Source organism: Diabrotica virgifera, chromosome 9 (assembly GCF_917563875.1).
Source record: "Diabrotica virgifera virgifera chromosome 9, PGI_DIABVI_V3a".
Lineage (NCBI taxonomy): Eukaryota > Metazoa > Arthropoda > Insecta > Coleoptera > Chrysomelidae > Diabrotica > Diabrotica virgifera.
In genome coordinates, this window is record NC_065451.1 from 154,020,217 (window position 1) to 154,164,395 (window position 144,179).

Genomic DNA, 144,179 nt, shown 5'->3' on the forward strand with positions numbered 1-144,179 from the left:
TCGCATCCGCATTCACGAATGTCGTTAGCAGATATTCACAATCGTATTCATGAATGTTAAAAAAATGGCATTTGTTACATCACTAATACAAACCAAGACACGTTGAATGTTACGAGGAGCACTCCCAAATCATAATTTACAATGTGAATACATTTAAATCCCAAATAATGATTTACAAAATTTATACATTGTAAACCATGATCCGGGAGTGCTCCTCGTAACATTCAACGTGTCTTGGTTTGTTTATTTCTAGTGAATCTTTATTGTGATTTTAGTGTAGATTTGCTTCTGGTTGAAAATGTTCTATATCAATATCAACAGCACCCTTATTTGTCAGTATTTCAATGTTTCCTCTATTAACTAATGCAATATTATGCAAAACTCAACAAGCTCATATTATTCTTTGAAAAAATGGTAACTTGCTTCTTATTACACACGTTAAAATGGGAAATCTCTTCAAAATACCAAATGTTCTTTCAATCACAATTCTTGGTGAATCTTCTAATGGTGTCATTTTAGGTAGTTGAGGACTGGTCCACTATTCCCTAATAATACATTGTCCATAAATTCCCCATTTTATACCCATAATATGCAAAAGTATTTTAACAACTCCTAAAATAAGTAGTATTTCTAATAATTGCATTTTCATAATTATAAGATGATTATTATGGATTATGGTATTTTTTAAATGACAAAATTATTTTATCTGGGTCTAAGATCTTATTACATGTAAAAATTTGATAGGTTATTCGTAAATCTTTATTAGGCAATCCAAACCACGTGACCTCTGGTTGGCACACAAACTAACCAAGAGGTTATGTTTGTATCTATTTTTCAATGATTTTTCATTGTTTATCGTCGTATTTTGTCTATTTTCATTTGATTTGGATTTCGTTTCCTGTTTTTGTGAACTTTATAAACTTTACCACAATGCAAACTGATTATTTAAGGAAATTATTATTGGAAACTCCAGATGTTGCGAGAAAGGTAGGCGAAACAATGTTTATTTACTGTTCATTTTGCCCCGATATTTATCAATAATGATGAATTTTGCAAGCAATAACATTATTTCTTTTATTGTTTTAGATATTTATTGAAGCTGAAAATAATTGGGGATTTAGATCCATACGGAATTCAGTCAGAATTGGATTTTACAGTAAAGTGCAGTCCATCAAGTTACTATTATAGATATTTATACAGATCTGGCGGAGTCTCACAGTTGCTACTCTAAGCAGCAGATGAAAGCATACAAAAGCCTTCAGGCACATACATATTTTACATCTGGATTTGTTTTGAATGGAGTAAAAATTGTTAATGATTTCCTGATTTCCATATTATTGTTGGAAAGGTATGCCTTTATTTTATTTATTCACCATTAAGAAATATATGGATAACAGTATTAGTGTCTTTTGGATAAATTGGTTCTAAATATTAGATTTATTTATGTTTATATATCTGTATGAAACCAGACATATCGTCGTCCTAATCTGTAAACTGCGAACTCCATAATTCTCTGAAAATGATTTATTACTGCCATCTATTTGAATTACTGTCATGATTGTTCTAAAATTATATTATATGAATGTCTGATTTTAAATAAATATTCTCAATCATTGCAAAGAACGCAAATACTCTAATAAAAATAAATTTTAGTAGTTGAAGAATTTCCAAAAAAAATAAAATATTTTTTTTAGGTGAAGCATTTCCAAAAAGCTAATGCTAAACGACTTAATGGTTGGGTGGGGTGATAGCCAGTTCTGATGACATAGCAAATGCACATTGTATGCGTATGGCCGGTAATAGTGAAGTCTGCAGCAATCCTATTTTTAGCTGAGTATGCCCAGAGCAAGACAGACGAACAAGAACCCAATGCATGTACATATGTTACAGCTACATGGTTTGGAGATAGCAACATATGCATTCTCTGATGAAAAACTAATGAGTTTTGAAACTGTTCGGTCAGAGTGCTTGTTGCGCTCACTAAAAGAACTGAAATATAAGATGGCTTTGGCATTGTGTTGCAGCGATATGAAAATGGTTATTCATTTTTAATTATAATGTACTTCTTCATCATGAGTAATTATGTATTGGTCTTTTAGATGTGTATTTATTTTTGTAATTAGTATCAACTTGTAATGATAATATACATTTATCGTTTAAGGTACGACTATGTTTTGACTCTAAAATAAATGTTTTAAAAATCGAATCCTGCCTCTTTCTGTTAGTAACTACCCATGGATATCACAAATTGTGCTTACTGATAGGTTTGTTCGTAGAACGATCAGCAACTCTTGCCAACCATCAGACACATGTGCATTCGTAGTCTATGAATGCTAATTATTAACTGCACAACGCTAACTGTTAGCTGCTCATGCATCTGATGGTTGGCAGCAGTTGCTAATCGTTTGTGTCGTACTACGAACAAACCTATTAGGTCTGGATCCTGTGTACCAAAAAAATTGATTAATAGCAAGCTGAAAATTTGTTAATAGCTTAACGGTGTCCAGTTGGACAAACTTTGATGTATTGTGACACTGGAACAGGGGTAGTTTTAATTGTGAAACAGTTTGGAAACTCAGATTTGGAACATCAGATTACGAAAACATCCCATGTATTTTGTCAGACAGAACATCCAATTGATCTGTTACCCTGTCATTAAATTGTCATGCAAAAATCAGACTGCTATTACTAACCAACATGATTCCTGTAGTTTGACATGGTCTTCGTGTTCTACTCATTAAAATGCCCAGTTGATGATTTTTTCACCAGTCTGGTTTTTGCATGAGAGTTTAATGAATTGGTAGCAAATCAATTGGAAGTTTTATCTGACAAATTACATAAACATTTTCGTAGTTTGATGTTCCAAATTTTTAACCTGTTCCACAGTTAAAACTTCTAGTGTTCCCATACATCAAAGTTTGTCGGACTAGACACTGTTAAGCTATTAATAAATTTTCAGCTTGCTATTAATCAACTTTTTTTTGGTATGTGGGATCCAGGTCTATATGGAATAAATAAATAACAACAAATTCCCTGTCAAAACTGCATTTATTTTGAATAGAATGAAAAACAAAATAATATTGTTTTAACAAAATAGGGGATAAATGTTAAAATTTAGTATTAATAAAGTTTGTCACATTGGCCTAAAATTAATGTCACTAGTTACGTTAGTGTCACATATAAATAATTGTAATAATATTAATAAAAACCATAATTCCTAGCATGAGTGCGTCCTGTTTTTTGATAATTTAGTTAGGCGAGGAAACATAAATGAGTTTCTAATAGGGCTTTTCATCGATTGTCATTTGTTTCGAGCTTGCGTTAGATGATGTATAATTCGTGTATAATATTACTATACGCGGATTATAGGACATATGACAGAAGCTCAAAACAAATGACTGTGAATGAAAAGCCCTATAGAGGGAAGACGAAAAAAATTAACATTATCCGATCAGCTCGACTTTCACAGTTCATTACTATACAAGTTACAGGCATGTTTTCAGCACTTAAAATCACCAAAAACGAAAAGTTTATAAAATAATCAATCTAATGAATGTCTTTAAATACTATATTAAGCTCAAAATCACGATAAAAAACAAATTAAAATTAACATTATTCTGATCAGTTGGACTTCCACAGTTCACTACTATACAAGTCACAGGCATGTTGTCAGCACTCAAAATCACCAAAAACGTAAAGTTTATAAAATAATTAATCCAATGAATGTCTTTAAATACTATGTATATTAAGCTCAAAATCACGACAAAAAACAAATTAAAATAACATTATTCTGATCAATTGGACTTCCACAGTTCACTACTATACAAGTCACAGGCATGTTGTCAGCACTCAAAATCACCAAAAACGTAAAGTTTATAAAATAATTAATCCAATGAATGTCTTTAAATACTATATTAAGCTCAAAATCACGACAAAAAACAAATTAAAACTAACATTATCCCGATCAGTTGGACTTCCGCAGTTCACTACTATACAAGTCACAGGCATGTTGTCAGCACTCAAAATCACCAAAAACGTAAAGTTTATAAACTAATTAATATAATTAATGTCTTTTAATACTAAATTAGCTAAAAAATCACGACGAAAAACAAATACGAAAAATCAAAAATTACATTGAGTTTAGGTTAAGAACGGTTTTGTGTGCCAACCAAAGATCACGTGATTTAACTTTGACAGGTCGATGGATTCCCTAATTTACAAAAATATTTAATGTCATTTGTCAAAAAAATGCTTTGACACGTCAAGAGTTTTGAATTTCTGCGCATGCGCAGTAAATTTTAAAATATTTTTTACGTTTTACGACAGAGCGCATAATTTTGGATAAAATCGCATAATTTTTGACATGGAGGTGCATCTTTCCATGCTCAGCCATTGGTAACACTGATTCTGAATCTAGACCTAGACACGATAGATACAAGTTGTTTCATTATAACCTATCCTCCAAAGTTAACCTAGGAACCCTACCAGGTGTTACATTATAACATTACAATAAACACATATTATCCTTGAAAAATTAATGCAAGTAAACCATTTCTTTGTGAACATAAAATTTGGTCTTCTATTAACAAAATGGAAAGAAAAGAGAAAATCGAAGATACAGTAACAAATATCAAGGATGAGAATACTATTTTTGTCAAGCCTGAATTCATAAAAGTAGAGCCTGCTCCAGGTTATCTAGATCCCTATATTGAAGACCAATGGCAAGGAGATTCTGATATTAGTTTGAACCAAATTAAAACAGAATTACTAATGGAAGATATGACATTTGAACAGCACCAAGGCGATTTAGCACAATTCCAGTATTGTAATAGTGATGTTGATAATATAAAACTAGAGCATACTGCTAAAGGAAGTCAAAGCAGTGAATATGGTATGTATGTTTACAATACAAAAGGTTTATGTATATTATATTCATTTTATAGCATTCTACGCCTTTTCGTTCCTAATCGCCACTCCTTTCTATAGGGCTTTTCATCAATTGTCATATGTTGTATAATCTGTGTAAAATTTAATATACACAGATTATATGAATGGCGCTATGCATAACTCGACCAAGCACCAAAACATAGTTTTGAGATAAATGGCTTCAAAGTTTTTTGTTTCTTGGTTGCTTAATGGTCGCTTAATGGTAAGTATTAATGTCGCTTGGTTTAATTTTGTTTTTCTTAGTAACCGTTAACGTGACAATAACAGGGATTTTTTCCAAGATAGTTTTAGCTATGTGTCACCAGAATCCGCTGTTATCTCGATATTAAAGAAATGGCGCTTGGTCGAGTTATGCATAACACTGTCCATATGACAGATGACAGTAGCTCGAAACAAATGACTGTGAATGAAAAGCCCTATAGTGGCAGTCTTCCTCTCTTAAATTTCTTTCCTACATCGCCTTGGAGATGCCCTTTATCCATGTAGTTGCAGGTCTTCCTCGTTTTCGTTTTTTTGTGGGAACCCATTCCTACACTTTTTTGGGGATTCTCCTTTCCTCCATTCATATTATGTGTCTGTACTATACTAGCTGTTGTCTTTCGATGTCATCTATGATTGTTCTTTCTATTTCCATTTGTTGTCTAATGTAGTAAATGTAGCCGTTTCTTATCTGCTCTAGTCTAAATCTCCTTGCTGATCTTCTCCAAAAATCACTCTCAGTCGCTAGTAATTTGTCTTTGTACTTGTTGGTTAATTGCTGGACTTCAGCTCCATAGGTTAACACTGGTTTTAATATTGTGTTGTAAATTCGTTTTTTATTTTCGGTTCTTATCTTCTTATCTATATATAAACAACATTAAAGTATATATTTTCTTGTGATTGTTTTTATCAAAATTTAGTGGTAAAACCTTCAATTTAATTGTTGAAAGTCATACCTACATGGTGAGAAAGGTCTGCAGTTTCTGCCTAAAGTTTTGTTTTTGAAGTTGAAGTGTTCTGATCTAAGAAATCTGTGAAAATTAGTGCAGTTTTGCAGTTCTCTTTTTCGTTTTTTTTGCTCAAAAGCAATTACTATTAAAAATCAATTAAGGATAAGCTCTGTCTGTTTTGGAATAATTACCAGTGGCGTGCCTACTACTTTCCTAATTTTTTAATTTGACGATTATTATGGAGTGTGTTGTTTGTAAAATTATAAATAGCAGACCATATATAACATGTGACAGCTGCCAGAGGGCTACACACAGGGATTGTTCGAATCTTACTGCTAGTGAATTAAAAGTTATTGATCTTAAGGGAACCAGATTATTGAAGTATTACTGTGAAGAATGTGAAGCCGGAGTTAAATTAATTCCTACATTACTACAAAAAATTGGTGATTTACAAAACGAGTTGCAAGAAGTAAAAAAATGTGTTGAAGGTTACAAGAGAAGTGGGGAAATGTCATTGAGTGTTAAGGAAGATTTAATCAGTGAAATTATGGATAGAGAGAGGAGAGCTTCTAATATTGTAGTTTTTAATGTAAATGAGTCCAAAATGAAGACCCAACAGGACAGAAATGATGAAGACTTGACTACGGTAAACAAGATATTGGAAAATTTTGATATAGACAGAAAGAGCATTAAAGTTTTTAGACTTGGTAAGTTTACACCAATGAAAACTAGACCAATTAAAGTTATACTACCATCTAAAGAAAAGGTTATGTCTGTGCAGAAAAATAAACAACTGATTAAGGAAGCAGGTATCAAGATCTTTGCAGATCAAACCAACCAGCAACTTGAGTATTATAAAAAAGTACAAAATGAACTACAGAATCTGATCGATTCGGGTGACCATAGCAAAACTATTAAATACATTAATAATAGACCCACGATTGTCAACAAAAATAATATAAATAATCAAAAAAACTAAAAATTGCACCTGATATACAACTTAATACAGATGTTATATATATAAATGCTCAAAGTGTTTTGTAAAATTTAGATCTAATTAGGGAAAGTCTGTTTTAATGTTTTAATCCGAAGGTTATTTTATTAAGCGAGACTAGGACCACCAAGGACATAGAAGATAATGAAATAAGAATTAAAAACTATATGTGTGTTCGTTGTGATTCATCAAGTAGGTATACTGGTGGAGTGTTAGTATATGTTAAAAGTGACTATAGATGTTCTGTTGTAAGAAAGTATGTCCTTGACAAAAATTATTGGTGTGTAATTTTCAAAGTTAATTTTTTAACATCAACTTGGTACATAGGTTGCATATATCATTCGCCTTCATCATTAGATGCTAGGTTTATGGAAGAACTGGATAATATTTTTGATTTTATTGTTTCAACGAACCACTCTTTCATTTTGGTGGGCGATTTCAATTTAGATCAATTGTCAAGAACTTTTTATGTCAAAAAAATAAATGATCAAATGTTGAGCTACGGTATTTGCCAATTGGTTACAGAACCTACTAGAGTGACAAATGTATCTAAAACACTGGTAGATTATGTCCTGTCAAATACTAATAATATCATAGTAAATGTTCATGAAACTCCAAAATTAACTGACCACTCCATTATTTCTGTTAATCTAAGAAATACTAAAAGTACAGAGCATTATAATGTTAAGAAATTTAGAAATTTAAGTCAGAGTAATATTTTGACAATTCAAACTAATTTAATGTATTATAACTGGAATTTGAATTCTGTTGATGTTGACTCAATTTTTAATGAGTTATATTTAAATTGTGAGATTTAAATCAATAAAACAGCACCTATTCAAATCTGCCGGTTTAACTTAAAGCTACCTTGGTTTGATAACGAAGTTTACTCTCTTATAAAATTACGTGACAATGCTTATAGAACTTTTAAAACAGCACTTGAACCGTTTAAGCAGGAGTTGTGGAGTAATTTTAAAAGATATCGTAATGAAGTTGTTAATTTGTTAAAAACTAAAAAAAATCTTTATTATTTTAATAAAATAGATAGATTTAGACACAACTCCAAAGAAATGTGGAGAACATTAAAAAATTTAGTGAACATTAAATCCAAAGGTTACCTCAATATGTTCAATTTGAAACAGGTATGTATTCAACATGTCAAGATAGCAAAGAAATCGCTAACCAGTTCAACAGTTACTTTGTTGCAAGTATCAACAATATTGTTGGAGCTTTGGATTTGAGGGAAACCTGGTGTAATAAAAATAGTAACTTATACCTATCAATAAATAAATTTAAATTAGTATCTTTAAACGAATTATGTATGTATGTTAATAAATTAGACAGTAGATGCTCAGTTCATGATATATTAAACGCTAAAATTCTCAAAGACATTTTTGAAACAATTGGGCATATTATATTAAATTTAATCAATACTTGTCTGTCTACTGGTAAAATTCCAAATCAACTTAAAGTTAGTACAATTGTACCAATTCAAAAAATCAATAATACAGTGAAAGCTGAAGAATTCAGATCCATCAATACACTACCACCAATTGAAAAATTGATTGAACTTGTTGTATATGATCAAATTATTGAACATGTTAAAACAAATGCTATTTTGATAAGTAATCAATCTGGTTTCAGAAAGCAACACTCTTGTGATTCGGCACTTCAATTGACAATTAGTAAATTTAAAACTGAATTGGATCAAAACAAATATGTAGTATCTGTATTCTTAGACCTTAAGAGGGCCTTTGAGACCATAGACCGAAATATTTTACTGGCAAAATTGTGGCAGTATGGCATTAGGGGTGGAGTTTTTGACTGGCTGAATAATTATCTATCAAATCGCAAGCAGAAGGTTAAATTCAATAATTGCATGTCAGATGAACTTAACATTGATCTAGGTGTACCTCAGGGCACTGTCCTAGGGCCATTACTTTTATTCTCTACTTGAATGATATAGATCTGTTTGTTGATTGTGAGTTTGTCAATCTTTTTGCTGACGATACGTTAATAGCTTGTAGTGATGTATGTCTGGAAAATGCAGTGGCAAAAATGAATTCAATTCTGGAGGCTGTTTATAATTATTTAACATTAAACAAGTTAAAATTAAATGTATCAAAGACAAAAGCTCTAATTGTAACCAGTAGATATAAGTATAACAAAATCAATATAAATAACATTAATTTATCCATAAATGGTGAAAAGATTGAAACAACAACAACTATTAAATACTTAGGATTTCAACTTGATAACACTCTTTCATTGGAAGATCATTTTGTTTATATACACAAAAAAATCAGCAAGAAATTATACTTTTTTACAAGAATAGCAAAAAATTTATCTTTAGAAACTAGACTTACTGTATATAATTCAATAATCCAACCTCATTTTGATTATTGTGCATCAGTCTTATATTTGTTCAACCTAAATAAAATGGGGCAACATCAAAAATTACAAAATCGTGGTATGCGTATAATATTAAGAATGGGTCGATTGACACCAATAAATTTAATGCTGAATACATTGAACTGGTTTTCGGTATATCAAAGGTTTCAATATTTTGCATTGATTTTGGTTTATAAAATTAAAAACAATATAGCTTCCGATTATTTTCAGCAATTTATTAATTTTCCTAATACACACATACACGATACTCGAAATAAAAATAACATATACTTTTCTAAAATGAATTATAGCAGCTCAATGAATTCATTAATATTTAGAGGTTTCAGAGAATTTAATGAATTGCCTAATGAATTAAAAGACTAGGACAGTTAAAAGTTTTAAAGATAAATTAAAGGTTTTCCTTAAAAATTTAAAGTAGTATGTATTTGAATTGGCGGAGAACATGCACAATATTTTTATTTATTTTTATTGACTTTTATTGGTTGCTGAACTTGTTAATTTGATTATAATTCGTTATTAATTTTGATTATAATTGTTATTAATTTATTATTATTTTTTAATTTATTATTACATTTATTTTTTTTATTGAATTTTTTTATTGTGAATCATTGTATTGACTGATTTTCTTTCGTTTTATATGTAAAAAAATGTATTTAAGTTAAATTTGTATATTAGGTTACCTATTTTGAAATAAAGATATCTATCTATATCTATCTATCTTATATTTTTTTGCCACAGTACAGAATTCAGAGCTCCTATCGTCTGTTTTCTCTTTACTATCCTTTCTTTAATATTTTCTTCATTTCTTCCTCTACTATTAGTTAGTTTTATTCCCAGATAGATATATTCATTGCAGCTTGTAATTGTCTCCTGTTCCAGATTCAGGTTCTCCGTTTCTTTCCTTGCTATGCATAGATATTGGGTTTTTTTGGTATTCACCTCCAGACCCCATTTTCTATATTCCTCTATTAGTTTCCTTGCCACATATTCAAGATCTTCTTTGTCCTGTGCAATTACAATTTGGTCATCTGCATAGTTCAGCGTGTAGAGTATCATATCTCCTATCGCAATCTTATTCTATTGCACTTCTTTTTCCATTGTCTAAGGGCTTCATCAATATATTGAATAATACTGGCGATATACAGCATCCTTGCCTTAGCCGTTTAGTGGTCTGGAAACCTTTTGATATATTATTTCCGCTTTTAATTTTGGCTAGAGTCTCTATACAGTTCGAATGTCGAGTTTCTATACAGTTCTTTGAGAGCTTACATGATAGATACATTTATGCTGGTCTTTTCTAGTACTTCCCATAGTCTATTAATGGGGACTGTATCATATGCCTTGGTTAGATCTACCATGAGTAAATGCAACTCTTGGGCTCTTGACAGCCTTTTTTCTATTACTTGCGCTATACAGAAAATGTCTATTGTGGATCTACCTGCCATAAAGCTGCTTTGTTCTTCTCATTCGTATGGATGGTACTCTTCACATATTAGATCTTTTAGAATTCTTTAGTACAGTCGCCTTAGTGTGCTAGTTAAGGTAATACCTCTGTAGGTATTTTGATCTTGTTTACCATCTTTCTTGTGTATAAATGTTATCGATCATTCTTTCCATGTCTGTGGTACCGGTTCTCCATTTAAAAATCTGTTCATTAATGTTGTTATTATTTTAGCTAATTTGCCAGTACCATTTTTAAGTAGTTCTGCAGGTATTCCTTCCGGCCTGGGGTGCGGCCATTTGTTAATAAGGGTATTGCTTTTTTTCGTCTGCAAAAGGTTTTCAATTCATGTTTAAATTTTCTTTAAAATAAGAATTTCTCTCTTCTTTATTCACTTAAACCTTAAACACTGACATGCGATATGCCATATCCTGCCAAAAATATATTTTGATGTAAAACTAGTTTTATAAAAGATTCCTAGGAAACCATCAGTATACCTTCAAGTGGTGTGTAGTTGTACCTGCTCTCAACTTCTGCAGTTTTAGTTAGTATGGTTTAGTCTCTGAGCTATGTTGAAAGTTTGCTTGCGGTATCACATACCGCATGTCAATGTTTACATATCTATAGTTAAAAGCAGTCTATTCAGTATTTTTACGCTGTTAGTATGGCAGCAAGTTCATCCAGCTGTTTTTCTCTCAAGTCCTTTCAACATTATTTTACTATTTTTCAGTTACCAATGCTAGTTTTTGTGTAATTCATTTCTAAAGGACTTTGTAAGAACCTCCGCCATTTTTTTAATACTAAGCATCCATTCATAATTTTCTTGAAAAAATAAAGTTTATTCTATTTGAAGCAGCATTTTACTCTACATCAGTGAAATCATTCTGTATTTGATTTAAAAAACAAATACAGTAATATAATACACAGTACCGGCGCTAGGGTATAAGATGCCGCCTGCAACGCTAGCATAGGCGCTCTTCGGTTTTTTAATTAGTATTTTGTATAGTACCAACAAAAAAAAAAAAGCTCAGTTTGGCGCCTCCCAAACAGGGCCCGCCTGCAGTGCATCCCTTGCAGGCTCGTTGTCGTCGGCCCTGATAATACAAATGCATATTGAAAACAAATGAGAATAGGCAATGGTTTGACATACCTCATGTCAGTGTCTACATTCTGAAACATCACATCAGTAGTTAAGGGTTAAGTAGGCTATATTGTTGCATAAAAATAGTTGAAGGACTAAAGAACTGATAAACTTAAGCTTATTTCATTTTGAAATTTCAGAAATTGAAAGTGGTTATTCATGTTTTAAGCTTATTTATTTATTAATGCATTTATCCCCAAAAATATAGAAAAATTAAATTAAAATTTTTAATCAAAAATGAATAACCATTTTCAATTTTGTTGCAAAACGAAAATACAGCCGCATCATATTCTAGTCCAATCAGAGAGTCCAGCAAGCACCTCTAGCGCTTGTGAAACTTATTAGTCTCTCATCAGGAGGCACATATGCTGCTCTCTCTGATCCATCCAAAACAAACCCAGGCGTGCAGTCACGGATTTGTTTTGGTTTGATCAGAGAAAGCAGCATATGTGCCTCCTGATGAGAGACTAATAAGTTTCGAAACCGGTAGAGGTGCTTTCTGCATTCTCTAATTGGACTAGAATATGATGCGGCTGTATTTTCGTTTTGCAACGAAATTGAAAATGGTTATTCATTTGTGATTTACATGTTTACTATGATTGGAGTACGAAGGAAACCATTCTCGTTGGAACTTTACCGCGCTGAGCAGATGGGACGTGAATTATAAATTGTAAAATTCCCTCATCTTCCTTAGTCTCAGCATCCGTATGGCTTGCAAATTGTAGAAGCCTCGGAGGTGTAACCAAAGAAGGTTCCCATTGTTTTCAGTCTGGTGGGATCTAGAGTAACATTATGTTATATTATATGCCATTAGAGTGAAAGATTAGTCTTTTAAAATTATTAAATTCAATGTAGATTAGGTTAAAATTCTTCTATGCTTATTTTTCTTCTATAAAAAAGCTAACTATGGAGGAGAAATATACAGTGATGAATTAACGCGCTAATAACCAGCAAAATAGCACAAAAGATGAAAAACGTATTAAGTTGTGAGATAAAAAAAATGAAACTAGTCAAGCTGGAAAATTTAGAGGTATTAACCAATAAATTTACATTATATTGATTGTTTCTTACCTTTAGACGTATCGGGCGAGTTTGGAAACTACTGCTGTCAGAGTGACAGTTTTAGTTGACATACTCCTCTGATACGTGTAAAGGTAGGGAACAATCAATATAATGTAAATTTATAGGTTAATGTCGCTAAATGTCACAGCTCTACTAGTTCCATTTCTTTTTATCTCACAACTTAATATGTTTTCCATCTTTTGCGCTATTTTGCCGGTTATTAGCACGCTCATCACTGTATTCTAATACTGTGGATTATGCATTTTTAGATAGCTTCACAAATGAAATTAAAGAGGATTTCAATAGAGAAAGTATATGTGATGCATTTGATGATTCAGGCTTAAATGAATACTCGTTAAAAATTGAAATAGAAGATGAAAAAAAACTTATGCCATATGGAGAAAAACAAACACACAAAGAAGGTAAGTGGATAACAATAAATTCATATACAATTATTCTTCTTAGACCCTTTTTTCTAAATTATTATTATTTATAGAAAATTATCAGTAGTAATTGCACAAGAGCTCTAAAATTATCGATTTGTTTTTCGAGTGCCACGTTGACAGTTTTAATTTCACGACCCGAAGAGGAGTGAAATTATGTCAAAGTGTCACGAGGACAACAAGTTGATAATAATTTTAGAGATCGAGTGTAATTCGCTGAGATTATTTCATGAATAAAACTGTCTTTTTAGATCATTTTAACTAATATTTTATTGATGCCTTCACCTGAATATTTGCTAAACATGTTTCTTGGTGTTCTCTGTGACAAGTTTTAAAACATTAATTATCATTAATGTCACTGAATGTTCATTTTTTCGTAGTAGCGAAGGGCATCTGACGTCATGCTTGACGACGGGATATTAGCAAAAATCATCGCCGTAATTTTTATTTCTGTGGCTTTCTATTCGTCAGAATCCCCTACGAATGAAATAATCTAATAAATTGTTATGTAACGAGAGACAGGTTTAGATTTAATTTGCTTCATTAGTAGGGCTTACAATACCGGGATTCCGGGATCCCGAATACCGTAATCCCGGACGATTTTTGTCCGGCATTCGATACCGGTATTTATAATAAAAATACCGGTATTTCGGTATTAGCTTAATTTATAAAAAGTGAATTGATGCACAATAAACTTTCTTCTAAAATATTTTTTGCTATTACAAGAAATTATTTTTGAAGATAAACAACCAATATCATTGTAAAAAAATATTAATTTATTAAACACATTTATTACACATACAAGTCAAGTATTGGGACCGTGCAAGTTCGGAAAAGCAACACCTGGTTTCTACACTCTGCACTTTTATTCGCACTTTTAATTATATTGGCCAATCATATCGCACCTTGAAAACCATAGTGCAGTAACTGCAAAAATCATAATATTGATATGACCATTTTAAGTTTTTGTAAAGTTAATTTTATTTACTGTAATTCCAAAAATTAAGCTGCAAAACTGGTATTTGGCACAATTGTCTTTAATTTTACATATTTTTATATGAATTAAAAAGTACGTAAAATTTCCCCCAGGAAATAGGTATTTTAGCACATACGGCCATATGGTTTCAAAAAATATATCAATTTTCGCACATGATACAGTAAAAATTCATATAAAATAAGAGTTTTTTTTATTGATTGTACTTATTTATTACAAATTTTTAGTGTTAACGCTTATCAAAGTCTTGCATATTATAATCTGTCGCTTATATAATGTCTGTCGGTTATAATTCGCTTTTCTTTTGGGATAAACCCATCTGCAGTACGACGTTGTATATCAATTTGTTATAGTCTTGTCGCTTATTTCCAGTGTTGCAATCAAATCTCTATGCAGCACTCTATGTTTTGTTGCATTCAAAGAATGTTTCCTTAGTAGATCTTGCTTTCATTTTACGAGCGTGGGTCACATTTTGCACATATGTATTGCCATATAGATCTGGGGTTTTGTTCCAATTTTAGAACCGTAGAGCATCAACTACTGCAGATAATGCCTGATGGTATAAAAAGAAGAATCGATTTTTGACAAAAGCCATAGAGATTTATCTTTCTGGTGCCGAACTTAAAATTTTTTGCAGACGCTGCTATATAGCATTAAAAAATAGATTTTTTTTCCTATTAGACTGCATTCAAAGGTCATTTCATGAAAAAATTGCAGATATTGCCATATGGTTTTCAAGGTGCGATATGGTCCTGGTTACTGGATAATTGTAAAGGCCATAGTCCAAAAAAATAAAAGAAGAAAAAAAAGATTTTGGTTATGTTATCAAAACGTAAATAATTGTATGTAGTAAATAAAATTAGTTATTAAAATGCAGTACTGCAAGCAAAATACAATTAATTAAATTTACCTTTATATAATAATTGCATATCATATCAATATTGTGGAGAAATATATCATTTTTCTTCTTAAATGACAATAGGTATGAAATGTACGTCAATTTGACAATTTCAATTAACAATATGAATTATTTAAGAAAGTTGCAATTTGTCTCCGCTATTCGCGCACGATCGTTTCGCGTATCCCTTCCAAGTACTTGCACATCGCGAATAGCGCTTTCTAAAAGCGGGAATGTCGTTAATTTCAGGCGAAGGGTTATATCAGTTTCTACAACTAAATGATTAAATCTCGTCTATACAAATACATAAAATGAGTTATATAAAAACTTTAAAACTTTTAAAATTAGACTACTTTATTTTATAAATAAGCCGTAAGATAATCAGAATTGTTTTTACATTTTTAGATATTATTTATTTACTCGCGTCTAGAAATTATAAAATATTTATGCTCCTTGGCTTTCCCAAGGTCATTCGATTGAAATGTCAAATAAAAATGCAAACAATAATATTATAAGGTTATGTTTTATTTGAATTTGAAATTATTATATTATGTATTAATAAATATTATTGGTGCTGATGAAATTACGAATTAATGTTACAAGACAGACATAATATCATAAATTGCTTTCAGAGTAGATACGTTAGGAAATGTTATTAAAGTATTAATGCCTACAATATTTTCAATATGAATTAGAATAGGTGAGAAAATCAAACAAATTAATAATGTATACAAATAAAGATTTTATTCTAATTAAAGAGCACATTATTTACTTGTAGCATTAATTGATTTGCTATCAAATTTGTTTCTTCAGCATCAGGTTTTGATAACAGCTTTTTTTTGACTTTGTAGTTTTTTTCTTGGTGGAAAATAAACGTTTTTGAGCAACTACTTTTTTATTGTGTGGAATGTTTTGTGTGCCATGAGATAGTGCCACAATATTAAGTTCATTTCCAGAATGTTCTGCTAATGTCCTTAATGTAGGCACCAAGGGTGCTGTAATACTTTTAAATGCCTCAAGTTGTTCAAAAGTTGTTATATTTTGAATTATTTGGGTTTGTATTTCTATCAATTTCTGTTTTTCAACTTCCAGTTGTTTGGACGTTTTTTCTTGATTGATATTACAAGACTTACTCACAAATTCCACAAATTTAGCTTGCTCTGTAGCTTGTTTAATTTTTACCTCATCTGTATTTATTATATGTTCTTCATCTGCATTAGTATCTTGAATTTGATGGCCTTTCATAAATTGACACACAAGATGTATGTGTTTGCACATATTCCATCTTATATTGTTATCCAAGCATGTACAGGAATATGAATGTAGACAGGATTGGCACAAATCACAGACTAATTGGCAGTCACAACTGGGTTTGTTTTTCTGAACTAAATAGATATCATTGGTTGAACTTGATGGTATCTCCCAGCCCATTTCAGACATGACAATGGTGTCCATATCTAAATTAAGACTTGTTTTGTGCCTTTTCCGTAACTCTCGTAATTTGCTGGATATTTTACCTTTATTCAACGTAATAAGCCGTTCAAACAATTTGTCTTTAATTAATTTAATCAAGATATTGATAGTTTTATCCAGCCTTCGTACTTGTCTTCCATTTAAATACAAATATTTAATCGTTTGATGCATTCCTTCTATGCTCATATTTGTATTTATTCCTGCATGCAAGCGATAACAGTACGCCCAGGATTCCATATTGTGCAGATAACATTTTTGAAAATATTGACCAAATTCTTGGGTATTACCAGAAGATAGAAGAGAAATTTGAAAATTTTGTATCATATCCCTAAATGAAGTAACATCGGTCTCTTGTAATAAGGTAGGTACGTAGCTGTTTGTATACGATAACCTAAAAGATGAATGATATGATGAGTGGGCAAAAAAATTAAATATTTAAGTTACCTTTTGCTCTTGACCATCAATTTTATTTAGATTTTTCCGCCACGCTTTATCTACGTGCCAGGAACAAAATAGCCTAAAATTTAATATCCATAATATAGATTTAATAAAAAAATTTTTTAAGAAACGCTTTTCTTTAATAACGAGTGACTGAAATTAAAAATATTATAAAAAATCAACATAAAAAAAAAATTGAAAAAATCTAACACATTCGTCAAAAAAAAGCGTGGCGCGTCTTCATCGAATAAATGGTTTTCGCCCCACGCTTTTATTTAACGAATGTGTTAGATTTTTTTATTTTTATTTTTTGCTTTTTCGTTGATTTTTTTATATATTTAATTTTAGTCACTCGTAACTAAAGAAAAGCGTTTCTTAAAAAATTTTTTTTCATATTTTTTTATTTTGAACTTTTTAGTCTTACACTTTTCAAACATTAAAATATATCGTCATGTTTATTAAAATATGTATAAAACATATGATGTATCTACTAACATGAAAAGTAGTTGGAATGGGCAAAAAATTTGAAACTTTGTTGTTTATTTATGAAGCATAACGTAAACAATTAACGCAAAAAGTGAAATTATGTATGGTTCATATCATTAGCTACAATCCGTAAAAGTTTGAAGTTTTTACATCGTAAAAAACAAGAGAATTTAAGTACATATTTTCCATTAAAATCATTTTTTTTTATTTAAACAATTAATAAACAAAAAAATTTTTTATTGACTACTCGTGTAATGTTCCCGCAAATGCATATGTCTGCAAATTTTCATTCATTTGCATTGGAGAAAAGGCACTCAAATTAACGTCTAAAGATTTGACGAAACCTATTGAACTAAATAAAAGCGTTTAAAAATAAGAATATATTGCATAGTTTTCTACCTGAATTTAGCTGGAGTCATAATTTGGAGCCATGCATTATAGTAATATTGGGCCATGTCTGACATGAAAACCATGGGTTTGATTACTCTTCCTAAATTTTCTTTTATCTTCATGAAAAAAATAGTCATTATTTCCTCATCAGACCGATTTCCAATCATAAAACAACAAGGAAATCCCTCCCTCATATCATCCAATATTAACAATGTAGTAAGTTCAAAATCATGAGCATTAAGTCCATGTGTTCCGTCGATACAAATTACATCTTCTGAGTATTTGTCTAACACTTCCAGTTGACCAGGATGCATAACAATTAAAAGAAAATCTTCATTTTTTAAACAAGGAAAATCATTACATAGAGCCCCTTGTGGCTTGTAATATAAAATTATTCCACTATTCTTGGCTTCTTCAATCCAGGATTCAATACTTATAACTTCATTTTTATGGCGAATTCCATCAGAATTTAAATTAAAAGTTTGTGATTTATTATGAAGATCTTTTCTTGTTAAGATATGCATCCTTTCCAACTTATTATTAGTTGCAGAATCTCTAATCTCATCTAATATGGAAACAAGAGGAATTTTCGAAGCAATTTTACTAGCTATTTCTATTTTTCCATTTTTAGTAATATTCAAATGATCCAAGTCATTGTCATGACCAATGTGAGTTTGTATAAAATTAATTTTAACATTGCCATTTTCTGGTAAAATACAAACTTTCAATCGAGAAGGACATATTTCCATTAATTTTTCTGCTTCCTTTGGTTTTTAAATATCGCATATCCTTACCCTTTTTCACATAAAAACCTGAACGATGGCAAATATAACTCTGTTTCTTAATGCCCTCTGCAGTCGTATATGGATGACTGTATGTGACATATGAAGAAAATTCTTTCTTTTCCATGTCAGTTTTCCATTTTTGAAATTCTAGTTCACTAGAAAAGTGAAGATCTTGTTGCTCTATTTTAATGGCATGATATTCTTCGAAATGAAGAATTAAATTGGATTTTATAGAATTTTCGTAGTTACACAAACTGCACTTGAAGTTTTGTTGCTTTTTTCCAATATCACTGTCTTTTGCATGAATTTTTTTATGTTTTCTAAGATTTTGTAAATGTGAAAACTTTTTCTGGCATTCACTGCATTGATATGGGCAAATCTTAGATGAAGTCAGCTCGTTGATATTTTCTGAAATAAAATAAAATATGTTCGCTATTGATTCCTGTATACAATAATAGCCAAAAAGCACTAAATAGAAGTTTTGTCCTCACCTGGATGAAACTTAGTGACATGCCTTTTTAAATTGGAATATTTAGAGAACCTTTTGGGACATTTGTTACAAAGTACAATAGATTTAAATGTTTTGTTGGGTGCAATTATGTCTAGTTTATCTAAAATTACAAGAATTAGGAATCATCAAATTGTAGATATAACAACGAGAAGTCATCAAGTTTGTAGATTGCATAGATATCCAGTGGATTGTTATTAATCAAAAACAACTTACCAGGATGAAACGTTTTCAGGTGACTTCTTAAATTAGAATGTTTTGAGAATGTGAGCGTACACTCCGTGCATATATGTTCCATTATATATTCCTATTTTAGCCGAAATAGTTTTAAAATAATATGTAGATTTATAGTAAATAATAATCTCAAAATATTGTAGGCCTTATATAGTTTAAGAACATCTACTAGATTACTCTGACAGCAATTTATATTATGAATGTCTTGTAACATTAATTCAGCATAAATATTATTTACTAATAAGACATACAAATTTAATCAGCACAAATATTACATCAATATTTCAAATAATGTCAACAGTTGAAACATAACCTTATTAAACATATTTGAATTTCGCGGCATTTTATTTTACATTCTCATAGAACTGTCACAACTTTGACCTTGTGGAAGCCAAGGAGCCAAAATATTTTATAATTTCTAGACGCGAGTTTATTTATTTGTGATATTTAATATTAGATATTATTTATTTAGATATTTAATTGTGGCTTATTTCCCATATAAATAATTAATCATAAAAATGCCACAAGGAAATAGCTTCAGAACAACATTTTTAGATATATTTTTAATTTTTTGTATATTGTGGTGTATAAATTAGGCTCACTTATTTTCTGAATTATTTATAATAATTGAAAATATATAGCAGTCTAAATACATAGTAATCTATATTAAATATATGTCACAGTAAGTTAATCTTTGTATCAATATATTTTAAAGTTAAATTAATTTACAAATAGCAAATTTCATAAGTAAAAGCAAAATTTATCCTAGAATCAAATATAGTTTTTCTATTTGCACATTTTTTGTATCTATCTATTCCTACTCTGTATGTAATATTATAAACAAGATCTACTCATGTGAAAACAATTTTTTTTTATTTAGCTAAAGCCTCGACAACTAATGGCCATTGGCATGGTAGGTATGGTAAATTTTTTACAGTTAGGTACCTAGTGGGGTGTATTCTGTAACACTTCCGTTAAATTTTAGAGGCCTCTAAAATTTTAGCGCCCGCTAAAAATATTTTGGTATTCTGTAAATCATATATCCGTTAAAATCATAACCTAAACCGTTAAAACTCCCTCTAAATAAAAATATTTTAGAGGATGTCAAAACGTACCCGCTAAATTTTTAGCACTCCGTTAAATGTGGTTTGATTATTTTTGTTGGGTTATGTTTGTATGAATAGTAGTTTGTTATTCTTGTATTATACTGGAGATAAATATTTAAACATGGAAAATGGCTTTTTATAATGTATTTGGTGAAGAAGTACTTAATAAATAATAATGAAAGGTAAGTCTCATTTTTACTTTACAATTGACACACTAACCTATAAGTAACAAAATTCAAATGTTTGTTTCTTTTTGTAGAGCTGATTTCAGATTACAGCATAAACACAAAGTAAATAATTGACCTGAAAGTAAATAACTACAATTACCATTTCAAAGGAAGTAGGTACCTTACCTAAGACTAAGTACCTAGAGATGTTATTGAAAAAGTGTTGGAAGTCAAAGATGTTTGTCAAAGCAATTAAATCCTATTAATGCAGGTAAAATTATTTAAAGTTATTGTGGAACATTACAAAACGTACCAAATGATTACAAAGGTAAAGTTTCAGAAGGTTTATAACCAGATGCAGATTAATAAGATGACCTTAATGTTATTGAAAATAGACCATTTGACCAAAATTAGTGTCGAAGGGGAGAAGAAATAAGATATGCAATTTTTCAGCAATATTTTAATGTATAACTTTATAAATAAAAATGTTTAATTGGTAAATATGAGTTTTACTAAAAAATAATTAAATATAATAAATATTATTTTCTAGGAAACTGTCAATTTCTTCTTCTTCATAAGGTTTTTGGCCTCTAACCTTCCTCTAACAGTCAGTTTTCGGTCAATTTCTAGGTTAAAAGTAGTTCAAAACGATCAACGTGCGACGTTGCCGTATTTGTTCCAAAACCTTTTAGAGGATTCCTCTAAAATAATAATATTTTAGCGGTCCTTTTAATATGTGTTTACAGAATGACAATCTAACCGAAAAGTTTTAGAGGACCGTTAAAAGTTAAATTTTAGAGGCCTCTTAAATTTAACGGAAATGTTACAGAATACACCCCAGTGTCATGTGTAGTGTGTGTGTGTTGAATAAGTGTCTTGTTACTTTGCAAAGTCGACGTCATTGTCTTTGCAAAGAGACGCTAATTGTATCCGAACGTCTGCGGTCCCTCCGGTGAGTACCGATCCCACAAGGACAGAAACTATTTTCATTTATTAATTCATAATAAACGAAAAATTTCTGACCCTGGTGAGATTCGAACTCACGACCTTTCGGATTTTTCGATCCAAAGGTAGGCGCTCCTACCACGGAGCCACGGAGGGGGTGAAAACAAAATTTAATAGGTTTCATAATATATTATTTAATGACAAGTCGGTATAACAACTGAGGATAGTATAAATATAACGTGTATATATTTTTTTATTCATAATACCGGTTTTAATACCGGGATGCCGGTATTTGAAATTTTAAATACCAAATACCGGTATTAAGATTTTGGCTCGGTATTGTAAGCCCTATTCAGGAGCCACCACCATCAGTTGACGTATCGCACCTCCGCTCAAAGGTTGTCATAAGTCAAAAAAGTAAAGTATCGAGAAAACGGCGTTTGAAATTTGTGCTAGAACTTTTCCGGGTAATTTAAAAACTATTAAAATTAGAACAATAACTATTTTTAGAGAGTTACAAAGATTTTTGAAGCTCTACAAGATAGCGTATTAATTCCGCTAAAAATATTTAAAAAAAATATTTTTTTGTTGAGTTGTGACACTATACAGTTAAAATAACGAAAAAATTACAAGGTAATATTTATTAAGAATGGCTCTTGCCATACAGAATATAATATCGTTATTATTGACTGGTTAACAGATAACAGTTAACAGCATATTCGCAGATTGTTTTGAATAAAGTAATCACATATACTGTCTTTCAAGAAACGACGCTTTATACAGATCTTAGATGGATAAATACCTTGCACAAGTCCATATGTGACACTGTATATACACTTGAGAGCAAAATAATCCACTCACTTGCTGAATTGTACACGTTAGAAGTCTAGAATTTCCTAAACCTGTTGTCCGATCTGAGTGATTTTTTTTAGTATTTTATAGCATTGTAGGCTTTTATCTTCTGTTGTCTAGGGCTGATTATTTGGCCACAGGTCGATTTTAGGATACAGCAAACACTTTATTGTAGAACTCGTAATTACAAGGATAATGTAACAACTAATGTAAACGGTAATTAACACTGAACATCTAAAACGGTTTTATAGCAAGAATACGCAATCTTACTTCGTCGTTCTTCGTTATAGAGATGAAAAAGGCCGTCTGCCCCCTATCATCAGCGTCTTAATGTCAACTCGACTTTTCTCTGACTGACTGACTACTGTCACTTGGCCATGATATGCTGAACCTATAGATCTATCGCGTTTTTTTATTATTAGGCAAATGCCACTTAACTGGCTTTCGGCTCGCGTTTATGATAAATAAAACAACTTAAGAGTTCGTAACGGAAAATATAAAGATAAAGTATTTGCTAACGAATGCAATCCTACACTCGGCCATCCTATTCAGAATCCGACTCGGATTCGTCGCTTTCATTGTCGACCCACGGTATCTTGAGTTTAAGTCCTGGGTCGAACTGGGTTCTTTTTATTGCAACTAAATCTTTCTCCTTATAAATTCTTGCTCGTTTTCTTCTTGAATTATACCCCTTTTTGTTTTCAGCTTGCACCTTACATATTTGTTCTTTACATCTTTCTCGAAGTTCTTTTCTATCTTCATCATATATTTTTATCATCTCTTCCTCTATGAGTTCTCTGATTCGAATGTCTTCTTTATTTTTCATTTTTACGCCAACCAATACTTCGAAAGGTGTAGTACCTATACTTCGTTGATAAGTAGAGTTCAATGTACTTTGTACCCTGTCAACATTCTTATACCATTTCGTAGGTTCTTCTAAACTCAATTTCGTAAGAACAGGGATAATTGTTCTATTCACTCGTTCAACCTGACCGTTTCCTCGTGGCACTCCAGTTGTGACTAGAACATGTTGAATGTTTTCTTCTTGGCAATATCTTTCAAATTCCTTTCATTCGAGAAGGGTTTCCAAATATTCTACGTTGCTTTTCAAGACAAGTTATAACTTCTTTCGTCGTTGTCGACTTCGTCGGGTAAAGCCAAACAAATTTGGTGAAATCGTCTATAATTACAAGTATATGCTGATAAATTCTTACTTGCAGACTGCAATGGACCCAAATGATCCGCATGGTATGTATGCAGTGGACCATCTAGTTTTGGTATGAGATTAAGTATTCCTTCTTTTTTTCCCTCCTTTTTGCTTCCATGCTATACATGCTATACAGTTAGAAATAACATTTTTAACTTTCTCTTTTATCTTTGGTATATAAAAGTCTTTAACTATTACTTCCTCAGTTTTTCTCTCAGAAAAATGTCCTATCTCGTGACTTCTTATTATCTCAGTCTGCATATTTCTCGGTACAACTAACAGTTTTAATCCATTGACATACTTGCATAATATTTCGTGCTCTAAGTAAAAATCTTCATATGCTTCTGTCAGAAGTATTTGTTTTATCGCCTTGATGTGCTCGTCTTTATCCTGAGCCACTTTAATTCTTTGTATTATACCATCTTCTTCTGTAACCGTTAAAACTTTTGGATATCGGCTAAGAGTATCCACGTGAGACATCCGAGTACCTTTTCTATTATCGCAGCAAATTCTTCTTCGACCGTCCTTCTTATTTACCAATACTATTGCGCTGGCAAAATCCGAACAACTAGGTTTAATTATGCCTTCGTCTAACTATTCATTTATCTGCCTATCTACCTCTTCTTTTTTAGGAACAGATAATCGTCTGGGTCTTTCATAAATTGGTTCCTCGCTTTTTAAGACGATATTCATTTCAATTTCTGTCGTCTTTGTTTTCTTTGGTTCATAACTTTCCATTAACTGCCTAACAGTTTCTCTGTTTTTCGTCTTCAATATGTGCTACTTTTACTTCATCTTCTTCATCTTTTTCGTCAAGCATAATGTGCATAATAAAGTTTTCGTCCGTCCTCTTGTACATTACTATCCCATCATCTCTTATACTAACAGATGCTTGTTGTAAAATATTATTTCCAATTATTGCTTGAAAAGATGTCGCAGTTTCTGGGATAATGTGAAATTTTAGATCAAACTTCTCATCGTTAACGTCAGCTTGTGTCGAGAATGATCCTAATGTATTAACTTTCGCATTTTCTCCTAAGCCTTTCAACATGATGTCGGGTGTTAAACAAATATCATTAAAGAATTGGTTATACGCATCTACTCTTATCGTACATATATCACTTCCGGTGTCAAATAAAGCTGTTAGTGTGATCTGATTAATTGTAAGTTTAAGCGCTGTTTTTGGCTGAACCTCAATTACATTCAAAGCTGTGTTTTCTGTAGTAGCCTTCGTCGATTTTTTATTGGGACATTTACTTGAAACGTGGCCATATTTGTTGCAGCTAAAACACTTCGTTCCCTTGGACTTATCTGGACAGTCCTTAGATCTGTGACCTCTATTTCCACAATTAAAACAAGTAATGTTGTTCTCTCTATTCCTGTCATTCTTCTATCTTTTCTCCTTTTTAACGATGTCCTCGTTTTTCTTAGATCCTTCTTTATTTGCTCTAAAGCCTTGAGCTTGTCCAGTAGTCTCCTTACCGTGTATCCTCTCATACAGTTTAATTTTCTCCTTAAAGTCTGCAAAATCTTTTATAACACTAGTTTATTGGATGATTCGTCTTGTATTCCATCAATTATGTATTCTCTAACAACTTCTTGTTCTAAGTAAGCTCTATTAGCTATTTCTCTCATTTTAATCATGTATTCTTGTACAGTCTCATCAGATTTTTTTCGTCTCGTCATCAACATCTTATGTATCTGTGCACTATTTACATGTACTCCGAATTCTTCGATTAAACATCTCTTCAAATCAGGCCAACTTCTGATGCATTTTTCTGACTGCACAAACAGTTTGGCAAGTCCTTTTAAACATTTTTTTGCATAGATTAATTTTTGTAAGTCGTTCCATCCTGTTATATCAGCTACTTCTTCAAACTCGATAATCCACGTGCGAATAGGATATTCATCTTTTCCATTAAATAATCTTATGCTGTCTTCCACGTCTCTAAAACTTAATGCAAATGATTCCTCTCGTCTTGTACCAGTCGCTCCATTATTCGAGGATCTTATTTCAGCGTTATTGCTTGCGCTATAGCTTCTTTCTCCAATTTCTTCATGTACGTGAATATCTTTGTCATATCGTCTTTCTTCGTATCTTCGTCTTTCTTCGTCATTACTTCGTTCATATCTACATCTTTCATCACATATTTGTCGTCCTTCGTCATAATTTCGCTCTTCGCGTCTTTGTCTAAGCTCGTCGTTTCTTCTCTCACGTCTTTTTCTTTCTTCTTCTTTAAGTCTTTCATCGTCTTTTGTGCGTTTTTCATCGTCTTTTCGTCTTTCTTCTTCCAATCGTCGTTTCTCTTTTTCTCGTCTTTCATCATTTTCCCGTCTTTCGTCTTCCAATCGTCGTTTTTCTTTTTCTCGTCTTTCATCATTTTCCCGTCTTTCGTCTTCCAATCGTCGTTTTTCTTCTTGCATTCGTCTTTTTTAGTTTTTCAGTTGTCTTATTTCTTCCTTTCGTCTTTCGTCGTCTTCGTCTATATCTGATACGTCATCCTCCTCTTCGTCATCTTCGGTTTCGTCGTCGTTAATGAAGGTATTCAAAAAGGAACAAATGCGAACAACCACGTCATGCTTCTCGTTTTTATAATTTAAATCAAGAATTTGGCATATCGCAATTAAATCAGGAAGATCAAATTTTTCACTTGCATCGTTACATTTACTCAAAAATTGTTCGGAAGTGTCGTCGAAGCCGAAAACCAGAAAAAGCACGCAAAGCTTTTCTAGTTTCTCGAGGTTCAACTTCAGTGGAAAAACAAATGTAATGCAAAATTTTAACAACTCTCAACTTAGCTTGAGTAATATTATAGTCAATATTACGAATAGAACCTAAAGTTGCCATAATAAAATATTTTCAAAAAATATTCAATAATTGTTATAAAATCAACGGTTCCAGAGTTACGGAGGGTGAAATGTGGAGGTTTTCGATACTTTTTATATTGTTTGGGCAATTGATGATGATTTTGGGTGGTGAGGTTGACGTTTCTTCAAGGGCTTATCACTAACATACCATCGGCCACCGAAATAGCAAAACCTGTTAAGAGGAAACAGTAGCGATCAACAGGTAGCCAAAACGCGTTCCAAGATTGCGGCTATAATTTTGAATATTTTTTCGAGATATTTGGCACACGTATTCGTAATATAATAAAGAATGGCGGTACAGAGCCCAATTTGAAAAATATATTAATATGTGGAAATTACTCTGTAATTAAATACAATATTAAAAAAACGAGCCTGTACCGCCATTAAGAAGAACAAAAAAATACACTTTCTTCAAATAAACTTTTTTATCCGATGCCTAAATTTTGTGTCATTTTGGAACTACTAAAAATTTTTTTATTTCATTAGTAGTTCCAAAATGACACAAAATCTAGGCATCGGATAAAAAAGTTTATTTGAAGAAAGTGTATTTTTTTGTTCTTAATGGCGGTACAGGCTCGTTTTTTTAATATTATATTTAATTACAGAGTAATTTCCACATATTAATATATTTTTCAAATTGGGCTCTGTACCGCCATTCTTTATTATATTATGAATACGTGTGCCAAATATCTCGAAAAAATATTCAAAATTATAGCCGCAATCTTGGAACGCGTTTTTGCTACCTGTTGATCGCTACTGTATCACCTTAAAGAAAATTTCTGTCAATCAGTAAAAATATTATAAATTGCCCAAGAAATGTAAAAAGTATCGAAAACCTCCACTTTTCACCCTCCGTAACTCTGGAATCGTTGATTTTATAACAATTATGTATAGGACCTTTTTTGTTTTAAATTTGATGTAGAACATTTTTGTATAGAGCATTGTTTACGCGAAAGCATATTTTTAGAAATATTGACGAAAAACATAAAAAAAACTACTAATTTACCGATTTCTCTCCCATCTCCCCCCCAAACCGGACGCTCAAAACGGTTTAACTTTTTACTGAACAATATCTGGACCATATAGAACAATTTGATGTTGGTTTTAATGTCTTTGTTAGGCCTTTTTTGGACCAGTTATACTATACTACCTCCGTAACTTTGGAACCGTTCATTTTAGAAGGAATATGCATAGGACCTTTTTTGTTTCAAATTTAATGTAGAACATTTTTGTATAGGAGGTTGTTTATGCTAAACCGCATAGTTTTAGAAATATTGACGAAAAACTTAAAAAACTACGAATTTACCAATTTCTCCCCCCTCGCCCCCAAAACCCGACGCTCAAAATGTTGTGACTTTTTTCTGAACATTATGTGGACCATATAGAACAATTTGGTGTTGGAGGATAACTTTCACTTTGGCTGTCTGGGTTTGGATCTAATACCACACTATATATGAAAGTGTGCCAAAAAACAGTGCGAAAAAGTAAATCCCATTTAAAATACATTTCACGCACACTTTAAACCCTTCACGCACTGCTATCTATAATGACAGTTTTCACAAACTAAAAACTTATACGTAATATGACATAGAGTAGATAAAGTTTCTTTTAAATGAGATATGTATTTAAAATTAAAAATCACACTGCATTTTCTTGTAGTTTTACACCCCTGTAACTTATTAAAATAAACATTATAGAAGTTTTCAGGGACTTTCGGCCCTCGGTAAGAACGTAATCTTTCATTCTGCGTTTAAATTTTTCAAGTTTGTACCCATCCCCTTAAGACAAAAGAACAACATAAAAAAATAATAATAGGTTAATGAGCAGATCCATGCCCTTTAGCGTTAGGTTGGTTCGGTGTGATGTTTTTCATCAAGTTTCTATTTCTTTTTGAAGTTATATTTCTTTAGGCGCGATTGAGAGTAAAATTTCATAATTCTGCGAGCATGAGCACACAGACAGTATGGCGTTTAGTTGATAAAATCTTTCTAGTTATGTATAAATATATCAGTGCAAGAAAAGTTGTGAACAGAATATACTAGTGTTTTTAGTAAATATATTTATTATAATTTTTGTGTCTTTGGATTTGTCTTCCTCAGGAGTAAGATGAGTATTATTAAAACATTTTATTGTATATTTATTCACCTTGTCTGTTTGTTACCGTGATTTGTCATTAGGTACGTCCGCTCCCATACAGACACAGTCCTCGTAGCGTATTTGGTATAGCATTCGGCCAGAGATCGAGAGGTCTTGAGTACGAATCCAGTGCAATCCTATACTTTTTTTTTTTATTTTTTTGAAAGCAGTAAGCACAAAATTAGTTTGGTGTTTAAAAACAATTAAAATAAACTGTTAAAGTATATTTATTTTTAAGAAATCATATAATAGAAGTATAACTTCTTACGTGCGTACAAAGTACACACACATTCTTTTTTTTTTCCTTTTGCTGCCTCGGTTTAATATGAAATAATCCTTCACGATATTTTGTTCTGCTTATAGCAGTTGATTAACCTTAAGGGCAGCCAAAGTCCGAAAATTGAACTTTTTAAATTGTTTTGGGTTATGATTGAAAATCTTATCTTTTCAGCGATATATAACACATTGTAGTACAAAATATCTAGCGTAACTAGGATGACCCTAAAGGGGGTTACAACTACTGGAGGGTATGAATTGAATTTCTGAACTACGATTTTGATTTTTTTTTTATTTTTTGCTTTTTAGTTGATTTTATTATAATATTTTTAATTTTAGTCACTCGCAACTAAAAAAAGGTCTCGCAACTTAAAAATTTTTTTTCATATTTCTTAATTTCTTAAACTTTTTTACACTTTTCAAACATTAAAATATATCGTCATGTTTATTAAAATATATGTATAAAACAGATGATGTACAAACATGAAAAGTAGTCGGAATCAGCAAAAAAATTGAAATTTTATTGTTTATTTATGAAGCATAACGTAAACAATTAACGTAAAAAGTAAAATTATGTATAGTTCATATAATTAGCTACAATCTGTAAAAGTTTCTTCATTGTAAAAAATAAAAATTTTTGCATTTTCCATTAAAATCGTTTTTTTATTGAAACAATAAACATAAAAATAATTATTGACTATTCGTGTATTGTTACCGCAAATGTATATGTCTGCAAATTTTCATTCATTTGCGTTGAAGAAAAATGAACATCTAAAGATTTTGACCCAAACGATTGAACTAAAGAAAAGCGTTTAAAAAAGAAGATGAATCTGGTTATTTTTGTATTGACATTGGGTGCGTTCACCAGACCAGTGCGCTATGTCAGCGCTTTGAAACTGTTTAAGATTTTTCGGGTGAACGTCACTGTCAATTTAGGCTAAACTTCAACGTGTTGACGAAGCGGTCGCCATTTTATTCAACGTAGGATTTGTATCGCTTTAATATTGAACGTGTTTAAGAAATATATTATAATGGCGCGCTTATTTGAAAATATTTACTTTTACAATGGGTTTAATTATAAAGTAAACATAATTGTATATGTTCACGAAATTGTAAATCTGTGTATTGAGGAACAATATTTTCAACATAATTCATATTTCTCGTGACATTATTATTTCTTTAATATCATCATCATCCAATGGTTCTGCCAAGTCCAGCACAGCAGCACTAAAAGTTATTTCTTGTTCATTTCATTATCAACAATAAAGGTAGTATACTAGGTATCCATTTTTGAATTAAAGGGCCTAGCCGGGTAAGATGATGAAAACTGTCCCCAACTCGATTCGAATTCCATATAGGTCACCATTTAGCATATATAGTGAAACTCACTTTCTGAAATTTTTAGCCCCCTAAGTGGTCATGTGACCCACCTAGAGCCTAATTAGGGTTTTTATGTTTTTATTTTTTATCTCAGACACATCGAGAACTAGCGAAAAACTTTAAATAAAAAAAGTTGTAAGCTTTAAAAAGTTTTGTTCAAAATTTTTTTTTTATTTTTGGCGGGAAATTTAAATATTAGAACGATTTTAAAATTTTAAATGACCTCTGTGTTTCTCTTATCTTGTTCTATTAATGTTTTTCTTTTGCTTATGAGGTTTTTTGTTTCCTGGGATATATAGTTTTCCTTTTTTATTCTTGTTTGTGCTACCTCTTTTCCCGCCTTTGCTAATGTATCGGTTAATAGCTGATTTATTTCATCGATATTTTTGTTTTCCAAATCTCTAGTGGCCGGTATACTTTCCCTTATTTTTTGTTTATGTTCCTCTTTTGCTTTCTTAAGTTTTCCCATATCTAGTTTCGATCTATTTTCCATTTTCTTTTTTGTTTCGAATTGGCTATTAATGCTGAGTTTGGCTCTGACAAGTCTATGATCAATACCGGTTGAGAAACGATTCAGCACTGTAACATCTTTGATGATGGCTTTTTCTGTTGTAAGGATGTAACTATTTCGTTTTTAGTATTGCCGTTGGGACTTATCCATGTCCATTTTCTTTGCGGTTTTTTGTTACAAAACGAGTTCATAGCAAAAAGTTGTCTTTCCTCCAAGTAGTTCATTAATGTATGTCCTCTATTATTTCTTTCGCCGTATCCATATTGTCCTATTCTGTGTTCGTCTTCGTCTATTCTTACCCCTAATTTGGCATTGAAGTCTCCAATTATTAGCGTCAATTTAGTTTTCTTTTCTTCCACAGCGAGTGTTATTTCTTCGTAGAAGTTTTCAATATCTTCATCTTTATATGTGCTTGTTGGTGCGTATACCTGTATAATTTTCAACGACGTTCTTTTTAATTTAAGCATAATGTAGGCTACTCTGTCTGATATGCCCTTGGTGGATTGTATGTATCTAACGATTCTCTTGTTTATTATAAAACCAACTCCGTTGTTGGTGTTATCTTCATTACCTTTGTAGTACAGCATGTTTCCCGAGTTTAATAGTATTTTTTGTTCTCCTTTTCTTCTTATCTCTGACAGACCGATGACATCCCATTGTATATGAGTTAGTTCTTCTTCTAATTCGTGGAGTTTAGTGTCTTCATTCATGGATCTGATGGTATATGTACCTACGTTTAGTTTAGTCGAATGTTTGCCTCCCCAGAATCCTTGAGGCGGACCGGTTTGTCGGTGTGGGACTGTGAGTTGTTATCTCTACCCACCTGGGGTAATATTCCGTTTGTTTTGTGATTCGACATGTTTTTCTTTGAAGAGGGTTTTTTGACATTAAAACGCCACGCTTGTCAGGCGGGTTGGCGAGTTTTCATTCAGCCGCCCATTCTGGGTCAGACGCTGTTGTCAGCCGCTCATTCTGAGTCAGACGCTGCGCTGTTTTGATTCCATACAAACCCTAAAATCAATGGGTTGCCACGTCCGCCATCCATACCGTACCGAAGGTGTTCTTCTCCGCCATGGCTGCCGTTGTGGACTTCATCCGTAACCCTGGACAAGGGACCCTAAACAGGTACTAGTTTCCCGGGTCAGGAAACCCGTGGAATCTACGGAGGGCAGGGATTGATTCATTTTCCCTGGTAGGACTATCCAAAGGAGTTCCTATCCGCTACCCGTGTGGCTACCTATAATTTTGTATTTTTAATCTATCTATAGGATGTGTTTAATTCCATTTTTAAATATATTTATATTTCTTATCATGTTTTTCCTACAATTCGTAAATCTATATAACAACTATTAAACAAATTTTCTTATATGTAATTATGGGTTTTTAAATTTCCTAAATTCGTTTATGCAAATCTAAAATGAAGACACTAAGTTATTACAGAAGATAGGGTCGATTAGAGATTAGATTATAGTCATATAAATAGAAACATATTGCGAAAGAGTCAAAATTTTGGACATCTTGGTTATTAGTGCACCCTATGTAACGCACAGCTGAATCTTATGTTTGTGCGTCACAGTGTTGCCATGCCATTTCTTTCATAATTTCAATCAATGTTAAATGTACCTACAAGAATAATAGAATAAGAACGTTTACTTCTACGTCAATATACTAGGTAGAATGACAAATGAGGTGTCAAATGAAAGCTTATAATCCAAGGATAGTACTAAAGGTGAGAAATTAGACCTAGATTGTCTGTCCCTCAAAAAATAAGCGTTATATTGGGGATTTCTAATGTCGACCTTAAAAGTTGCACTATTTTTTTTTTCTACAAAACATTTTGATCTAAAACTTACCAGAAAACTTCTTTGTACTCTCTACTTTCAAATAAACGTGATTAAGAAGCTAAATTTTAAACTTCGTCAGACAACTTTTGTGATTAAACTTTGCAATGCACAAATCCGCACCTTTTTCTTTGAAAAATTCATAACCTTTATCATGATAAGAATAAAAACTTGAAGCAGGTACCTTTGTCTTCAGAAATGTTAGAGCTATATACTGTAAAAATTTCAGAAAAAAATATTAAAATGGAACAGAGTTGTAGCGACGTAAACGCAAAAAACGTGATTTCATTTTTTTTATTTTTAGGTGAAAATTGCGATTTTGACAATGTTCCCCCACATAAAATTCAAAATAAACCTCATTTTCGTTTTCAGCACCCTCGAAAATATAAAGTATGAATAAAATTAGCCATTCACCCCTCCGTGGTCAGTATCTCGAAAACTAAGCGCTTTTTTGAGGGTGTATAATATCACAAAAAAATTGTAACGTGATAGTATGAAAAAATAGGTCGTGATGGTCGGATCCGTCGGATCCAATGCCAAAATCTACACAGACATATTAGGGTGCGCTAATAGCCAAGATGTCCAAAATTTTAACAGGTTTAAATGACAACTATACCCGCCATAAATTAGAAATCTGTTATAGCCGTATCGACCTGAAATTCTTTTGAACCCATCACATTAAACAGATGTGAGATGTTGGAATCAAAACAGACGTCGCCGATTCGTTTCTCTATGGTACCTATTCCGAGAGATCAGTTTAAGTTTCATTTCAAATCTCTTGCCCGGTCGTTCCCGAAAGTGTATTCAACTACGGCCGACGCTGGAATCGAAACCGATGCCGTCAAAGTTCTCTCACTTGTAATACGTGGAATAGTCGATTGAAACATATTCCGACGTACCCGCTCCAGTTCCATCATGCCATCCCTAATCGAAACGAACGTAACCGATGCGTTCCCTGTGGCTTACTACGGTGGCTCTTTCAATGTCTAAATGGCTGTGCTAAAACCTATCCCGAGCGAGAATCCAGTTCGAGTTTATTGTAAATTGCGGTCGATGCGGCGCCGTTGGAATCGAAACCGATGCCGTCGACTTTTTGTCACTGGTGCGTGGAATAGACGTTTGGAACCTATTCCGTGGTACCTGCTCCAGTTCCATCATGCCATCTCTATAGTTGAAACTTAAACCGATTAATTCTGGCAGCCATTATTGGGTATAAATCTGTCTTTTGAGTTTACTCCTATTTAAAAAACGAACCATACTATATTTATATTATTGTTGGTTTTTTATTTTAGGCTATCTGCAAGATGGAAACAAAGTGCCAGTTATGGAGAAACTTATCGAAGATTCATCTTATAAAGGAAATGATACCAGTGGAGAGACTGAATCAAAAACATCAAGAAAAAATATGATAGCTATGACTGGAAAAAGACCTTACAAATGTGAAATTTGTTTTAAGAAGTGTACTACAGCAAGTAATTTGAAAGTACATTTGAGAGTGCACACCGGGGAAACACCTCACCAGTGTGAATTTTGTTTCAAGCAGTGTTCTACAGCAAGTAATTTGAAAGAACATATGAGAGTTCACACTGGAGAAAAGCCTTACAAGTGTAAAATTTGTTTAAAGCAGTTTAGCCAAGCAAGTCCTTTCAAAACACATTTGAGAGTGCACACTGGAGAAAAACCATACAAGTGTGAAATTTGTTTTACACAATTTAGTGTAGAAGGAAGTTTGAAAAGACATTTGAGAACGCACACTGGTGAAAAACCTTACAAGTGTGAAATTTGTTTAAAGCAATTTAGTCAAGCAGGTACTTTGAAAACACATTTGAGAGTGCACAATGAATAAAAACCTTACAAGTGTGAAATTTGTTTCAAGCAGTTTATTACTACAAGTCATTTGAACAGTGGCGCACCGAGAATTTTCCTCTGGGAGGGGTTGGCTTGAACACCGAATTTTTTGTGTATTGTTTGTGAAAAACAAGTTACATTTTCCTGTAGGCGAGGATATAAAGCATTACGTTATGAAACCTTTTGCGTTTGATTCGAGAGAGCATTAGGAAAATTATTGAATGCTCGGCATGAGGTACAAATAAAAATTGCATTGTTGTAAACAGAATAGTTATTTATGAAACGAAGTATGCTTTTTGCGAAAGCGCGCGATGTTTAGAGCACGAGCGACAGCGGGGCGAGTGCTATACATGGCGTAAGTTCGCAAAAAGTACTTCACACACAGTTTGATACAATATTTTATCTACGATAAACAAATAAAAAAACTGTAACTCTTCGTCACTGGAATTCATTTCTATTCTACAATTTTTAGAACTTTGACATTTAAAAATTCTAACTTCTTTCAAACCACAAAACTGTCAAAACTTTTATTTTAATTTATTGCTCATTATGTCATCACCATGACAACGCGAAAGTTAAGAATATTTGATTATATGAAAGTGTGCCAAAAAACAGTGCGAAAAAGTAAATCCCATTTAAAATACATTGTTACTTCACGCACACCTTAAACTCTTCACGCACTGCTATCTATAATGACAGTTTTCACAAACTAAAAACTTATACGTAATATGACATAGAGTATATAAAGTTTCTTTTAAATGACATATGTATTTAAAATTAAAAATCACACTACATTTTCTTTTAGTTTTACACCCCTGTAACTTATTAAAATAAACATTATAGAAGTTTTCAGGGACTTTCGGCCCTCGGTAAGAACGTAATCTTTCATTCTGCGTTTAAATTTTTCAAGTTCGTATCCATCCCCTTAAGACAAAAGAACAACATAAAAAATAATATTAGGTTAATGAGCAGATCCATGCCCTTTAGCGTTAGGTTGGTTCGATGTGATGTTTTTCATCAAGTTTTTATTTCTTTTTTTCTCCTTTTGATGCCTAGGTTTAATATGAAATAATCCTTCACGATATTTTGTTCTGCTGACAGCAGTTGATTTAACCATAAGGGCAGCCAAAGTCCGAAAATTGAACTTTTTAAATTGTTTTGGGTTATGATTGAAAATCTTCTCTTTTCAACTATATATAACACATTATAGTAGAAAATATCCATAGTTATAAAATTATTTGTTTTTTGAATGTCTGCACTCAACTTACCGTGTACCGGTCAACAGCGTAACTAGGACGATCCTAAGGGGGGTTACAACTACTTGAGGGTATGAATTGAATTTTTGAACTACGAGTTTGATTTTTTTTTATTTTTTGCTTTTTAGTTGATTTTATTATAATATTTTTAATTTTAGTCACTCGTAACTAAAAAAAAATCGTTTCTTAAAATTTTTTTTCATATATCTTTATTTCTTACTTTTTAGTCTTACACTTTTCAAACATTAAAATATATCGTCATGTTTATTAAAATATACAGTAGGAAAAATGAAAAAATACCCATGAACGAACATATAAAACACGCTGTATTTTCCGGTCACCGTGTCATACAAAAAATTGGCCAGCGCAAGTACATGTAATAATTATTATTATACATGTACTTGCGCTGGGCAATGTTCTTTTTGACACGGTGACAGGAAAATACAGCGTGTTTTATATGTTCGTTCATGGGTATTCTTTCATTTTTTCGACTGTATGTATAAAACATATGATGTACAAACATGAAAAGTAGTCGGAATCAGCAAAAAATTTGAAATTTTATTGTTTATTTATGAAGCATAACGTAAACAATTAACGTAAAAAGTAAAATTATGTATAATTCATATAATTAGCTACAATCTGTAAGAGTTTCTTCATTGTAAAAAACAAGAAAATTAAGCATTTTCCATTAAAATCGTTTTTTTTTATTGAAACAATAAACATAAAAATAATTATTGACTATTCGTGTATTGTTCCCGCAAATGTATATGTCTGCAAATTTTCATTCATTTGCGTTGAAGAAAAATTAACGTCTAAAGATTTGACCCAAACGATTGAACTAAAGAAAAGCGTTTAAAAAAGAAGATGAATCTGGTTATTTTGTATTGACATTATTGGGTATAAATCTGTCTTTTGAGTTTACTCCTATTTAAAAAACGAACCGTACTATATTTATATTATTCTTGGTTTTTTATTTTAGGATATCTGCAAGATGGAAACAAAGTGCCAGTTATGGAGAAACTCATCGAAGATTCATCTTACAAAGGAAATGATATGAGTGGACAAACTGAATCAAAAACATTAAGAAAAAATATGAAAGCTACGGCTGGAAAAAGACCTTACAAATGTGAAATTTGTTTTAAGAAGTGTACTACAGCAAGTAATTTGAAAGTACATTTGAGAGTGCACACCGGGGAAAAACCGTATAGGTGTGAAACTTGTTTTAAGCAGTTTATTACTACAAGTTGTTTGAAAGTACATTTGAGAGTACACGCCGGGGAAAAACCTTACAAGTGTGAAATTTGTTTGAAGCAGTTTATTCAAGCAGGTGATTTGAAAACACATTTGATAGTGCACACTGGAGAAAAACGTTACAAGTGCGAGATGTGTTTCAAGCAATTTAGTCTAGCAGGTACTTTGAAAACACATTTGAGAGTGCACACTGGAGAGAAACCTTACAAGTGTGAAATTTGTTTTAAGCAATTTAATCAAGGCAGTAATTTGAAAATACACTTAAGAGTGCACACTGGAGAAAAACCTTATAAGTGTGAAATTTGTTTTAAGCAATTTAGTAACGTAAGTCATTTGAAAACACATTTGATAGTGCACACTGGAGAAACACCTCACCAGTGTGAAATTTGTTTCAAGCGGTGTTCTACAGCAAGTAATTTGAAAGAACATATGAGAGTTCACACTGGAGAAAAGCCTTACAAGTGTAAAATTTGTTTAAAGCAGTTTAGCCACGCAAGTCTTTTCAAAACACATTTGAGAGTGCACACTGGAGAAAAACCATACAAGTGTGAAATTTGTTTTAAACAATTTAGTGTAGAAGGAAGTTTGAAAAGACATTTGAGAACGCACACTCTAGAAAAACCTCACCAGTGTGAAATTTGTTTTAAACAATTTAGTGTAGAAGGAAGTTTGAAAAGACATTTGAGAACGCACACTCTAGAAAAACCTTACAAGTGTGAAATTTGTTTGAAGCAATTTAGACAAAAAGGTACTTTGAAAACACATTTGAGACTGCACACTGGAGAAAAACCTTATAAGTGTGAAATTTGTTTTAAGCAATTTAGTAACGTAAGTCATTTGAAAACACATTTGAGAGTGCACACTGGAGAAACACCTCACCAGTGTGAAATTTGTTTCAAGCGGTGTTCTACAGCAAGTAATTTGAAAGAACATATGAGAGTTCACACTGGAGAAAAGCCTTACAAGTGTGAAATTTGTTTAAAGCAGTTTAGCCACGCAAGTCCTTTCAAAACACATTTGAGAGTGCACACTGGATAAAAACCTTACAAGTGTGATATTTGTTTCAAGCAGTTTATTACTACAAGTCATTTGAATATACATTTGAAGGGTACAGGGGAAGAACGGCAATGTCCATTTGGATTTTTCTCGAACACACTGAACGTTAAGGTTTATTAACTTTTTATAAAATCAAATTTAAAGAAAAATAATCAGTCAAATTTAAAAAATAATTGTTATTCTTTAAATTTGACTGATTATTTTTCTTCAAATTTGATTTTATAAAAAGTTAATAAACCTTAAAGTTCAGTGTGCTCGAGAAAAATCCAAATGGACTATTGCCGTTGTTCCCATGTACCCTTCATTTGAGAACGCACACTGGAGAAAAACCTCACCGGTGTGAAATTTGTTTCAAGCAGTGTTCTGCAGCAAGTAGTAATTTAAAACAACATATGAGAGTTCACACTGGAGAAAAGCCTTACAAGTGTGAAATTTGTTTAAAGCAGTTTAGCCACGCAAGTCATTTAAAAACACATTGAGAGTGCACACTGGAGAAAAACCATATAAGTGTGAAATTTGTTTTAAACAATTTAGTGTAGAAGGAAGTTAAGAACGCACACTCTAGAAAAACCTCACAAGCGTGAAATTTGTTTGAAGCAATTTAGACCAGAAGGTATTTTGAAAACACATTTGAGAGTGCACACTGGATAAAAACCTTACAAGTATGATATTTGTTTCAAGCAGTTTATTACTACAATTCATTTGAATATACATTTGAGAACGCACACTGGAGAAAAACCTCACCAGTGTGAAATTTTTTTCAAACAGTGTTCTGCAGCAAGTAATTTGAAAGAACATATGAGAGTTCGCACTGGAGAAAATCCTTACAAGTGTGAAATCTGTTTAAAGCAGTTTAGCCACGCAAGTCCTTTCAAAACACATTGAGAGTGCACACTGGAGAAAAACCATACAAGTGTCAAATTTGTTTTAAACAATTTAGTTTAGAAGGAAGTTTGAAAAGACATTTGAGAACGCACACTTTAGAAAAACCTCACCAGTGTGAAATTTGTTTTAAACAATTTAGTGTAGAAGGAAGTTTGAAAAGACATTTGAGAACGCACACTCTAGAAAAACCTTTCAAGTGTGAAATTTGTTTGAAGCAATTTAGACAAAAAGGTACTTTGAAAACACATTTGAGAGTGCACAATGGAGAAAACCTTATAAGTGTGAAATTTGTTTTAAACAATTTAGTAACGTAAGTCATTTGAGAGTGCACACTTTAGAAACACCTCACCAATGTGAAATTTGTTTCAAGCGGTGTTCTACAGCAAGTAATTTGAAAGAACATATGAGAGTTCACACTGGAGAAAAGCCTTACAAGTGTGAAATTTGTTTAAAGCAGTTTAGCCACGCAAGTCCTTTCAAAACACATTTGAGAGTGCACACTGGATAAAAACCTTACAAGTGTGATATTTGTTTCAAGCAGTTTATTACTACAAGTCATTTGAATATACATTTGAAGGGTACAGGGGAAGAACGGCAATGTCCATTTGGATTTTTCTCGAACACACTGAACGTTAAGGTTTATTAACTTTTTATAAAATCAAATTTAAAGAAAAATAATCAGTCAAATTTAAAAAATAATTGTTATTCTTTAAATTTGACTGATTATTTTTCTTCAAATTTGATTTTATAAAAAGTTACAATGCGACAAGCGAGTACTGGCGGCTGACCTTCTCGTATTCTGCATTTGTCGCCGTGTATTTTCGCTCAAGGTCACGCGCCACCTCTGGCTTGTCGGATAGTAATAAACCTTAATGTTCAGTGTGCTCGAGAAAAATCCAAATGGACTATTGCCGTTGTTCCCCTTTACCCTTCATTTGAGAACGCACACTGGAGAAAAACCTCACCTGTGTGAAATTTGTTTCAAGCAGTGTTCTGCAGCAAGTAATTTGAAAGAACATATGAGAGTTCACACTGGAGAAAAGCCTTACAAGTGTGAAATTTGTTTAAAGCAGTTTAGCCACGCAAGTCCTTTCAAAACACATTGAGAGTGCACATTGGAGAAAAACCATACAAGTGTGAAATTTGTTTTAAACAATTTAGTGTAGAAGGAAGTTGAGAACGCACACTCTAGAAAAACCTCACAAGCGTGAAATTTGTTTGAAGCAATTTAGACCAGAAGGTACTTTGAAAACACATTTGAGAGTGCACACTGGATAAAAACCTTACAAGTATGATATTTGTTTCAAGCAGTTTATTACTATAATTCATTTGAATATACATTTGAGAACGCACACTGGAGAAAAACCTCACCAGTGTGAAATTTTTTTCAAACAGTGTTCTGCAGCAAGTAATTTGAAAGAACATATGAGAGTTCGCACTGGAGAAAATCCTTACAAGTGTGAAATCTGTTTAAAGCAGTTTAGCCACGCAAGTCCTTTCAAAACACATTGAGAGTGCACACTGGAGAAAAACCATACAAGTGTCAAATTTGTTTTAAACAATTTAGTTTAGAAGGAAGTTTGAAAAGACATTTGAGAACGCACACTTTAGAAAAACCTCACCAGTGTGAAATTTGTTTTAAACAATTTAGTGTAGAAGGAAGTTTGAAAAGACATTTGAGAACGCACACTCTAGAAAAACCTTTCAAGTGTGAAATTTGTTTGAAGCAATTTAGACAAAAAGGTACTCTGAAAACACATTTGAGAGTGCACACTGGAGAAAACCTTATAAGTGTGAAATTTGTTTTAAACAATTTAGTAACGTAAGTCATTTGAGAGTGCACACTTTAGAAACACCTCACCAATGTGAAATTTGTTTCAAGCGGTGTTCTACAGCAAGTAATTTGAAAGAACATATGAGAGTTCACACTGGAGAAAAGCCTTACAAGTGTGAAATTTGTTTAAAGCAGTTTAGCCACGCAAGTCCTTTCAAAACACATTTGAGAGTGCACACTGGATAAAAACCTTACAAGTGTGATATTTGTTTCAAGCAGTTTATTACTACAAGTCATTTGAATATACATTTGAAGGGTACAGGGGAAGAACGGCAATGTCCATTTGGATTTTTCTCGAACACACTGAACGTTAAGGTTTATTAACTTTTTATAAAATCAAATTTAAAGAAAAATAATCAGTCAAATTTAAAAAATAATTGTTATTCTTTAAATTTGACTGATTATTTTTCTTCAAATTTGATTTTATAAAAAGTTACAATGCGACAAGCGAGTACTGGCGGCTGACCTTCTCGTATTCTGCATTTGTCGCCGTGTATTTTCGCTCAAGGTCACGCGCCACCTCTGGCTTGTCGGATAGTAATAAACCTTAATGTTCAGTGTGCTCGAGAAAAATCCAAATGGACTATTGCCGTTGTTCCCCTTTACCCTTCATTTGAGAACGCACACTGGAGAAAAACCTCACCTGTGTGAAATTTGTTTCAAGCAGTGTTCTGCAGCAAGTAATTTGAAAGAACATATGAGAGTTCACACTGGAGAAAAGCCTTACAAGTGTGAAATTTGTTTAAAGCAGTTTAGCCACGCAAGTCCTTTCAAAACACATTGAGAGTGCACATTGGAGAAAAACCATACAAGTGTGAAATTTGTTTTAAACAATTTAGTGTAGAAGGAAGTTGAGAACGCACACTCTAGAAAAACCTCACAAGCGTGAAATTTGTTTGAAGCAATTTAGACCAGAAGGTACTTTGAAAACACATTTGAGAGTGCACACTGGATAAAAACCGTACAAGTATGATATTTGTTTCAAGCAGTTTATTACTACAATTCATTTGAATATACATTTGAGAACGCACACTGGAGAAAAACCTTACAAGTGTGAAATTTGTTTGAAGCAATTTAGACCAGAAGGTACTTTGAAAACACATTTGAGAGTGCACACTGGATAAAAACCTTACAAGTATGATATTTGTTTCAAGCAGTTTATTACTATAATTCATTTGAATATACATTTGAGAACGCACACTGGAGAAAAACCTCACTAGTGTGAAACTTTTTTCAAACAGTGTTCTGCAGCAAGTAGTAATTTGAAACAACATATGAAAGTTTACACTGGAGAAAAGCCTTACAAGTGTGAAATTTTTTTAAAGCAGTTTGCAAAATGGCCGCCGCCGATAAAGTTCGCGGTTTAGATATCCTAAAGAAACTTTGTAAAGGTTGTAGCAAAAATGTAAAATCTGGTGTGTGTTGTGCTAAATGTAATTCAGTTTATCACTCCAGTTGCGCAGAGAGAGCAAAAACGTGCTGCAGTGAAAATGTTACTGAAAATGTTCATGCTGAAAAAGGTGATGTCAACCTAACCTCAACTTCAGTAGAAGGGTATTCTTTAAAAGAAGAAAATAAATTATTAAGAGCAACAATACAAGATAAAAACACTATAATAGGAGACAAGGAAGTCTTAATAAAACTTTTGAATGAGAAAATAGTATCTCTAGAAGAAAAAATGTATCAGTTAAAAAAGATAAACAGATGGACAAAAAACAGCCCAATGGTAATAAAAACAATAGTCTTGTTGTACCACAGCAATCTTCCTTGATTTTAACAAAACAACAAGAGGCTTCAGCAGACAAAAATGGACTTCAAGGAAACTCGACGAAAATTAATGAGTGTCATACAAGGTCAGTCAAAAATAAATGAACAAGTTGTTAGTTTAAAAATTATGAAGACACAAACTCAGCTAATAATGAATGATGTGTTAAACATTAATAACGACGAGACAATAAAATCTGATGATTCAAGACTAACTGTTAAGTCTTCACATGAAAATCTTGTAAAACAGACTCAAATTAATAATGCAACCGATCAAAATGCTCCATCATCGTCAAGTAAAAATCAACATAAGGATGGTTGGGAAACTCAAAGAAAAAGGGGTTTCTTAAAAAATATACGACCAGCACCCATTCAAGGCAAAAGAAATGGAACTTCCAACCTTAAAATTGCCCCCAGTGTGTCTAGTTATAGTTGGATTTTCTTGTCGGGTCTCACTGACGATTCAACAGCAAAGGATGTGCAATCATACATGCAAAAAATGGGATTCAAAACAGTGTCATAGAAAAGTTGCGTTTTTTCAAAACTTCTGATTTTTGGACAGTCGGTCTTTATGTTAGTGAATTTTTAAACCTGAAGAATCTAGCACCTCAATAGATAGGTTAAATAATCAACTTGAAGACAATGCTTCTGACCAGGTGTGTATAGTGCACCAAAACCTTCAATCGATAGGAACAAGTCATGATGCTCTTCAAGAATTTGTAAACGATGAAAAAAATGTTCTTGCTATGTGTGTGAGCGAACATTGGAAAACCATCGATCAATTGTCCTCATACAATTTGGTGGGATATTCACTGGCATCAGCATTTTGCAGGCAAAATGGATATGGAGGCACAGCAATTTATTTAAGGAATGGTATAGAGTACGTACATAGAAGTGACATAACCATATTTGGCGATGAAGAATGTTTTGATTGTTCTGCCGTAGAACTCTCATTTTATAAAAAAAAGGTCATAATCATATGTATACACAGAACAAGCACAAAACCTGTTCATGACTTTTTAGTAAAATTTGAGTCAGTTCTAAATATACTACTGAATGAGCACTGCACATGTTTTATTGCTGGAGATTTTAATTTAGATATAATGAATGTTAAGAACAGTAATGCTAAAGATTTCAGTGAATTGTTGCAGTCTTTTAATTTTGCTCCTTCTATTTTAGAATATACACGGGTAAGTAGGACTTCTCAAAGTTGTATTGACAATATTTACACTAGTATAAACGTTTTTGATGCAGAGGTGGTGGGCACTCATATGTCTGACCATACTGCCCATAAAGTGTCCTTTACTTTGCAAATAAGTGGAAAACTCAAAAAAGTTAAAACAAGAATTTTTTCAATTACAAATAAAAATAACTTCAATTCTGTGCTTTTTAGTCAAAAATGGGACTCGGTGTTTTTTACCCCTGAATCACTGGTAAATGAGCAATGGGATGCTTTTGTCAGCATTGTTGGGTCTACCTGATGTTTTGCAGAATTGCGTGGATGTTAATTAAACACCGAAGTACTTCTAGTCAGTTTTATTTTAAAAGAAAACTCAATAATTCTACAAATAACTTAAACATCAAAATCAACATTTATTTTTCTTTTTGACACATGTTTTACTTCTAGTTGACATCTGACACTTATATATCATTGTTTCCAACTACATCATACAATAACAAAAATCCCCTAGATTTGCCGTTGCTTATTTTTACTGGGTATTCAACACCCCCCCTCAACGGTAAATCTCCTAGATCTAAATTAATTTTTTTATTCTAAACCTAGCAACTCTCTAAATTTTTTAAACAGAGTTAAACCTAATGGTTTTGTACATATGTCAGCCTGTTGGTCACTTGTATTAAGATATTTTAATACAACAATATTTTCCTTAATTTTATCTCGTACAAAATGAAATCTAATATCAACATGTTTTAGTCTTTTATGAAATTCCGGATTTCTACTAACCCTTATAGCGCTTTGATTGTCTGCATGAATTAGAACCGCTACATAATCAGGTTTTATTTTTAAATCATACATTAAGTATCTTAGCCAACATGCTTCACTCACACATACACTTAATGCAACATATTCAGCTTCAGTAGAGGACAAACTGACTGTAGACTGTTTCCGTGATGCCCATGACACCGTGCAATTAAAAACTTTGAATACATATCCTGATGTAGATTTTCTATCAGTACGGTCACCTGCCCAATCTGAATCTGAGTACCCTACTATAAAATTTTCCTGTTTATATTTATGTTTATAGTATATCAAACTCATAGTAACTGTGCTTTGAATATATCTCAATACTCTTTTTATTGCTACCCACAAATCGTTACTTGCACATGTTTGATACCTGCTTAATATACCTATAGCTATACACAAATCTGGTCTTGAGCATAACATTGCATACATCAAACATCCTATAGCAACTCTACATTTCTTTTCTATCTCTATGCTCTCAGATTTTTCTCGTTTGAGAAAATCGTGGTGAAAATTATTATCCATTGGTGTTGTTGATGGTTTGCAGCTTGACATGTCAAATTTCTTCAAAACATTTTTTAAGTAAACAGTTTGATTAATTTTTATTTTGCCTTCAGACAAATTTTGAGTTATGCACATACCCAAAAAATGTTTTATTTGACCTAAGTCGTTCATTTTGAAGTTTTTGTTTAAAATGTATTTTATTTTCTCAACTTCTTGATCATTTGTACCTGCCAACAGCAAATCATCAACATACAGCAAAATGTATATCCTACCTTTTTCATTTACTTTAATATAAAGACAATATTCATATTCAGATCTTGAAAAACTCAAATTTTGCATCAAATTATGAAATTTGTCATTCCAATTTTTAGGTGAACTTTTCAAACCATATAAGGATTTTCTTAATTTGCAAATAGTGCCCTCTTTTTCTTTAAATCCCTTTGGGAGTGAAATAAAAACATTTTCTTTAATATCCCCATTTAGAAATGCACTACAAACATCTACTTGATGAATTTTCATATCAAAAGTATTACACATGGCTAAGAAAATCCTTATTGATGGTAATTTTGCTACTGGACTATAAATATCATTAAAACACATACCAATTTGTTGAAAACCTCTAGCTACCAAACGAGCTTTATATTTCACTACTTTACCATTTTCATTTTTCTTTTTCTTGAACACCCACTTGCACTCAATGACTTTTTGACCATCACTACTTTGCACAAACTCCCATGTTTCATTTTCTAGCAACGCATTTATTTCTGATTGCATAGCTTTCTTCCAATTTTTACACTCACTACTGGCCACTGCATCATCATACGTCTGGGGTTCTTCATCATCACTAAAAGTCAACAAACTCATTTCGTCATCATCCAGAACATAATCATCATATCTTGAGGGTCTTTTTATATGTCTTCTCAGGTCATATCCATGCTCCTGCTCTATTTCATTCACATCTTCAATACTGCTATCAGTTTCGAGGTCACTCTCACTGCTTTCTTCTCTATTATTTTGAGGTTCTTCTGCTTCACTGTCATCTTCTTCTGACTTTATCTCCTCACATATCATCTGTATGTTTTTATTCATGTCTGTCTCCCCATTTTTTATTTCTATGGTTTTCTCGGGCAAAAATATGACATCTCGATGAATTTCAACTTTATTTTTGTCTGGGACAAATATTTTGTAACCTTTTACATCCTCACTGTAGCCAATAAAGAAACCAAACATATTTTTTGCATCCCATTTTAATCTCTTCTCTTTTGGGACATGCACTGATACTCTAGAACCAAAACTCTTGAGTGTAGAAATATTATTGACTTTCTTTTTGTACCATAATTCATAAGGTGTCACATTTTTTATGCTACTAGGGCCTGTTCGGTTTAAAACATACACTGCTGTATGTATGGCCTCTGCCCACAAGTTTTTATTCAACTTTTGCCCTTGTATCATAGTTCGGGCTGATTCAACTAGGGTTCTATTTTCCCTCTCAGCCCTACCGTTCTGCTGAGGCGTATACACTACTGATCTCTGATGTTTTATGCCTTGATAGTCAAGCATCTCCTTTATTTCTTGGTTCATAAACTCTAAACCGTTATCTGATCGTAAAGTTTTCATCTTGTAGCCTGTCTCTCTCTCGGCTAATGATATAAAATTTTTAAGGTGTTTCTTAACTTCTGATTTATTTTTCATGAAATACGCGTACCTATAATTTGTATAGTCATCCTTTAACAACAGGAAATACCTATTTCCCCCTAAAGACTCTTCTTCCATAGGGCCACATACGTCTGTATGCACTAATTGTAATGGCTCACTTGCTCTTGATTCACTTAACTTGAATGGTATTCTGTGTTGTTTACCTGTTAAACACTGTTCACACACGAATTTTTCGTCTATAAAATCAATGTTATTTTGCCTTAAAAAGTTTCTCACATATGTAGTATTTTGATGTGCTAGTCTGCAGTGCCAAACTCTCAAACTTTCTGTTGTTTTTGCAGAATTACACTCTGATAAAAATACATCTACTAAACAGCTGTTTTCTTGAACTTGACCGTCAGACAAGTTTTCGTTAGGGGTGCGTTCCGAAATTAAAATATTTGCAAAGGTTTCAGTGTTTTGTTCTTGTGAGAATAACATTTTGTATAATTTGTTATCCCGTGTTGCCAATGCTCTTATTTCTCCTTTGTCATTATAAAATTCACATTTTTCATTGTTTGAAAACATCTTATAACCTTTATCTAAGGCACATCCAGCTGAGAATAAATTAAATTTTAAATCTGGCACAAATAATACATCTGACAGGGTTGACTTTATAAATTTCTTACCATTAAATGCCCATAGAGTTATTTTTCCAATACCTTTAACTGGTAATTTTTCTCCATTTCCGACTTTTACTTGTTTTTTATAGCTTATCTCTATCAATTCTTCAAACAGATCTTGATTCCAGCACATATGTTCGCTAGCTCCTGTGTCCAAGCACCATTCATTTTTATTTTTCTTACTCCCAGTATATACCATGAATGCATTACTGTCAATTTTATTTTCTTCTCTGCTTGTCTGTTGTTTTTCATTTTTATTTTTATTAAACCAACACTCTTGTAAGTTGTGTCCTCGTCTTTTACATTGACTGCATACTTTTATGTCTTTCTGGCTATTATTATCTCTCTCTTTCTTCTTGAAAAAGCAATTTTTCGCAATATGGCCACCTCTGCCACAAAAATGGCACTTTAACCTGGTTTTCTTTTGCCCTTTAAATTCTCTGCTTGTATCACTTTTCATCGCCAATGCTGTGCTGCCCTGTGCTGACTTACTTCTTTCTTCTTCGATAAGTAGTCTTGATGTAAGTTCATCTAGGGTTTGTTTATCAGATGGTACGGATTCCCATGCGGACCGAAAATGCTTATATTCCTCTGGCAATGCCATAAGTATTTTTGTCATGATCATTTTATCGGACAGCTCTTCACCAGCTTGCTTTAGCTTATTTTTTATCTCTTCAAGCTGTGATATGAATGAGGCAACATTTTTACCTGATGAAAACTCCAAGAGAAAAAACTTTTGTTGCATTAAATGAATGCTCACCTCTGACTCTTTGTCGTAGACAGACTTCAACTTTGTCCACATATCTTTCGAGGTCTCACAGGATAAAATGTGTGTCATAGGGCCTTGCTCTATTCTGGTTACTATAAATTCTTGTGCTTTTGAATCACCAGCATCCCATTTCTTTTGGTCATCTCCAGTAGTGCTCGGTCTCACAGACTTTCCTATTACTATGTCATAATAACCACGGCTTTTTAGCACTACCCTTGTTTGAAATTTCCAGGCTACCCAGTTGTCACCACCACTAAGTTTCAACGCAGCCGATGAATTTTCCATTTTTCGGATTTATGTTTTTCTTTTTTTTTATGTATATATACTCGAGCTTCTTTTTCACCTTTTTTTCAGCTTTTCTTTTTTATTTTCGTTGGCCGCGGCAAACTACCGACACAGGCTCTTCAACACTGACTTTTTTTACTGGCGAAATACTCACGAAAACAAGTGATCTGGGCCATAACCTGATGTTTTGCAGAATTGCGTGGATGTTAATTAAACACCGAAGTACTTCTAGTCAGTTTTATTTTAAAAGAAAACTCAATAATTCTACAAATAACTTAAACATCAAAATCAACATTTATTTTTCTTTTTGACACATGTTTTACTTCTAGTTGACATCTGACACTTATATATCATTGTTTCCAACTACATCATACAATAACAAAAATCCCCTAGATTTGCCGTTGCTTATTTTTACTGGGTATTCAACACTACCTTTGATTATTGCTTTCCTATAGTCTCAATTCAACTAAAATGTACGGCAAAAAAAATACTAAAACCTAATCAGCAGGTTGCTGCATGTAAGAATGAGCTAGACATCCTTCTAGTGCTTAGTAGGTCTGACAAGGTCTATAGTGAGGCTTACAAAACAAAGAAGCAGGAATACAATCGTCTCCTGAGCGATGCAAGAAGTGCTCATTATGAAGAACGTATAAATAACAGTGAAAGCAAATCAAAATGTGTTTGGCAGATTGTTAGGGAAATTAATGGTACAGTTACAGAATATGTCGATGAAACTTCGAATATTAGTGGTAAGCCTGAGGATATTTGTAATAACTTTAACAAATTTGTACTTCATGCAGGTCCTAATTTAATAAAAACTCAACCTCAAGCCACTTTTTCATGCAGTATTCCATATAACAACAAATCTTTTTTTTTATACCAGTAACTATTTCTGAAATTCTTAATATCATCTCAAAGCTAAAAAATAAAAAAAGTGCAGGTTATGATGGGATCTCAGCGAATCTGTTGAAACATTGTGCAGAAGAGATTGCAGAACCATTGTGCCACATTATTAATAACTCTTTCAAGTATGGTATTTTCCCTAACCAACTAAAGTTATCCCTAGTGAAACCTTTCATAAAAAGGGAGATAAAACCAAATTGGAAAATTATAAACCCATACATTTTCAAAAATTTTCGAAATAGCAATGTGCACAAGACTTATAGCCTTTTTCAATAATGACCACCTAATTGCTGAATCCCAACATGGGTATCTCAAGGGACGGTCTGTTGAAACAGCTACATACGAATTCGTGGATAAGATTTTGAATGGATGGGAGAACGGGGAGATTTCCTTGGGAATGTTCCTGGACTTATCAAAAGCGTTTGACAGCATAGATCATCATATTTTGATCGACAAACTAGAAAGATATGGAATTCGTGGCCCTGCTCGGGACTGGGTAAGAGATTACCTCACCGACAGACGACAAAAAGTTATTATAAATCGAGAAGGACAACAGTTTTCTTCAGAAGAAGGGAATTTACAACTTGGTATTGCTCAGGGCAGTGTCATGGGACCACTTCTTTTTGTTTTCTACATTAACAATCTTTGTAGCGAAATACTGAGCAGTGAGTCTCACCTTGTAAATTTTGCAGATGATGCAAACTTATTAACATTAGCATCAACGTTTGAGGATCTTCTGAGTATTTCTTCAGATCACTTAAAAACAGCTCAGAATTGGTTCTTAAAAAATAAATTGGTTTTAAATACCGAGAAGACTAACTGTGTTTGTTTTCACACAAAGCAAAATAATGAGATAATTCCAGAGGAGATTGAGTTGGATGATCAAACTGTTGTATTATCAACAAATACAAAATTCTTGGGTATTTATATAGATCAACATCTGAATTGGTCAGAGCATCTGTGTGTTGTTCGCAAAAGAATCAACACTGCATGTTATTCATTACGAGTAATGTCTAAGTATTTGAATTTACAACACCTTAAGACAGTTTATTTTGCAAACATCTACTCAGTGCTCAGATATGGTATTATTTTCTGGGGCGGAGGAACTGATGTTGATTGAGTGTTCATTGCTCAGAAGGGAGCAATAAGAACAATGCTCAAGATAAAAACTCGAAGGACCTGTAGGGGAAAATTTAAGGAGTTACGATTATTAACGGTGGCAGGGCTTATATATATATATATATATATATATATATATATATATATACATCTTCCAGACATTGATGCGTCCATACATTTATGTTTTTGCATGTAATGCTGCATCCACCGCATTGTTGCGTCAATATACGGACGCAGTATTACAATCGCTTATATTTCGGTAATGGTCGTTACCAACTTCTCTTAAGTGATATAAGGGGGCACTAGTAATCCAAAAAAGTAATGTGGCCAATTTTCATAGAGTTGTGATACACAGCAAAAAACTTATTGAGGATTTTAAGTGACGCAACAATAATATTAGCATGAAATGTTTGTGTATGCATTAGTTCAAGATATCTCCTTCAGGCGGCGCATGAACCAATCGAGTATAATTCATTGGTGAATATTATTTTCATTCTTTCGATTATTCTGCGTCTTCTCAATTTGGCAACATTGCTAACCGTCTGAAATACCGTTATACAAGTATTTTAAATGTCGATATTGGATCAACGGAAGAAACGGATAACGAAAATGAAATATTGTCATCACAGAACTCAGGTAGGCCTTCGCGAAAATAAGTACAAATTAAAATTGTTTTTATAAGGAAAAATATTGCATTCTTTAAAATATTTGCATTTTTATAAGAAAACGATGCATTTAATTATGGTTACTGATAGGTACATTTTTTTTATTTTAATTTCCGTTTCAATGAATGACAGTTTTGTAACGAATAATGAAATAATATGCTCAAATGTTCAAAGTCAGCTTTACAGTCCAGACGGTATCCCTGATAAATCGGATGTAGACTCTGATGAAGGCATGTTGGGAAAACCGCTAAGAAAATATTTTACTTTAAATCGATATGTTTCACCCGTTATAAAGATTATATGTAATAATATAGGTATTATTGTGTCCAGAAAATTTAGAGAAGTCTAATAACACTGGATTAGTTTTCAAGAACAATATTACGTCTCACACCATATACGCCACGAAATAGCAAAAAAAAGAGAATGGAAAAAAATTGCTAGATGCTAAGCACATTCTAAGAAGTCGTTCAGGACGTTCAGAAAATTTCCTTTTTATTTCATGTAATTCATTGGATAGAAGAACATAAATCTTCATCTAAAAATGAACTGAAGGTGGAATAATGAAACGATAAAATATAAAAGGAGTTCGCCGCCGAATCCACATGCGGTTTTCTTCTTCTTCAGATGCAAATCCACTAATGGATGTTAGCGATCACATTTTCTATTAACTTTCTGTTTCTTGTAATTCGTATCAGAGATTGTATGTCGTTAATCCCTGTCAATTGCCTTATGTTTCGAAGCCAGGACATTTTCTTGCGGCCTATTCTTTTCTTGCCTTCAATTTGCCCTAAATTATAAGTTAAGGGAACTGGTATTTTTCGTTTCGCATGATGTGACCCAAATACGCCGTTTTCCTTTTCTTGATGTTTTCGAAAAGTTGGCGCTCTTCGTTGATTCTTTTAAGGACATCTACATTTGTGACTTTCGCTGTCCATGGGATCTTTAGGACACGGGGATAAAGCCACATTTCGAAGGCTTCTAATCTGTTTATATCCCTCGTTTTTTATAAAATGCTTCGCATTGTATATAATCTAAGATGCAACCATGATATATCAGATTTTATTATTTTATACGAGGTATGTAAAAAAAATATGAATTTCGCTCAACAGTAAAGTATCTTTGTATTTCACAATATCGAAAATATTTCACATATCACCAAGTCTTCACCAAAATCATATATAACAGAATCTACAAGTGTGAAGCGGAAATCAACGAGTTATAATTTGGTTTTAGGAACGCTTTGGGCACAAGGTAGACAGTGTTTTATCTGCAAGTATTAGTACAGAGGTGTAGAGATATGAACAAGGATGTCTACATGTGCTTTGTAGATTACTCGAAGGCCTTTGACAATGTAAGACATGACCAACTAATTGAAATTCTACAAAATATAGGAATTAATGATTAGGAGATCCGAATTGTGACAAGTCTCTACTGGAATCAGACAGCCAGGGTAAAAGTCGGAAATGCGTTCACAGAGAGCATTGATATCAGAAAAGGTGTGCGACAGGGATGTGTTCTCTCCCCTCTCCTGTTTAATATTTACTCCGAACAATTTTTTATAAAATTACTGGATGCAGCAAACGAAGGCATAAAAATCAATGGAGAATTGACTAATAACATCCGATATGCAGACGATACAGTCGTACTTGCCAGTAGTATCGATAAACTACAGTATCTTATGGACAGGGTACAAAGAGCGAGTGAAGAAAGAGGACTTAACCTCAACATAAATAAAACAAAATGGATGCTGGTCAGCAAAACCTTAAAAACTTGCCAGACAATTGAAAATAAAAAACCAATCAATTGAACACGTTGACTCGTATATATACCTTGGAACAGTCGTCAACTCGAAATGGGATCAAACAACCGAAATAAGATCTAGAATTGAAAAGGCCAGAGCAACATTTAACAACATGAGAAATATAGACACCAACTCCGACATATCTCTCCCACAAAAAATACGGCTACTAAAATGCTATGTATTTCCAGTCTTGCTGTATGGCGCAGAGGCATGGACACTAACGTAGACATTAATAAGGAAGTTAGAGGCATTCGAAATGTGGGTGTATTGACGTCTCCTCAAAATATCCTGGACGACTAACACCACCAACGTAAATGTATTGCGCCGAATGGGAAAAGAAAAAGAAATCTCTTCACAATTAAGAAAAGGAAACTTGAATACCTCGGTCATATTATATGAGACATGATAAATATCATATACTTCAACTGGACCGAGTGGATCAACATGGATCGAGTTATTCAAAAACGCCGAAAACAAGATTAAAATTGCTATGATGATAGCCAACGTCCGCAACGGACAAGACACATGAAGAAGAAGAAAACTATCGAAAATGGTTATTAAGGAAAGTTGTTTGGAATTAAAAACTATGGTTAAATATTCAATAATGGTGAACTATAAAAGTACTTAACTGTTAAGCGAAATTCATATTTTTTTACATTCTTCTTGTTCCTTCTTCTAACGAAGATTGGCGGTCACTTTTTTAAACGCTTCTCTGTCTTTTGCAACGTGAAATATCTGTTCAACACTGAGGTTAGTCCAATCTCTGATATTCCTCAGCCAAGATTTCATCTTTCTTCCCAAGCCTTTTTCCCCTCTACTCTTCCTTGCATGATGACGTGTAGCAGAAAGTATTTATCGTTACGAAGTATGTGGCCCAAATACGATGTTTTTTTATTATAATTGTGTTTATAAGCTTCTTGCCATGTCCAATTCTTCTTAACACTTCTTCGTTTGAGACTTTTGCAATCCAAGGAATTTTCAGAATACACCTATATAGAGTCAATTTTTTACTTTTAGAGTCCAAACTTCTACCCCATATAGTAGTTACGACCAAACATAACCTTTGACAAAAAATTTTATACATACCTCGTATAAAATTGAAAAAGTCTGATATATTATGATGGTTGCATCTTAGATTTTAGACTAGATAGAGTATTTTAAGAAGAATAACTTTTTTCGTAAAATTGATAATAAAATAGTTATCTATCATAACTGAAATAAAATGATGTTGGGACTCCGTAATTTGAGAAAAGTTTGCAATTTTTTTTTTCAATTACCTAGAAGGATGTAATTGCACATTAAAACATAGTTTTTAATTACAAACAACTTTTCATAGTAACAATTTTTAATATTCTGAAATATCAAAACTTTAACGAAATTCATATTTTTGACATACGTTGTATAAAATTGATAAAATTTTATACCTGATTGTTGAGTTTTAGATTTTAGACTATGCAGAGCATTTTATGAAGAATAACTTTTTTTCGTATGATTGGTAATAAAAAAGGTTCCCATATGGTTCCTAGTTACGCAGACATACTTTATAATAGCTCAAAATTTTTGAATTTTCAAATTGTAATGCCATATCGATGGCTTAGTGTGAAAACCTCATATCTCATTAAATTACAATTTTACAGTAGAGGCAAAAAACTGATATTCTGCATAATATAACCTAAAAACAAAAATTACCGTTACATAATTTTAATTCGAGCACATTGAGACAAATATCTGATATTGGCCTAGAGCTAAAAGTGTTAAATGTTGCTATTAGATTGGAAATACAAATATTAACTATGAAAAACACGTAAATATCCTTGCAGTATATAGAGCCTTTGCCCAAGTAACTATGATAACCTCGTATATCTTGATATACGTGTTTTTCATCTTAAATGAGGTTGTGTTTATTATTATTTACGAGGTTTTCATTTTTCATAGCTTAATGCACACCTCCAAATACTAGGTTGGTACAGTACAAATCTTTTGATTTAAGCTTCATAAAATGTTTCTGTATGCAGGACTACCTTTTACTGTTCACAAAAAACATTTCTCTAAGTCGAATCTCTGAAACAAATACTCCAAATTAAGTACCAAAGTCTTGGTTATAAATATACGTGGTATTCACACTAAATCAAGAGAGCAATTGATATACGTGGTTTCTTTTTTCGGCTGTAGAAAATAGTCTAGTGTATTTGGATTTTTTCTAACAGTTGTAAATCGTGAGAGACAAGGTTTTCAAACTAAAACAACCAAAATGTCATTTTCGAAAAAAAAGAGATACGAGGTTTTCACACTAAGCCATCGATATTCGGATTCAGCGTACTCAAAAACAAAATAGAAACATATTTTATCAAAGTAAAATGATGAATTCAACGATATTGTTTTCACCCATTTTAAAAAATGTGAAATCATAGAATTATATACATCCTTCTGTCTGTCTGCGAACACAATTCCTCCGTCAGTATACCAGGTAGAATGACAGATGAGGTGTCAAATGATAGCTTATAAGCGAAGGATCCGTCGACCCCCCAGGATAATTACAGCTTAAGATAAAACAAATCCGTCTCAATTATTAAATTTTACAATATTGTACGACAATCCAAAATTTTACGTTTAGTTAAAATGTTAACAGAAATGTTAACAGAAAATAAATCACTTATGATGATTATTAAACATAAATTTTTCTTGTTTTTTTCATTCATTTCTAGAATAGAAAATCGACTTAAAGATTTTGACCCTTCCTTAAATTTTTTATGGCGGCGGCCCTGGAAGGATAATACTAAACGTGAGAAATTTAACCTAGTCTGTCTGTCCGTCTATCCGTCCTACCGCGAATAAGACTCCTCTTCACTATACCAGGTAGACTGACAAATGAGGTGTCAAATGAAAGCTATAATCCAAGGATGGTACTAAAGGTGAGAAATTTGACTTAGGATTTCCGGTTTTAAAAATTCGACCGGAAGTACTGTTTTAAAGTCACCGGAATAGTACAAGTGATATATTATTCGACGCGCCTTCGCAAAACGAGAACAAAATATATACTTTCGGTTTCATGACTGTCTGTCCGTCGGTCCGTCCCTCCGCGAATACAACTCCTCCATTATTAATACAGATAGAATGACAAATGAGGTGTCGAATGAAAGCTTATAAGCCAAGGATAGTAGTAAAGATGAGAAATTTGACAAAGGACTTCGGTTTTAGAGTTAAGCAATCGTAAGTACTGTTTTAAAGTCACTTAAAATATGATATGAATGTAAATAAAGATGATTCAAAATAAGTAAAATCGTATATTAATCGACGCAAAGTTACACGAAGAGTTCAAATATTGACTTCCAGTTCTACTTCGATTACTTTGGGTGAAAAGCTAGGACTTACGAAGTCCACTTACTTGTTTCTAAAATTATTTATACACAAAAATTGTTATTATTTAATTAATTAATGAACAATTAGCGGCTAAATCTTTGAAAAGAACTTTTTACCATAACACGTATCTAAACTAACAAAAAAAGTTTTGAAAAATATCAGTTTGTTTGAATTTTTTCGAAACAATGCATGCTTTGTATTGTACCTTGCCACTCATTATCTAGCAAACAACCTTGAGAAAATAAGATGACCTTTTCTACACGGACATATTCTAACAGACTACAAATAGCATTTAGGATCACATCAAAATGAAATGATAAACTGGACCGAGGTATTTGATAGTGGCAACGTTGCGGACGCAGAAATAGCTTTCCTATGAACAAAGATACCCGTTGCGGACACAGAAATGCCGGCTTGCTGTAATATGGTATATTTGGACGTTCCAACGGTAGCAAAATATGTGGATGCAAAATTGCTATCGCAGTGAAAGTAACAATCATCTCCTTTATTCTTAGAGTATATAAAAAACTGAGTTAATGCCGAAGTAGCCATGGTTACAGGATAGCCAACAGTGTTCTAAAATATAGATATACATCAATTTTTAGAGTGGACGCACAAACATACCTATGGTAAAAGGATGCAGCAATGATGGTAGGATTTATATATATATATATATATATATATATATATATATATATATATATATATATATATATATATATATATATATATATATATATAGTGTTTACTGTTCTTGTTCAAGGAAAGGGATAGGTTTACACATTCTGAGCCAAAACACAGCATACCCACTAGGTATGTAGGGCTCAATTTTCCTATACATAGGATAGTCGCAACAGAGAGAGGACCTACATATTCGTGTATAAAATTTTTTAACAAATTACGTGTTGGAATTAAATTGCAACAGAATTTGAATATATTTAGAACTGAAATAAAAAGCATTTTATTGGATTTAGAACCATATTCTGTGCATGAGTTTTTAAATCACACATTTTAACTTTTAACTCATAGTAGTTGTAATTGTAATTTTGTATGTATATTTGACACTTATTATTCAGTTGTGACAATTTGCTATAAGTGTGTTGTTTACAATTTTTTTAATAAAAGATATTTTGAATTGAATTTGAATTGAAGATTAGCCAGGCAAATCATCTCAAAACACATTTGAGAGTGCACACTGGAGAAAACCCATACAAGTGTGAAATTTGTTTTAAACAATTTAGTGTAGAAGGAAGTTTGAAAAGACATTTGAGAACGCACACTCTAGAAAAACCTTATAAGTGCGAAATGTGGTGTTTTATCTCGCCAGGTATTAATGACACACAGGTAAAGACTCGTGGACTCAAGTGTATTTATCAAATCCACTATCAATATTATTTAATACACAATTCAAGATATTATTATTCTTAAAGCCGTGTCAAATATCTAAAATTGTCACTGTCTTGTCAGCACATTCTGTTCGACTGAGTGCGCTGTATGACAAAGATAGAGAATGTTCGATTTGGAAAATATTACCACTGACATGGTGTTAATTTTTTTCCAATCCTGAAAAAGTAATATATACTTTTGAAAAATTTAAACGCAGAATAAAAGCCTAAATTATTACCGAGGGCCGAAAGTCCCTTAGAATAAATAAAAAGTTTCTTTTGAATGAGATATCTATTTGAAATTAAAAATCACACTAAATTGTCTCTTAGTTTTTCACCCCTGTAACTCTTTTCTCAGAATTCGAAAAAATAAATCCCAAATAGTATTGAAGCCGAAATTTTGCACCTATCCCCTTAAGTTAGAATTTTTTGTATACTACGTTAGGTACCTATTTGAAATAAAAATCATAAATCAATAATTCAAAAAGTTGTTTGCTTTCGTTACATCCCCTAATTCCCAATCCTGTTTTATTTTGAGTGGGTATAAAAGTTCAACATACTAAAATACTGTTTTTTGTTTAAATCTTTCTATGTAAGCCATGCATAGTATTATGTAATTAATAAAGATAGAAAATTGAACTAAAACAGCAATATTATTTAACTATGTAGTTTTATATAGTTTCTTCTGGCCTACGCGATACTAAAATACTGTTTTTTGTTTAAATCTTTCTATGCAAGCCATGCATGATAATATTGTTATATTATTGTCTTTTACTATTTTATTATTTATATTTTTAGGCACTAAGTTTAATTTAAATAAAGGAAGACTTACTTATTATTATTTTATTTTACATCACTTATTTATTTAATAGTTAGAAATAACTCAAACTAACACATCTAATTTATTTACAAACTCAAATTTATGATTTTACTAACTAAACATAATAATTCCGATAACTAATACATTTCAAATACACGCGATTCGAATACAATAATATTACGCGTCGATCACTGACTGGCCTGCCAGACGGAATTTCGCTTCTTATATACTTCGGCAGTGGTCGTCTCGAATGCCGTGGTAAGGGCTCGTATTCTCTCGTGATGACTAGATTGTTCCATCAGAAATAGGCCAGGTTGTGAGCAGCATATTAAAAATAATGTCACAATATTATGTAATTAATAAAAATAGAAAATTGAACTAAAACTACGAGCAATATTATTTAATTATACAGGGTGTCCCGAAAAGATTGGTCATAAATTATACCACAGATTCTGTGGTCAAAAATAGGTTGATTGAACCTGACTTACCTATATAAAATAATGCACACAAAAAAATTACAGCCTTTTGAAGTTACAAAATGAAAATCGATATTTTTTTTTCATATTTATATCGCAAACTTTTAGAGATTTTTTATTGAAAATGGACATGTGGCATTATCATGGCAACAGCATCTTAAAAAAGTTAAAGTGAAATTTGTGCAACCCATAAAAATTTTATGGGGGTTTTGTTCACTTAAACCCCCCAAACTGTTGTGTACGTTCCAATTAAATTATTATTGTGGCACCATTAGTTACATACATAAAACTTTTTTGCCTCTTAGTACTTTTGCGATAAGCCAGTGTTTATCGAGATGTTTTGAATATTTATCGAATCCACCACATATTTGTATATGGTTAAGGCCCGGTCTTTTCACCTCCGAATAAATATGCTCTTATCTGGCAGTTAGCTATCTGGAGGATAAATATTTATTCGCCAGATAAAATGTACCCGTCTTTTCACGTCAATTTATGTTCCAGTTAGTTATCCGGTAGATAAGCTTAAAAGTAAGTTTGGATTCCGAACACACCTGACTTTTATGTTTATTTTTATAATTTCAGCTTTAACTTAACCTAACATAATTATATTCAAAGTATTTCAAAGATGATTTTATCGATTTTATTTCCATTTTGGAAGAAGGAATGAAGGAAATGTAAGTAAATCAAAGAATTACAACTTAAAAAAATAGGTATACAAAGTCATAAGGTTTAGAAATACATTTCCATATTTTAATCAGACAACAATATTGTTTTAGAAGGAAAACATTGATTATGCTGAAATAGTTTACTGGAGAGCTTGAACAAGAGGTAAATCCATTTTAAATTAGAGGAAAACTGTTGATTTGTATGTAAAATAGAAGACAAAGACAAGTTTAAATAAAGACAAGCTAGCTAATGAAACAGATGCAGTGGTAATTTTGTTTACATAATTATATATGTACATATTATATGATTATTAATATTAGGTTTGTTCTAGCAAACAGTCAAACTAGTCAGAAACCGTCAGCAATTAGTTGCTCAGTGAGACAACATAATACAGTCACCAGTGCTATCCCCTTTCTACTCGCGCTGGTCGACTATTCGCTGATGGTTTCAAACCGTTTGAAACTGATGCTAGAACAAACCTAATGACTGTTCAATGATGTAAAAATTTGTTAATGTGGGGAAAACTTTTATTTAAATTCAATACTATATTTCTGTAAATATCATGCAATATGGCAAAACTTGATGTTACGTCTGATTTTAGCCATAATGAGATTATTTGCTTGATATGCTATTTAGTAACATTTCTTCAAGTTGGTATAGTTTGGTATGTGTATGATGAAGGTAAAACTCCCTTTGTCCCACATGTCCCCTTTTAACTTACAGTAGAACCCTAATTATCCGTGCTATGATTTTCTATTACTCAAGTTGCATTTTTGAGGTTTTATCAACATAGCGTCATTGTAAATCACTTAACGGAAACTCTATATGACGAAAGAGAGACTCATAATGAAATATTTATTTTTTCTGTTATCTTTTTATGGTAGGTACATAATATTATAATATGTATGTGTATACGTACTTATTATACATAAGAAATACATGTTCGGATTATCAGTGCCACCTTCGGTCCCGAGGAGCACGGATAATCTGGATTCTACTGTATTAGGTAGGCCAGAACTTGATATATTACTTGATTTCTTATGTTGATTACTTTTCGTTTTTGGGTTGACAAAACATGATTTAAACTTTCAAAATGCCCTCCTGAAAAATTAGGCTAGATGGACATATCAATCATTGTCAAAACGCTACAGATTTATAATCCATCCAACTGGTATATTGAATAGTAAACTAGGGATAAACCAACTATGTATATCAAAACACAATATTTTAAAGATTGGATAATTTACATGGTAAATAAAAAAAACCTAATTTTAATATTTGTTATGGGTCATTCCACGAACATACGCCTGTTTTGGATTACTTCGACAACGAATATTTTACTTTGCAAAATAAGAAGAACAAAAGTAAATTGCAAATTACATTGTTATTTATTGGAATAATTATTAGTGCCATTTACTTTCGTACTTCTTAGGTTGCACAGTAAAATATTCGTTGTCGAAATAATCCAAAACAGGCGTATGTTCGTGGAATGGCCCATAGTAGATATCTTTCACTTTTCTAAATAAAAAAAATTGGTTACAGATATGACAAACACCTAGAAGATGGAATCCTGTGTTCTCAAAGAAAAAGCTAGTTCCAGAAATAAGCTACCAATAATAAACTAGAGAATGTATTACAAGAAAGAACAACGCTAATACCCAACATAGCTCAATTGCTTCAGATAGAAAAAGAGGAGGAAAGGGTAGAACACAAGCGTGCCAGAGAAAATTAAAGGGCAGAAGAGACACAAAAATTCATTGATTTATTAAATTTAATAATTAAATTATACAAAGGACAATTAAATAAAGAATAAAAAATTATACATGTATATTAATGATCCTTCTATTTCCCCATAAAGCTTGTTACTGACCAGGAGGTATACTATAATAGATATATTACATCTCATATTGCTCACTATAATAATGAGTGAGCCTGCATAAACGGAACCATAATATACATTAGGTATAGTTCCGTGTATGCAGCCTCACTCATTACTATAGTGAGTGATATGAGATATATTTTAGTATAGTTCCCCGTGCGTGACAAGCTTAACACAAAAATTTTTATAAGGTTATCAAACATCATAACTTCAGTAAATTCAATAATTTAGCTTATTCCTGGTCTATACTTAGCAATTCATTTTCAAAATTGTCTTCATTTTCATCTCTCTCTATGTTATAAATATATTGCTTCAGTGTAGGACAACTGAATCAATGTAATCATTTTGTTTTCTGCTATATACAAAAAGGGATGTATTTGCGGACTCATTAAAAAAGTAACAACCCATTGCTATGATCTGAATTTAAACAGCAATAATACAGAATTACTTATATTTGGCACAAAAAAATATTAGTAAGAAGGTACCTATTTAAAACATATCCGGGGAGTATTACGAAATTCTCAGAATATAAAATCAGTCTTCCTATATTCTATTTTTTTTAGAATTTCATGATACACCCAGTATGTTTTGGATACTTAACAGCAGCTTTTTTTTCAAGGTAGGTATCATCTACTGTTTCTGAGAACCATGTGCATACATAATTCTAGTTACTACCTACATATATCAATACCTTTCATTTTGGAATCGTAAAATATTTGGCAATTCAAAGAAATGATGGGATAAGAAACTATTCTATTTTTATTTTTTACAACTTGTTTTCCTTTGTAAATGAATATAGTTGGGTAGGTATACAATAATACATACCTATTATAATTTTTTCAAATTATAACCCATCTTTAATTTAATATCTAATAACTCTGCTTAAAAAATTACAGTAGGTAGGTATGTATAAAAACAAAATAACATAAAATTTGTGATTGAGAATTTTTAGAAAGAACAAAATTTTACTTTTGCAATATATTCAATCAGACCCTCAAGATTTTAGGTTATATTTTTAGTTTCCTGGTAATCAGAAACCATGAAATATACGAAAATCAAAGTTTATCTGCCAGATAACTTCTTATTCGGCAGTTAAATATTTGATATTTAACGTCAATTTATCTGCCGGATAACTTTATTCCAGAGTGAAAAGACGCTACTTTTTTTATCTGTCAGATAAACTTCCCGTTAACTATTTATCCGGAGGTGAAAAGACCGGGCCTAAGTACGATTATAGAGACCTGTTAATAATCTGAAAATTTATTTGTAATTTACATTTACAGGTTTATTTTAAAAAAGAAGCCACATCTCGATAAAAGGTGACTTATCAAAAAAAGACTCAAGACCGCGTCCCACCATCAAATAATTTGATCAAACAGTTTGAGCAAACTCCGGAAGTACGTCAAAGTGACGTCATAATTGCAGTTTATTTAAAATTTTAAAAATCTGTGCTCTTACTATCAGTCTAGTTTGATCAAATTTTTTGTATTGAGTTGTCTAACTTGTTTGTACTTTATTTAAAATTAAAAATTTTCAATATTATCCACAATGAACACTCAGGATGTGACGTAACTAACTGTCACTTTCAGTTTGATCAAATTATTTGGGGAGAGATTAAATGTCCAGCAAACGACGGCAATGTTGCCAGATTCCTTTTAGCGGGAATTTTAAAATTTTATAGCAGTTTGGTTTTAAATTTGACAGTTCTGTTTTCTCAAGTCAAAAATCTTAACCTTACTTTTACAAGTGATTAAGATTATTTTATTTACATGTAAATTGAAACAATAAATATTGTGCTTTGTCATAATTTAAAACTCATTATGTTGAAGTCTTTTCCAGTTGATAAAATTGCAATTCAAAAACTTTTAGGTAGGTACGTGTAACTTCCACATTATTATTTATTTTTTAAGTATTAAGGTTGATGTTGATATCAAAAATTTAGATTTCAAAGATAGTTTTATGTAGGTAGATACTAATAGAGTAATCTAAATACTAATAAACTAGATAATAGATTAGATACAAAGTAAGCTGTAAGTAGTATAACTGCCCATGTAATCACCTGTTATGTTGTTTTTTTTTAGATTTGTACTGTATGGATGGCACAGGAAGAGAACAGAGAACAAGAGTACAAGAACATGAAACATCTTATTATGAATGTATATGTATGTGATCCTCAAAAAATTATTTTTCAAAACAAGATAGAGAATGAGCTTTAAAATCCCAAGGATCCTGCAAAATGTCTATTTGGTGTACTAGTCGAATAATAGTACCTATCTAAAAATAATGAAACTGTTTTAAAACACATTATGGGCATGAGGATGATATAGAGCACTTACATAAATACCAAAATCAGATAAATATCTCTTCAAAGTTTATTTTGAGACTTTCTTCAAAAATGTAAGTTAAATATTTGCATATCGACGGCGGAAAGGCAAAACTTCGTAACTGAAAATTTTTTATAACATGAGTTACTTCAGTTTTCGCTTTAGAATAAGTTTATTGGCAGCTATTAAACAGCGATTACAGCTGGGAAAGTTTCCGGAAGGCTTCCAAAAGGCTTTCCCAGCTCTAAAAGCTGTTTAATAGGTGCTGATACACTTATTCTAAAGCGAAAACCGAAGTAACTCATTTTATACAATTTTTTCAGTTATGAGGTCCTGCCTTTCCGCCGTCGATATACACAATATAATTTAAAACAAGAATGTTACCACTAAACCACTTTTAAATATTAAGGCAGGTTGACATTACTAGTGAATAACGAATGTGGCTCACGCTTACGTATTTTGCCCCTGCTATTGTTAGATATTTTATTATCTATTTTCAAACTCGAGCAGTACATTTGTATCTATGCATTGCATAAATACAAATGTACTGCTTGGGTTTGAAAATAGATAATAAAATATCTAACAATAGCACGGGCAAAATATGTAAGCGTGAGCCATTGCATAAATACAAATGTACTGCTTGGGTTTGAAAATAGATAATAAAATATCTAACAATAGCACGGGCAAAATACGTAAGCGTGAGCCACGTTCGTTATTCACTAGTAATGTCAACCCGCCTATACTCATGAATATTTACTACAGTTTACAATTTCAAACTAGTGTGTTTGATTCTCCTATACCTATATTTTACTTTTTTAGTAAACTTCAGACTGTCCAGGATAGCATAATAGCATAGGAGGCAAATTAAGAAGAATTAATTTACTTACAAGAAGAGATATCACAAACATTAAACTCTCTTATGGCATTGATTTGAAAGATGGGTATATGTACAATGATGATGCAACCAGTGTTTATTTTTGGGTTGAATGCTTACAGATTATTTATTTTTTCCAATATTATTTTACAAACAACAGGGCATACTAATGGATATTCATTCTGAATTTAACATTTATGATTTTTGTCTTATTTTCCTTAATACTGTGCCAAAAGGAAATGTTAATTAAGTTTGGCAAATCCTTTATCGCAATCGATGGAACTCATGGGCTCAATTCCTATGACTTTGAACTTATGACAGTATTAGTAAAAGATGAATTTGGGAATGGATTTTGTACTGCTTTCTTATTTTCAAATAGAAAAGATACCTACTTTACTTTACCAATTTTTTTAAATACATGTCTGTGTTGGTATTATATGTATAGTCAAATGTTTTCATATGACACCTTTTACAATGCCTCGTCAAATGTAATGGGTATTGCTCCTAATAGACTGTTAAGTGCCTGGCACATAGATAGAGCATGGTAAGTAAATCTTAATAAAATATCTGATTCTGAAAAAAATCCTATTATATATACAAGATGTATTAATGATGGTTTAGAGAGTATTAATAGCTTTTTGGGTAGACTTCTAAGTGATGCAGATACATACAATTTTAGTAAGTATTTCCAGTAGAACTACTGCAATAACATCCAACAATGGGCCTATTGTTATAGGAAGGGGTTGTGGAATTAATACCAATATGACCATTCAAAATTTTCATAAAATTTTGGATAAAAGGGTATCCATTAGTTGTTATCAGTTAAGTTTAAAACTTGGCACTCATGGAGAGCTACACTCTATACCATAATATATAATAGGTATATCTCATAATATTACATCTCATATTGTTCACTCCAGAAGTAATGAGTGAGCAATATGAGATATAACATAATATAGTATAAGTCTCTGTGCATGACCAGATTAACATGTTTGGTACCCATCTCGAACAAGCTCTACTTGGCTGGTACCACATACTTAAATCATTTATTTAGTTACACAGTACTACTCATATAACTTATGTGTCGTCAGTACCTTCCGTAAAACCTTCGTGATGCTACCCATACTTCATGGCCACTGAATGTGTTAAAGCTTGTTAATGTAGGAGAGTTATACTAAAATATATATCTTATATTATATTGCCTTAAATAGAAAAAATATCTTATTTAAATTGTATCCATGTAAGCAGTGCTGTTATTGTAACAATAGAGGTTCCGGTACGCTATGTTCCGGGGGGTCTGGGGAGCGTTCACAAAGGAGTTTGCCCCCGGCAAAACTTTTTAAATTTAGCCTCAATAAGGGCGTTTTAAAGCTATTTGGGAGCAAGGAAAAAATTCAGGAATTTGTCTATAATTTGGTTGTTTTTTTTATTTTTTCTGCCAAAAGGTGCCGGTACGGCGTACCGGCGCGTACCGTCACAAAAACAGCACTGCATGTAAGTTTTGATTTAATGAAATAAACCTTTTAATCAAAAAAGTGTTGTTTACTTGTGTACACCCAGCAATATCCTGATCATAGATAAATAATATAGTATTACCGGATCCTGATATGCAGACGCCAATAGGGCTTTTCATCGATTGTCATTTGTTTCGAGCTTCTGTCATGAGTCACATAATATTAATGTATCTACGTCATACGTCTTTGGTTTGTATCATTGGTATATACCAATAACGTACGACGTAGATATATTAATATTATGTGACACATGACAGAAGCTCGAAACAAATGACTGTGAATGAAATGCCCTATTGAATAGGGCTTTTTCATCGATTGTCATTTGTTTCGAGCTTTGGTCAAGCGTCACATAATATTAATATATCTACGTCATACGTCTTTAGTTTGTATCATTGGCAATATCAATAACATATGACATAGATATATTAATATTAGACAACACATGACAGAAGCTCGAAACAAATGACTGAGTGAAAAGCCCTATATCATGTAAATACAAGTCATAGAGATGTCTTTCTACGGTTAAAATTTCACAGTCTAAGGACATCATTTATGTAACTTCTTAAGCCGTCACAAAATGACTGCAATAAGAAAATAGAATTTATTAACTCGCCTCGCCCCCAGGCAAAGTAAAGGTGCTAGGCCACTAAGAATGTTTTTTCAATTTTTTTTATTTTGCGGCTTTAGCACTTAGCTATTTAGCCAGATACATGATGAGAATTAATACTATTATAATACATATTAAAACTAATTCAAATTACTAGTAATTTTATTAATATTCTGAATAATTATGTAACCACTTAATACTAAAATAAAAAAGTGTCCATCTATACTATCCCAACACATTTTCACCTTTGAAATCGTAAATTTCCATTCCCATTAAAAAATAATTTGTACTGTATAAGTATATTTCTTTTGAGCTTCATTTTTTTTTTCAAAATACTGCAACATGACTTTTAAATTATGACACAGTACAATACTTGTTTCAATATTTACATGTAAATAAAATAATCCTAATTACTTGTAAAAGTAAGGTTATAAATTTAAGAATACAGAACTCTCTCTTAAAACCAAAGTGGCATTAGACTAATTTTAAAATTCCCGCTAAAAGGAAAAAGGTAAATCTGGCAACAGTGCCGTCGTTTGCTGGACATTTAATCTCTCGGGAGAGATTAAATGTCCAGGGGCCTGATTCTAATTCATTTCGACAGTCGCAATTTCATTTCGACACCGCCATGACAGCCGCAGAATATAGCGATTCTTATTCATTTCGATATTAGTTACAACTGGGGATATTAACCTTATCATGTTGAGACTGCTCAGAATTTGGGTTGGCGCTCCCGTTTATTGGAACTTGTTGATAGTCTGGGAAAATTATCGAAAAAAATGCAATTTTTGGGAAAAATTATTTACCAGCTATTTTATTGCTAAAATCGAATCTTAAGATTGCATATACAGTGCGTCCATAAAGTAACGCATAAATTCATTATTTCGTAAACCAGCGACATTAATGAAAAATCCTGAAACGGGTCGATTTTTATTTTTAGATTCAGATTTTTTGGCATATATATTATACTAGTGACGTCATCCATCTGGGCGCGATGACGTAATCGATGATTTTTTTAAATGAGAATGGTCATGTGATAGGTCATTTGAAAGGGTATTCAATTCTCTATTCACTAATATAAACATTTACCTAATTATTTATACAAGGTGTTCAAAAAACATTTTTTTAATTAAAGTAATTGAAACAAAAAGAAGAATGTACGTAATTTATTTAATTCAAAATACGTTTTACTGTTGTCAGAAAACAGGAAAAAAATGTTTATTTGAGAAATAAATATTGTTTTTTGCTTAAATTCAATGTTAAAGCTGCCACCCACCTGTCGCTTGGCAGTTTGAACATTTCGTTTAAGCGAAAATCAATGTTTATTTGTCAAATAAAATTTTTTTCTGTTTACTGACAGTAGTAAAATGTATTTTGAATTAAATAATTACATTATATTCTTTTTGTCTCACTTATTTTAATTAAAAAATGTTTTTTGAACACACTGTATAAATAATTATGTTAATGTTTATATTCTTGGATAGAGAATTGAATACCCTTTTAAATGAGCTATCATATGACCCCTATTCTCATTTAAAAAAATCATCGATTACGTCATCACGCCCAGATGGATGACTTCACTAGTATGATATATATGCCAAAAAACCGTAATTTAAAAATAAAAATCGACGTGTTTCGGGAATTTTCCTAAAGTAACCAGTTTACGAAATAACGGATTTATGCGTTACTTTATTAGTAATATGGGGTATGACAAGTCCGCAGAAAGTGTGTTATTTTATTTATAAACAAATTAGCCCTTCTAAATCTTCTTTATTTTTCAATTAGTGGTCTGTAACTCCTAAAATTTTTCCTTTGAGCCAAAAACACTCAAATAAAAATTCACCGTAATTTAGTTCTGCACAAAGTTATTTTTTTTTCCGATTTCCTTCAACAAAAATTTTACTCAGAAAGTCCGAGTTTTCCCAAAAAATCTGCAATTTTCAATTAAAATTTTAGGGAAGTACCTAATTATTTATCAATAATTAAATAATTGATGACATGAAAGATTTATTATAATAGATTATACAGAGGGGCTAAATTATGGAATAAATTCATTTCTTTAAAACGGGCGATTTTGGAGCAAAATCCCGAAAGAGGTCGATTTTTATTTTTAAATTAGAATTTTTTGGCATATATTTCTTACTAGTGACGTCATCCATCTGAGCGTGATGACGTAATCGATAATTTTGTTAATGGGAATAGGGGTCGTGTGGTAGGTCATTTGAAAGGGCGTTCAATTCTCTATTCAGTAATATAAACATTATTCTCATTAGGTATTTATACAGGGTTGCCAAAAAAAATTTTTGAATTAAATTAATTGGCGCAAAAAGAAGAATGTATGTAATTTATTTAACTCAAAATACATTGTACTGCTGTCAGAAAATAGAAGAAAAGGTTTATTTCACAAATAAGCATTTCTTTTCGCTTAAATTAAATCACAAACAGCCTCCCTCCTACGTACTTATTAATCAATGCTCCTACCTATTGGCAGTTTGAACATTTAATTTAAGCTAAAAGCAATGTTTATTTGCAAAATAAACATTTTTTTCTATTTTCTGACAGCAATAGAATATATTTTGAGTTAAATAAATTACATGCATTCTTCTTCTTGCGTCAATTAATTTAATTTAAAAATTTTTTTGGCCTCCCTGTATAAATAATGATATTAATGTTTATAATACTGAATAGAGAATTGAACGCCTTTGTAAATGAGCTACAACACGAACCCCTATTCCTATTTAAAAAAATAATCGATTACGTCATCACGCTCGGATGGATGACGTCACTAGTTTGAAATATATGCCAAGAAATTTAATTTAAAAATAAAAATCGACCTGTTTCGGGATTTTTCTCTAAAATCGTCCATTTTAGAGAAAATGAATTTATTCCATAATTTAGCCCCTCTCTGTATATCAGGAAACAGGCGACAATCTAACCAATAGTTTAGCAATAATTAAAATGTTAATTAAAAAATTTCGGTCGAAATAATAACCAGAAAGATTATGATACACCAGAATAACTATGATTTTCGTATAAAAAAGCACTATCTATTCAACGTACCTTACAGGATTGAAATTGGACCATTTGAGCGGTCTTAGGAATGTTATAAAGAAACAATTTTTTGGCTTATAAACAAATAGAACCCCTCAGAAAATATTAGATTTAATTAAATTAAGTTAACGCTGTTGAAAAGGGCACGGCTTCTGTGTCCTTTTCGAAGAAAAACAAATTGAATTGCGAGGAGTGATTCCAGGTATAACCGGTCAAATTTGACCGGCATTTGCGACAGAGTTATAAACAACAGGATTTTAATCTTTGAACCATTAGATACCTTTTAATTCCGGTCTTCTTTGTACATACAAATTTTCATATCTTCAAGACACTTATAACAAAAAAGATTTATGTCACTGTTACCAAATTATTTAATTATTGATAAATAATTACTTCCCTCAAATTTTAGTTGAAAATTAAAGATTTTGTTTGGAAAACCCGAATTTTCCGAGGAAAATTTCCGTCGAAGGAAATTGGAATAAATTATCAATGTGCAGAATTAAATTACTGTCAATTTTTATGTGAGTGTTTTGGTTTAAAGTTAAAATTTTCGGAGTTATAGAGCAATAATAAAAAAAAGATTTCGGAGCGCTAATTTGTTTATAAACAAAATAGCACACTTTCTGTGGACTTTGCACAGCTATATTACTAATATAGGAAATCTTAAGATTTGATTTCAGCATGTCCAGCAATAAAATAGCTGGTAATTAATTTTTCTTGTTTTTTACTAATTTTCCCAGATTATTACCTTACATATTTCATTGAGTTGATGATTCATGTTGTGGACATTCTCAATTATTATATTTCTAATTTAATACTATTCTATCTAATTCCTCAAAACAAGCAAATTTCAATTCAACCCAGCTATATTATAATACCTTTTGCTTTAGTTTTCCTTGCAAGAAATAAACAAAACACATCTAAACTAAACCTAACCTCGCTTTTGGCCATTCATTCATCTCCGTGTCAAATAATTTCGACAGTCGAAATTATAATATCAACACCCTTTTTAAAGTCGCTATTAATTTCGATAGTCGCTATTTCATGACGTCACTTCGTTAGTTCAACTAAAATCCACAAGGCTCGCACAATCGCATTTCAACCGTCGCCATATTGAAAGCGACTTGTTTAGTGTCGAAATTTGATTTAGAATCAGGGCCCAGCAAACGACGGCAATGTTGCCAGATTCCTTTTAGCGGGAATTTTAAAATTTTAGAGTCTTTTGCCAGTTTGGTTTTAAATTTGACAGTTCTGTTTTCTCAAGTCAAAAATCTTAACCTTACTTTTACGAGTGATTAGGATTATTATTATTTTATTTACATGTAAATTGAAACAATAAATATTGTACTGTGTCATAATTTAAAACTCATTATGTTGCAGTCTTTTCCAGTTGATAAAATTGCAATTCAAAACTCAATGTTAATTGCAAAAACTTTTAGGTATGTAACTTCCACATTATTATTTATTTTTTAAGTATTAAGGTTGATGTTGATATCAAAAATTTAGATTTCAAAGATAGTTTTATGTAGGTAGATATTAATAGAGTAATACTAGATAATAGAGTAGATACAAAGTAAGCTGTAAGTAGTATAACTACCCATGTAATCACCTGTTATGTTGTTTTTTTTTTTAGATTTGCACTGTATGGATGGCACAGGAAGAGAATGAGAGTACAAGAACATGAAACATCTTATTATGAATGTATATGTATGTGATCCTCAAAAAATTATTAGAAAGAGAGCTTTAAAATCCCAAGGATCCTGCAAAATGTTTATTTGGTGTACTAGCAGAATAATAGTATCTAAAAATATTGAAACCGATTGTTGTGCAGTAACATATTTTAAAACACATTACGGGCATGATGATGATATAGAGCACTTACATAAATACCAAAATCAGATAAATATCTCTTCAAAGTTTATTTTGAGACTTTCTTCAAAAATGTAAGTAAAATATTTGCATATTGACAGCGGAAAGGCAGGACTTCGTAACTGAAAAATTTTTATAACATGAGTTACTTCAGTTTTCGCTTTAGAATAAGTGTATCGGCAGCTATTAAACAGTGGTTACAGCTGGGAAAGTTTCCGGAAGGCTTTCCCAGCTCTAAAAGCTGTTTAATAGGTGCTGATACACTTATTCTAAAGCGAAAACCGAAGTAACTCATTTTATACAAATTTTCAGTTACGAGGTCCTGCCTTTCCGCTGTCGATATACACAATATAATTTAAAACAAGAATGTTACCACTCACTAAACCACTTTTTAAATATTAATCATGAATATTTACTATAGTTTACAATTTCAAACTAGTGTGTTTGATTCTCCTATAGGTACCTATATTTTACTTTTTTTTAGTAAACTTCAGACTGTTCAGGATAGCATAATAGCATAGGAGGCGAATTAAAAAGAATTAATTTACTTACAAGAAAAGATATCACAAACATTAAACTCTCTTATGGCATTGACTTGAAAGATGGATATATGTACAATGATGATGCAACCAGTGTTTATTTTTGGGTTGAATGCTTACAGACTCATGTCCAATATTATTTTACAAACAACAGGGCATACTAATGGATATTCATTCTGAATTTAATATTTATGATTTTTGTCTTATTTTCCTTAATGCTGTGCCAAAAGGAAATGTTAATTAAGTTTGGTAAATCCTTTATCACAATCGATGGAACTCATGGGCTCAAATCCTATGACTTTGAACTTATGACAGTATTAGTAAAAGATGAATTTGGGAATGGATTTTGTACTGCTTTCTTATTTTCAAATAGAAAAGATACCTACTTTTATTTACCAATTTTTTTAAATACATGTCTGTGTTGGTATTATATGTATAGTAGGGTGGAGTGAAAATAAAACAAAATTTTTTTTTTCTCAAATTTTTTCGCCTGTATGCGGAAAAGTGGTCTCACGTGTAGTGTAAGTAGCTTGCAAAAAATGAATTTGATGGGATAATTTTTTCCGGTGCCCCAAGCCACCTAAAAATTAAGATAACGTGAAAATAAAACAAAAATTTTTTTTTCTCAAATTTTTTCGCCTGTATGTGGAAAAGTGGTCTCACGTGTAGTGTAAGTAGCTTGCAAAAAATGAATTTGATGCGATAATTTTTTCCGGTGCCCCGAGCCACCTAAAAATTAAAATAAAGTGATTTTTTTTGCAGCTCTTCGCTTGTTTTCCGTGAAAACAACCCAGAACTCACCACGAGGAGGTGGCTGCAATTCGAGTTCCACCCACCCACCCACCTTTAAAACGTTTATGATTTAATGCTTGAGATTAGCTAAAAACTCAACTTTTGTGTTAAATTTAGGTAATGCTTGTCGGGAAACTATTTGGGACCTTATGAAGCCATCTCTTGCTTCAGGCCCACATACTTTTAAGGATGCCTCTGTTACCAACTTAACGCAGCGTTCTATAGCTTGGGAGTGACAGGGAAAACGTAGTATCTCCATTTCTTCAGGAACATCTTTAATCATCTGTTTTAGATCTTCTGTTGAAATTTTTTTTGTCATTGGAGGTTCGCTTATCACTAATTGTTGCCAGTCAATCATTTCAATGTAGTCATTTGCGTTAAAGTTAATTTCTGGGACTTTAAATTTTCTTATTTCATGGGAGTTTCTGGATTTTAAGATTCGCCGCAAACCTAACTCTCTGATATGCTGCCGTTCATCACAAAGCATTGCTATCAACACATTTTCAGGATGTGCAAAATAACCATTAATTTGTATTATCCTGTCCACTATTTTTTGCAGTTCAGGTGACAAATACCTCGTCCTTTTTACTAAATTAAATAAATGTACTGGTCCATCAAAACAAAATGGTCTTGCTTTAATCTCGAACCACAGTGGGGCATATACGTTTTGTATATAGCATACCAAAGATTTTAGGTTTTCCGAAGGAGGATCTGTTGCTACGTAAAGACGAAGAATTCTGCTTGCAGTTGTTAGCCATCTAGCATGTGAAATTTTTCCCGGTTGTCTTCTTGCTAAGTCACTCGAGATTTTACCGTTAGATACTGAATTACTAATTTCAAATAAATATTTCTGATCCGTGCTAAGCTTCTCGATTTCCTTTGCATCATATTTGGGTAAAACTGATCGAATTTGCTCAAATTTAACTACAGGAAGATGCTCGCAGTTTTGTAGTCCTTTTCCAATTTGTCCTGAAAACTCACGTGGTCCGGTAGTTTCTCCATCCAAGTGCTTTATTAGATGGCGCAGAGGTAGTTCATTGGTATGTAATATGCAAATAAACCATTGCATTGATCGACCAATTGCAAGTTCTACTTTACGGATAACACCATTGTGAATACCTGTATTGACAGCAGTTCCGTCGCATCCAACAGCTACCAAATTATCAAGGTCTACATTTTTATTTAGAAAGTCCAACATTGTCTTGCTGATTTCTTCTGCACTACCCGACGATACACTAATATGTCCTATATATTTTGACTTGGGCTCAGAGACTAAGACAATATGTTCTTCAGATATGGTAGTTTTGTAGTATTTATTATCCTTCATTTCATTTTGTAGAGTTCTATCTTTTCTACCATCAAAATAGATTCCATGAAGAAATTTAAAAATTTTTGTATCATCAATTTTAATCTGGTTGCGCCTTTTTTTTCTCTCCCGCCTAATTTTACTCCGATCTATGATTTTGTCATGACTTTCTACCGAGATGAAACTTAGATCTTGCAACACCGAGTTTGTTATTATGGATGCTACTCTATCAGATACTCCTGTACGATCGCATGCTTGAGCTAAGTTTGGCAAACTAATTCGCATTTGTTTTGTTTTTTTTGTATTCGGTAAATCGTCTTTTGTTCCGGTCTTTGTATTTTTCTCGTAGACACTTGTGGCACTTTCATCTGAAGACTCACTTATAATTTGTTCTACTGGAAGATGTGTTTCGGATCTTGATGAAGAAGATGTAGCTATTGGAGATTGTGTTTCCACAATTTTCCGGTAAATAGAGCGTTCTAGTTTTTTGGTAATTACTTTATCCACCGAACCAATTACCATTTTTCTATCATGCCTCTGATCTTTAATGAAGTCATGCTCTCGAGCCGGTATTTTATTTTTGCATTTGCATAATAAATAGTCAGAACATTTGCATGATGCAATATCAAACAATTTCTTTTCCAATAAATCTCTAAAATCTTTAACCTTTCTTTGCATATTGGCTGAGTTTCTACTTTTCATAGGTTTTTTAATATTTCTGTATTTTTGATGTAATTCCTTTAATTTAGATTTAATTTGTTGATCGGATATTATCGGAATGGATGCTTTAACCCACAGCAATTTTAATTCAACAAGAAGAATTTCATTAATGTCACTAACAGTTGGTTCAGCATTATTTGCTGCAGCTTCTTTCATAAACTGGCGAATACACAAAAAGTTTCTGATAACATCAGCACAGGTCGGTAACATATTGTCTTTAAACTTCCTTGGTGCTCCAAAAACACAACAAGCGACGTCTGTTCGTGTTTTAGGCATGTTTTCTTTTTTTACGGATCTCACGGACACAGTTTAACAACACAGAATAAAACAACGGTTCACTGTATTGCATCTAAATTGATACTAATACAAGAAACGCAGTTTGCTCTCGAATCGAACTACTACCAAAATTAACCAAGTAAGTATTAACGAAGGCGGGCGCATCGGCGCATTACTTTAGTGGGAGGCCAATAGCCTCAAATTTCGAAGTAGTGGGGGCACCGCTAAACGAAGTCCGATCGATTTGAAATTTTGCAGGGTATTACAACAAATATGCAGACCACTTTTCCGCATACAGGCATTTTAAATTTTAAAAGTTGATTTTTTCGCTCCACCCTAATGTATAGTCAAATGTTTTCATATCAGGCATAAGTGACACCTTTTACAATGCCTTGTCAAATGTAATGGGTATTGCTCCTAATAGACTGTTAAGTGCCTGGCACATAGATAGGGCATGGCAAGTAAATCTTAATAAAATATCTGATTCTGAAAAAAATCATATGTATACAAGATCTATTAATGATGGTTTAGAGTTTAGAGAGTATTAATAGCTTTTTGGGTAGACTTCTAAGTGATGCAGATACATACAATTTTAGTAAGTATTTCCAGTAGAACTACTGCAATAGCATCCAACAATGGGCCTATTGTTATAGGAAGGGGTTGTGGAATTAATACCAATATGACCATTCAAAATTTTCATAAAATTTTGGATAAAAGAGTATCCGTTAGTTGTTATCAGTTAAGCTTAAAACTTGGCACTCATGGAGAGCTATACCATAATATATAATAGGTATATCTCATATTATTACATCTCATATTGTTCACTACAGTAGTAATGAGTGAGCCTGCATACACAGAACCATAATAATATATTATAGTTCGTGTATGTAGGCTCACTCATTACAATAGTGTGCAATATGAGATATAACATATTATAGTATAACTCTCTGTGCATGACCAGATTAACACATTTGGTGCCCATCTTGAACAAGCTCTACTTGGCTGGTACCACATACTTAAATCATTTATTTAGTTACACAGTACTACTCACATAAGTTATGCATTGTCAGTAGCTTCGGTAAAACCTTTGTGATGCTACCCATATGTCATGGCCACTGAATGTGTTAAAGCTTGTTAATGTAGGAGAGTTATACTAAAATACAGGGTGTAACAAAAATACAGGTCATAAATTTAATCACATATTCTGGAACCAAAAATAGTTCGATTGAACCTAACTTACCTTAGTACAAATGTGCACATAAAAAAAGTTACAGCCCTTTGAAGTTACAAAATTAAAATCGATTTTTTCCAATATATCAAAAACTATTAGAGATCTTTTATTGAAAATAGACATGTGGCATTCTTATGGTAGTAGTATCTTAAGAAAAAATTATAGTGAAATTTGGACACCCCATAAAAATTTTATGGGGGTTTTGTTCCTTTAAACCCCCCAAACTTTTGTGTACGTTCCAATTTAATTATTATTGTAGTACCATTAGTTAAACACAATATTTTAAACACTTTTTTGCCTCTTAGTACTTTTTCGAAAAGTCAGTTTTTATCGAGATATTTTGAATATTTGTCAAATGCACCACATATTTGTATATGGCTAAGTACGATTATGAAGACTTTGTAATAATATGAAAATTTATTTATGATTTACATTTTTAGGTATATTTTGAACGATATTAAAAAGAAGTAATATCTCGATAAAAAGTGCCTTCTCGAAAAAATACAAAGAGGCAAAAAAGTTTTAAAAACACTGTGTTTAACTAATGGTACCGCAGTAAAAGTATAATTGGAACATACACAAACATTTGGGGGGTTTAAAGGAACAAAACCCCAATAAAATTTGTATGTAAACATATTAAAAAAGAAGCCGTAACTCGATAAAAACTGCCTTATCGAAAAAATACTAAGAGTCAAAAAAGTTTTAGAAATATTGAATTTAACTAATGGTACCACAATAATAATTTAATTGGAACATACACAAATGTTTGGGGGGGTTTAAAAGAACAAAACCCCCATAAAATTTTTATGGGATGCACAAATTTCACTATAATTCTTATTTAAGATGTTCCTGCCATAAGAATGCCACGTGTCCATTTTCAATAAATAATCTCTAATAGTTTTCGATATATTCGAAAAAATCGATTTTCATTTTGTAACTTCAAAGGGCTGTAACTTTTTTTATGTGCATATTTGTACTAAGGTAAATTAGGTTCATTCGAACTATTTTTGGTCTCAGAATATGTGATTTAATTTATGACCTGTATTTTCGTTACACCTTGTATATATCTTATATTACTTTAAATAGAAAAAATATCTTATTCAAATTGTATCCATGTAAGTTTTGATTTAATGAAATAAACCTTTTAATCAAAAAAATGTTGTTTACTTGTGTACACCCAGCAATATCCTGATCATAGATAAATTATATAGTATTACCGGATCCTGATATGCAGATGCCAATAGGGCTTTTCATCGATTGTCATTTGTTTCGAGCTTCTGTCATGAGTCACATAATATTAATGTATCTACGTCATATGTCTTTGGTTTGTATCATTGGTATATACCAATAACGTACGACGTAGATATATTAATATTATGTGACACATGACAGAAGCTCGAAACAAATGGCTGTGAATGAAAAGCCCTATTGAATAGGGCATTTCATCGATTGTCATTTGTTTCGAGCTTCGGTCACATGTCACATAATATTAATATATCTACGTCATACGTGTTTGGTTTGTATCATTGGCAATACCAATAACATATGACTTAAATATATTAATATTAGACAACACATGACAGAAGCTCGAAACAAATTACTGTGAATGAAAAGCCCTATATCATGTAAATACAAGTCATAAAGATGTCTTTCTACGGTTAATATTTCACAGCCTAAAGACGTCATTTATGTAACTTCTTAAGCCGTCACAAAATGACTGTAATAAGAAAATAGAATTTATTAACTCGCCTCGCCCCCAGGTAAAGTAAAGGTGCTAGGCCACTAAGAATGTTTTTTTAATTTTTTTATTTTGCGGCTTTAGCCCTTAGCTATTTAGCCAGATACATGATGAGAATTAATACTAGGTATTATAAATTAAAACTAATTCAAATTACTAGTACTTTTATTAATATTCTGAATAATTATGTAACCACTTAATACTAAAATAAAAAAGTGTCCATCTATACTATCCAACACATTTTCACCTTTGAAATCGTAAATCTCCATTCCCATTAAAAAATAATTTGTACTGTATAAGTATATTTCTTTTGAGCTTCATTTTTTTTCAAAATACTGCAGCATGAGTTTTAAATCATGACACAGTACAATACTTGTTTCAATATTTACATGTAAATAAATAATCCTAATTACTTGTAAAAGTAAGGTTATAAATTTAAGAATGCAGAACTCTCTTTTAAAACCAAAGTGGCATTAGACTAATTTTAAAATTCCCGCTAAAAGGAAAAAGGTAAATCTGGCAACAGTGCCGTCGTTTGCTGGACATTTAATCTCTCCCTAATCTCTCCCAAATATTTGATGGTGGGACGCGGCCTTAAGAGGCAAAAAAGTTTTAAAAACACTGTTTAACTAATGGTACCACAATAACCCAGATAGCACAAGTACGTTTTATGGACATCCAATGGACGTACATCTGTACATTGGAACATCCAATGGACGTCCCGCTAAGGTACAATGGACATCCGATGGACGTCCAGAGTTCACAAAATTGGACGTCCATAGAACGTCCGCTACAAACGTACAGTGAACGTTGTTGAAGCTTTCAGTGTACATTTTATGTACATTCAATGTACATCTGATGTACATTCAATGTACGTCTTATGGACATTTTTGTAGGGCACTTTTCAGAAAGCAATCTAGTGTCCATAATTTTTTGAATACATACATAGAAAAAAGCCTTTAGGTATAGGAAATAGTTCCTATAATACTAAACTTAATACTTTAAAATATTACACAAAATACCTTTTTTATTTCTCTTTATTATGTATACTTTATTATAGGAACTTCATTAATGCACGACTGCACTTGCACGATAAACAGCAAACACAAAGATATCACAGGATGTATTATATTGTATGTAATAACTTAATAAAGACAAAATTCAGATAATGGCACCCTATGATGCATGCACATTAAAAGCGGTTTTTACATGTTCTGTTCCTTCCAAACATTATTTCTTAGAACTTAGGTACGGTTGTATATTGCAAGCGGGTTTGCCATTCTGTGAATTATCATAAATAAATCCTCCTTCAGTATTCCACAACAATTACAGCGATAATCCCCTAAAAGTACCTGCCTAGTACTACCTTTTACGACCGATAGCGTGAAGAGCGACAACGTTGTCAAGAAGATTCTGATTTAGTTTGGCGGGAAATTTAACAGTTATTTAACAAAATGTACATTTAAGATTTAAATTGGTAGTGTCTAATTATTGTAAGTTCTATAATTACCGATGCGCGATGTAGCTCCGTTATTCTGAAAAAGTTTACCATCGTTTTATCATCATCTATTATTATATAGGTTTAATTGAAATAATTTTAGTGGTTCAGTGTTTTAATTCGATGATGAAAAATATGTGACTACATTTATTAGAAGCTTCTTGTATTCTACTAATAATATTGCTTTGATTAAAACAGGAAGCTATATATAATTACTCACAATAATAGTCGCATTTTGTGTAAAATCTCCATGGACCACAAATGGATGTCCAATGTACGTTGAAATCAAACGTCCAATGGACGTCGCGTAATGGACGTACATAGTACGTCCAGTTTTGGTCCTTGGACTTTAAATGTACGTTATATGGACGTCCATCGGACGTTGTGTGCTATATGGGAATAGTTTAATTGGAACGTACACAAACATTTGGGGGGTTTAAAGTAACAAAACCCCCATAAAATTTTTATGTAAATATATTTAAAAAGAAGCCGCATCTCGATAAAAACTGGCTTACCGAAAAAATACTGAGAGGCAAAAAATTTTTAAAAACGTTGCGTTTAACTGACGGTACTACAATAATGAATTACTTGGAACGTATTCATGGTATTCGCCGTGAGCCGATGAGTAGAGGGGAGTTGACAGTTTTCGCCAGCTCTGTTAGTGTCAGTTTTGTGTATTGAATTTGAACAATTTTATCAGAAAAGTACGAGTTTCAAATCGCGAGAGAGCGCTACCGACGAAACTCACAGCCAATAAAAAGAGAGGTAACCTCCAAATTTCACATAAACTTCTTCTTTTTTTAATGGCCTCTTGCGTAAGCAGTCATCCAGTCGCACGAATTTATATATTAAATATTAAAATTATAATATGATTATAATGAATAAAATAAAAAAAAAACATAATTACTTTTACTATTAATTCTGTGTATTCGTTCAGTAATCAGGTTACAATAATATTTCAGTTCATAATTTGTGTTTTTCTAGATAAATATCTATTTTTCTCGTTTTGTATATTTCACATACACCAATTTTATCAGAAAAGTATAAGTTTCAAACCGCGAGAGAGCGTTACCATCGAAACTCACAGCCAATACAAAAGTTTGGGGGGTTTAAGGGAACAAAACCCCCATACAATTTTTATGGAGTGGACAAATTTCACTATAATTTTGTTTTAAGATGTTCCTGCCATAAGAATGATACATGTCCATTTTCAATAAAAAAATCTCTATAGTTTTCGATATATTGCAAAAAATTGATTTTCATTTTGTAATTTCAAAGGGCTGTAACTTTTTTCATGAACACATTTGTACTAAGGCAAGTTAGGTTCAATCGTACTATTTTTGACCTCAGAATGTATGACCAATCTTTTCGGGACACCCTGTATAGTTTTATATAGTTTATTCTGGCCTACGCGATACGCCACTGGCTCTCGTGTGTGGTGTTCACTTGGCTTCAGTTTTGTTCTCGTTGTGGTCACTCCTGGGAAGTGTAAAGGCCGCGTCTCACCATCAAATAATTTGATCAAACAGTTTGAGCAAACTCCGGAAGTACGTCAAAGTGACGTCACAATTGCAGTTTTTTTGAAAATCTAAAAACTGTGCTCTCACTATCAGTCTAGTTTGATCAATTTTTTTGTATTGAGTTGTCTAACTTGTTTGTACTTTATTTAAAATTAAAATTTTTCATTATTATCCACAATGAACACTCAGGACGTGACGTCACTAACTGTCACTTTCAGTTTGCTCAAACCAGTTTGATCAAATTATTTGATGGTGGGACGCGGCCTTTAATTCATTCTCCCTACTAATAGTAGGGGAGCAAAGTATGCTAAATGTGCAGTCACTCGAGCGTCATGAGGACCTATTGGGTTGTGAAGAGTAGGTCCTAAAACCAAAGAAAGTTAAGTAAAGTTTTCCATTTTAGTGGGCGCTTGCCATTTTTTAATTTAATTTTCCATTTCCAACAATCGTTTTTTCCGATTATAACGCCATCTATCCATAATTCGAAAAAATGTTTCGAATAAAAGTTACTTATTTTTACGTAAGGAATCCAAATCTGTAATAAAAAACGGGGGCTCCCATTTAAGATTTTAAAGTAACCCCCACCCCACCTCAGTGGGGAGTCGTGTTTGGTGCCATTCGATAGATTTTTCAAAAATATTGAATAAGTGTATTTTACAGTTTTTCTATCTGATGTCCATTTCGCGAAATATCGCGGGATTCGTATTTAAAATATTAAATTTACCCCCCACCACTCTCCGTGGGAAGTCGTGTTTGGTATCATTCGATAGATTCTTAAAAAATGTTGAGCACATATTTTTTAGTTTTTCGATCTGTCATTCATTTCGCGAAATACTCGCTTTTTTCTTGTGAAACTTTATCGACTCACCCATTTCCTTACGCCCCGCTCAAATCGTCAGATTTTTTAAATATACACTCTTTTGCATGTACTCTTACGCCCGGTTTCATAATCAATTTAAAGTGAACATTAACTAAAGTTCACTTTAAAGTTGACATTTACCCATATGGATTGCATTGATAAAGGTACCAACTTTAAAATATAAAGTCCAATTTAACTGATTATGAAACCGAGCCTTAGATATTCATATTAATCAGACAATTTCGAGTTTTTTTTAAGGATAGATTTTTTTTTCTGGCCCCCCTTAACGAACTCCCCTGTGTTAAAAGCCAATATATGGTAGAGGTACATCTGCAGGGTACCAGGTTTCTCTCCATATGCGAATCTGACGCGCTCGAGTAACTGCAAAAATCCCGCTTGGGCTCCCCTACCATAAGTGAGATGAACTCTCTCCATGCTCTCTCCCACTCTAGTCTGGGCTGATTATCGGAGAATAGGCCATTATTGGGAAAAGTTATTTACCAGCAATTTTATTGCTGGAATCGAATCTAATGATTGTATATATTAATAATATAGATATGCAAAGTCCGCAGATAGTGTGCTACTTTTTTTATAAACAAAATGGCGTCCGAAAATCGTGTTTTTTTCAATTTTTGCTCTATAACTCCAAAGATTTTAACTTTAGACCAAAAACACCCAAATAAAAATTCACCGCAATTAAATTCTGCATAGAGATGTGTTTTTCCGGTTTACTTCGACGAAAACTTTCCCCGGAAAAAGCGGGTTTTTCCAACAAAATCTTTAATTTTCAACTAAACTTTTACATAAGTAGTTGTTAATCAATAATTAAATAACTTGGTAATTTAAAAGCCCTTTCCGTGTATATTATAATTTCAGAAGCCGATGGAAATTGATTGGACAGTTTAGCAACAATTGAAATGTTAATTAAAAATTTACGGTCGCTATAATAACGACAATAATTATGATGCATAAAAGTAACTATGATTTTTTCATAAAAAGACACCATACCTATCTAATGTACTTTACAGAATTGAAATTGGACTATTTAAGCGGCCTCAGGAATATTTTAAAATTATAAACAATTTTTTGGCTTATAAACAAATAGAATATCTCAGGAAATATTAAACTAAATTAAATTGTGAAAACGGTACTCGAAAGACAGCGGCAGGACGCTTCTTTTAAAAGAAAAAACGTTTAATTATGACTAGTAGTTCCTGAGATACAACCGGTCAAAGTTGACCGAAATTTACGGCAAAGATATAAACAATAGGATCATAATTTTCAAACCATAACCTTTTTATTTTTGTCCTCTTTCTCCACACCAATTTTCATATCTTTAAAATCCTCATAACATATATTATTATAATAAAAACTATCGATAATACGTGTGAAAATTGCCAAAAATAGCAAAATTCCAATCAAAAATTAAGTTGGAGAAAATGTAACCCTCAAAGTTCAAAATCGGTATATGTTAAAAAAATGCATTTTCTCGGCTTCCCATGGAGCAATTTCTTTCATTCTTTTTTTGTTCCCAAGTAACTCGAGTAGACCCATCGAACTAACGCATTATTAAATGTCAAACTTGCTTTTCTTTTGTTATAATAAATTAATTTATTTATTATAACACAATATTTTAATTTGTTTAAATAAAAATTGTTTAAATAATTATACAGCTTTCAAATGAGAATATTTATGTTTTTAACTTTAAAAGGTACACTTGTAGTAAGTTTATCTAAAAAAAAGCCTACAACTGGAAAAAAATATGTAATTTTCTGTTCTCATAAATAAATTAATCTATTATAACAAAACAAAAGCAAGTTTGACATTTAATAATGCGTCAGTTCGATGGCTCTACTCGAGTTATTAGGGAACAAAAAAAGAATGAAGGAAATTGCTCCATGGGAAGCCGAGAAAATGCATTTTGTTAACGTATACCGATTTTGAATGAGGGTTACATTTTCTTCAACCTAATATATGTTATGAGGATTTTAAAGATATGAAAATTGGTGTGGAGAAAGAGGACAAAAATAAAAAGGTGATGATTTGAAAATTATGATCCTATTGTTTATATCTTTGCCGCAAATTCCGGTCAAATTTGACCGGTTGTAGGAACCACTCGTCATAATTAAACGTCTTTTCTTTTAAAAGAAGCGTCCTGTCGCTGTCTTTTGAATACCGTTTTCACAATTTAATTTAGTTTAATATTTCCCGAGATATTCTATTTGTTTATAAACCAAAAAATTGTTTATAATTTTAAAATAATCCTGAGGCCGCTTAAATAGTTCAATTTCAATTCTGTAAAGTACATTAGATATAGTCTTTTTATGAAAAAATCATAGTTATTCTTATGCATCATAATTATTGTCGTTATTATAGCCACCGTAAATTTTTAATTAACATTTTAATTGTTGCTAAACTGTTCATTCAATTTCCATAGACTTCTGGAATTACTTATAATATATACGGAAAGGGCTTTTACGTTACCAAGTTATTTAATTATTGATTAACAACTACTTATCTAAAAGTTTAGTTCAAAATTAAAGATGTTGTTCTGAAGCTATTTTCTTGTGGCATTTTTACAATTTTAACTATTTAGAATGGGAAATAAGCCACAATATTATTAAAAAATGATTTTTATTAACGTTTCGACGCCCAAATCGGGTGCCGTTGTCAAAATACAAAATACTATTAATATAAACAAAAATGTTGTTGCTTAGTAAAAAAATTCTTCTAATAATTTATTTAATTTGACTCATTTATATCGGCAATTCAGATACATATGATACATTTTAAAGTAGAAGAGAAGACTTTAAAATGATATTGCCAATATTTATGAGTTGCGTTCCTGGGACGACTTTACTGAAAGATAGTTCATTCGATTACATGAAATCAACCCCAACTCAAGAATATCCGTCACAAAAAAAAATCATAGCATGTGATCTGCCTTTAAAAAGACAACCACATGCAACGGTGACATTAAAATTCTAGCGTTAGAGATCTCATAGTAAATCACGAGGGAAAACCAGGAAAAACCTCGTGATACTATCCCGACATCGTAAGTATTTGGTCTTACATTTAATTTATTCTCAAAATTAATACCAAATTCTGACTTTACTATAATTTTGTTTAAATTATAAATAATATCAATAATACATGGGTATATAAGTAATACTAAAATATAAAATATGTACTAACTCGACTATTGACTTACTAATTGTGGTATTTTCTTTCTATTGACTTCCTCTTTCAGTATGGGTATCCACATCCTACTGCATTCCACCGAGGAATTTGCGACACAATTGGTTTCGTTTAGCATAATTAGAGTCGCTTCTTTGATTTTTCTCTTTTTACTATCTGTTTCTTTCAGGACTATACTTGAATCTCTCCACTGAACTCTATGTTCATTATCCCATGCATGTTGACATATTTGAGATCTATCAAATTCTCTATTTTTAATATAAGATTGATGTTCATGATGTTTTGCAGAATTGCGTGGATGTTAATTAAACACCGAAGTACTTCTAGTCAGTTTTATTTTAAAAGAAAACTCAATAATTCTACAAATAACTTAAACATCAAAATCAACATTTATTTTTCTTTTTGACACATGTTTTACTTCTCGTTGACATCTGACACTTATATAACATTGTTTCCAACTACATCATACAATAACAAAAATCCCCTAGATTTGCCGTTGCTTATTTTTACTGGGTATTCAACACCCCCCCTCAACGGTAAATCTCCTAGATCTAAATTAATTTTTTTATTCTAAACCTAGCAACTCTCTAAATTTTTTAAACAGAGTTAAACCTAATGGTTTTGTACATATGTCAGCCTGTTGGTCACTTGTATTAAGATATTTTAATACAACAATATTTTCCTTAATTTTATTTCGTACAAAATGAAATCTAATATCAACATGTTTTAGTCTTTTATGAAATTCCGGATTTCTACTAACCCTTATAGCGCTTTGATTGTCTGCATGAATTAGAACCGCTACATAATCAGGTTTTATTTTTAAATCATACATTAAGTATCTTAGCCAACATGCTTCACTCACACATACACTTAGTGCAACATATTCAGCTTCAGTAGAGGACAAACTGACTGTAGACTGTTTCCGTGATGCCCATGACACCGTGCAATTAAAAACTTTGAATACATATCCTGATGTAGATTTTCTATCAGTACGGTCACCTGCCCAATCTGAATCTGAGTACCCTACTATAAAATTTTCCTGTTTATATTTATGTTTATAGTATATCAAACTCATAGTAACTGTGCTTTGAATATATCTCAATACTCTTTTTATTGCTACCCACAAATCGTTACTTGCACATGTTTGATACCTGCTTAATATACCTATAGCTATACACAAATCTGGTCTTGAGCATAACATTGCATACATCAAACATCCTATAGCAACTCTACATTTCTTTTCTATCTCTATGCTCTCAGATTTTTCTCGTTTGAGAAAATCGTGGTGAAAATTATTATCCATTGGTGTTGTTGATGGTTTGCAGCTTGACATGTCAAATTTCTTCAAAACATTTTTTAAGTAAACAGTTTGATTAATTTTTATTTTGCCTTCAGACAAATTTTGAGTTATGCACATACCCAAAAAATGTTTTATTTGACCTAAGTCGTTCATTTTGAAGTTTTTGTTTAAAATGTATTTTATTTTCTCAACTTCTTGATCATTTGTACCTGCCAACAGCAAATCATCAACATACAGCAAAATGTATATCCTACCTTTTTCATTTACTTTAATATAAAGACAATATTCATATTCAGATCTTGAAAAACTCAAATTTTGCATCAAATTATGAAATTTGTCATTCCAATTTTTAGGTGAACTTTTCAAACCATATAAGGATTTTCTTAATTTGCAAATAGTGCCCTCTTTTTCTTTAAATCCCTTTGGGAGTGAAATAAAAACATTTTCTTTAATATCCCCATTTAGAAATGCACTACAAACATCTACTTGATGAATTTTCATATCAAAAGTATTACACATGGCTAAGAAAATCCTTATTGATGGTAATTTTGCTACTGGACTATAAATATCATTAAAACACATACCAATTTGTTGAAAACCTCTAGCTACCAAACGAGCTTTATATTTCACTACTTTACCATTTTCATTTTTCTTTTTCTTGAACACCCACTTGCACTCAATGACTTTTTGACCATCACTACTTTGCACAAACTCCCATGTTTCATTTTCTAGCAACGCATTTATTTCTGATTGCATAGCTTTCTTCCAATTTTTACACTCACTACTGGCCACTGCATCATCATACGTCTGGGGTTCTTCATCATCACTAAAAGTCAACAAACTCATTTCGTCATCATCCAGAACATAATCATCATATCTTGAGGGTCTTTTTATATGTCTTCTCAGGTCATATCCATGCTCCTGCTCTATTTCATTCACATCTTCAATACTGCTATCAGTTTCGAGGTCACTCTCACTGCTTTCTTCTCTATTATTTTGAGGTTCTTCTGCTTCACTGTCATCTTCTTCTGACTTTATTTCCTCACATATCATCTGTATGTTTTTATTCATGTCTGTCTCCCCATTTTTTATTTCTATGGTTTTCTCGGGCAAAAATATGACATCTCGATGAATTTCAACTTTATTTTTGTCTGGGACAAATATTTTGTAACCTTTTACATCCTCACTGTAGCCAATAAAGAAACCAAACATATTTTTTGCATCCCATTTTAATCTCTTCTCTTTTGGGACATGCACTGATACTCTAGAACCAAAACTCTTGAGTGTAGAAATATTATTGACTTTCTTTTTGTACCATAATTCATAAGGTGTCACATTTTTTATGCTACTAGGGCCTGTTCGGTTTAAAACATACACTGCTGTATGTATGGCCTCTGCCCACAAGTTTTTATTCAACTTTTGCCCTTGTATCATAGTTCGGGCTGATTCAACTAGGGTTCTATTTTCCCTCTCAGCCCTACCGTTCTGCTGAGGCGTATACACTACTGATCTCTGATGTTTTATGCCTTGATAGTCAAGCATCTCCTTTATTTCTTGGTTCATAAACTCTAAACCGTTATCTGATCGTAAAGTTTTCATCTTGTAGCCTGTCTCTCTCTCGGCTAATGATATAAAATTTTTAAGGTGTTTCTTAACTTCTGATTTATTTTTCATGAAATACGCGTACCTATAATTTGTATAGTCATCCTTTAACAACAGGAAATACCTATTTCCCCCTAAAGACTCTTCTTCCATAGGGCCACATACGTCTGTATGCACTAATTGTAATGGCTCACTTGCTCTTGATTCACTTAACTTGAATGGTATTCTGTGTTGTTTACCTGTTAAACACTGTTCACACACGAATTTTTCGTCTATAAAATCAATGTTATTTTGCCTTAAAAAGTTTCTCACATATGTAGTATTTTGATGTGCTAGTCTGCAGTGCCAAACTCTCAAACTTTCTGTTGTTTTTGCAGAATTACACTCTGATAAAAATACATCTACTAAACAGCTGTTTTCTTGAACTTGACCGTCAGACAAGTTTTCGTTAGGGGTGCGTTCCGAAATTAAAATATTTGCAAAGGTTTCAGTGTTTTGTTCTTGTGAGAATAACATTTTGTATAATTTGTTATCCCGTGTTGCCAATGCTCTTATTTCTCCTTTGTCATTATAAAATTCACATTTTTCATTGTTTGAAAACATCTTATAACCTTTATCTAAGGCACATCCAGCTGAGAATAAATTAAATTTTAAATCTGGCACAAATAATACATCTGACAGGGTTGACTTTATAAATTTCTTACCATTAAATGCCCATAGAGTTATTTTTCCAATACCTTTAACTGGTAATTTTTCTCCATTTCCGACTTTTACTTGTTTTTTATAGCTTATCTCTATCAATTCTTCAAACAGATCTTGATTCCAGCACATATGTTCGCTAGCTCCTGTGTCCAAGCACCATTCATTTTTATTTTTCTTACTCCCAGTATATACCATGAATGCATTACTGTCAATTTTATTTTCTTCTCTGCTTGTCTGTTGTTTTTCATTTTTATTTTTATTAAACCAACACTCTTGTAAGTTGTGTCCTCGTCTTTTACATTGACTGCATACTTTTATGTCTTTCTGGCTATTATTATCTCTCTCTTTCTTCTTGAAAAAGCAATTTTTCGCAATATGGCCACCTCTGCCACAAAAATGGCACTTTAACCTGGTTTTCTTTTGCCCTTTAAATTCTCTGCTTGTATCACTTTTCATCGCCAATGCTGTGCTGCCCTGTGCTGACTTACTTCTTTCTTCTTCGATAAGTAGTCTTGATGTAAGTTCATCTAGAGTTTGTTTATCAGATGGTACGGATTCCCATGCGGACCGAAAATGCTTATATTCCTCTGGCAATGCCATAAGTATTTTTGTCATGATCATTTTATCGGACAGCTCTTCACCAGCTTGTTTTAGCTTATTTTTTATATCTTCAAGCTGTGATATGAATGAGGCAACATTTTTACCTGATGAAAACTCCAAGAGAAAAAACTTTTGTTGCATTAAATGAATGCTCACCTCTGACTCTTTGTCGTAGACAGACTTCAACTTTGTCCACATATCTTTCGAGGTCTCACAGGATAAAATGTGTGTCATAGGGCCTTGCTCTATTCTGGTTACTATAAATTCTTGTGCTTTTGAATCACCAGCATCCCATTTCTTTTGGTCATCTCCAGTAGTGCTCGGTCTCACAGACTTTCCTATTACTATGTCATAATAACCACGGCTTTTTAGCACTACCCTTGTTTGAAATTTCCAGGCTACCCAGTTGTCACCACCACTAAGTTTCAACGCAGCCGATGAATTTTCCATTTTTCGGATTTATGTTTTTCTTTTTTTATGTATATATACTCGAGCTTCTTTTTCACCTTTTTTTCAGCTTTTCTTTTTTATTTTCGTTGGCCGCGGCAAACTACCGACACAGGCTCTTCAACACTGACTTTTTTTACTGGCGAAATACTCACGAAAACAAGTGATCTGGGCCATAACCTGATGTTTTGCAGAATTGCGTGGATGTTAATTAAACACCGAAGTACTTCTAGTCAGTTTTATTTTAAAAGAAAACTCAATAATTCTACAAATAACTTAAACATCAAAATCAACATTTATTTTTCTTTTTGACACATGTTTTACTTCTCGTTGACATCTGACACTTATATAACATTGTTTCCAACTACATCATACAATAACAAAAATCCCCTAGATTTGCCGTTGCTTATTTTTACTGGGTATTCAACAGTTCACTTATTCTAACGTTTAATGGTCTTGATGTTTCACCTATATAAAACTGTTCGCATTCACAAGGTATTTTATAAATACAATTCTTTGTCCTTTCTTGTTCATTGTTAGGTTTAGTTTTAGATAGAATAGATCTCAATGTATTGGTTGTTTTGAATGTTGTTGAAATGTTGAATTTATTTCCTATTGTTTTAAGTTTCTCGGATAGTCCTTTTATGTATGGTATTGATATTTTCCTCGTATTATTTCTTGTGAATGTTGTAGGATCCCGTTCTATGTTGTTCTGTTCCATTCGATCCAATCTTGACAATTCCTTATTTATAAACGATAAAGGATAATCATTTTTTAATAAAACAGATGTTAAGAATTGTTTTTCTTCTAAAAAGGAATTTTCGTTAGAACAAGTAATTTTGGCTCTATCATATAAGGATTTTATGATTCCCTTTTTAACGTTGATGTTGTGATTTGATTTGTAATTGAGATATCTGTTGGTATGTGTTGGTTTTCTATACACTTGAGTCTCATATCCAGTATCCTTCTTTAAGACTAAAACATCGAGGAAAGGCAGGGTGTTATTATATTCCTTTTCCATTGTAAATTTTATTGTCTCTTCTTGATCGTTTATAATATTCAGGAATGTATCCAACAATTCTGATCTATGAGGCCATATTGAAAACACATCATCTACATATCTCCACCATACAGTGGGTTTTAAATTTTGTTTAGAAATGATATTAGTTTCGAAATCCTCCATAAATATATTAGCCAATAATGGAGATAAAGAGGAGCCCATTGCTAGACCAAAATTTTGTTTATAAAATTCATTATTTAGTTGAAAATAGGTATTATTAGTACATAATGTCAATAACTCCATTATAGCTGATACATTTAGTTTTGTCCTAGTTGTCAATGTATCATCATTCTCTAATTTCGTTTTGATTATGTTTAAAGTTTTATCTAATGGCACATTTGTAAATAAACTGTTTATGTCAAAACTTACTAAAATATTATTTGGATTAAACTCAATAGTTGATAATTTGTTTACAAAATGTTTTGTATTTTTTATAAATGTGTCATCATTATTAGCAAATGGTTTTATAATGTTTAATAAAAATTTTGATAGTTCACTACAAGGAGAACTGATGGTACTACAAATGGGTCTAAGTGGTATGTTCGCTTTATGAATTTTCGGTACTCCATAAAAATGTGGTGACTTACTGTAATGAGGTGTAATTAATTTTCTTTGATAGTATGTTAGATCATTTTTAAATTTGAATAAAGTTCTATAGATTTTGTTTTCCAGTGTTTTCGTTGGATCCTTCGTTAATTTGGTATAAGGTCCATTTGTAATTAGATCTGTAATTTTGTCCTCGTATTGTATTTTATCCACTATTACAGTTGCATTTCCTTTATCCGCTGGTAGGATCGTTATGGAGTCATCATTTTTTAAAGTTTTTAAAGCTTTAATTTCCTCTTTACTGATGTTCTGTTCAATTTGATTTGTCTTTTCCAATTCAAGTTTACATAGTACCCTATACTGTTCTTTTTCATGAGTTGGTAAACACTGTGATATTTTTTCACTGAACTAATTATGTCTAATTTTGGAATAGATGGATGAGTAACAGCATAGTTTAAACCCTTTGACAATACCAAATTCTCAGTTGCATTTAACCTTAGAGCATGGAAAATTTTTTCTCTCTCGTAAAAAATTTTCCATACTCTAAGCATTTAACTGTCTATTTGATAGATTGACAACTGTCGCTAATATGTCATTATTTCTATTTAGGTTATCAAAAGTATGTATACTATTTTGTTATAAAAGAATATTAAATTTATTTAAATGTATATTTCTTTGTTTCTGATATGAATTTTGATAAATTATGTGTAAACTAAAAATAATTCGATCAAAATCAGAATTTGATATCATTCCGAAAAGCAAATCTTTAATACTTACCATATCTTGTTCAATAAAAAATAAATTTGACCTGTGAAATTGTAACCTTTCCCGGATCATTGACAAACTGGCTCTATGTAGAATATTTTGGAGTCTTCTGCTTGAGTATGCTGGCCGTAACCTCAAGCCCTTCGGTATTAAGTTGTTATCTCTACATCGTTTTAAGAATTTGATAGAATTTTGACAGTGTGCCAGTTTCTCGTAGAAGGTTTCCAATTTCCTAAAATTTTGACACACGCTAGGCCCATACCGATTTCTTAATGTTGTTCTGAAGCTATTTTCTTGTGGCATTTTTATAATTTTAACTATTTAGAATGGGAAATAAGCCACAATATTATTAAAAAATGATTTTTATTAACGTTTCGACGCCCAAATCGGGTGCCGTTGTCAAAATACAAAATACTATTAATATAAACAAAAATGTTGTTGCTTAGTAAAAAAATTCTTCTAATAATTTATTTAATTTGACTCATTTATATCGGCAATTCAGATACATATGATACATTTTAAAGTAGAAGACTTTAAAATGATATTGCCAATATTTATGAGTTGCGTTCCTGGGACGACTTTACTGAAAGATAGTTCATTCGATTACATGAAATCAACCCCAACTCAAGAATATCCGTCACAAAAAAAAATCATAGCATGTGATCTGCCTTTAAAAAGACAACCACATGCAACGGTGACATTAAAATTCTCGCGTTAGAGATCTCATAGTAAATCACGAGGGAAAACCAGGAAAAACCTCGTGATACTATCCCGACATCGTAAGTATTTGGTCTTACATTTAATTTATTCTCAAAATTAATACCAAATTCTGACTTTACTATAATTTTGTTTAAATTATAAATAATATCAATAATACATGGGTATATAAGTAATACTAAAATATAAAATATGTACTAACTCGACTATTGACTTACTAATTGTGGTATTTTCTTTCTATTGACTTCCTCTTTCAGTATGGGTATCCACATCCTACTGCATCCCACCGAGGAATTTGCGACACAATTGGTTTCGTTTAGCATAATTAGAGCCGCTTCTTTGATTTTTCTCTTTTTACTATCTGTTTCTTTCAGGACTATACTTGAATCTCTCCACTGAACTCTATGTTCATTATCCCATGCATGTTGACATATTTGAGATCTATCAAATTCTCTATTTTTAATATAAGATTGATGTTCACTTATTCTAACGTTTAATGGTCTTGATGTTTCACCTATATAAAACTGTTCGCATTCACAAGGTATTTTATAAATACAATTCTTTGTCCTTTCTTGTTCATTGTTAGGTTTAGTTTTAGATAGAATAGATCTCAATGTATTGGTTGTTTTGAATGTTGTTGAAATGTTGAATTTATTTCCTATTGTTTTAAGTTTCTCGGATAGTCCTTTTATGTATGGTATTGATATTTTCCTCGTATTATTTCTTGTGAATGTTGTAGGATCCCGTTCTATGTTGTTCTGTTCCATTCGATCCAATCTTGACAATTCCTTATTTATAAACGATAAAGGATAATCATTTTTTAATAAAACAGATGTTAAGAATTGTTTTTCTTCTAAAAAGGAATTTTCGTTAGAACAAGTAATTTTGGCTCTATCATATAAGGATTTTATGATTCCCTTTTTAACGTTGATGTTGTGATTTGATTTGTAATTGAGATATCTGTTGGTATGTGTTGGTTTTCTATACACTTGAGTCTCATATCCAGTATCCTTCTTTAAGACTAAAACATCGAGGAAAGGCAGGGTGTTATTATATTCCTTTTCCATTGTAAATTTTATTGTCTCTTCTTGATCGTTTATAATATTCAGGAATGTATCCAACAATTCTGATCTATGAGGCCATATTGAAAACACATCATCTACATATCTCCACCATACAGTGGGTTTTAAATTTTGTTTAGAAATGATATTAGTTTCGAAATCCTCCATAAATATATTAGCCAATAATGGAGATAAAGAGGAGCCCATTGCTAGACCAAAATTTTGTTTATAAAATTCATTATTTAGTTGAAAATAGGTATTATTAGTACATAATGTCAATAACTCCATTATAGCTGATACATTTAGTTTTGTCCTAGTTGTCAATGTATCATCATTCTCTAATTTCGTTTTGATTATGTTTAAAGTTTTATCTAATGGCACATTTGTAAATAAACTGTTTATGTCAAAACTTACTAAAATATTATTTGGATTAAACTCAATAGTTGATAATTTGTTTACAAAATGTTTTGTATTTTTTATAAATGTGTCATCATTATTAGCAAATGGTTTTATAATGTTTAATAAAAATTTTGATAGTTCACTACAAGGAGAACTGATGGTACTACAAATGGGTCTAAGTGGTATGTTCGCTTTATGAATTTTCGGTACTCCATAAAAATGTGGTGACTTACTGTAATGAGGTGTAATTAATTTTCTTTGATAGTATGTTAGATCATTTTTAAATTTGAATAAAGTTCTATAGATTTTGTTTTCCAGTGTTTTCGTTGGATCCTTCGTTAATTTGGTATAAGGTCCATTTGTAATTAGATCTGTAATTTATGGAGGATTTCGAAACTAATATCATTTCTAAACAAAATTTAAAACCCACTGTATGGTGGAGATATGTAGATGATGTGTTTTCAATATGGCCTCATAGATCAGAATTGTTGGATACATTCCTGAATATTATAAACGATCAAGAAGAGACAATAAAATTTACAATGGAAAAGGAATATATAACACCCTGCCTTTCCTCGATGTTTTAGTCTTAAAGAAGGATACTGGATATGAGACTCAAGTGTATAGAAAACCAACACATACCAACAGATATCTCAATTACAAATCAAATCACAACATCAACGTTAAAAAGGGAATCATAAAATCCTTATATGATAGAGCCAAAATTACTTGTTCTAACGAAAATTCCTTTTTAGAAGAAAAACAATTCTTAACATCTGTTTTATTAAAAAATGATTATCCTTTATCGTTTATAAATAAGGAATTGTCAAGATTGGATCAAATGGAACAGAACAACATAGAACGGGATCCTACAACATTCACAAGAAATAATACGAGGAAAATATCAATACCATACATAAAAGGACTATCCAAGAAACTTAAAACAATAGGAAATAAATTCAACATTTCAACAACATTCAAAACAACCAATACATTGAGATCTATTCTATCTAAAACTAAACCTAACAATGAACAAGAAAGGACAAAGAATTGTATTTATAAAATACCTTGTGAATGCGAACAGTTTTATATAGGTGAAACATCAAGACCATTAAACGTTAGAATAAGTGAACATCAATCTTATATTAAAAATAGAGAATTTGATAGATCTCAGATATGTCAACATGCATGGGATAATGAACATAGAGTTCAGTGGAGAGATTCAAGTATAGTCCTGAAAGAAACAGATAGTAAAAAGAGAAAAATCAAAGAAGCGGCTCTAATTATGCTAAACGAAACCAATTGTGTCGCAAATTCCTCGGTGGAATGCAGTAGGATGTGGATACCCATACTGAAAGAGGAAGTCAATAGAAAGAAAATACCACAATTAGTAAGTCAATAGTCGAGTTAGTACATATTTTATATTTTAGTATTACTTATATACCCATGTATTATTGATATTATTTATAATTTAAACAAAATTATAGTAAAGTCAGAATTTGGTATTAATTTTGAGAATAAATTAAATGTAAGACCAAATACTTACGATGTCGGGATAGTATCACGAGGTTTTTCCTGGTTTTCCCTCGTGATTTACTATGAGATCTCTAACGCGAGAATTTTAATGTCACTGTTGCATGTGGTTGTCTTTTTAAAGGCAGATCACATGCTATGATTTTTTTTGTGACGGATATTCTTGAGTTGGGGTTGATTTCATGTAATCGAATGAACTATCTTTCAGTAAAGTCGTCCCAGGAACGCAACTCATAAATATTGGCAATATCATTTTAAAGTCTTCTACTTTAAAATGTATCATATGTATCTGAATTGCCGATATAAATGAGTCAAATTAAATAAATTATTAGAAGAATTTTTTTAATAGGCAACAACATTTTTGTTTATATTAATAGTATTTTGTATTTTGACAACGGCACCCGATTTGGGCGTCGAAACGTTAATAAAAATCATTTTTTAATAATATTGTGGCTTATTTCCCATTCTAAATAGTTAAAATTAAAGATGTTGTTGGCAAAACCCGCTTTTTCCGGGGAAAGTTTTCGTCGAAGTAAATCGGGAAAAAACACGTCTCTATGCAGAATTTAATTACGGTGAATTTTTATTTGAGTGTTTTTGTTGTAAAATTAAAATCTTCGGTGTTATAGAGCAAAAATTGAAAAAAACACGATTTTCGGGCGCCATTTTGTTTATAAAAAAAGTAGCACACTATCTGCGGACTTTGCATATCTATATTATTAATACATTCAATAATTAGATTCGATTCCAGCAATAAAATTGCTGGTAAATAACTTTTCCTTGCATTTTGCTAATAGGGCTTTTCATTCACAGTCATTTGTTTCGAGCTTCTGTCATGTGTCACATAATATTAATTTATCTACGTCGTACGTTATTGGTATGTACCAGTATGTACCAATGATACAAACCAAAGACGTATGACGTAGATATATTAATATTATGTGACACATGACAGAAGCTCGAAACAAATGACAATCGATGAAAAGCCCTATTAGCCCAGAGTACTCCCACATCATGCCCACATCACTGGATGAAACGAATTTCACAGAAAATAAGATATACGTCATGTTCAAATGTCACTTTCGGAATGACATGAGACAGACGTTGACATGACATTATTTATTTTTATTGTTTATGTCGTCGTTTATCTCGTTTATGTTTATCCTTATCGACATGGTATGTTTATGGTTGATTTTGATCGAAAGTGTTTATAATAGTTTATAGATTAGATTAGACATAATTTTTTGGTTTTATTGTTTGAATTGGAATGTAGCCATACTAAACTGTACATATTCATTAATAAACACATATTATCCTTGAAAAATTAATGCAAGTAAACCATTTCTTTGTAAACATAAAATTTGGTCTTCTATTAACAAAATGGAAAGAAAAAAGAAAATCGAAGATACAGTAACAAATATCAAGGATGAGAATACTATTTTTGTCAAGCCTGAATTCATAAAAATAGAGCCTGCTCCAGGTTATCTAGATCCCTATATTGAAGACCAATGGCAAGGAGATTCTGATATTAGTTTGAACCAAATTAAAACAGAATTACCAATGGAAGATATGACATTTGAACAGCACCAAGGTGATTTAGCACAATTCCAGTATTATAATAGTGTTGTTGATAATATAAAACTAGAGCCTACTGCTAAAGGAAGTCAAAGCAGTGAATATGGTATGTATGTTTACAATACAAAAGGTTTATGTATATTATATTCATTTTATAGCATTCTACGCCTTTTCGTTCCTAATCGCCACTCCTTTCTATAGGGCTTTTCATCGATTGTCATATGTTGTATAATCTGTGTATAATTTAATATACACAGATTATATGACAGATGACAGAAGCTCGAAACAAATGACTAGTCTAAATCTCCTTGATGATCTTCTCCAAAAATCACTTTCAGTCACTAGTAATTTATCTTTGTACTTGTTGGTTAATTGCTGGACTTCAGCTCCATAGGTTAACACTGGTTTTAATATTGTGTTGTAAATTCGTTTTTATTTTCGGTTCTTATATTTTTTTGCCACAGTACCGAATTCAGAGCTCCTATAGTCTGTTTACCCTTTACTATCCTTTCTTTAATATTTTCTTCATTTCTTCCTCTACTACAGTAGACTCGCGATTATCCGAGTCTAGGTTATCCGAGCCCCTCAGTTAACCTAGCTTACGTAAAAATCAATCAGACTTTTTTAAACAGTAATATTGATAAGGAAATTTATAGACAGTACTGTATTGGTTTTGTCATTAAAATATACACAGTTATGGTCATTTACGTGTTTTTCTATCGATATAACCAAGCTCGGTGTTAACCGAGTTTTTCTGTATCCGAGGTAGTCACGGTCCCAATTACCTCGGATAATCGCGAGTCTACTGTATTAGTTAGATTTATTCCCAGATAGATATATTCATTGCAGCTTGTAATTGTCTCCTGTTCCAGATTCAGGTTCTCCGTTTCTTTCCTTGGTATGCATAGATATTGGGTTTTTTTGGTATTCACCTCCAGACCCCATTTTCTATATTCCTCTATTAGTTTCCTTGCCACATATTCAAGATCTTCCTTGTCCTGTGCAATTACAATTTGGTCATCTGCATAGTTCAGCGTGTAGAGTATCGTATCTCCTATCGCAATCTCATTCTATTGCACTTCTTCTTCCATTGTCTAAGGGCTTCATCAATATATTGAATAATACTGGTGATATACAACATCCTTGCCTTAGCCGTTTAGTGACCTGGAAACCTTTTGATATATTATTTCCGCTTTTAATTTTGGCTAGAGTCTCTATACAGTTCGAATGTCGAGTTTCTATACAGTTCTTTGAGTGCTTGTATGACAGATACATTTATGCTGTTCTTTTCTAGTACTTCCCATAGTCTATTAATGGGGACTGTATCATATGCCTTCGTTAGACCTACCATGAGTAAATGCAACTCTTGGGCTCTTGACAGCCTTTTTTCTATTACTTGCGTTATACAGAAAATGTTGTCTATTGTGGATCTACCTGCCCTAAAGCTGCTTTCTTCCTCTGATTTGTATGGATGGTACTCTTCACATATTACATCTTTTAGAACTCTTCTGTACAGTCAACTTAGTGTGCTAGTTAAGATAATACCTCTGTAGTTATTTTGATCTTGTTTACCACCTTTCTTATGTATATATGTTATCCATCCTTCTTTCCATGTCTGTGGTACTGATTCTCCATTTAAAAATCTGTTCATTAATGTTGTTATTATTTTAGCTAATTTGTCAGTACCATTTTTAAGTAGTTCTGCAGGGGTCCTATTTTCGAATTCATTCAAGCATATTTCTCATACAAAATTAGACGAACTTCACTTGAAATCTGGTGTCTTGTATTTTCGAATACTTCGTGTACAAATTTTTTCGTATATGACGACTCGAATGGATATGAACCATTTGAATCATGATGCTCGTATACGAATTATTGTTGTCATTTCAAGGTCAGCTCAGTTGTCATGATAGTTTTAGCCGATAATAGTGTTAATTGTGTTGTTGTATACAATATTTTTACATTGAAATTTATTTTCAATGGCTGGTTTAAATAATTCTTTAATAGAAAGAAAGAACATGTTGTACGATTATGTCTTGAAAATATAACCTAACCGAACTTTATGTATGCATTTTAGCATTGGATTTGGTAAGCTCCAAACTTGACATATGACACTGTTGCCATATCCTCAATTTTTTCATACTATCACATTACATAAAGGTGCATTTAAAAAATCGCTTTGAAGTAAAGTTTTGAAAAGTAAATAGTAAAATATCAGTGTAAATACTGGATACAAAAATAATATTAAACAAAATAGCACACTTTCTGCGGACTTTGCAAATCGATATTACTAATATACCTATGCAATCTTAATATTTGATTAAACTTAAAATAACTCCCAAAAATGGCCTTTTTTTATACTTTGTTCAGACTATAAGTCATTATCTTTACGGTAGGTGGGGGTAAAAGTATGCACGGGGCAAAGGTACGCACTTACATTTTTCAGTAACTTCTTATACATTGCCGTGGAATAAGTGTTGCCCCCCCCCTGTTAACTTGTTTATTTTAAGAATATAAGCAAAACGCTCGGACAGGTCGATTTTTAAACTAACCATAGTATATTATAGCATCAACGTTTCGAACTTTACGCGATCCCTCTTCAGGTGACAGGCGTAACTTTAATATTTTTAAATGGTAAAATACATCATGTGACACCTCATTTAACAGATTTTAAAATACTGATTTCAAAAATGTATAATACTTTAATCCTTTTTAAGAGCAGGTACAAAATTTCAGTCGAACTCTTTTTAAACGCATTTATTTTTTTCGAATTCTGAGAAAACTAATCAGTATTTTTGAAAAATTTAAACGCAGAATGATTAGATTATTACCGAGGGCTGACAGTCCCTTAGAATAAACGAAAAGTTTCTTTTGAATGATATGTTTGAAGTTGTTCTGAAGCTATTTTCTTGTGGCATTTTTACAATTTTAACTGTTTAGAATGGGAAATAAGCCACAATATTATTAAAAAATGATTTTTATTAACGTTTCGACGCCCAAATCGGGTGCCGTTGTCAAAATACAAAATACTATTAATATAAACAAAAATGTTGTTGCTTAGTAAAAAAATTCTTCTAATAATTTATTTAATTTGACTCATTTATATCGGCAATTCAGATACATATGATACATTTTAAAGTAGAAGACTTTAAAATGATATTGCCAATATTTATGAGTTGCGTTCCTGGGACGACTTTACTGAAAGATAGTTCATTCGATTACATGAAATCAACCCCAACTCAAGAATATCCGTCACAAAAAAAAAAAAAAAAAAAAAAAAAATACAAAATATTACTAAAATAAACAAAAGTGTTGTTGCTAAGCAAAAAAATTCTTCTAATAATTTATTTAATCTCACTCATTTATATTGGCAATTCAATCGAATGAACTATCTTTCAGTAAGTCGTCCCAGGAACGCAACTCATAAATATTGGCAATATCATTTTAAAGTCTTCTACTTTAAAATGTATCATATGTATCTGAATTGCCGATATAAATGAGTCAAATTAAATAAATTATTAGAAGAATTTTTTTACTAAGCAACAACATTTTTGTTTATATTAATAGTATTTTGTATTTTGACAACGGCACCCGATTTGGGCGTCGAAACGTTAATAAAAATCATTTTTTAATAATATTGTGGCTTATTTCCCATTCTAAATAGTTAAGATATGTTTGAAATTAAAAATCACACTAAATTTTCTCTTTTTTCCACCACTGTGACTTATTAAAATAAACATTATAGGAGTTCTCAGGGACTTTAGACCATCGAGAATACTGTAATATTTCATTCTGCGTTTAAATTTTTCAAAAATATTTATTGGTTTTTTCAGGATTCGAAAAAAATTATTGCATTTAGAAAGAATTCGACCGAAATTTTTCGCCTACGCTCTCAAACAGGATTAAAGTATTATACATTTTTGAACTCAGTATTTTAAGAGATTTTAAATGAGGTGTCACATTATGTACTTTCCCATTTAAAAAAATCAAAGTTATGGCTGTCACCTGAAGAGGGATCGCGTAAAGTTCGAAACGTTGATGCTATAATATACTATGATTAGTTTAAAAATCGACCTGTCTGAGCGTTTTGCTTATATTCTTAAAATAAACAAGTTAACAGGGGGGGGGGGCAACACTTATTCCACCGCACTGTATGTTGGCGACAACATCTTGTGGCATATGTTTGTACTACTCAGTAGCATTGAATGAGAAACTTTGGCGCAATCAGGGCGAACACAACAACAAAAATGAGATAAAAATTATTTTTGTACCTTTTGATTTAATTTTTCTTAAAAATTGATTGATTCTAATTCTTAATCTTTCAAACTCAGATTATTATTGGTTAGGCATGTTGAAAGTTTATTGTTAGAAGTCTTCTTCTACATGGCAGTTTGAAGTTCATATGTGCATAGTTTCATATTGAGGTGAGATATATTATTGGTTGCCGGATGGGGCAAAAGTACTCACACAAATGGAGCAAAGGTACGCACTGCGAACATTGAAATGGGGCAAACGTTCGCAGTGCGTACCTTTGCCCCCAATGAGGTAGACTTGGCAAATGCATGTTTCAAGTCAATCTTCAAAGTGAATATCAAATTGAGCTTGATATACTATCAGCTAATTTGGTCTCAATTGCAAAATGTCTCAAATCCGCAAAAGTACACACATGCATACTTTTGCCCCATTGGGTATCACCCCCATTGGGTGGGGCAAAGGTACGCATTTAAATTATTTTTTTCAAATAGTTATCAACACTACAAAAATAATATTGAAGAGTTTCCATTTGCCTAATATGATTACAAAATGTATCAATTTCACTTTCATCTATACTCTGTGCCAATTCAAGCATTAGGAGATTCACTAGAGATGAAAATTTAGAAAATGCGTACCTTTGCCCCCACCTACCCTATATATTAAACGTTCTTATACAATCTTATTCTTGTACATTATACCCCAGTATATATAACATTATTTGTTTTTAATACTGCGATTATACCATTGATTGAAATTATACAAGAAATAGACAAAAAAAGTATGGCAACATTGTGACTCTTCAGATGACAGATAAGTTAACAAATAAGTTAATTCAAATAACAATGTTATTCGAATTTGCAGTGTTGCCGGTGCTAATTCTTCTCATATACGTATAACATTTCGAAGGGCGTTACACATTCACGTTCGTATACGAAATTTTTCATTCGAGTTAACTCGTATGCGAAAATATTCGATTGAATTCGAAAATATGACCCCAGGTATTCCTTCCGGCCTGGGGTGCAGCCATTTTTTAATAAGGATATTGCTTGTTTGGTCTGCAAAAGGTTTTCAAATCATATTTAAATTTTTTTAAAATAAGAATTTCTCTATTCTTTATTCCCTTAAATCTTAAACACTGACATGCAGTATGCCATATTCTGCCAAAAATATATTTTGAAGTAAAACTACACTTGCGATCATAAAAAGCGGGTCACTCGATGAATTATTCAAGTTAGATGTCTCGAATTTTCTAAACCTGTTGTCCGATTTGAATGATTTTTGAAGATATTCTTCTTTAGCGGCGATTCGATTGAGGGTAAAATTGTACATAAATCTGCGCGCCTGCGCACACAGACAGCATGTAGTTAATTGCTAATCTTTCAAGATAGGTATGTATGTATCTGTAACCGTGCAAATAAGTCATTAAAAGAATATATTAGTGTTTTTAGTAAATGTATTAATTATTATAATTCTTGTGTTTTTGGATTTGTGTTTCTCTGTAGTAAAATAATAAAATATTCTGTAGGCATAATATCCGAAACTTACATGTCAATTACAAGGACCTCGCTGGAGTAGCTGGTAGGGCGTTAGCTCCGAGATTGGAAGGACGCGTGTTCAAATCCTGGGCGATTCATATTTTTTTTTTATTTTTGGTTGTTTTAATAAAAATTTTTTGAAAGTGGTAGATAAGAAAGTTAGTTTAATTTTTAAATAAAATACAAATAACCTGTTAAGTATATTTACTTCGTTTAAATTACCTATATAATAGAAGAATATCTTCTTACGTGCGTACAAAGTACACACACACATTCATTTTTTTAGTATGTTATAGCCTTATTCTTTAACAATATCACCATAATAATATTGTTGTTAGACAGGTAAATTGTCATTGTATACCGGGTGTAACAATCATACTGTGTTTATTCCTCAAAGTTCGAAACACCCCGTGGAATGTTTTAGCATAGATAAAATATTGATATTAAAACTCGATTGTAGCCTTAAGCTTTCTTAACATTTTCTTTTTTGATTTATTTGTTTATGTTAGATAATAAAAAAGTTAGGCACCTTAACAACTAAACATGTTCTTCATCAATACAGGGTGTTTCTAAATAAGTGCGACAAACTTTAAGGGGCAATTCTGCATGAAAAAATAATGACCGTTTGCTTTATAAACGTATGACCGCAAATTCTTTGGTTTCAAGATACGGGATGTTGAATTTTTTCTTACAAACTGACGATTTATTTATTGCTCTAAAACCGGTTGAGATATGCAAATGAAATTTGGTAGATGTTAAGAGGTAGTTAGGCTCATTTTTTGACATACAATTAAGAATTTTATATTCACCATTGGCGTGCATACGGGATGTATCTAAAATGTTTATACCCGTATGCATGCCAATAGTGAATATAGAATTATTAATTGTATGTCAAAAAATCCACCATAACTGCCTCTTAAAACCTATCAAATTTCATTTGCATATCTCTATTGGTTTTAGAGCAATAAATAAATTGTCAGTTTGTAAGAAAAATTTCAACATCCCGTATCTTGGAAACGAAGCATTTGCGGACATATTTTTATAAAGCAAACTGTCATTATTTTTTCATGCAGAATAATCCCTTAAAGTTTGTCGCACTTATTTAGAAACACCCTGTATTGATGAAGAACATGGCTAGTTATTAACGTGCTTAATTTTTTTTATCCAACATAAACAAATAAATCAAAAAAGAAAATGTTAAGAGACCCTAAGGCTACAATTGAGTTTTGATTTCAATATTTTATCTATGTTAAAACTTTCTACAGGGTGTTCCGAACTTTTAGGAATAAACACCATATTTAGGAAAACATAAAATAAATTTACCGGCCTAGCAACAAAATTGTTAAAGCGATATTGCTAAAGAATAAGGCTATAACATACTAAAAAATCACTCAAATCGGACAATAGGTTTAGAAAATTCGACATCTAACTTGAATAACTCATCGAGTGACCCGCTTTTTATGATCGCGAGTGTGGTTAGTGTTGGAAAATTCTCGAGAATGAAAAATCGGAGAATATTCCCGAGAATATTCTCGATATGGAGAATTTTCTGAGAATGAACCTTATGACGCGCTTATGTATATTGTTAAAGATGAAATAGGGTATTAAAAATCATTAAATTATATACAAAATTATGAGACGAAACAGTAGTGTTCTTTATATATAAGAAAATACAAAAATAACAGAAAACAAAATTTATTTGACAAAAAAAATGAAATTTTCTTAACAGGAAATACTGGATGTGGTGAGCTAATCTGAAAAAGATGAGGCCTCAGATTCAGAATCTATTTCTATCATTAGCTCATCCTGGTCATCTACATTCTGCATTTTAAAGTACTGATGAGAAGTTGTAGGATTTTGTTTTTCACTAGTCGCCAGCTCAGTCATGGATTGGTCTATGTCTAACAATTTTAAATTGTGAGCAATAAAAGTTACCTTATCAGCCCGTTCACCAGTAAGCCGGTTTCTTTTAGAGGAGTGGATAAAACCATAAGTACTGAAACTTCTTTCAGTCGATGCACTGGATGAAGGCATGCTTACCGTCATTGGACGAACCTAACAGCTGTGTTGGCTGAAAAGCAGTTGATAAATGTGTCTGTTGATTCTTTTCAAATATAATTGTCTCGCTCCCACCGAACATTTAACACATTTTACTAAATGTTTTGTCATTCTTGTTGCATTTTTCAAGTATTGACTATCACAAAATTTGTAAAAGTACTTGTTTTACCATGTACACTTTTAATTTTACAGTAATTCCATATATTCCTTTTAAAGTGAGCACCACATTCTCGCGAAGTTACTTCGGGAAAGTTCACCGAAGTCCGAAGTACCCGTCACTACACACTAATTCTACTTCGCGAGGAACACATTCACGCCGGGCGATAAGGACTTCAGTTCTTTTGACTTGGTCTCAAAAACCGCCACAGAATGCAAGTAGGCCGAGGCGCAACAAAGTCGCATGAACAACCTGTCTACACTCTCGTACTCACTGAACTTCGATCGACTTCGCGAGTAGTATAGTCAGCGTTTTAGGTTTTTTAGTAAATTATGCTTTACTTCGATCCATTCTAAAGATTTGCACGTTAATATTGCACCAAAACAATAAATACTGACACTGTAAACACCCTAGTTAGTGGTTCATGGGATTACCCAGCCCCGGCTACTCAGATTTTCGGGGATTTGATCTAATATCGCGTGAAAGCGAAAAAGCATTTCATGAGCGGAGCGGCAAGTAGGTGTTTAAGCTTCAAGAATAATAATGTTTGGGATGCAAAAAATATACTAGGTGAATTGGCAAAAACAATATAGAAAATTCTCGAAAATAATTTTCTGGCCGAGAATATTCTCGAGAATATTCTCTTGAGAATATTCTCTTCTTACATCACTAAGTGTGGTTTTATAAAAGATTCCTAGTAAACCATCAGTATACCTTCAAGTGGTGTGTAGTTGTACCTGCTCCCAACTTCTGCAGTTTTAGTTAGTATGGTTTAGTCCTTGAGATATGTTGAAAATTTTCTTGCGGTATCACATACCGCATGTCAATGTTTACATATCTATAGTAAAAAACAGTCCATTCAGTATTCTTTCGCTGTTAGTATGGCAGCAAGTTCATCCAGCTGTTTTTCTCTCAAGTCCTTTCAACATCATTATACTATTTTCCAGTTACCAATGTTAGTTTTTGTGTAATTCAGTTCTAAAGGACTTTGTAAGAACCTCCGCCATTTTTTTAATACTAAGCATCCATTCATAATTTTCTTGAAAAAATAAAGTTTATTTGGAACAGCATTTTAATGTACATCAGTGTGAAAATCATTCCGTATTTGATGTAAAAAACAAATACAGTAATGTAGGTCTTTTGGATTTTTCTTTATTCGTCGTCGTCTTCTATTAGATCTACACGTCTTCGTCTTAAGTAATACATTTATAGTGAATTTGTGAATATGTTTATTGATAACACTTACAAAACTAGGGTAGCTTTTGTTTCATTACTAGGCACAAACACGTCTTATTGCTGCTGATGGTAATATTCGACTCTGCTCTCCTGTCTCGCGCCTTGATCTTGTGGCGAACAGTATGAGCGCATATGTGGGGCATGGATATATACACATATAAACTTAAATTACTATTTTGATGTATTGTAAAATATCTACAGTAATATAATACAAATGCATATTAAAAACAAATGAGAATGGCAATGGTATGACATACCTCTTGTCAGTGTCTACATTTTGAAACATGACATCGGTAGTTAAGGGTGAAGTAGGCTATATTGTTACACAAAAATAGTCAAAGGACTAAAAAACTGATAAACTTAAACTTATTTATTTATTAATGCATTTATCCCCAAAAATATAGAAAAATAAATTAAAATTTTTAAATTTATTTATTTATTTATATACGGGATTACCCCTATTACAAAACATACAGTATAAAATCAATTTCTGTAATTTCTTATAAACTAGAGTAAAATTAAAGTCTTAATTACACATTAAACAAAATATTAATAGTTATCCATTACACATATTACATCTATTACACAAATCAATTAAAATAAACAAAAAAGTGCCTGTTAAGCTCTTTTAATCCGATTCTTAAAAGCAGCCAAGGAGACACCAAATATTTCCAAGTTATTCTCGTTTATAATTTTTAGTGTTCGCTCAATGGGCGAATGCATACCATAGTTTGTTCAATGAAAAGGTATATAAAACAAATCAACATGTCTGAGATTTCTTTTGGGAACATATAAATTAATAGATTGGAGAAGTTCAGAACAGCAAATTAAACCATTTAATAATTTAAACACAAATACCAAATCCGAGTTATCTCGTCGAGTTTTTAATAAATTCATGTTGAGTGTTTTTAAAATATAGGTATAATCATGATTCGTAATGCGTATGTTAATTTGTATGCACAAATCTCAAAAATTTATTCTGCATTCTCTCCAACATAGTAGAATGAGCTTGGTATTGTGGAAACCATACAATAGATACATATTCCACTTTAGATACAACCAAAGCATAATATACCGTTCTTAAAGCCCATACAGATAGTCTCAGACAGTTGCGAATGATAAAGCCCAAAGATTTTAATGCATTTACTGTTATATTATTTATGTGTTGCACAAAACGCAACTGTTCATCAAATGTGACTCCTAAGTCTTTTATTGTTTTGACATAAGACAATTAATTTTCATTGATTGTATAAGAAGTATCATATTTTTTATTGCCTCTATAAAAGCTTATATAGCAGCATTTAGCAACATTTAAATGCAAAATATTATTCTCACACCAAATACTCAACCGGTCTAAATCTTTTTGTATTAATGTTCGATGTCAACATTTGAATCTACAGATTTAAATAATTTCAAATCATCTGCAAACATCAGGAAATCGCAATTTCTAAATCATTCTGATATATCGTTCACAAATATATTAAATAACAAAGGTGAACAGTGAGCTCCTTGGGGTACTCCTGATGTCACATGAATTATTTGAATTAAAACAACCTATTCTCACCTGCTGTGTGCGATCTCTTAAAAAGCTATTGAACCATTGTAAGGATTGATGACAAGCCAAAAGCATTTAATTTTCCTAATGTTATGATCTACTCTGTCAAATGCCTTGGAGAAGTAAGTATAAATAGCATCCATCTGACTTTTATTCTCCAACGCGTTTAATATTTTTTGTTCAAAGAGTACTAAATTTGCCGTTGATTTATTCTGAGAAAATCCATGTTGATTGTGTATTAGGCGCTCTTTACAATAAAATTTTTATTGATTGTGCATTAGTCTATCAAAAAGTTTTGGTATATAGAGGATTGTTTACAAACGCTTCGATAATTTGTTATGTCTTGTTTATTACCTGATTTAAAAATTGGGCAGATATAAGAGTGCTTCCATAAAGTTGGGAAAACTCATGTCTTTACTGATGACTCAAACAGAAGAGTATCTGTATCTATTAGTTAGCGAATAGATACAGTTCTTTAGAAAGTAATCGGGAATACCATCTGGACCACTGCTTAACTTATTGGGTAGGGATAAAATGTTGTTGATTATTTCATTCATAGGAGATTCTGACCAATAGAAAGCTACAGAAATCTGAATTAAATCGATAATTTTTGATAATCTCCCGTCGTTAAGTATATTACGTCAGATGCCCTTCGTTGCTACAAAAAAATACATTCAGTGACATTAATGACAATTAATGTTTTAAAAGTTATAAAAGTGATGACTTTCAATCGTCAAATATTTATAAAAACTGTGTGTTTAATGGTACTTACATAAATAATTTACAATAAAATTTTGGTTTTGAACAGTTTTATTCATGAAATAATCGCAACAAATTACACTCGACCTCTGAAATTAATATAGAATTTTTGCTCTCGTGACACTTTGACATAATTTTACTCGCCTTCGGCTCGTGAAATTAAAACTGTCAAAGTGTCACTCGGGAAAAATTCAATAATTTCAGAGCTCTTGTGCAATTACTACTGAAAATATCTTTCACTGATATTGAAAAATTAGGTACAAAAAGATTGTTGTTTCCCTTTACTTCCAAGTTATTAATATTTGATTGTATCAAATAAACTGTTGAAAAAAATTGACGGAAACAGTTTGCAATCTGTTGTCCGTTTGTTATGTTAGTGTCTATATTCTGAAACATCACATCAGTAGTTAAGAGTTAAGTAGGCAATATTGTTGCACAAAAATAGTCAAAGAACTAAAAAACAGATAAACTTAAGCCTATTTATTTATTAATGCATTTATCCCCAAAAATATAGAAAAATTTAATTGAAATTTTTAAATTTAATGTAGATTAGGTTAAAATTCTTCTATGCTTATTTTTCAACTATGGAGGAGAAATATACAGTGATGAGTGCGCTAATAATAACCAACAAAATAGCACAAAAGATGGAAAACGTATTAAGTTGTGAGATAAAAAGGAATGAAACTAGTCGAGCTGGGAAATTTAGCGATATTAACCAATAAATTTACATTATATTGATTGTTTCCTACCTTTAGACGTATCGGACGAGTTTGGAAACTACTACTGTCAGAGTGACAGTTTTAGTTGACATACTCCTCTGATACGTGTAAAGGTGGGGAGCAATCAATATAATGTAAATTTATAGGTTAATATCGCTAAATGTCCCAGCTCTACTAGTTCCATTTCTTTTTATCTCACAACTTAATACGTTTTCCATCTTTTGCGCTGTTTTGTCGGTTATTAGCGCGCTCATCACTGTATTCTAATAAGGCGGATTATGCATTTTTAGATAGCTTCAAAAATGAAATTAAAGAGGAGTCCAATATAGAAAGTATATGTGATACATTTGATGATTCAGGCTTAAATGAATACTCGTTAAAAATTGAAGTAGAAGATGAAAAAAAACTTGCGTCATATGGAGAAGAACAAACACACGAAGAAGGTAAGTAGATAACAAAAATTCACATACAGTTCGTCTTAGACCCTTTTTTCTAAATTCTCTGGCGAGCGTGAATAAGCAGATATGCCACGATTAGTAAATTTTTCAGGAGAGCAGATAATAGGTTTTCGGACTTCTAGTAAATCCGGTGATAGATATATTCTTTTTTTTTTTATTTTCTGCTAGATAATAATAATTATTATACTGAGGTTTATTAAACATAATTTTGTTAAAATTTACAGCTGCATGATTTTGAGTGACTTATCTGATTAAGCACACTTTCGGTTTACATGTTTAACAACATAATTTCAGTTATCTGGTTGAGGTCTTGGGATAAAATATATTTTGTTACCAAAAACAATGTGCAAATTTATTAAAAAAAAAATTAGTTACAAAGAATCTATTTGTATTAATCCTGCTTATCTGGATCTACTTCAAGGAGGTCCGGATCAGTATCTGTAACATCGGATACTTTTAGGTTTTGGTAAAATGGATGAAATTCCTTGTCAACTAAATGAAGCAGTTCTAACAAATTTTTCTTTTTCTTTTCATTTATGGGTACAGGCCCTGAGTGAAGTTTTTCCACCTTCAGATTTGTTGACTTTCTTCCACGACGCTGAAAGTTTATTGTTGTGAAACTTTCCTCATACCTTAACGTTTCTTTGTATTGGATGAGTCCGTCGTGTTCTTGGTCATAGTGTAACCATTGAATATTTTTCCACAAAAACCGTTCTCCGCTTTCAGAAACTTTTTTTTTGTACTAGACGACCATTTAGGAAGGCGGCAAAATAAAAAAAAAATATCGGTCTCCATAATGTGGACAGTAAATATATGTGTTTTTCTATAACTTCTTATAAGCTGCACCCAATCATAAGGATGGTTAATTATCATAGTTGTTCGCTTCTTTTCCTTCTCGATAGTGGCATGATCCACATCGCACTCCATATGCGTATGTCCACTCACCAAGAACTTGTGGTCTATTGATTCGATGGTCGTTTTTTCTTTCAACACTTTTATTATTGCAGCAACATGGCTGTTTTTGTTTTGGCCCCCACAAGTGTCTGAATAGAAGCAAACTTTCTTAGTTTCCGATGGAAGACTTATAATGTGTTTGTATAAACATGACGCGATTTGGTTACCACCCCTTCTAGAAACAGATTCGTCCCAGACGTAGCATGTGGACTCGTTGGTCGCTAAGTTATGGACAGTTAAATTAAAGGTCCACAACTGTCCCTTATAAAATGCAATTGACGATTTTAAATATGGGGTTTGTAAGCACTGCTGCAAATCAAATGCAAACAGTGCTGTATTAGGGGACTCTTTAGCAATTTGTTTGTCTCTTGATTTAGCGCCGTAAGCTTCTTCTGCTACCGTATGATGATTGATTTGCTCCAACAGTAGGGTCTCTTTTTCTTCTTCGGGTGCATAAGCAAGTTTTATTTTTAGGAGGTCGCAATTATAACACGTATCTTTTCGGGGTTTCTTAAAGGCCAAGTTAAGTTTGTGAAACTGTTGGGAATAAATTGTTTTGGATACGCATTCATCTCTGTCCTCTTTATAAAGTTCAAACATTTTTGTCAGGGACAAATCTGACTGTAAATATTTCTTCGATGATGTTTGCCTGCAGTAATGGCTTTCGTATGCCGGGAAGCTGTTAATGTGTCGTAGAACATCGTTAAGCACTTTTTGAGACCATTTATTTTTGGGTTCGGATCGTCCTCGTTGATCGTTCTTGAATATTCCAGAGACTACATTTTGTCTATTTACTATTATTTGTTTCCCCAAAAGTACTAACAAAACATTTTTGCAGTTATACTTCTTTACGCGCGATATGAGGGTGAATTTTTATATGTTAAAACCTACGATCCCGGCGCATGCGCATTATAATTTTGTTCTGATTGGATGTTCAAATGACATGCCAAAAATTATCCAATATGGCAGCTGTAGCGCAGCTGTGGTTTGGACGGTTGACGGTTTGGTTATGTATGGTTGTGCGTTTTAAAATTTGTGGGAAGAGAAACAACAAAGGTTAGTTAATAGTTATACTGCCTTTTTAAATAGTTTTCATATTATATCTTTGAAGTTATACTTCAAAATGTTTTAATTTATGTATGTATCAGTCCAGAAAAGATGTGGAAAGAATATATTAGTGTTTTTAAATATATTTTTCTACAAAGGTGTTAAAAATGCAATTTTTAGGACTCCATAGGAGCGTTAAAAAAGCTACTTTAAGGCACTAGTGCTTTAAAAATTTTAAGGCACTGCAGTTAAAAGTGAATTGTCAAATTGTGAAACGTCAAAATATTTATATTTCATTTGTTAACATTAATATTAATAATACAACTTGCGCAATTTGAAAATGGTGGTTTAAAAGGTTTTTTTTATTGTAATTTTGTGTCTTTGGATTTGTCTTCCTTGGGCGTAAAATAATAAAACATCTATTTTTATATTTCACTTGTCACCGTGATGTATAATTATGTATATCTGAAAGGTAAGTTGCATGCGGCTTGATGGCCTTGTTGGTAGAGCATTGGACCAGAGATCAAAAAATCGCGAGATTGCGGGTTCAAATCTCGGACGATTCATATTTTTTTCTTTTTTTTTTAATATTTGGCATTTCATTTCGTTTTGGTTCATTTTTGGTAATTATTGTTAATTTTTTGTATTGTAACTGTTAAGTAGGTATATTTATTTCGTTGAAATTATATTATAATAGAAGTATAACTTCTTACGTGCGTACAAAGTACACACACACATTCTTTTTTTGCATATTGCTTCTCTTTTTCCACTAATGCTCAACTCATATCGGCAAGTATACTGCCTAAACTTTTCTAATGTACGTTTTTCTGTTGTTAATGTATAAAGTATTATCTACTATTACTGGTAATAATAAAAAGGCTTTTACATACACACGAACTCTAACCGCAAAATCTTACGTCTGAATGCTTAAACAAAAAATGTAAACTAACACTTTCTGCTATAACAATTACACTAGTCAACAAAAAAGAAAAAAAAGTTGCGACTGATGTAAAAATAGCTGTATCGGGAAGTTTAAAGCATCCTGATTACGAATTCAAACACCAAAATTTTCCATCACGTATATATTTTGAGTTATAGAAATATTAATATTTTTTATAAAAATACTTATATACTATATTATACAATTTTAGAACTAGAATAAAAACTATGGTAAGTTTTTGGAACACAAATTTTTTGCAAACGCTGATTTCCTTTTATATTCTGTATCAGTTTCTCTCATGAGGAACCAACAGTAATCTCCCAACATTGCTAAATCCCATCTTCCCTGGTAGCGTTGCTCCATTGTGAGATATCCTGGTGGAACCTTTCTCCTTGCTCGTCGCTGACCGCACCCAAATTTTCCGGGAAAAAATTTTAAATGGGAGTGCAAAAAGTGTATTTTTAGAGACATACGACAGCCCATTTTGCAGTAGTTTTTAAGTAGTTCTTCTACATTTTGGTAATCTTCTACTTTTTTGTTTCCCAAAAACTCGGAAACAATTCTTTTGAAAGATCTCCACGCAGCTAACTCAATATCACTTAATTTTTCATCAAACTGTTGATCTCTTAGTAGTTTTCTGATTTGTGGTCCAACAAATACCCCTTCTTTCAGCTTCGCGTCACTTAATGTAGGAAAAAATTTTTTAAGGTGTTTAAACGCATGTCCGTCTTTATCTAATGCTTTAACGAAATTTTTAATCAATCCCAGTTTAATATGTAACCGAGACAACAGAACGTTTTGGGGATCAACGAGAGGTATATTCTTAATGTTAGCTTGACCTGGAATATATTGATCTCTTGGAGACCATTCTGTAACTTGGTAATGGCTCTGTGTTGCTCTACTGTCCCAAAGACAAAGAAAACAGCAAAATTTTGTAAATCCTCCCTGAAGACCTAGTAATAATCCGATGACTTTTAGGTCACCACATATTTGCCACTTCTATGAGCATAGCTTATTGCATTTAGGATAAGCGACATACTCTCGTGTGTTTCTTTCATGTCAACTGCATGTGCAAGAGGAATAGATGGTCTTCTGTTGCCATTATGGAGCAGAACTGCTTTTAGACTTGATTTAGAAGAATCTATAAACAAACGTCATTCTTCTGGGTTATGTGCAAATCATAATTTTTCCATAACCCCATTTGGATTAACACAAACACACATTTTATCCTGCATAGTGAAAAACGAGGATAGCTCCTGGTTACGGTTCCTAAATGTTGTAACTTTGGTTCCACTGGCTAGTAAATTCCATTGTTTCAATCTAGAACCTAAGAGTTCAGCATGTTCTTTGGACAAGTGAAGATCTCGAACTAAATCATTTAATTCAGCTTGTTGGATGAAATGAGGTTCTTTTTCGTCGCTTTCGGGTAAATAGGAATCGCCCCTTTCTGATGCATCATCGGGTTCACTTCTATCGTCATAGATTTCTAAATCTTTCTCCAAATTTGCCGGGGGTTCTGGAACTGGTAAATTTTCGCTATGCACAACCGGTTTTATTGCTGACGGAATATCTGGATATTCAATTTTATGTTTGCTCTTCCTTGAAAATCCAGACACTTTTGTCATGCAGAAGTAAGAGTCGTTGAAATGACTTGTTGGTTCCCGCCAAATCATCGGAACTGCAAACGGCATAGAAAAGCGTTTGCCATTTAACCAATTACTTAGATTTGCAGCACAGGTTTGGCAACATATGTGAGTCCCGATCTTGATCGCCAATAACACATCCAAAATACTTATGGTAAGCTACTTTTGTCTTCTTATTAATTATCCTTTTCTGCGATTTAGGAGTAAACTGACCACATTATGTAACAAAAACTATCCGCGGGTTAACACAACCACGTTTCTGGACTTTGGACATTTTTCCCTTTGGATACTTTCACTTTTCGATATAACACCACTATGCGCACTAAACCAATACTGAGGGGGTGATTTACCAACGAGCTGCTTTTATAGCCGTTCCATATCCATACTTTTAGCATTTTCTGGAAAACCCAAAGGTCAACAAACCACGGCGAAATTCTCGTACATGAGGGCTCATAGAAAAATAGATGCGGTTCAGAGGAATAAAGACATTTGGAAATAGGTTTAAATGGGTAGGTTTGCCGATTAAGGATTGCCTTTGGTTTATTTTTTACTTAATGTGTTATTCGTAGACATTACATATCCTAGTGTTGCCAAATTATGCACAGTTTTTAGAAAAAGCGTGAATTTGATAATGACTGTTTAAAAAAAAATTATCAAAATACTGATATTTTTTTAATCATAACTCAAAAATTTTACGTGTTAGGAAGTTTTTACCATCATATTGCTGTTCAGAGAGCAAAAATTAACCGAAAACAGCATGTGGCATTCCAGTCGCATTTTGAGTGTAAACTAGTGTTATTATTATTGCCAGGTGGACAGTAGGATATGTTGACATATTATTCGGCACGATTTGAAATAAAATCTGTGAATAATCAGATAAGTTATCTGCTTATTCCCGAAGTCCTTCAAGCAACATTAGAAAAATAATTAGACTTATTTTAGAAGACTGCCAAAAATGTGACATGTTTGTTTATTCACATGGGAATAAAATACGAAAATATTATGGATATGAACTTATTTGCTTATTAACGCCTAGAAGAAACCAAATAGAAATATTAAATCGACTTATCTCATTTTCATAAAATTCGAGACTTATCTGCTTATTCACGCTCGCCAGAGAATTATTATCATTTATAGAAAATTATTATCAGTAGTAATTGCACGAGAGCTCTAAAATTATCGATTTGTTTCCCGAGTGCTGATAGAGAATGCTCGATATTATTTTAGTTTTTATTATACCAAACACTTTTGTTCTGTAGCGCAGCCCTGCTTTTAGCTGTTTTGATATAATATTTTCGTTGAACTGGCAACGTTGCCCTAAAAACTAGAATGTCACATGTGGCAAGATCAACTTACACAACTTGAAAAACACGAAATTCCGTTTTATAAGAATTGTACCAGTTTTAATTGTACCAGTTTTTTATGACGTGAAGTGTACATGGGTCCTTTAGATTTCTCTTGTTTCAGTGTCACATATCGACTCGTGCAAAGCATTTGTCCATCTAAGGTGTGTATAAGGTGTCGTTTGTCGAGTTAAGACAGTATACGTGATTACTTTATTCAAAACTATCTGCGTATGTGCTCAAGAAAAGTGACACATTTATCACTTATTTATCTTTCTTTTTGCAGTATTTTGTGTTCAATATTGTTACTTGTATTTAAAGTAACTTCATTAACCCATTAGCGCCCAGCGTTACCATATGGTAACGTAAAACACATGATTTTTAAAAATTCTGCGGTATATGCCCATGGAATTAGTCAGCCACATATTTTGAGAACTATCGTTTCTAGGAATACTTCAGGCACCTATAAAACGTAACGGATTCGTTTTTTAGCCTTTTCTCAACCGTCGAGAGATAATCATATGACAGTGTGGTTTAAATTTATAGAAAAAGATGGACGTCCGTTTTGCGTAAGCAATTTTTGAGTCTTCTAGTAACTATATTTGCATATTTTAAAAAAACTAAGTTTATTATACCCCAACTTATTATAAATTGTTGTATTTTATCAACAATTAAATGTAGCGAATTCGGTAGGAATAGTCAAAATACGCCGTTACCATATGGTTGCGGTAGGCGCTTACGGAGTCATAATCTTATTTTTTTTCAGTCGTGGATTTTTGTTAGCAGAATCGATAGTGTTACTGGTGCGATGGAAAGATAACTCTGTTGTTACAATAGCATCTACGAGTTGTGATGGTTCAGCATTGGGCACGGTAAAAAGATTTTCTCATGAAGAAAAAGGCCACATTCAAGTAAGTCGGCCTCACTATATTGCTGAATACAACAAAATATGGTGGGTACCGACTGGATGGGTCAAGGTGTTTCAACCTACCGAGTAGCAATTTGCAGTAAAAAATGGTACTGGCAAATTGTAACATGGTTGTTGGATGTTGCAGTCCATAATTCATGGCATTTATATAAAAAAAAATATATCCTTGCTATCGTTTAGGAGATAATCGGCCCAAGTTCTTCTCGCAAGATATGGAAGTCGTCCCTTATATACAGGAAGACCTAGTCTACATAGACAGAACTTGCCAGATCTTCGTTTTGATCGCTTCGACCATTTGTTACATCCAGCAGTAGAAGGCGATGTGCTGGAGACAGATGTACAACATCTGGACGAACAATGTGTAAAAAATGCAACTTGGTTTGTGTGTTAATTGTTTTATAGGATACCACACCAGACGATGAAAATATTCTCAAATAAATATTTAAAAAAAATTGAAAATTTTTGGTTTCAACGATCCTAAAAATTCCTTAAGCGCCCAGCGTTACCATATGGTAACACCATATAATTTTTTTAAAAAAAGACAGGAAACGGAAAAACTTGTTTTTTTTTATTAAATTATTAACATTTTCATCGAATTGACCCTAAAAGTAAAGTTGACCCTAAAAAATTGACCCAGATAATAATAATGATATTATATTCTGTACTGCAAGAGCCACTTTTGATGAATAATATTTCGTAAATTTTTCGTTATTTTATCTGTATAGTGTCATAACCAAAAAAATATATTTTTTTAAGTATTTTTAACAGAATTATTACACTATCTTGGTATCTTTAAATTTTAAACATAGTTTTAACTATTTATAATGGGAAATAAGCCACAATATTATTAAAAAAAAATATTCAATAGTATTTTGTATTTTGACAACGGCACCCGATTTGGGCGTCGAAACGTTAATAAAAATCATTTTTTAATAATATTGTGGCTTATTTCCCATTATAAATAGTTAAAATTGTAAAAATGCCACAAGAAAATAGCTTCAGAACAACATTAAACATAGTTTTCTCGATATTATGCTTTTTTGACTTATGACACTGTTTGAGCGGAGGTGCGATACCTATGGAAAAAACATACTCAAAAAAAAAATTAAAAACTGTTTTCTTGCACCAACAGTTTAATAAAACTACAAATTCCTATCTCAAAGAGTGTTACATCTATGCTCAAGTATTTATCGTTAGATGATACTAGTGCCATTATATGGTTAACCAAAATCAAAGATGTCCCGAATATACAGGGTGTAACAAAAATACAGGTCATAAATTAAATCACATATTCTAGGAATAAAAAGAGTTCGATTGAACCTAACTTACCTTAGTACAAATATGCACACAAAAAAGTTATAGCCCTTTAAAATTACAAAACGAAAATCGAATCTTTCTGATATATCGAAAACTATTAGAGATTTTTTAATGAAAATGAACATGTGGCATTCTTATGCCAGGAACATCTTAAAAATAAATTATAGTGAAATTTGTATACCCCATAAAAAATTAATGGGGTTTTGTTCCCTTAAACTCCCCAAACTTTTATGTACGTTACAGTCAAATTATTATTGTGATACCATTAGTGTTTTTAAAACTTTTTTGCCTCAGTATTTTTTCGATAAATCAGTTTTAATCGAGATGTGCCTTCTTTTTTAATATGTTTACATAACAATTTTATTGGGGTTTTGTGCCTTTAAACCCCCCAAAGGTTTGTGTACGTTCCGATGAAACTATTATTGCGGTACCATTAGTTAATCACAGTATTTTTAAAACTTTGTTGTCTATTAGTATTTTTCCGATAAGCCACCTTTTATCGAAATGTGGATTTATTTTTAATATGGTTCAAAATATACCTCAAATTGTAATAATTTATAAATAAACGCATATTTAACCAGGTCTCATAATCGTACTTAACAGTATGCAAATATGTGGTGGATTGACAAATATTCAAAATATCTCGATAAAAACTAGCTTTTCGAAAAAGTACCAAGAGGCAAAAAAGTTTTAAAAGTATTGTGTTTGACCAATGGTGTCACAATGATAATTTAATTGAAACGTACACAAAAGTTTGGAGGGGTTTAAGGGAACAAAATCCCCATAAAATTTTATGAGGTGCACAAATTTCACTATAACTTTTTTTTCGAGATATTCCTGTCATAAGAATGCCACGTGCCCGTTTTCACGAAGAAACCTTAAATAGTTTTCGATATATTGGAAAAAATCGATTTTTATTTTGTAACTTCAAAGGGCTGTAACTTTTTTTGTGTGCACATTTGTACTAAGGTAAGTTAGGTTCAATCGAACTATTTTTGCTCCCAGAATATGTGGTTTAATTTATGACCTGCTGTATTTTTGTTACACCCTGTATACAGTGTCACATATCGACTTGTGCATCCATCTAATATCTGTATAAAGCGTCGTTTCTTGAAATACATATTATGTGATTACTTTATTCAAAACATTTTGCGAATATGCTTAAGGAAAGTAACATTTATTTTTCTTTTTGCAGTATTTTTCGATGAAAATTTTCTTTTATTTAATGTAGTTACTTACATTTAAAGTTAAATCATTAATAATAATTATAACTCTGTTAACCAGTCAATAATAATGATATTATATTCTGTACGGCAAGAGCCACTCTTAATAAGTATTATTTCGTAATTTTTTCGTTATTCTAACGGTATAGCAGAGGTTCCCAACCAGTGTGCCGCGGCACACTGGTGTACCCCGAAGTCCCTGTAGGTGTGCCGTGAAATTTGATTATACTCACTATCATTATAGAGATTATTTACCCAAGTGTGCCGTGGCTGAACCAGTTTTTTAGTTAGTGTGCCTCAACCTAAACAAGGTTGGAAACCGCTGCTGTATAGTGTCACAACTCAACAAAAAAATATTTTTTTTAAATATTTTTAGCAGAATTAATACGCTCTTTTGTAGAGCTTCAAAAATCTTTGTAATTCTCTAAAATAGTTATTGTTCTAATTTTAATAGTTTTTAAATTACCCGGAAAAGTTCTAGCACAAATTCCAAACGCCGTTTTCTAGATACTTTGCTTTTTGACTTATGACACTTTTTGAGCGGAGGTGCGATACGTCAACTGATGGTGGTGGCTCCTGAAGCAAATTAAATCTTAACTTTCTCTGGTTACATAACAATTTATTAGATTATTTCATTCGTAGGGGATTCTGACCAATAGAAAGCTACAGAAATAAAAATTACAGCGATAATTTTTGCTAATATCTCGTCGTCAAGCATTACGTCAGATGCCCTTCGCTACTTTATTGTATTTTGCCAGGTTTGTCTTTTTTGAACAGATATTTGCACTTTCTCACCAGTTTTGATTTGGTGAGATGGTTCTTTACAGCCAGAATAGCCGATTGGCTGTCTGTGTAAATGTTGATTCTCTTAGCTTTAGGGTCTTCATAAATGATTTCATCAATGCAGGTCACCAAAGCAAAAACTCCAGCCTGGAACACCGTTGTATGTTGACCTAGACCTAGGTTGTAAGATTTATTATAGTTGCATGTTTGCCCAAAGACTCCTGATCCAGTACCATAGACAGTTTTAGATCCATCAGTGAACATATTAAGTCCTCACTAATATTTGGGACTTTTTGTTCTCTAGATGGTATAATAATTGTGTTAATCTTCTCAGTGAAGATTAGTTCTGGTATCATCATATCTGAGTTCATCATAAAGATGGATTCCTCACGTATAGTCCCAGTAGTGTTTGTGTGGCTATTCAATACATAATTCGGCCTCCAAGTATTGTTTGCTTTGAGTCTCAGGATGGTCATAAAGGCTACCGCCGAGATATATAATTCCAGCAGAGGGAGACCTGTGATAGCCTCTAATGAAGCTGTTCCTGTATTATTCAAGGCTCCTGTTATATTTAGAAGCGCTTGTCTTTGTAGGGTGGTGAGAGTGGTCACACAAGATTGCAAAGCCGTATGTCTCCAGCAGAGTACTGAACCATAAGTGACTGCCGGTCGTATCACTGATGTGTATAACCAACAGATTACCTTTGGTTTCAATCCACAGGTTTTACCTACAACTCGTCTGCACTTCCAGAAGAGTCGCTGAGCCCTATTGGTTATATTGGTAATATGAGTATTCCAATTGAGTTTCTTGTGCGAGTCTATCATCTACATTGCTAAATTAAATACTTTTGTGTCCACGATTCTTTACCCGTGCGCCATTAATACCTGGTGAGATAAAACACATACTTTTTATCTAGTATCATTCTTAGACCGGGAGATATTATACAGAAGTTCAGCCACGATTTTCTAAGTCCTGCCCTTTGCAATAGTGGAAGGGTAGACGAGGTACTTACAATTTGTGGAAATATCCACAAAATATCCACAAATTTCCTGGGACATTTTCCTGTAAAAATTAGATTTTCCCAAAAAATAAAAATAGGAAAAAATAAAAATTTTGCGATGAATTTCTGAGTCCTGCCATATCCGTAGGATGACAGGATACTATGGATTTTATAATGAAGTATTTTTAATGGGAAATAAGCCACAATTTTACCAAAAAAAAATGAATTTATTAACGTTTCGATGCCCAAGTCGGGTGTCGTTGTCAAAATACATTATAATTTTTTTTATAAATATAAAATAAAAAAAATTAATAAATTAAAAAAAAATATTTATAATAAAATTTTTTTAAATTAATAATTTTAATTTTTTGTTATTAAAAATTTGAAACGTTAATAAATTCATTTTTTTTGGTAAAATTGTGGCTTATTTTCCATAAAAAATACTTCATTATAAAAATGCCACAAGGAAATAGCTTCAGAACAACATTATGGATTTTATGAAGAACATTTTTTGGACAGGAGGGTTGCAAACGGGCTAACGGAGTATATATGTATACAAACATGTAAGGAAAATAATGAAATTTTCATGATTTTCTGGGTACTGTCAACTAAATAAATTAAACATATTTATTTCAAAATGATAAAAAAAAAATGTTGGCATGACGTCTCCTACTGTTTAAGTATACTTGTCCCTTGGAAAATTATGCGCAAAATTTTTACCCTGATTCCGTGATTTTCTGAGTCCATTAAAAAGAATACTCAAATACAATCAATACTTTTTCGGTACTCGGCAGGAAGGTTAAACGGTTCTTGTAAGACGGCAGGAGTCCTAAATTTGTAAGAAAATTCGTGAAAAATTCCACGATGTTCTAAGTCATGCCATTTTGCATATGTTTCAAGAATCTTAATATAAGTCTATTTACAAAGAGGCAGGATGGTTTTATAGTTATTTCGTATACAGGGTGGGGCATTAGTGTGACAAAGTCCAATTACTCGTTTGTCGTAAGAGATACGAAAAAAAGTTATTTAGGTAAAACGTGGGGCAAAGAGAGGATCATAATTTAAAAATATTTTCTAATATACAGGGCTACCCGTATTGACAGAGTGACACAAACTTATGTTTTTTTAATGGAACACCCTGTATATAATTTTAAGATTCCTAATATAATTTGAAGACAATTTAACACAATTCACATAGTCCAAAAATGTTTCCTAAGGGAGCTAGAGCTCTTTGAAGATGGCGCCTTGTAATTAGATTTTTTTTATCTCCAGAACGCTTTCATTTCGATAGACAAAAACTGGTCCGTCTCTTTATCTTCCAGATATAAATCGATTCCATCAATTGCGAATCTCTAGTACCGGTCATAGGAGTCCGTTTTGGGTAGAGCAACGGTTATTTTATCGTATAACTTTTTTGTCTTTAACTTTTAAGCATTTTTGACACTATATTATTAAATTGTGAGGTATTAAACGGTACTCTTGTTGTAAGTCGGTAGAATGCACCGTTTTCTAGAAAAATCAATTTCAAAATTTTTCGTATTTTGAATTTAACAAAAATTTGAAAAAAAAAAAATAAACGGTGTATTTACCGACTTAAAGCAAGAGTAACTTTTAGTACTAGAATACCTCATAATTTAATACTCTACTGTCAAAAATGCTTAAAAATTAAAGGAAGCTATGAGATTTCGTTGATTTACCCAAGACGGACGGCTATGACCGATACTAGAAATTCACAATTGATAAAATATTCATCGCTGGAAGAGAAATAAACGTACCAGTTTTCGTTTTTCTAAATAGTTTTTTATTTTTTTTTTTTCAAATTCAAAAACCGAAAAATTTTTCAAATCTATTTTTTTAGAACACGGCCTATCCTACCGACTTAAAGCAAGAGTACCTTTTAGTACAAGAATACCCCATAGTTTAATAATCCAGTGTCAAAAATGCTTAAAAGTTAGACACAGAAAAGTTATGGGATAAAATATCCGTTTCCCTACCCTAAACGGACGCTTACGACTGGTACTAAAAATTGACAAATGATGGAATCGATTTATCTCTGGAAAATAAATAGGTGTACCAGTTTTCGTTTTTCTAAATAGAAGTGTTCTGGAGCTATTAAAAAAACTAATTAGAATACGCCATCTTTAAAGAGCTCTAGCTTCCTTAGGAAGCATTTTCGGACGAGGTGAATTTGAATTAAATTTTCTTAAAATTATCTGAGGAATCTCCGGGCTTCGATTGTTAGAAGAGTTTCTGGACACCCTGTATAATAGGTACAATCCCTACTATAACCAATTAATTGTAAAATTATTGATTTTCTTCGTATTACTTTTATTACGTTTACTTATATACAAATATGATCTAATCGCTTAAAATAAATATGTTACGGTTTGGTATTAGATTTGAAAGGTGTGTAAAAATCCGAGACATTACTCAGGAAAATAATATTTAATACCGTACGATTCTTTTAAAGATATAAAAATTAATTTTTATGTATTAAATATCTTTGCGGTTATCCTGCCACTTTGTAAACGGTTTTAGATTAGTGTTTTTTAAGTATACCTGACATGGCATGACTCAGAAAATTGTGGTGATATGAATGTTTGTATAACAACTTGCAATAATTTTACTGACTTAAAATTTTATTTTTATATACGAAATAACTACACAACCATCCTGCCTCTTTGTAAATAGCTTTATATTAACATTCTTGAGATATGTCCAAAATGACATGACTCTGAAAATCGTAAAACTTTCCACGAATTTCCTTACACATTTTTTAACTATGTTTAGTAACTAGGTGTAACTAAACTTCCTACCATTTTGAATAATGTCTACTTAAATTATTTATTTTATAATACAATTTACTTTATGACTCAGAAAATCACGGAGGCAGGGTGAAAATTTTGCACAGAATTTTCCAAGAGACAAGTGCAGTTAAACATCAGTAGACGTCATGCCAACATTTTTTTCGATAATTTTCAAATAATTATGTTGTTTAATTTATTAAGTTGGCAGGAATCAGAAAATTATGAAAATTTCATTATTTTCATTACTTGTTCGTATATCCATATACTCCCTTAGTCCTTTTGCAACCTTCCTGCCCAAACAATTTTCTTCATAAAATTGATAGTATCCTGTCATTCTATGGATATAGCAGGACTCAGAAATTCATCGCAACTCCCATATTTTTTCCTCATGGAAAATCTAATTTTCACAGGAAAATGTCGCAGAAACCTGTGGATTTTTCCATAAATTGTAAGTACCTTTTCTAACCTTCCAGTATTGCAAAGGGCAGGACTTAAAAAGTCGTGGATGAAGTTCTGTTAATATCTCCTGGTTTATCTCTTCCACCCATGAAACTTGATAAACCAGCTCCGCCTGTTATTAAGTAAACACACATGTTATTTTCATAAACGCTGTAGACTCAGTACATTGAAAAGAGATAGGTATGGATGGGGATGTTTTTAGATTTTGAGTACAATTTGTGACGTTTATGGTTTGTTTACTTTTGTGGCTGTCAGTCTGTCGAATTTTGTCGAATTTTTGCATTTTGAAGTTTTTTATAGTACACAAACAGTTTCTTTTTTCACAAATAATTTTATATTGGAGTTTGAAATTTTATGGTAAGTGCATTTACAACATTTGTTACATTTATTTTACAACATACAAAGCTAACCTCATTTACATAGTTGAGGAAGTGTTTCAGCTTCCGCTAAAGTGAATAAAATGACAAAAAGAAAATATGTTATTTAATTTTTTTATAAAGGGCCTAGCCGGGTAAGATAATGAAAAGTGCCCCCAACTCGATTCGAATTCCATATAGGTCACCGTTTAGCATATATAGTGAAACTAACTTTCTGAAATTTTTAGCCCCCTAGGTGGTCATATGACCCACCTAGAGCCTAATTAGGCTTTTCATGTTTTTATTTTTTATCTCAGCCGCATCGAGAACTAGCGAAAAACTTTAAATAAAAAATTTGTAAGATTTAAAAAGTTCTGTGCGAAAATTTTTTTTTTAATTTTTGGCGGGAAATTTAAATTTTAGAACGATTTTAAAATTTTATATGAGTATAAAAAAATAACTAAGACATTCGTTTTCACGAAAAAAATATATAACGTGTATTTTTGCATAATATTTGACCCTGAATTTTTTTAAATTTTTAAAATTGGTGAAACGCACCTTCAAAAATAAAAAACCGCATTTTTTCGGTTTTTTTTTTCGTTTTTTGATATAATTTTATGCATATTTTTCAAAAAAGGTAACACCGTCACTGCAGCAGGTAAAAAATTTAAAAAGAATTGGGGTTTGCTTAATAAAAATTTTTTGTAACACCATCCATTTTCAAGATACAGGGCGTTGAAGAAAACAAAATTTTACACATTTTTTACGATTTTGCCGAAACTACTGGCAACATTGTAATAAAACTTGGCGGGTTTTAAGAGGTAGTTATTGTGCATATTTTGACATACAATTAAGGATTTGATATTCATCATTGGCGCGCTTAGGGGTAATGATCTGAACTTTTCAAAGAAAAAAAGATAGTACGCCACTGACATATTTCAAATTAACAGTCATTTTTAAATTCCTCATTCAATTTGCGATAAAAAATTATCTTATCATTTTTTCATACGAGGCGCCGTTTTGCGGCAAAAAATAAAATATCTTAACGCTTCCAAAGTATTCGAATTAGTTTTTATAATGGACGTACGAGTTTACGTATGTAGACGTAGAAATTACTAATAGAAGTTCGAATACTTTGTAAGGGTTAAGATGATTTATTTTTTGAATAAAAATGGCGCGTCGTATGAAAAAATAGGAAGATAAATTTTTTGTCACAAATTAAACGATGAATTCAAAAAGGATTGTTAATTTGAAATATGTCAGTGGCGTATCTTTTTTCTTTAAAAAGTTCAGACTATTACCCGTATATGCGCCAATGATAAATATAAAATTCTTAATTGTATGTCAAAAAATGCACAACAACTACCTCTTAAAACTCGCCAAATTTTATTACAATGTTGCTAGTAGTTTCGGCAAAATCGTAAAAAATGTGTAAAATTTTGTTTTCTTTAACGCCCTGTATATTGAAAATTACAAAAAATTTTTATTAAGAAAACCCCAATTATTTTTCAGTTTTTTACCTATTCTAGTGACGGTATTACCTTTTTTGAAAAATATGTATAAAATTGTATCAAAAAACGAAAAAAAAAACCGAAAAAATGCGGTTTTTTATTTTGAAAGGTGCGTTTCACCAATTTTAAAAATTTGAAAAAATTCAGGGTGAAATATTATGCAAAAATACACGTTATATTTTTTTTTTAGTGAAAACGAATGTCTTGGTTATTTTTTTATACTCATTTAAAATTTTAAAATCGTTCTAAAATTTAAATTTCCCGCCAAAAATTAAAAAAAAAAATTTTCGGACAGAACTTTTTAACACTTACAACTTTTTTATTTAAAGTTTTTCGCTAGTTCTCGATGCGGCTGAGATAAAAAATAAAAACTTAAAAAGCCTAATTAGGCTCTAGGTGGGTCACATGACCACCTAGGGGGCTAAAAATTTCAGAAAGTTAGTTTCACTATATATGCTAAACGGTGACCTATATGGAATTCGAATCGAGTTGGGGGACTTTTCATCATCTTACCCGGCTAGGCCCTTTTTTATGTATTTATTAATCAATGATATTAAAAGAATTTGTTAAGCTACTTTAAATGTAGCTGTAATTATGCACCAAAATTTTAAAGCAAAACACATTTGACATTTTATTTATTTGATAACGTCCAATTTTATACTATATAACCCGTGATCAGAGCACTAGCCACTTTCTGTCACTTGCTGTTGCGTTTAGTAAAGTACCCCGCACAAACCTTATGGAAATTAGGTCCCAGTGGATTTCGTTCATACTTTGGGAAAATACCCTTTGAAGCATCCTGATAAAAAGTTCTCATGGGCACAACTCAATCGTATGAAGGATTTTCAAGACATAGAGGCACAAACTCGGAAAATTATAAGATTTACTGGGTATTCCAATTCCCTTGAGTTACTGGTTATCTGGCAACATGTAGAAGTTTGGATCAAGGAAAACTACTAGTAGTCTAGAATTTTTTCCTGGCTATCCAGTGGCGACCTTTACTTTGACCTTGACCTTCAACGGACGTCATCTTCCAGAGTTTCGAGGGTTTTCAGTATTAAATTGATATAAACAGATTACTCATGGGTTTTTGGGATCACTAAACACGAATATGCCATCAGAATTGATCTCCGGAGGAAGTGGTGCCCAGGGCTACTGCACGGGACGTCATCTTCTAGAATTTCGATGGTTTTCGGCATCTAATTGATGCAAATGAATTACTGGAGGGTTTTTTGAGGTCGCTCAACACGAATATGCCACCATAACCGACTTCCGGAGCACTTGGTTTCCAAGGTCAATGAAAGGCGCTCCTGGAGTTTCGAGGGTCTTTGGTACTACTTATATTGCAAACGGATTAGTTATAGGTTTTTGGGGTTGCTGAACACGAATACGTGATCAGCACAGACACAGGAGCACCTGGTGCCTAAGACAGGTTATCTTCTGGAGTTAAAAACCTAAGAATAATCCCTTTGATTCCTCCGAAACTCCAGAAGATAACCTGTCTTAGGCACCAGGTGCTCCTGTGTTTGTGCTGATCCCGTATTCGTGTTCAGCAACCCCAAAAACCTATACCTAATCCGTTTTCATTAATGTGGTACCAAAGACCCTCGAAACTCCAGGAGACCCTTTCATTGACCTTGGAAGTCAGGTGCTCCGGGAGTCGGTTATGGTGGCATATTCGTGTTTAGCCACCTCAAAAAACCATCGAAACTCTAGAATATGATGTCCCTTGCAGTGGCCTTGGCCACCACGTCCTCCGGAGGTCAATTCTGATGGCATATTCGTGTTTAGCGATCCCAAAAACCCATGAGTAATCTGTTTATATCAATGTAATACCCTCGAAACTCTAGAAGATGACGTCCGTTGAAGGTCAAGGTCAAAGTAAAGGTCGCCATTGGATAGCCAGGAAAAAATCCTAGACTACTAGTACTTCTCCTTGATCCAAACTTCTACATGTTGCCAGATAACCAGTAACCCAGGGAATTGGAATACCCAGTAAATCTTAAGTATAATTTTCCGAGTTTGTGCCTCTATATCTTGAAAATCCTTCTTACGATTGAGTTGTGACCATGAGAACTTTTTATCAGGATGCTTCAAAGAGTAATTTTTCCAAAGTATGAACGAAATCCACTGGGACCTAATTTCCATAAGGTTTGTGCGGGGTACTTTTCGACTTACTTCTTATGCTTTAAATGATGACGCACGGGTAAAGAACCCTGGACTCAGGTGTAAACCTCCCAATAGGGACTGATATTTGAAAAATTTCTGTTCTGTAATTTATGCATTAAGCTTGTTTTTTTTATATATTTTGGTTTTTATTTTAGACTTTCCAAAAGACAAAGACACTTTGGAAATTATGAAAACAATTGACATAGATTCGTCCAATAAAGAGCAACATACTAGTCTTACTGATGAAGAGAAAACGGTAATATGTCAAATTTGTGGTAAGAAGTTTGGCAGAAAAGTTAATTTAAATCGACACATGAAAATTCATACTGGGGAAAGACCTCACAAGTGTGAAATTTGTTTAAAGCGATTTATTAGAGCAAGTGATTTGAAAAGACATTTAAGAACGCACACTGGAGAAAAACCTTACAAGTGTGAAATTTGTTTCAAGCAGTGTTCTGATGCAAGTAATTTGAAACAACATATGAGATTTCACACTGGGAAAAAACCATACAAGTGTGAAATTTGTTTCAAGCAGTTTATTACAGAAAGTCATTTGAAAGCACATATGAGATTTCACACTGGAGAAAAACCTCACAAGTGTGAAATTTGTTTTAAGCAGTTTAGTACAGAAACTTATTTGAAAGCACATTTGAGAGTGCACACTGGAGAAAAACCATACACATGTATAATTTGTCTTAAGCAGTTTGCTCATACAAGTAATTTGAAAAGTCATATGAAAATACATACCGAAGAAAAGCAGTAAAAGTGTGAAATTTTTTTTAAGCAATTTATTTCAGCAACCACTTTGGAAGATTATACATAGATTAAAGATATGGGTTTTCGTTTGATGGTTGATTATCGTTTTTCCCATAACAATAAACTAAAAAAAAAACATTTGTTTGTGTAAAACCTATCAGTGACAGTGTATTGTTGAAAGTGTATATCTAATGAATCCTAATGCCCTTAGATGCTGTTACTGTTGAAGCTTTTAAAATGCTTGCTCAGATGGGGACCGTGATTAATAAAAAACTACTTGGATACTGGGGTCGAAATGGGGCTAAAGAAGAAGGAGCAAGAACACTCAAACGTTCAATGCGAACGGCGCTACAGTGGTTGTTCGGGGAGCAAGGCAGTGAGTTCGTTCTAGGGGACGAAAAGGGTTTGGTAAGAGCTAACTACCATTACCAAATGAACAGAGATACTTACACAGACTGCAGGACCTTCCTGCTATTTAAAAAAAGGACGCCGTTTGGAAAAGGTCCTCTAATTCTCTACTGGATACTTACTGGACAGATCTTTCAACTTACGGATACCATTTGGCGCGACAGTCATAGGAGATTCCTCTTTTTGGCCTAAATTGTCAACTTTTGCATCTTTTTAGGCTTTTATGCCACTTTTCCTTTTTTTTTTCTTTTGTACTTAAACTCAATACAACTTGTATTAGTAATTTTGTTAACATTTTTCCCAAATGGTAGCATAAATAAAAAATATGGACATGATCAAAATGTTTATTAAAAACTTTCTTTCTTTCTCCCCTTCCTTATACCCTTTCAGGTGTCGGATTTGGGTTTAGTTTAGCTACATATTCACCCATCTCTTCCATTCTTTTCTGTCTTGTGCTATTAGTTTCATTTCTTCTAGCGTTTTATGTTTAATTTTTCCTGCTTCTACTATTTGCTTTATCCATTTTTTCCGCGGTCTGCCTTTTTTCTTTTTTGTAATATTCCTTGTTTCGTGAATTTTCCTTGTTAGTCTACTAGGTTTCATTCTCATCAAATGTCCATACCAGTTTAATTGCCTCTTTATTATTTTATTCATTATCGGTTCCTGTTTAGTTATCCCTCTTATTGCCTCATTTCTTACTCTTCCATTTGGTCTTTCCGGCTATAGCTCGTAGATGTCTCATCTCAATTGCATTTATCCTACTATTATGCTTTTTCTGTAAAGTCCAATTTTCGCTCGTATACAGTATCGTCGGTATCACAATCGTATTATATGTATATTTTAATTTTTGTTTCGTGTAACAATTTTTTATTCGTGAAATTTAATAAAAAATTTTCTTCTTGGTAAAATGTATATTAGTTTAAAAAGCCCTAAAGGGCTACAAACATATGAACAAAACGTTTTCGCTCTTTAACAAGAGCATCATCAGTGTTACAAGAACATGGTGAGCCAACCAAAAAAATACAAAGGTCAAAGCCTTTCAAAAAACAGACAAAAGTCTTATATAAAAGATAACATCGCAAAATCCAAAGGATGGATAAAATTCCTAAAGATATAGCCCTATGGCAACATATGACTCCCACACGTTATCTTTTATATAAGACTTTTGTCTGTTTTTTGAAAGGCTTTGACCTTTGTATTTTTTTGGTTGGCTCACCATATTCTTGTAACACTGATGATGCTCTTGTTACAGAGCGAAAACGTTTTGTTCATATGTTTGTAGCCCTTTAGGGCTTTTTAAACTAATATACCTTTTACCAAGAAGAAAAATTTTTATTAAATTTCACTTGTAATTAATGGTATACAGCCAACTACAGGAAGTTTTTCCTTGTGAAATTCTTTATTCCTCAGAACTGGCGCTAGTGCGTAGTAGTTGGTAGTTATACTTCCAAGATAATGATATGCGGTAACTATTTCCAGTTGAGTATTTTTGCATGTTATGTTTACTTCATTTTCTTCCTTTTCGCCGATAACAATTATTTTACTTTTCTCGATGTTTATGTCCATTTTTAATTTCTCTATTTCTTCTGTCCATATGTTTATAAGTTTTTGCATTTTTGTCACGGAATCTGCTATAAGGACTATGTCATCCGCATACAATAAGGCTTCTATTTTTATTGGCTGTAATCTTTGGTATCCTATTGTTGTCTGTATTTGGTTCGTTCTTCCTCCAGTATTTCTAGTCAATTCGTTCATGACTATTATGAATATAGCGGACTAAGACTGTCTCCTTGTTTGATACCTCTTTCCCAATTGAATTCTTTAGATCTTTCTCCTGCTATCTGTACACGTCCTTTTACTACTCTGTATTCTGTATATACTTTCAATTATTTTTATCAGTGTAATTGGTACTTTCATGTTCTGCAAGCATTGCCATATAATTTTTTTTCTATAGAGTCGAATGCTGCCCTTAGATCTATGATTGCTAGAATGAGCTTTCCCCCCCCCCCCGAGTCAATACTTCTTTCTATTATACTTCTAATGATGTAAATGGTATCGTTTGTCTGTCTTTCTGGTCTAAACGCCGCTTGTTCTTCTCCCGGTTCTTTTTCTATCTCTTGTCTTAGCCTTTTCTCTAATATTTTCGTGTATATTTTAAAACATACCGATGATAAACATATTGCTCTATAATTTTCGAAGTTGACGTGTTCTCCCTTTTTGTATATTGGCACTATAAGGTTACTTTGCCAGTCTTTTGGGATTTGCTGCTTTTCCCATGCCTCTTTGTATATTTTCAACAACCAGTTTATCCCTTCTTCTCCCATGTACTTGACCATTTCCGGGTCTGTGTCATCATCCCCTCCAGCTTTACCTATTTTTACGTTTGATACTTCCTGTATTACTTCTTCTCTACTTATTTGCTCTAATTCTTTGTTCTCGTTATCTTGATATGTTTCATTTCTATCATCTATTGTTTCATTTCTAAATTTGTTTTCATAGTATTCTTTCCATACTTTGGCTATCTGTTCTGGATTTGTTTGGATTCGGTTTGTTGTATCCCTTACGGCTGTTATTTGTTTATGTTTTCCTTTCTTCATATGTCTGATTGTTGTCCAGAAGCTTCTATTATTTGTTACATAGTGTTCCTGCAATTCTTCTCCAAACTCTTCCCACGTCTTTGTGTTTGCTTGTCTTATGGTGTTTTAACATTAAACAATTAACAATTAAACAATTAAAAACTTTAAAAGACTTTTAATTATCTAAATACTTATAACATACAACACAAGACGTTTTACTTTTAACATTATAATAAAAACATTATTACTTCAACAATAGCTCAAAATGATTCCATTTTGACAAAACAAGACTATGGTTCATCAATGACCTAGTTTTGGTTTTCAAGAAATACTTGTAATATATGACATAAAACATTTTACCTTTACCAATATCGCAAAAAACATATTAATTTTTGTTAAAACATTTAAAATGTTTTAACTTTATCAATATTCACCAAAATTTTTTGACTTAACCTTGTACATGACCTACTTTCAAGAAACTCTAGCTGTCAGTTGTCACTTCAAATTATTTAATTTTTACATAAGAGTTTATTATTTTTAAACAAATTATGCAGACAGCTAATAGAATACAACAAAGAATAACATCCGAAATCCTTTAAAGTTAATCTTACAACGTTTTATTTCTTTACAAAACTTTTAGATGTCACAATGAAAGCAATAAAATTCGCTATGATCCAAAAATAATCAAAAAAAATTTAACTGGAAAAACCATTGCACTGTATCACTATTATAAAAAAACGTTACCTTATTTCAAATTTTAACTTTGTCACACGGTCACCCTTGAACAAACTTTCCATAGACATTCAAGATCGGGCGGGGCTTGGGGCTTGTTCAATTCTTAGACCATAAACAGGGACTTCGGAATTTGGGTGATGACAACAACAACAAGGGACTTCTTTACAGGACTCTGGTTACATCATAAAACTACCATACTACATACCATTCGGACCAGACCTCAAAAAACTTTGTATGTCACGCCCATATAAAACCCTTTATCGAATTTTGGGCTAAAATACTTGTAAACGGTGTATGATTCAAGTACTACACCATTTAAACGAACGATTTCACATCACAGAAGATTAAATTCTTCGAAAAAAACACTAGTTGTGAGTTTCTGGGACTTCAGACGAATTCGTCTGACGAGACCATCTTGTGTGAGTTTGACCCTGTATTATGACCGATCATATTTCCCGTATGCACGCCAATTGTGAATATAAAATTCTTAATTGTATGTCAAAAAATGTGCAATAACTACGTCTTAAAACCCACCAAATTTGATTTGCATATCTTAACTGGTTTTAAAACAATAAATAAATCGTCAGTTTGTAAAAAAAAATTGAACATCCCGTATTTCGGAAACGAAGCGTTTGCGGACATATGATTATAAAAAAACTTTTTACAAAAAAATACACTTTCTTCAAATAAACTTTTTTATCCGATGCCTAGATTTTGTGTCATTTTGGAACTACTAATGAAATAAAAAATTTTAGTAGTTCCAAAATAACACAAAATCTAGGCATGGGATAAAAAAGTTTATTTGAAGAAAGTGTATTTTTTTGTTCTTCTTAATGGTGGTACAGACTCGTTTTTTTAATATTGTATTTAATTACAGAGTAATTTCCACATATTAATATATTTTTCAAATTGGGCTCTGTACCGCCATTCTTTATTATATTACGAATACGTGTGCCAAATATCTCGAAAAAATATTCAAAATTACAGCCGCAATCTTGAAACGCGTTTTAGCTACCTGTTGATCGCTACTGTTTCCTCTTAACCAATTTTTGTCTTACGGAAAAACAAAATGAAAGTAGCATATCTACAATAGCAAAACCTATATTTTTTTACTCTTCAAGATTTTTCTTATCACTAATACTTTTTAAGTTATTTTGAAAAAAGGAAATTTTTTAAAAAATTTTAGAATTTTTTTTTACTATAAAACCAATTTTTTTTTTAAATAAGCACTTTAAACCAATCAAACTTACAGATCATATAAACAATACACATACAGTTAAAATAAATGGTAAATCGGTGACAATTAATTTTATTTAGGGTGCTAAATAGAGGGAGGTTTTCACGATTTTTTTTACCAATAAAAGGGGCCAACTTTTTTTCAGTGTAACTCGTTTATTTTTGATGCTAGAAACTTTTGTAAAAAACAAATGTAAAGCTTTTTTAGATACTTTAAAAGTGTTAATAAGCTTTTCCCGAAAAGTGCTTAATTTTTCGGTGATTTCGCATTGAATTATTTGATTTGGAATTAGACGAATAACCACGTATTTTTCATGAGCTACAACTTTACTTTTACTCAATTTAGACTTTACTGATACACCATTTTTTTCGTTTTTTTATAAGCTACACTTTTGCTAAGAACATTTTTTTCGATAAAATATTTACTTTTTGAGTTATTTGCGAAAAACGGTCTGAAAACGTAGTTTTTTTGTCCAAAAATCAACATTTTCAGTTGCGAATAACTCGAAAAGTATTGACTTACCTAAAAAACTTTATAGAATGGAGGTTGCTTTTAATTTATCCATTTCCGGGCTTATTTTAAACACGCATTTTTCACCCCTCGAGAAGGGGTGACTGTCACCCCCCAAGAAAAAGCAACCAACGGCACAGTTTCAACTTTGAAGTGGAAGGTAAGTGCAACCTAAATCCAAATTTTCATGCAATTCGGAGTTGCCCCTGAAAATTGCACTCCAAAACAGTCATTTGGCTATCTGTGTGAAATTATTTTTTTTATGTTGAACCCATCACCATCCCATGATAAAGTTATTATTATATATTATTAACAATAGTACTATGTATTTGTAGAAATATTATAAAAAAATTAAATTATGTACTTTTTGGAAAAAATTGAATCAATTTTTTTTGTTTGAGAAAAACTTGTTTATCATAACATCATGTTGTATATTATATCACTTAAAGAGCTTTAAAAATGCTGCAACATGACACTCTCCCAGCATTCTAGCTCAATTAGTACAGCTTCTACAACCATTCCAATAAAGTATGGTGTTTTGGATTTTTTTGGCAAACTTTACATATAGGTCTGGATCCCGCGTATGAAAAAAAAGTTGATTAATAATAGCAAGCTGACAATTTGTTAATAGCTTAAGGGTGTCTAGTCGGACAAACTTTGATATATGGGACACTGGAACAGGGGAAGTTTTAATTGTGGAACAGGTTAAAAATTTGGAACGGTCAGACCACGAAAACGGCACATGTATTTTGTCCGACAGAACAGACTTAAACTCTCCGAACAGAGATTAAACTCTCATGCAAAAATCAGACCGCTAATTATCACCAAATGGGCGTTTTAATGAGTGGAACATGTAGAATATGTCAAATGACAGGAATTATGACAGGTGATAAATAGCCGTCTGATTTTTGCATGAGAGTTTAATCTCTGTTCGGAGAGTTTAAGTCTGTTCTGTCTGACAAAATAAATGTGCCGTTTTCGTGGTCTGACCGTTCCAAATTTTTAACCTGTTCCACAATTAAACCTGCCCCTGTTCCAGTGTTCCCATATATCAAGGTTTATCCGACTAGACACCCTTAAGCTATTAACAAATTTTCAGCTTGCTATTAATCAACTTTTTTTTTCATACGCGAGATCCAGACCTAATATTTCGGAAACGGCTTGAGATAAAAATTTAAAATTTTGTATTTTTGTTTCCCTTATAAGCCACTGTGAGTATTCCAAATTATAGCCAAATCTCAAGAGTGGTGGAAATTAGGTGTGTTGAGTTGATATGGAATGACCAGTGGATAAGAATTCTTGATTTTTTCGTAACTCATTCTGAAGTATTGATACATTTGTCTTGTTGATCGATTAAATCAGGATATGAAGTACACAATAAACTAACACTAAGAATTATGGATCCATCTTACCTGAAATATATAAATCCACTGACTGATCTGACATGATTTTGCCGATAAATTTGCGCTACGGCATTTAATTCCGGGCTATCCGCTGTGAGCTCGTAGGTAGAAGAGATATTTAAAAGTGAAGTAAAACGAAATAAATGTCGACACGAATTAAGTTTTCTGTTAACCCAGATATGAAAATATCAAAAGGCGCCGCTAGAAAATATTCCAACATGCGGCCTCAGAGAACCTATATGAAACCAGTCTTTTGTACTCCAATACAGAGTATGGTATAATAAATGGAAATAGACGGTTTCGTTTTGATTTAAATCCGCGTCCTGCCATCCTTCGATAGCTATTTCTAGGTCTACCCGTTGTCAAGAAGGCTACGCAAGAAGACAAATCTAAATCAAAACTACCGATCTCTTCGTCATAAAATACACTATTTATACCTTAATAAGGTTAGAACGACCTCTAACGGGGAATAATTGAAGTAAAACGAAATAAATGTCGACACGAATTAAGTTTTCTATTAACCCAGATATGAAAATATCAAAAGGCGCCGCTAGGAAAATATTCTAACATGCGATCTCGGAGAACCAATATGAAACGAGTCTTTTGTACTCCAATACAGAGTATGGAGTACCAATATAAATGGAAATTAGACGGTTTTAAATGAAAATGAAACCAGAGAATCCATATGAAACGAGTCTTTTGTACTCTAATACAGAGTATGTTATAATAAATGAAAATAGACGGTTTTAAATCAAAACGAAACCGTCTATTTTAATTTATTATACCATGCTCTGTATTAAGGCCCCGTCTCACCATCAAATAATTGACAGTTATTTGATCAAACTTGACAGTCAAACTTGACTAGTGACACAAACTATACATACTAATTGTCACTTTGTGTCACTAACTGTCAAGTTTGATCAAATAACTGTCAATTATTTGATGGTGAGACGGGGCCTTTAGAGTAAAAAAACTCGTTTCATATTAGTCCATTCATTAACGGTAAAATATTGCAAAACCTTTAAATTTTAAAGAACCGCTTGGATTGACATGAAATTTGGCATACACACAGCTAACAAGTCAAAGAAAAAAAGTGATATTGTGCCGATATGTGCTTTTGCCCTGGGGGTGGTTTTCACCCTCCTCTTGGGGGTTAAAAAATATTCGTCCAAACAAAGTCAGGAAATGGGTAAACTGGCTAATTTAAAGTAACTTTTGTTCTATAGAGTTTTTTCACTAAGTCAATACTTTTCGAGTTATTTGGCAGTGAATATGTTCATTTTTTCAACAAAATAATCACGCTTTTAGACGGTTTTTCGCAAATAACTCAAATTGTAAGTATTTTGTCGAAAAAGCATTCTTAGCAAAAATATAGCCTATAAAAAATTTAAAAAAATAGTGAATATATCACGTTTTTTTATTTAGTAGAAGCAGAGTTATAGCTAATGAAATATAGGTTCACATTCGTCAAATTCCAAGTGGAATACTTTAACGTGAAATAACCAAAAATGAAGCACATTTCGGGGAAAACTCATTTAAACTTATTTAAAGTGTTTAAAAAAAGCTTCATTTTTGTTTTATAAAAAAAATTTCTAGCATCAAAATTAAACAAGTTACGCTCAAAATAAAGTTAGTCCCTTTTGGTTTTGGTAAAAAAATCGATAAAATCACCCCCTAATTAGTATCTTAAATGAACTTAATCGTAACGACTTCACAAGTTTCTTGACTCGTGTATATATTGTTTATATGATCTGTAAGTTTCATCGGTTCAAAGTCCTTATTATTGAAACGGCTGTAGTTAAAAGGGGTTGAACGAGTCACTGATCACGAATGTATACAAATTTAGAAACACCAAATCTTGATCAATTTTTGTCTAACAGAAAAACAAAACAATACATGATATTCAGAAAAGCAAATCTGACTTTTTTTGTATTTCGAGACTTTTGGTATCTCTAACAATTTTTAAGTTATTTTGATAACATATTTTTCAAAATTTAAATTTTTAAAAATTTTACTTTGAAACCAAATTTTTTCAAAAATAAACACTTTGAATCGATGAAACTTACAGATCATATAAACACAATATAAGTAAAATAATTTATGGAGCGGCAACGATTAATTTCATTTAAGTTGCTAATAGGGGGTGGTCTTCCCGATTTTTTTTTGCAAAAACAAAAGGGACCAACTTTATTTTGAGCGTAACTTGCTTAAATTTAATGCTAGAAACTTTTCGTAAAAACAGAAATAAACCTTTTTTTAAACACTTTAAAAAAGTTAAAATGGGTTTTCCCCAAAAAGTGCCTAATTTTTTGGATATTTCACGTCGAAATATTCTATTTGAAATTTGGTGAATATGAATCTATATTTCATTGGCTATAACTCTGGTTCTACGAGATCCAGAGACCTAACGCGTACACCATTTTTTTTACTTTTTTATAGGCTATATTTTTGCTAAGAACGGTTTTTTCGGTTTTTTCGACAAAATACTTACTTTTTGAGTTATTTGCGAAAAACCGTCTAAAAATGTGGTTATTTTGTTGAAAAATGAACATATTCACTCGCAAATAACTCGAAAAGTGTTGACTTGGCGAAAAAGCTCTATAGAACAAAAGTTACTTAAAATTAGTCAGTTTACCCATTTCCGGAGTTGTTTTGGACATATATTTTTTCACCCCCAACAGGGAGTGAAAGTCACCCCCAGGGCAAAAGCACACGTCGGCACAATATCACTTTTTTTGTTTGACATGTAAGCTATGTGTATGCCAAATTTCATGTCAATCCAAGCGGTTCTTTAAAATTTAGAGCAAAAACCGTGAAAGAATGGACTATATGGGTTCTTGTTTCATATGAGTTCTAAACCGATAATTAAAAGAAATATACCACAATGTACACGATGCCAAGAATATGGCCACACTAAAACGTACTGTGCAAAACCATATAATTGCGTAAAATGCGCTGGATCACACAACACAAAGGATTGCAAGAAACCAAAAAACACGCCAGCAATTTGTACTCATTGCAACGGAGACCATCCTTCTAATTATAGAGGATGTTATGTTTATCGTGAACTACTAAATGCCAGATACAATGACAAATCAAAACAAATCACCACTCAACATCCACCTACCCAACATCATAGCCATAATTTCAACAGGATCCATTATAGAGATGCTGTCATTGGAAACATAAATGAAGACAACAAAAATAACAATGAATTAGCAGATCAACTATAAAATTTCCTAAACGAATTCAAAAATATGTTCTCTCAACTCTTAAACCAAAATATGTAGCATGATTTTAACCATGTTAACCACAGTCATTAACAAAGTAACAAAATAATGACAAAGTCGTTACGAATTGCATCGTGGAATGCTAATGGCATTTCAAACCATATACTAGAAATATCACTATTTTTAAACATTCTCTTAATATCTGAAAGCCATTCCACAGAAAGAACGGTTACTAATATACCTTACTATACTGTGTACTACGCAAACCATCCAGACGGAGGAGCACATGCAGGTTCTGCCGTTATTATTAAATCAAAAATTAAACACTATGCAGTCCAACCTTACATCACGGAAAAAATCCAAGCAGCAATCATTAAACTTGAAACAAATACCTCTCTCAGTGTAGCATCTATCTACAGCCCACCTAGACATCCCATTTCAAGCGAAGAGTATCATGATTTTATACAAACTCTTGGATTCATAGTAGCAGGAGACTGGAACGCCAAACACACCACATGGGGTTCCAGATTAATCACGCCTAAAGGTCGAGCATTAATGAATACTATTCAACAAAATAACTTAAGATATTTATCAACAGGAGAACCCACATACTGGCCTACGGACCCCAACAAAATCCCAGATTTGGTAAATTTTGCTGTAACAAAAGGGATATCTGACATCCATAGTGCAATAGAGTCAAACTTCGATTTAACATCAGACGACAGCACAATAATAATAACTTTAAGCACACACATAATATGGAGAAGATTACCACCCAAACTGTCAACTAAAGAAACAAACTGGGATATTTTCCAAAATTCTGTAAATACAAATATTAGACTAGATTTAAGGATAAAAGAAAACCAATAGGTAGAGGAAGTAGTAGACTATTTAACAACAGTTTTACAAACAGCACGGTGGGAAGCAACACCGCAGCGTCAAAGAAGTGTGCAAGAAAACCATAATATTCCCCTCCATATAAGAGAACTTGTAGCAGAAAAGAGAAGAGCTCGACGTATATGGCAACAAACGAGAAATCCATTAAATAAAACGTATCTTAATAGGATAAGTCATAGACTAAATAGAGCACTACATGAGGAAAGAAACGACTCCTTCCAGTTTTATGTTTCGAACCTCTCACGTGAAGACCACTCTATATGGAAAGCTACAAAAAAATTTAAACGACCGACAATAACAAATTCACCTTTAAGAAAAACAGATATGACATGAGCCCGCACAAATGAAGAAAAAATCACAGTATTCGCAGAGTATCCTGCAACTGTATTCTGAGCACCAGAAAACAATGACGATGAAGATGACGATATAAAAAAGTACCTCGAAACTCCATGTCAACTATCTCTTCCTCTGACAACATTTACTCCGACAGAGGTTCGACAACAAATAAAAATGCTAAATCCTCAGAAAGCTCCTGGCTATGATTTGATAACAGGAGAATTCGCTACTTTCCAATACAATGGAAATTAGCTCAAGTTACTATGATTCCAAAACCTGGTAAACCCGCAGCACAAGCAAATTCATATCGCCCGATAAGCCTACTCCTAATAATGTCGAAAGTATTAGAACGGCTACTATTACCTAAAATCGAGCAAGTTGTCCCCATAAACGAAATTATACCACAACACCAATTCGGATTTAGACGTGAACACTCAACCATACAGCAATGCCACAGAATAGTAAATATGTATAATTAAAACAACTCTTGAAGAGAAAAAGTTTTGCGCTGGAGTGTTTCTCGATATACAACAGGCATTTGATAGGGTATGGCATCAAGGTCTCCTCTATAAACTGATATTACACCTAACAGACCAACTATACTTTATTCTAAAACCATATCTTACTGACCGATATTTCCAAGTCAAAATTGAAGACAACTTCTCAAATTATCACATCATCCAATCTGGCATACCACAGGGTAGCGTTCTCGGCGCATTTCTATATCTGATATTTACAGCCGACGTTCCAACCAGAAATGATACCTTCTTAGCTACTTTTGCCGAAGATACGGGAATCTTAGCAGTGGATGTCGACCCTAATGTAGCATCACAAAAAGTTCAAAATCATTTAGACCAATTACAAAAATGGCTCAAGCGATGGAGAATAAATGTTAATGCCAGCAAATCAGTACAAATTACTTTTACAAACAGAAAATCTACATGTCTTCAAGTTTCTATAAATAATACTCCGATTCCCATCAAGCCAGTTGTCAAATACTTGGGATTGCATCTGGATGAAAAACTCATATGGAAAACACACATTAAAATTGAACGTAAACAATTAGATCTTAAACTAAAAAATATGAAGTGGCTATTTAACACGAAGGCTCAGTTATCTCTTGAAAATAAACTGCTTCTGTACGAAGCTATACTTATACCAGTTTGGTCTTACGGAATCTATGGGGCTGCAGTAAACCTTCAAATACGAAGATACTCCAAAGATTCCAATTAAAAATTATCCGTATGATAAGTAAAGCTCCATGGTATGTATCCAACCAGACACTTCATAATGCTCTGGACATCCCACTAATCAAGGACTTAATAAAAAATCGTTCAATAAAATATAAAAATCGCACCACTGACCACACCAACGAATTGATAAATAATTTATTCACCCAACCACTTCCTGAAAGAAGACTAAAGAGAATATGGCCAGACGACCTACCACAATAAACAATAATACTTAGAGAACCGTCACTGGATGGTACCTAACTCACCTTAATTTACTTTCAGACTATTTACTTATTACTTTGTGTTTAGAGTAGATTGTAAATAGAGTAGATTGTAAATATATCAAAAAAAAATATGGGTTCTGAGATCGCATGTTGGAATATTTTCCTAGCGGCGCCTTTTGCTATTTTCATATCTGGGTTAACAGAAAACTTGACCCGTGTTGAGCTGCCCCCTCCCCCACTTCCAAAAATTAAAAAACAAATAGCCCTGATTTATGAGCTGTTTTCCGCAAACTAAAAATTTTGAGCTCGTTCCAGTGAGCAGGAATGTAATACTTTAGTGGGCGGGGGGGGGGGGGGGGCTGAGTCAGCCCCCCACTCTTAAAATAGGAATATTGAATCGGTTTTTGCGGCAGAATTACGAGCTATTTATGAGCTCTTGAAATTATATAGTTTCGATTTTTGAGCTCATCCCCTTCACCCCCAAACAACCCTTTAATTGATTTAACTTAAGAGAAAAATGCTGAGAAAACTTAAAATATATCGTATTGCGGATATGATTCCTATAGCTTATATACTCTAAGAATAAACTATTAAATCACGTGCATTTCGATTATTGAACTACAACCCCTTCGCAAGAAAACCACCCTATCTTCCCGGCTTAAGAGAAAGTTGTACTTAAAATGCATTAAATTAATTATTTGGCGACTACATATCATTTAATAATTTATAAGCTTCCAAATTACGCGCATTTAGATCAGTAAATTGCAATTTATTTTGTATAGTGCAGTCACTGAAGGTAAAAATCAACGATTACCTTCAATTTCGGTGAATCGGTGAAAATTGGTCAGTGGTTAGAGGATACGTCAAGAAACAAAGGTGACATAGTACCACCTTGCACCTTTACCCTGTGAGTGGATACCGCCCCTTCCCGGGGGTGAAAATTATTTTATAAAAAATAACTGCACAAATCAATAAAAGAACAAATTAAGAGCAAAATGTATTATATAAAGTTATTAAAATAAGTCAATACTTTTTAAGTTATTAAAGATCAAAGATTTTAATTATTCGTGAAAAAAATGCATGTTTTGAAGCGGTTTTTCGTAAATCACTGAAAAACTGTAAGGTTTTACAAAAAAGTTAATAGTAGTTTAATTGGTATAGCTTATATTCTAAGAATAAATTCTTAAATCACGCGCCTTTCGATTATAGAGCTACAACCCCTTCGCAAGAAAACCATCCCATATTCCCGGCTTAAGAGAGAGTTGTACTTAAAATAATTTAAATTAATTATTTGGCGACAACATATCGTTTAATAACTTATGAGCTCGCAAAATATACGCATCTCAATTATTGAATTGCCATTTTCTTTCTATAGTGCAGTCACTGAAGGCAAAAATCAACTATGACCTTCGATTTAGGTAAATCTCCATTCATTTTCACGAATTGACAATAACAACTTGCGGTTTTAGCCTGTGGTATATGTCACCCCTTCTTGGGGGTAAAAATTACTTT

The 144,179-nt window shown here is 32.3% G+C and overlaps 4 protein-coding genes and 6 long non-coding RNA genes across 12 annotated transcripts in view; 7 read left to right on the plus strand and 3 right to left on the minus strand.

Moving 5' to 3' along the window:
- The first annotated feature begins 246 nt into the window (after nt 1-246).
- LOC126892271 (uncharacterized) lies at nt 247-2,206 on the plus strand. Its single transcript, XR_007700752.1, has 3 exons — nt 247-987; nt 1,087-1,348; nt 1,695-2,206. It is a non-coding gene; the product is annotated as an uncharacterized LOC126892271 (long non-coding RNA).
- Nucleotides 2,207-4,431: 2,225 nt separating this feature from the next.
- On the plus strand, nt 4,432-38,416 carry LOC126892256 (zinc finger protein ZFP2-like). Of its 2 annotated transcripts, none has more exons than XM_050661760.1 (3): nt 4,432-4,891; nt 13,196-13,348; nt 36,948-38,416. In XM_050661760.1, exons 1-3 carry the CDS (start codon nt 4,591-4,593, stop codon nt 38,255-38,257), a joined length of 1,764 nt encoding a protein of 587 aa, XP_050517717.1. In that variant the 5' UTR covers nt 4,432-4,590; the 3' UTR covers nt 38,258-38,416. The 2 variants fall into 2 exon arrangements, with proteins under 2 accessions (XP_050517717.1, XP_050517718.1); XM_050661761.1 differs by lacking the exon at nt 36,948-38,416 and adding an exon at nt 34,157-34,891 and having other exon boundaries at nt 4,433-4,891.
- Nucleotides 15,765-17,092, minus strand: LOC126892262 (uncharacterized). Its single transcript, XM_050661775.1, has one exon. It carries the CDS (start codon nt 17,056-17,058, stop codon nt 16,057-16,059), a length of 1,002 nt encoding a protein of 333 aa, XP_050517732.1. The 5' UTR covers nt 17,059-17,092; the 3' UTR covers nt 15,765-16,056.
- LOC126892263 (uncharacterized) lies at nt 17,150-18,804 on the minus strand. The gene is made up of 2 exons (XM_050661776.1): nt 18,058-18,804; nt 17,150-17,251 (listed from the first exon to the last, which is right to left on the minus strand). Exons 1-2 carry the CDS (start codon nt 18,795-18,797, stop codon nt 17,170-17,172), a joined length of 822 nt encoding a protein of 273 aa, XP_050517733.1. The 5' UTR covers nt 18,798-18,804; the 3' UTR covers nt 17,150-17,169.
- Nucleotides 20,534-21,349, plus strand: LOC126892277 (uncharacterized). Its single transcript, XR_007700758.1, has 2 exons — nt 20,534-20,863; nt 20,941-21,349. It is a non-coding gene; the product is annotated as an uncharacterized LOC126892277 (long non-coding RNA).
- Nucleotides 38,417-39,258: 842 nt separating the features above from the next.
- Nucleotides 39,259-42,109, minus strand: LOC126892280 (uncharacterized). Its single transcript, XR_007700761.1, has 3 exons — nt 42,039-42,109; nt 40,778-40,861; nt 39,259-39,349 (listed from the first exon to the last, which is right to left on the minus strand). It is a non-coding gene; the product is annotated as an uncharacterized LOC126892280 (long non-coding RNA).
- A 17,336-nt stretch (nt 42,110-59,445) lies between these two features.
- Nucleotides 59,446-61,630, plus strand: LOC126892269 (uncharacterized). Its single transcript, XR_007700749.1, has 4 exons — nt 59,446-59,672; nt 59,727-59,818; nt 59,921-60,076; nt 61,353-61,630. It is a non-coding gene; the product is annotated as an uncharacterized LOC126892269 (long non-coding RNA).
- Nucleotides 61,631-63,295: 1,665 nt separating this feature from the next.
- LOC126892270 (uncharacterized) lies at nt 63,296-65,085 on the plus strand. Of its 2 annotated transcripts, none has more exons than XR_007700751.1 (3): nt 63,296-63,562; nt 63,771-64,086; nt 64,833-65,085. It is a non-coding gene; the product is annotated as an uncharacterized LOC126892270 (long non-coding RNA). The 2 variants fall into 2 exon arrangements; XR_007700750.1 differs by having other exon boundaries at nt 63,296-63,558.
- Nucleotides 65,086-71,345: 6,260 nt separating this feature from the next.
- Nucleotides 71,346-73,178, plus strand: LOC126892275 (uncharacterized). Its single transcript, XR_007700756.1, has 3 exons — nt 71,346-71,498; nt 71,693-72,002; nt 72,413-73,178. It is a non-coding gene; the product is annotated as an uncharacterized LOC126892275 (long non-coding RNA).
- Nucleotides 73,179-97,363: 24,185 nt separating this feature from the next.
- The window catches only part of LOC126892253 (zinc finger protein 271-like), a 129,591-nt gene continuing 82,775 nt past the window's right edge, over nt 97,364-144,179 (plus strand). The window contains exons 1-2 of the mRNA XM_050661747.1: nt 97,364-98,018; nt 110,476-110,628. Coding sequence (XP_050517704.1) covers nt 97,718-98,018; nt 110,476-110,628 — 454 coding nt within the window. The 5' untranslated portion in view covers nt 97,364-97,717. The remainder of the gene's footprint in view (nt 98,019-110,475; nt 110,629-144,179) is intronic.

What these genes read in the sequence shown, in the direction of transcription:
- LOC126892256 (XM_050661760.1), top strand. Translation starts at nt 4,591, where the DNA reads ATGGAAAGAAAAGAGAAAATCGAAGATACAGTAACAAATATCAAGGAT. An exon ending in AAGTCAAAGCAGTGAATATG is followed by an intron (nt 4,892 to 13,195) that starts GTATGTATGTTT and finishes ATGCATTTTTAG; the next exon opens with ATAGCTTCACAAATGAAATT. An exon ending in AAAACAAACACACAAAGAAG is followed by an intron (nt 13,349 to 36,947) that starts GTAAGTGGATAA and finishes TTTTTATTTTAG; the next exon opens with GATATCTGCAAGATGGAAAC.
- LOC126892263 (XM_050661776.1), bottom strand. Translation starts at nt 18,797, where the DNA reads ATGGAAATATGTCCTTCTCGATTGAAAGTTTGTATTTTACCAGAAAAT. An exon ending in ATGACTCCAGCTAAATTCAG is followed by an intron (nt 17,252 to 18,057) that starts GTAGAAAACTAT and finishes ATTAAATTTTAG; the next exon opens with GCTATTTTGTTCCTGGCACG.
- LOC126892262 (XM_050661775.1), bottom strand. Translation starts at nt 17,058, where the DNA reads ATGATACAAAATTTTCAAATTTCTCTTCTATCTTCTGGTAATACCCAA.